Here is a 143879-nt window from a genome sequence, read left to right as displayed (position 1 = left end):
ATAATTGCTCAAGGGAAGAGAGGTTTGAGGACACTGCGGCACCAGAGTGTGGTTGCTGGGCACCAGATACTGAAAAACAGGGGCCTGGCCATGTGACAAAACCGTGTAGGCTGTCACTTTCAGAATCTTGGTGCTAAGCATAGTTTGCTCAACATTTTCTCAACTTTTCTAAAAGTTTGAAAATGGTTACAGGCCCTGGCCAGGTAGCTCAGTTGGTTAGAGCAGTGTCCCGATACTCAAAGGTTGTGGGTTTGATCCCAGGTTAGGGCACATGCAAGTATCAACCAATGACTGCATAAGTGGAACAACAAATCAATGTTTCTCTCTAATATCAATCAATAAAAAAAAATTAAAAAAAAAAAAAAAGCCAAAACCGGTTTGGCTCAGTGGATAGAGCGTCAGCCTGCGGACTGAAAGGTCCCAGGTTCGATTCCGGTCAAGGGCATGTAACTTGGTTGCGGGCACATCCCCAGTAGGAGGTGTGCAAGAGGCAACTGATCAATGTTTCTCTCTCATCGATGTTTCTGACTATCTATCCCTCTTCCTTCCTCTCTGTAAAAAATCAATAAAATATATTTAAAAAAAAAAAAACCTTATAAAAAAAAAAAGAAAATGGTTACAATAAAATGTTGGGAGATGAAGTTAAAAATAAACTCTGGGGACCCCTCCGAGCTGTCATAGCCATGAGTGGCCTCAGCAGAGTAAACAGAAATGAACTGTCCAGGTCTGTGAGCTCACGTGCCGAACACCAGGAAGGGAGGAGCGCAGGCAGGGGTGCACTGGGGGAGGCCGCGGAGGCAGCTCTTTGCTGCTGGGTGGGCATGCTGCTGGAACTGCAGCTCACAGAGGGTCTTGCTCGTGCAGTCAGGAAAGTTTGCATCACTGGGAACATCTGGGCAGGACTTCTCCCACCAGACAAGCCATGATCGTTTTCAGCTCTGCTTCTAGCCAGCTGAGTTCAAGATGGAAAATTTCAGTCCCGGGGTTTCAACAGGAACTTCTGGAGCTTGGGAAAGGTATCTCACTACTCAAGAGCTGAATTAAATGCTAAAATTTCAGAACTGCTGTAAAAGTCAGTATCAAATGCCCCGAAAATAACACGTGTGGGTGACTCATTGGACTTGAATGCCTTGTTTTGGTTGCACGGATCACACAGGACATCGGCTAGGAGACTATGGTGCAATATTTACGCCAAACACCATGGAGGATTGCTATCTACAGTTCACAATTCTCTGAGTCACACACGGTTCCCTTAAAAATGAATCAAATAAGAATATATGTGTATATCTTAACTCTGGACAAAGGTTTAAATATTACGGAAGCCAATACACATCTGTTGAGCACCTACTATCTACCACGTGATTATTATGAAGTACAGAAAATACTTCTTTTCTAGAATACGTGAATTATGTAATTCCAGGGATGTGTCACAGTCAAGCCTTTTGTAAGCACAATCTCTTCACTATTCTTCTCTGTGAGAGTCACTGTAGGCTTTATAGTCGTGCAAGATTCAAATCGGAGCAGAATGGAGATGCTCTATTCAGCTACTTAGAAGTCACCATTATTTTTTTAAACTGTGTTTAAATGTAAATGCCAGTGGTTTAGAAGGCTATACACTGAACAATAAAGTTCACCTCCACACAACACTCCCAGTCTCACTCCCCAGAAGGATAAAAGATATTTGCATCCACTTCTAGAAAACTTGACACATATGCAAGTATATATGTGGCCCAAATGTTGGCTGTCCACCTCATCTGCATGGCTGACTCTCTCTTGGCCCCATGCCATGCTTGACACAAGACTCAGACTTTTGACCAGCATTTACCAGAAATCTAATCAGACCAAACACATTCCGATGTTTATAAAGTATTATTGAAGATTTGTGGGGCTGGGGAGAAGGTTCATGGTGTCCGACACCTCTCTCTTATGAACAAAACTATGTTCAAGACTATGGAATAGACTATGTGTCTCTCCCATGGTCTTGCCAGCCCACACTCGGCATTCTCCTCTTTGGCTCCCTGTTCACTGCACCCAGCCAACACATAGCATGCACTGCAAGTACTTGTTTACCTGCCTATTTCGGTGACAAGGCTGAGAACAAGGCCTGGTTCTTATCCATCTTTATGTCCTCTCTGTGCGGCACACAGAAAGTGATTTTAAAATGTGTGGGAAGTCCTAGCCAGTTTGGCTCAGTGGATAGAGTGTCAGCCTGAGGACCAAAGGGTCCCTGGTTTGATTCCGGTCTAGGGGATGTGCCTCAGTTGCAGGTGGGCCCTGGTCTGGGCTCGTGCAGGAGGCAACCAATTGATATGTTTCTCTCACATCAATATTTTTCTCTGTCTTTCCCTCTTTCTTCCACTCCCTCTAAAAAAAATCAATGGAAAAATATCCTCGGGTGAGGATTAAAAAAAAAAAAGTGTGTGTGAAATTGACATGTTCCATTGGTTAAGAAGCACCCAGCACACCCTCCCCTCTTCTGGAGCTGGAGTTATGGGTAAGGCAGCATCCTGAAGGCCTGCTGCCTGGGAGCAGCGACCCAGCCTCCCTGTCCCTGCCCTGAGGCGCGAAGTTAGCCAAGTCACAGAAACCCTCTGAAACCTCCCGTTTAGACCTATGCAATCTCCCGACTAATTTAAAAAGGCCAAGGACATCACATGAAGAAGGCAGAATGCATCAAGATGCCAGTCGGTGTTAGAATTGGTAGCCAGAGCCCAGGGAGGAGTAGTCATGTTAGGAAGTGGAATGATACCAGAAGGAACGCAGGCACTGGGTCAGATCAACTTAAAGTCTGGGTTATCTTGTGGACACAAATGAACCCTGAAATAGCATCGACTTATATCACAAGGAAGGGCCAGTTGTATTTACAGTCCACGTTCACCAGGTCCACCACCAGGGCAGGCTCCTGCTCTTCTCAGCCCCGGGAACCACACTGATGGGGTGTGCCAGGCTGGGGTCCCCACAAAGCAGACTCTGAAAAGAAATTAACATTCAGGGGGTGTAAGGCAGTGCTCTTATCAACAACCATGAAAAAGATCAGGAGGAACAGGATCATGCAGAGGGAGGAGAGGAGCTACAGGGCAGGCCCAGCAACAACCTTGGCCTCGCCCCCAGGTCTCTGCAGCTTCAGTGGCCCTTCAGAGCGGTCCCAGGTTGGGCCAAGACGGCTGGATCCTTACACCTCTGTATCAGTCAAGTGGGCCATGCCAGGTGGCTCTGAGCAGCGGAGGCAGTCCCTTCAGGGACTGACTGCTGAAGGCCCTCTGCGGAGGACAGCCTCCTTAGCCCCCAGGGCAACAAGATCTTCACGGAAGGGGACATGAACAATGCGTGGCAGAGCCCACCAAGCAGAGAACTAGAGTAGCTGCCCCCTCGGAACACAGGCCAAGGTATCTCAACTTGGATTCTCTCCAGAGGCCAACCCTCAGCCCAGGTGTGAGTGCAGGCAGCTCACTGGGGAATATGGAAGTGAGACAGGGAACATAGAATGCTCTTATGAACAGGACACTGCTGGGGCTCTGCCAGACAGAACAGGCCGCCAGTCATTCCACCCGGGGGCAACAAAGGGGTACTCATCCACCAAGTCCTGTCTGTCACCCCCTGGCAGTTTCAACCTGCCCAGACCACTTGAGCAAAGAATCACAGGTAACTGCAAGAAGGAGCCACAGGAGTGGTGAGCACCAGGGGAATGCCACACCAGGGAGGAGAGCCTAAGCAGCTTCTCAGGAATGTTACGTTGCTCAGCCCAGACGTGACACACTCACACCCAGGAGCAGAGCGAGTTGCATGGCCCACCGTTGATGGGGCTGGGCCAGGAGTCTGCCTGGCCCCAGGGAGGGAAGCAGAAGTGGACATTGCTAAGCCCTGAGAAGGTCCACGCCACCACCTCACCACCTACCGGCTGTGTGTGATTGAGTAGTTGCTTTACTTTTTGAGCCTCAATCTACTCATCTATGAAGTGGGGAGAATAACACCTATGTCATAGAGTGTAAGAAATGAAACTAATGCACATGACGAATCCACGTGCTAGGCTCAACTTATTATTATACTTTATAACACTTTGTTACCTATATTCTTTTTATGTATCAAATATAACATTAGCATAATAAAGGATACTTGCTTGACATTATGTACTGTGAAATTCTAAGACTATTTCAAATATATAAACGTCTTTATACATTTGTATATTTCTAAATAGCTTACCACAGTTTCGAGGACCTATTTGGCAATTCATAAATGGTAACTATTACTACTTGGGAACTCCTGACAATCAATCTCATTAATCATAAGCTAACAATGGATTTGGAATGTGAGTTACCCAGATAAATAATCAGTTCAAGGGTCTTCTGCTTGGAGAGGAGAGGTGACCTATGCCTGTTGACTCACCATGTAAACACAAGTCACTACTAACAGCAAGATCGATTTCCTGCTGAGTCCTTCCAGCCCCGCTCCCATCGGGAGCCAGACACAGGGGAGGAGGTCCGATGTGCTCACATGGAACCTGATTCCCTTTCCACTGACTTCTGAACGATTAGACAGCTGCTTGTTGCAATGTCATCAAAATGAGACGCAGAAATTCCTCACCTGCCATAAGCTAGACAGAGCTTTTGAGATGCAAACCATATACATTCTCAGAGGAGAGGACCAAAGCGGAAGGGAAAGTCACTTTCACAGATTCATCCCCCAGCCTTCCCCCTCCATACACATGCTAAGCACACAGAGCTTTTGCAATCTGCTATGAAAACAGAATTTTAAAATAAACCCTTGTCTCCTCTCTCAGATCAGAATTTAGAGGAAAATGGATTTCTGCGAGGTGAATTTGTCCTCCCAAATTAGCTTCATACACACACACACACACACACACACACACACACACACACGTCCACAAAAGGCAGCCTTCATTAATAGGCCAAATATAGAAAGAACAAGTTCACCCTCAGCAGGAGGGAGACATTTGATAAATATGAGGACAGGCTTGAAGCTGCATAAAAATAAAACTCACAGAAGCCAGCAGATGGCACTTAATCATAATTTTTCCTATAATTTCTATTAATTGTTAAATATTATTCATTCTGTCTTCCCAATAAGATGAATGCTATGGAAATATGGCATAGTAAGTAATGTTTTCCCTTTGAGATATTAAATAGGCTTGCTACATAAAATTTTCCCACCTACAAAACTAGCCCGAGACCCATTTTTCTCTGGCGCATATTTATCATAGCATGGCATGCATATGCATGCCCATATATCTGTGTGCTTCCAAGCACACAGCACATTTGATAAATGTATGAAGTACCAGCTAACACCTTCAGTTATCTCCAGAAGCAAATCCAAATCAAGGAATTGTTGTTACTAAAACAGTCACATAAAACCATTTAAAACCACGTTGTCTGCCACAAATAGAAATGTAGAAAGACCTCAGGGAGGCCACTTTGGCAATTTCCTTCAAGGCTTCTATTACAGGCATTAACAAGGCCAGTGACCCCTTCTAGGCTATTCCGTCTCATCTGCCTGTTCACCGCCCTCCCCCCCCTCCTCCCTCCACTATGATGTCCTCTCCTTCCTTCTCCTCACACTTCCACGATGCTTCCCCCCATGCCTGCTGCCTAATTCCCTTCCCTTTTCTGCTTCTGCCGGTTGTTGGTTTTTTTCTCTTTTTCTTTTTTTTCTTTTTATCTCTCCTCCTCTCCCTTAAGCACTAGAGTAGGTTTCCTAAGTCTTAGAGGGACAGATGCTGTACCAGCCAGGGTTCTTGGTTTCTGACACCAGAAATTGACTCTGTTAAGCAGGAAAAAAAAAATTATTGGAAAGCCATCAAGTAGTTCACAAACTCGACAGGAAGCCTGAAGAATCTGGCTCGGCCGACAGACAAGAACCAAAGGAGACTGGCACTAGAGAGGACAGCCAAGGTCACACCACTGAAAGCCGCTCGGCTGGGACAGTGCCACCGGCACCACGGCCACCAGCCAGCGCTGCCACTTGACTGTGCGGAAAAAGTGAGCACTCGTTCCGAGGGTTTGTTTCATTCCCTCCAGATCCCCAGTCCAGACACATGACCTGCTCTCCAAGAGCACAGCCGTAGGTCTAGCTCAGACCAAAAGGAGGGGGGAGGGGTGCAGAGCCAGAGCCAGCCTATCTAGGAAGCAGATCTCAAGAAACACTTGAGATTAGGAAATCCCATGTGTCACAGACACCACTCACTTTAAACCCACCTTATTCCTGATGCACAGTGTACTTCTGAGTGGGAACAACTTGGGGAAAAGGAAAGCTACTGGGCAGTATACAAATCAATTCTGCCAACTCTGGAGAGACAAAGTATAACGTGAAATGTAGCTGATGCTATAGCTCTGACAGTCCACTGGGTTATTTCCTACGTTCTTGATCCTAGACAAAGCCGGGGGCTGCAGTTGCTAATGTGAACACCCTTTGTTTGCAGGTTCTATTTAGCCAATTGAAATTCCGGCTCCTAAACAGTATTCCTTTGACCTCCTACATCTTAACCCGTAATGGAACAAGAGCAGCTACTTTCTAGGGATGAGATTTGTAACATGATGCCTGGCTTGGTGCAGGGGCCTCTGGCCTCATCCTGCCAGCTGGTCCCAATTATGCGCTGGTTTGGGAAATTTGAGAGTGGAGGGTATCTGTGCAGTAGGACTGTTTTCTAAGCACTGAACTTCCCTTAGGATCCCTGGCCCAACTAGAACTAAGGGATCCTTTAATATTCTGAATGATGAGGTGATTTTCTCTGTTTTTCAAAAAAAAAGGGGGGGAGAGTACATAAACCATATAAATAGGATCACTTGGTGGCGTGCCTGATAGGCACTGCCAAGGCAGGGTGAAAAATGAAGGCAGCTGTCTATGTCATTCGGGCAGCGCTCCAGCTCTGCCTACATATATCTTGGGCGATTGCCTCGATTTTCCTGTGGGTTAACAGAGCGGGTCTGTGCTGCTGCAAGTTTTATTTGTGATAGGTGACACCCCGGCCAGACTTTGGGGAAGCTCCAGCCTGGTGTTAAAGGGCCACACACGTATCTGATGTTTTTTTACAGCTTAATGTTTATTAAGCATCTGTTATACCAAGGCACTGAAAATTCCAAAGTCTAACTGGGTAAGGCTCACTATCTAGTGCAGTGGTCGGCAAACTCATTAGTCAACAGAGCCAAATATCAACAGTACAATGATTGAAATTTCTTTTGAGAGCCAAATCTTTTAAACTTAAACTTCTTGTAACGCCACTTCTTCAAAATAGACTCGCTCAGGCCGTGGTATTTTGTGGAAGAGCCACACTCAAAGAGCCGCATGTGGCTCGCGAGCCACAGTTTGCCGACCACGGGGTTAGACCATCCTGCTTTCGGGTTCTTTGTACCTTAAGAACCTAGGTTTCTTCACCACTTATTTCACCTTTCCAGCACTGTCACAGCATGCCAAATGCATAAAATAGACGTTTATAGCAAATTGGCACAGCAGCCCGGCCAGTATGGCTCAGTGGTGGAGCCACCCCTCAGGTCCAAGCCACCATTATCTCTGTTCTACGTGGTCACAAAAGCCCATTACTGCCTCAACTAAGTGACTCTGTTAAGTCATCAGCCAAATGACATCATTCTTCAGCTCAAAGTCTCCTAGTGACTCCCATCTCATCCAGAATGGATGCCACAGTCCTTCCTCTGCCGGCCAGGCCTTGCTGGGCGGCACCCCCATCCTCTTTAACATCCTCTTGAGCTGCTTCCTTCTCATTCCCTCTGTCCCAGCTACACCTGACACTCCTAGACATGCTCCCACCTCAGGGCCCGTGGAGTCACTGTGGGTTCCCCCAGGACACCCTTCCCCAGGGAGCCACAGGGCTAACTCTCCACTGTGCTCAGTTCTTCACTCAGAAAGTATCCTCTCAGTGCACCTTCCCTCCAGCCTAACCCAACCTTGCCATCCTCCCAGTCTTCACACTCCCCTTTCCTACTTTATTTTCTATGTTTGGCTTCTATTACTTTGTGTGTGTGTGTGTGTGTGTGTGTGTGTGTGTGTGTGTGTGTGTGTGTGTGTGTGTTTAACGGATAGTCTCATCCATTAGCCTGTGGGTTCATGAGGGCACAGACTGTTGTTTTGTTCGCTTTTCAGATTCTAAAACAGTGCTTTGTGGGTAGAAGGAAAGCAGAAGGGGAGAGGAGGTGGTGGGAGAAAAGGACCTAGAAACTTGAAAAAGAAGGAAATGAGAAAGGCAAGGAGAGAGGAGAAAAGGAAGAAGAAAGGGAGGAATGGAATGTAGCTTCCATTCTGAGTATGATGGTGGCCGGGTGGCCCTTGAATAAAACACATCCTTCCCTTGCCTGACTCTCCTTTCCCACCTCCCTCGGGTTGCACAATGATCTGGCTTAAGCAGAAGTTCATCGAACAGTGCATATCGGACCGGGACTACCCTTGGTAGAATCTGTTACACTTTATACCCCAAGTTCAAACTTGAGTCAAGGCATATTTCCAAGGGAAAAACAACAAAGCACTTTATCTTGATGTAGCTCTTTCCCCTTGCTCATTTCAAAGCAGGTTTATAAACAAGCACTATCATTGTATAAGAGAGGAAGTGGAAGGGAACTACTAGTAATATTTAGGTGACCAAAGGCCAAATCATTGAATGAATGCTATACTGAGTTTTAACAGGTGTTTAAGTGATGCTGTAGAGACACAGGCAGGCTTCAATGGCCCCAAATTAATAACATATAATTTGGGAGAAAAAGAATATAAAAATGTCCACATAAAAACGGAAGTCCACCGGGATATGAGGAAGTAAAAATAGATTCATATCCAACTAGATAGAACAACATTTAAACAGTTGTTAGGATATGAAGAATGGATTTACTTTTTAGAGTCTAGAAGAGTTCTCTCATTTTCCAGAGCCACGGGTATTCTGTGCCAGGTGGGCAATGTTTCCTAACCCAACCTGACAGGCAGTTGTCGAACAAGGGGACTTTGCAGACTAGCTTTCTGGCTAAAACCCAGAGAAGTACATGACTTTGGGCTTCTGAGGCCCCAGTGCTTCAATACAAAGGGATAGGTATCTGTGTTTCCCGGAGATACTGTGCTATACATTGTGGTGTAACAGAATGTGATTTCCCAGAGATGGGATTCTCCTGGCGCTTAGGTATAACAGGACAAAGAAGCATCATGTTTACTTCAGTCCCTGTCCTCTCCGAACTACTTTCAGCCTCCCTGATATGCTCATTTTAGGAAAATTGGGATAACTCAAGAAAGTAACTTCTCATTGTCCGTTAGGATTAGGTTTGGCAGTAGGAGAATGAATTCTCCTTACACCGCTCCCCTGCCAGGAAAAAACAACAACAAAACAGTGGCTTAAACAACATAGACATTTACTTCTCTTTCATATAAACATGGACAAATAGTTTACAGACTGTAAAGTGCTGCACAGTATCAGGGACTCAGATTCCTTTACCTTAATTTTTTTGCCTCGCATAATCTTCAGTCCCTAAATCATCTCATAGTCCAAAATGGCTGCTTTAGCTCCAGTCCTCACAGTGCCATTCCAGCCAGGTGAGAGAAGAAAGAGACAAAGAGAAGGGAACACCTCCTTCCCTTTAAGAACACTTGCTGGAAGTTGCTCACACTATTACTTACTGTATACCCAATTGACCGGACCTTAATCACATGACCTTCTCTTACTAAAAAGGGGCCAAAGAGACTGGGAAGTGGAGTCTTTCCAGCAGCATATGCCTGGCTAAAGAGTAAGGGTACCAAAACTATGGATAGGAGGGGAAACAAATGTTTTGAGACAATTAAGGATTCTCTGCCACAATGTATCCCTTTGACCTCTCAAAAATAAATGTGTACCCTTCTTCCTCCAAAAAGGACATACTCCTTCCCCAAAGGAAGAAACCCCAAAATCTTATCAAGGGACTGCCTCCAATTCAAAATCAAGATCTCTGCGTGACGTGTCATCTTCCTGTTTGAGTCCAGGTTGAGTCCATGATCTTGCAAACCACAACTAAAAGACTAATTATCTACCCCATACCAAGCTACACATACAGCGATGGAGTAAGAACAGGAAAACCACAATTAAAACTATCATTCAGAAAATGGGAAACCCCCAGGAGTCACAGTCCACAGCAATGGTCAAATCCTGCTGAGCAGGTAAGCCAGTCAGAGAAAGACAAGTATCACATGATATCACTCATATGTGGAATCTAATGAACCAAATAAACTGATGATCAAAAATAAGACCCAGAGTCATAGAAGCATGAACAGACTGTTGAATCTCAGAGGGAAGGCAGGGGAAGGTGGGTGGGAAGAGATCAACCAGTGAACTTGTATGCATATATACATAACCCATGGACACAGACAATGGGGTGGTGAGGGCCTGGAGGGGGAGGGGGACAGGAGCAGGCTGGAAGAGGTTAATGGCAGGGGCTGGGGGGAGGGAACCTATGTAATACTTTCAACGATAAACATTTTTAAAATAAATCCTGCTGAGCAGGAATAGAGGAGACTGTCCTCCAGGAGGTTCTTCTGTGTCCATTACCCTGCATAGCTGGCCGTAGCTGAGGCAGGAAGTGGCCAGGATGCTCTTTGGGTGGTACACAGCTTTCACAGCCTGTTTCCTGCTGATGCATATTTGGTAGCACAAAGGTTGCTTGAGACATTGAAGAGTCTCAGGCTTTTGCAATGCAATTCTTTGGCAATGAAATTCCCCAGAAACTCAGTGAGCATCTCTCCCAGCTCCATCACCAGGAACAACAACTAAAGATCTTGTCTAAAAATAATTTTTAAACTTGAAGACTCGGGTGTTTCACTTATAGACCTTTGTCCTCTGCCTACCCCTTCCTCTAAGTTAAAGGTAGTTAGTTGAGGCCATCTAAAACAATAAGTTCTGGAAGGAAAATAACATCTTTAATTGGATAACAGCTAAGTTGGCATCATTGTTCAGCAGAGAGCTTTTAATGGCACTTCCCCAATGAAACACACTGCAGTTTAGAGCCACTGCCCAGGAATGTACCTCTTGAGGGGTGAGGGGGTCAGAACATTTATCTTTTTCACATTTCAGCTCCCAAACCACTGCTCTGCTAGTCAATTTAGACAGCAGGCCTGAGGCAGAAAGCAGACCCCTTACCACTTTTCCCAACATCTTAAAAATTGGGTAGACTTAGCTCTTGTTTCCTATTCTTCCTGTTGCTCAAGATTTTAGGATTTTGTAATGACACTTCTCCACCCCCACTCCAATCCTGGTACTACTTTATGTTTTGGCTAAGGTAGCAGAATTGCTACCAAAAATAGACCCAAGAATGGAATCATGCTCAAACAAAAGAAATGTATTTTCCTTTGCCCAGGCCGTCCAGGACAGGGGCTCCAGAGGCCCTGGGGCCCAGACCACCAGGGCTACGTCTTCATAAACAAAGCAGCCATCCTAGTGAAGGGGGCTCCAGTCCTAGACTCCTGCCTGTGAAGGAGTGCTGATGGAGCCTCCCTGCAATCCACACAGCGGGAAAATTAACTCTGCTAGGTGCTCAAAGCTCGGAATTTCCAACTGATATAGTTTTGTGTGGGTGGCAATAGGGCATCTCTAATATAGATGTCTATTCTTTAATTGAGAGATTGGCTTCTCTCAACAACCCCCTCCCCCCTCCCCCCCCCCCCCCCCGCCCCGCAATCTGAGCCCACAGGCCCAGGGAGCTACTGTGAGCTTTGCACAAACCTGAATTCAAATACCCTCTACCCGCATTATTTACTACCTACGTGACTTTGGGCAAATTACTTAATCTTCCTGACCTCAGTTTGCTTAACTGTAGACTGCAGATTAAGAAACAAAACTACCTATATTGTGCAGACATAATTTTATTTATATATATTTGCTATATAGTGAATTTATTATTTATATATACAGTATAAATATTTTAAAATTATATATCATGTTTGTATATAGTTTTAGTAAGTATTTAATAAATGGTAGTTCTGCTTATCTGAGGTGTATGCAGTTAGGATGTTAGAACTTGGATTTGAATTTTGGATGGATCTGGGTTGGATCCTCACTCCCCACACTGCTAGTTTTGTGACCCTGGGCAAACTCTCTCCTTATCTGGTTTCCTTTCTAGTTAAATGGGGATCATAACATCCATCTCAGAGTGTGGTGTGAGGATTATACACAAAAGAGCAATTAGCACATAGCATGGCAATTAGTACATAACAGTCATTCAATATGAGGTTATCGTTTTAAAAAAAATTTTATTGCTTCTTGATTAAAGAGATTCAACTAAGTTTAGAAAATACAAAAAGTTAGGAAGGAGAAAATAAAAATGGACTGAACTACCACTACCCGGGATGACACTGTCAGTATTGTATGTCAGTGACTTCATTACAGTCTTCCTTTGTCTATCAGACTATTATTTGTAAGGTTGTGGACTACAGGGGACCCTTTGATTCTATACACAGGCAGATCCCCCACTCTGTGTTATGAAAGGGAAGCCAGAAGTCTCTACCAGTCTGAAAATAGAAACAAAAGAGCCCACTTAAACGTACTGAGTTTCAAGTGAAGGGAGGGTAGCTGTCCCTAAATTAGTCTAGATTTGCTGCCACCTTGGGAAGGCCTGAGCCCCAGGGGACAGGAGGCACTGGGACGATCCAGGGGTGGGTGAGTCTAATTCACAATCTCGCCTCCGGCTAGCTCTTCCGGAACGTCCAGTGCTCATTCCAGTCAATGGAGTATTCTAGTCACAGAGGGGCTGTGAGATTCGGCAAAGGGCATAAGGCAAGAAATGCAGACAGAAACACTTAAAACTTGCAACGTGGCACAGGGCAGAAATAGAACTGCAATCTCCGGATTCACATCTTCTGACATACCCAGTCGAACTGGAACAAAGATCAAAAATTTAAACTGGGCAGCTACCATCAGGACTTATTTCTTCCCCAATGGGCTGTGTAGAATTGGCACTCAAGGACTATTTTTTTATAATAATCTGTGATAACCTGATAACAGAATAACAGACCACTTTGTCATTTTTAATTTCTATACCTCCCCTTCCTATTATCACCACCTAGACATTTTGCATTGGTCTTTAAAATGTAAATTTACCTGCAGCTATTCATTCTGCCTATTCTAATGCCCGTCAAACAGAGATGAAAGAAAGCTACACCAAGGCAAGTCTGAGACCCGCGTCTCAATCAGTAAAATCTTCTGTGGAACCTTGCACTACTCAAGCAAGACAGATCTGAGCGCTTGATACGGTTAGAAAATGTGACCTACTTTAAAACCCAGCAGTGTGTGTGTGATGAAATGAAAGTGAATTGTTTTGCTGAAATCTGACACTAAAAATAGGGCACCGGATCCTTCCCTGCTGGAGGAAAAAAAAAAAAAAAGGCATTAAAATGAGTGTGTGTCTGTATGTCTGGGAATATGTCTCCATGGCAACCATTGTCCCACCTCTCCTATCAACAGCATTACCCCTCTCTACAGAAAGAGGTCATCTGAACGCCTTTCCCAGCACCCCTCCCAATCCCTTACTCCATGAAATCTAATTAAAGAGTGGAATGAATTTCAGTGATGGTTCTAGAGGCTGGGAGAAGTCCAAGGTGGGGGGACGGGGGTGTTGAGGGAGGATCCCTGCCTGGGGGGGCTGAGAGGAACAACTGGGAGAACTGACCTTCCACACTGGAGCAGCCCCACACAACTCTGCTCTCATGTTTGAAAAGAGCCACAGCCCCCACACTGAGGGGCTGCGAGGGAGCGATAAACCTGCCGCGCAACAATGTTATTACTTTAATGGATACAGGACTGGTGGAGCACTTTATTTCCACAGGGCTTTTTATGTGGCATCTTCTTCCCTTTACACAACATCCCGTTTTCCTCAGACACCCCTCCCCTTTATTAAGGAACCTTGTCCCCGTTTCTAATCCCACTGGGGGTAGGGGGAAGCAAGCATTATTTAATATAATAGGTCTGTCTCCAGAATGAGGTGTGCGAGACAACCACACTCGTGAACAACCCCCCTCCCCACCCCCCGCCACAACCTCCGACACCCTCTTCTGTATAGATTAGAACCTGGAAAGGACAGGGGGGATGGGACGGCAGGGGCTGAGGAAGACACTGGGGAGGCTGAAGCTGATTTGTGAGAAAGAGCTTCAGGTTTTTTTTAGCCTCTGCTGGGAACCTCCCCTCTGCCTTTGCAGCAGCTGCGCCCCCTCCTTCCTGCTCCCTGCTTAGTGTCCAGTCAGCAGCGGCCTCAGGCACTCCCTCTCCCTCCATGCTGGCCACCCCTGCCCCTGGCTGTCTGGGCATCTGCTCTGTACTCCTGCATCCAAATGTGCTCTCCAGGCTGGATGTCAGTCGGCTTTGAGCTGCACAGGGCCCCAGCGGGAGCAGAACTGTCTTCTCAGGAGGCCACAGTCAGGTTTGGGCTCGCCCGCTGGCAGGAGGAGCCGGGTGGCAGGAAGGCCTGGGGGGCCTCCTGGGAGAGATGGGAGTGTCCGCCACACACAGTCCTCAGCCTGTGCCCTGCCTCAGCGGTGGAAGGGGGGTGGGCAGTGTGAAGAGCGGCCCACTGTCTGTCACTCAGACCTGTCTCCGTCCTAAGGGACTGAGTGTGAGTGGGCTGCTCACATGGGAAAGGTGAAAATCGGGCTTCACCAGGACAGGGTGGCAGGACAAGGGGTAGACTGGCAAGAGGCAGGCAACGTGTCACTGGGCATCTGGAGATGGCACCAGCTGTGGCACCTGCCATAGCCGCCACCTCGCCTGCCAGCCCTGCAGCTTCAGTCGCAGGCCGCTTCCCTGTATAGGGAGAGACAACCAAACTCTCTCCCCATGGGCAGTGGGTCTCCACCTAGGGGGGCAAGGGCTTCCCTCTTGCCAGTCAGAGAGGGCAGGGAGGACCCCTTGCTTGCCAAATACCCCCGAAGCCTCTTGGAGAAACTCAGGGAAGATCTACACGAATGAGTCACCCTCAAGCCAGAGAAATCCCTGTGACTAGTTTCTTGCCCAGGCTGATGTGGTTCAGAGCACATGGCTTACCCATAACATCATCACGGGAGCTAATATGGACTGAGTGCTCACTCTGGGGCAGGAATTTTTCCAAGCCCTACGCATATTCTAACTCACTTAGACTTACAATCGCCTGTGAAACAGGCATCATTCTTATCTGCATTGGGCAGGTGAGATAAGAATATGCCCAAGGTCCTCTAGCTAGAAAGTGGCAAAGTCAGGGGTAGAGGTCGGAGGCCAGGCTCCCGCCTCTCAGGGTGGGGTCTGTACATTCAATGCACCACATCAGTCTCCAATCTCCATCAGATCATCTTCCTTTGTTCAACATGCTTAGGATTTTTTAACACCAATATCACTGTATAAATAATATCACTAAAAGCGTATTTAAATGAGGAAAAAATAATTCACTGCTAACCGCCCCCCCCCCACCCCAAAGCAACCAATTTAACCAAGGCCTGCTTCTTAAGTGTGCGCACTCACACACACACTCACCTAGAGAACATGATTCTGTATTCTGGTGTTTTTTCTGTGCAACATTATATTATAAAGGTAGTTCCATAGGGTTATTTTATTTATCTTAATTGCCGTATAGCTTTCCTTGAAGTTGATGTACCATCGTTGACTTAGCCAGTCCCCCATTCTGGACAGTTAGATTGTTTGCAACGTGTCACCATTTCAAAAGGAAAAAGAAAACGATCTTTGCTTCCATTTTTTTCTGCCATTGAGTATTTTGACTGTGTCCAGTGCAGTTGGAGCTGTTTTGATAACCTTTGCCCTACATCAAGGTTTGCTCACAGGTTAGAAGTGTGGGAGCTGGGAGAGTTTCATTACTGAAGGACGTGGGAGGATTGAGAGGGCGGGTGGAACTCACTGGAAATACTTCTGCGGACTGAGGAGCAGACTTGGAGAAGCGGCGTTGTTAACATGGTAGCAGATGCCCACTGGTCTCAGCTCAAAAGGCCAGGGCTCCTTCACCCACAGGGCACGGCGTGTGACTCAAGCTCTCCACCTCACAGGAGCTGCCTCTACTCACTTGCCAAGGGCAGGATGACACATGTGAATACGCAAGAGATATGAATTATTTCCTCACCCAACCTCTGCGAGTAAACATTCCTAGTCTCCGACAGAGACTTGTAAAACTCTGATTCACCACCAACTGCATCCCCAGCTCCATCTGGGCTCAGCCCCTCTGGACTAATGGGGGAAATCTCAGAATCTGGCGTATGCTTAGACCAGACGATTCTGCTGAAACCCTAAGTAAAAATGAGCCATCTCCCCCAGACCTTAAAAGCTCAATGCTGAACTCGGCCAGTGTGGCTCAGTGGTTGAGTGTGGACCTATGAAGGAGGTCACGGTTCGATTCCCAGTCAGGGCACATGCCAGGGTTTCAGGCTCAATCCCCAGTGGGAGGCATTCAGGAGGCAGCCCATCAAGGATTCTCTCTTATCATTGACATTGCCATCTCCTTTCCCTCCCTTCCTCTCTCTGAGGTCAATAAAAACATATTTAAAAAAAAAAAAGCTCAATGCTGGGCATTAAATCAATCCAGAGAGCAAAAGGGGACCCCACAGCGAGGTCAATATAAGAAGGCATCCCTCTCAGGGGCTGGCCCTTGCACAGCTCAGAGACGGCTGCCCCTTAAGCGTGGTGTCCTCGGCACCTCACGTGCCTCCCCCTAGGCCTGGTTCTGCCCTAAAGTCATGGCAATGCTCTGGCTTGATCATTGCTGCCATTCTCAAGCCCACCTCCCCATTAGACTCTGAATAACTAGCTAAATCTGGGCTCCCAACTTTGGCAGGAAAAAAAAAGGCCACATGCACTAACAAGTGGCAGTGACGAAAGAGGTAGACTGATAGCCTTTCCGTGACCAGTTTGAGAGCGTACTCACGGACTCCAACCAGCTGCCACGCAGGCGTACTGACAAACAAGAGGGCCAGAGGACCCAAACCTGGATGTCAGGAGGGACTGGCACTTGTGTTTTTAAGAATTCACATTCAACAGCTGTGCGTATTCACACTGCTGAAGGCGTATTACACAATATTATCAGATATTCTCCTATGCCGAGCAGCAGTCCTGGCCCATGGGGGAATGCGTGAGGTTCCAGCACCAGAGAAAGGGAGCTATCAAGATGCTGGTGATGAGAGAAATGGTAGCACGTGGTCACAGAGGAAGACAGACCCATCGCTTTCCAGGCTGGATCAAGAAAAGTCTCTGACAGAATGAGGCATGATTTCCCTTTATTTGAAGTGTTGCAGGTCTACAGCTCTCAGTACAATTTCTCCTGTGTATGGAACAATGCACCAGGGATTCCTGAACAGCTGGGAGAGGAGAGATGTGAGAGACGAGAAGGGAGCCAGGTGAGTTCACGCTTGAATAATAGATTCTCTTGGTAACAAAACCACAGAGAGGGCTAGGGCCGGCCCAGGTCGAGAGGTAAGAAGTGCCTCTTCCCTGGGTCTCCACCAGCTTGGTTTCCTCATATGTCACCTTGACCTCCTGGTTCCCAGGAGCAAGGCCCTGCAGAGCTTCCCCATTGTCTGAGCCAGTGGCCTCCAACCTGGGATGTGTGTGCACTGATCTTCTGGGGTACAGAGAAAATAGTAGAATCCTCTTTCATCATCATTTGGCCTCTGCCTTAATTCTATTCTTGAAAAGGTATTATAATGTTTATCATACAGTAATACTGCATTGATGAGTACTCATTTCAAAAACAGCGCTCAACAAACATACTAATGGATTGCATGGTCAAAAATGATTGGAAGCCAGTGCGTGGTCTAAGTAAGAAAAGAAAATCCCTTAGCCCAGTGGTCGGCAAACTGCGGCTCGTGAGCCGCGGTTTGCCGCTCTGTTGACTAATGAGTTTGCCGACCACTGCCTTAGGGAAAAACACTTAAAAAACATTTTAATAATGTACTAATGTCTTTAACCTGAAGTCAAAACTTCTGGGTAAGGGTAATGCCTTAGCAGTAGTCGGCAAACTCATTAGTCAACAGAGCGGCAAACCGTGGCTCGTGAGCCGCAGTTTGCCGACCATTGCCTTAGCCTATAATTTACCTATTCAACCCCTTCTCTCACTATTTCACTTTTCAGACCATCTACTGCAATAAAATGGAACCGGGTTCCTGGGGTTGCTTGTTTCTTTGACACTTTCTTGCTTCTGTATCTTGGCTCATGGAATACCAGCAAATGAGACTGTGTTTCCCAGTTACATGGAGACTCCAACCACTTTTGTAGCAGAAATGTCAGTCCGTTCCAGGATACCCCTTCCTAATTAAGCTCTCCAAGGGTAACTGCCACGTTTGTATTTCCCTATGAAACACAGCCTACTACTCTCTGCTGAGAAGAGATGGTGACTCAGATGTAATCAAATCTCAGGGACAAACACTACAATTACTGCCTCCCCCACTCACCACATCCCCCTCCGCTTGGTAGACGAGAGGCCATCCACGTGATGGGAATGACTACTAGCTGTGAACCCAGCCACCCCAGCCTTGGGGTAAGACTTTGGCATTATGAAGTAAAAGCAACTCCAGGAGGTTCAATGTGGGGACCCAGAAAACACTTCCTCCCTCTGTGATGCACTCAGTCAAGGGTCTCCCAAAGCACAGTTTCTGGGGTGGGGATGCTGCGTGTGTTTCTGCAGCATGTGCACTGCACACCGGTGCCCAGGCAGACAGTGGATCGAGCCTTCAATCTACTCCGTTTCCCTCTCCACAGATTGCATTTTCCATTCACAGCAGCCAGAACATGTCTATCATGCTCTTCTGATAATGCGACATTGACGCTCCTCCGTTCAGTGGAGAGGTTGAAGTCCCCTTTTAAGCTTGGGTAGATCCTCGTGACTGCTTCCATCAATCGAGTATGGCCGAAGCAATGGTGTGTGACTTCTGGGGCTTGGGTCATAAAAATGCCACTCACTTCTATAAAAATCTCCCTAAATCCTTCTCTGTTACCTGTGGCATCTACCACACCAGATGAGCTGTGTAACTGTGGGTGAGCTGCCTAAGGCCTTGGAACCTCAGTATCCTCATCCATAGAACAGGGATAATATGAATGCCTACTTTATGAGGATTCAATAAGGTAATCTGTGCAAGTGTTTAGTGTAATGCCAGGCACATAGTAAGCACTCATGGTTAGCAATTATTATCAACACCTGGATAGGGTGGGTGGCCAGTTTACATCTGTTCACTGATTAATCAAATCACGCCAAACACAGACTGAAAAGATGAAGGTCCAGTTCTTATCTGAGGCATAGAGGGCTCTCCAGGTCCTGGCTCTGTCAATGTCTGCAGCCCTCTTTGCACTGGCTGCCTTGGGCACAGCAGCACATCACACACACACACATGCGCGCGCGCGCGCGCACACACACACACACACACACACACACACCTCACACCACTGTGCCCCCTGCCCAGTCTTCTCTGTAATGTTTTCTCCAACTCCATATAGCCTTTGGCATTTCCTTTTGCAGTTCCTTTTTCCTGAAGGATCCCTTTCAACTTCTCATTCCCCTTTCAACTAATTTTTAAGGATACTTCAGTCCTCAGCATCCAGGGCACCCCTTAGGGAAGCCTTTCCTGACCTCAAGATTAAATAAAGCCCTCCTCCCCACTCACTGTATCATGGCAGTAACTCATCCTATGGCAACTGCTTGCTAATTTCTCTGTCTGCCCCATCCCCCAAAAGCTCCTGGAAAGTAGGATCTATGTACTGTTTACCATTGCATTCCCTGTGGTGAGGAGAGTCTAACCAATAATAGTTAGTAATAAACACCTGTTGAACAAATGGTTGCAAATGAACAGCAACTCTAAAACATTAAAGAAAGGCTACATAGTGTTTGGCTCCACCACTTTAAGAAAACAGAGAACTGTGTAATACATTTTGAAAAGATTTCCATCAAAACAGTTTCAAATAAAATCTTGGCACTTAATGGAGTAACCTTCAGTTATCTGGAAATACAATTTGCTTGCAATGCTTTAACAGAAGATGGTAACTAAATGAAAATGTTATTCTCTAGGTGTGTTTGTTTTTTACTGGCTTCTCAAATAGATAAGTACTTGAGAGGATGGGGGGTGGGGTGGGAGGAAGAGGCCACATAACTTGCACTGTGCCAGGGCTGGAACCTTGAAAAACCATTTGCACAATGAATATTTGATGGCAGACTGCAGAAGTTTCAACAGGACCTTGATGACTGACTGAAGGCTGACCTGAAAACTGAACTGTGTGACGCTGGGGCGAGGCCCACAGAGCAGCGGTCACTGGCCAGGAACAGGGAATACCTCTGCTGCTCCAAGGACCTGGCCCTGGTGCCTGTCCGGAATGGCTTTCCAGGAACCCCAGCTGTCCGTGCCAAGACTGCATTTTCTGGTTTCACTACTCAGGCTTTTTGTATGGAACAAGAAAATATCTGCTATATTTTTTGTGCAAATGTGATTAGCACAGCATTCGGCATTAAATTCCTTCCCAAGGAAAGCATACCCTACTTAAGCTGGGAAAACACCCAAAATTTCCCTTGTGACAGGATCCACCAGGGTGAGGCTGATTTCTAACAGAATCGAGGCCACTTTAATTTCCCACGGAAGGATTTTGATCACTCGAGGCTCCACCTTGGTGTGTGTGGCCAGAACCTGTTGGAGTGCTGCATGTCACAACCTGCGCATTCCTATATGTTGCCTGTCTATTGTCAAAAAACACAAGACTATGACATAATGGCGATAATCTTCAGGATGCTGAATGAGTCTCCTCCCTGCCTGAGAAAGCCCTCTTCTAGACAGGACATGGCATGCTGGTTTGGGAAGCCTCGGGTTAAATTTTTCTGACACCACTCAGGATAATATGGAGATAGGTATGTCCACTCACAGGCTATGCCATTGTTTCTAAATCTCCCCCCACAAAAGGAACCCCCTACACACAGTCGTGTCCAATGAAATCTAGAACAGGTGATTCAAAGACACAACTTTCAGCACAACATGAAGGAACATGGGGGTCCAAAGAACCTGAGCTGCTGTGTCGTTGCACAACTCCAGGGAGCGCCGTCCACACACAGCTATTCTGCCAACAACCTGGAGTTGCCTGACTCACATTGTTTCTTAGTTCTCTGGGTGCAAATGTACAACCTCTAGGTGCCTCTCATCTTCGTCTACAGCTTCTTCTCCTAGGCTGTGACCTCAGCAGTTGACATGTCTTCTGGTTAATAATAGTATCTACTTTCATTGATAGTCAACGAATCACTTAATATCACATGAAATGCAATACTTTGGTGAAGGAGTTAGGTAGTTATTGCCCTGTTTTACAAATGAGGTTACTGACTTGCCAACAGTCACCCAAAGTAGCCTGATTTCCTTCCTAGATCTGGTCAAGAAAATCCATAGATAGAAATCCTCTCTCTCTCCATCTCCATCTCTCTCTCTCTCTCTCTCTCTCTCTCTCTCTCTCTCTCTCCCTCTCTCTCTTTCTCCTATTCTTCCTTTCTTTTTCTTTTTCTTTCCTTCCTTCCTTCCTTCCTTCCTTCCTTCCTTCCTTCCTTCCTTCCTTCCTTCCTTCCTTCCTCTTGGTCCTCTACTCAGTCCCTTTCTCCCTTGTGCTTCCACACGTCTATATGTACCTTGATTAATACCTATAACATTATAATGTCATCACTGGCCTATATATTCATCTCTTCTTTTAGACTCTGATCTCCCCGATTCACTCCTATTCTTGGACCCTAATACCACGAATGCTATTTTGTGTGTCAGATGGAGAATGTGGGGGAGAGCCTTGCTACAAAGTGTGGTCTGAGGACCAGCACATCAGCATCACTTGAACGTTTATTGACCATGCAGACTCAGACTCCACCCCAAATCTATTTAACCTTATTCTGCATTTTGATAGGCTCCCTGGGGATCTGTATGCACATTCCAAGTTGAAAAGCCCTAGGCTAGAGGCTAATACATGTAGATGGTGAGTATGTGTTTGTGTGGGTGTCCACATACTTTTTATGGGTCTGACTACCCCCAAAGGAGGCCCTAATTGGTAGCTTCTGGAAGCATCCCCTCTGATCACTCATTCTGACTATGATCACTCCTCCAGAATTCGGGGCTGAACTGGGCTTGTGTAAGAAGTAGAGGAAAGTGAGCCTGTCGATGGGGCTCCATTCAGAGCAATGGAACAGTTGCTACTTCCTCAGATCAAATCTTGTTACCACAGCAGAACTGGCCTGGCAAGATCCCTAGCACAGTAACGGTTTCTGTATTTCAGCTGACTACTTCACTCGAGGAAGACTTATATCAGTTAGTTCATCTGTTGGTGAAGACCAGGCTTGGGGCATTGGATGAAAATTACCGATAGGGTAAATCCTGAAAGTTTTCCAGGATTACAACTGGGAGACCAACCCACTGAGCTACTATGTAATCAGGCTTCACCCAGCAATTCCTAGGGCTTTCCCAAAGCTTGCTCACAAAAGTCTGGCAAACCTGTTCATGGCTATTATAATTGACTTCAGATGGTTTTCAAAGAAAATTCTGGTCTTCATTCTGATGTTGATTCCACTTGAGCAGCTTTTAACTCGATGTCTATTAATGGATGGAACCAAGACCTTTCTCTTTTCGTTAAAAGGATCAGGATGGAATGGGAGACCATATCCACACTAGATTTGGACAATTTGGCAAATCAACTTGCTCACACCTGAAAGAATAACCCTAAAATTCTTAATTTTTGACTCTGGCAAGTGAAGATCCATAGACGAAACCAAAACACCCTCATTTCTGCTGTTATGGCAATGAGCCAGGACATTGGAAAAGAGATTTTCGCAAACTTAAGTCCTCAGGCATCTTCAGCCTTCTAGCCAACCCTTCCAGTGTCCTCCTGAGTCCCAGGGATGGCTACAGGGGCTCTTCCTCATCCTCTTCATCTGCTTGGATAGACCATCTTCAGGTTGAGAATGAATCGCTCTCTTATCTTTATTGACGCTGGAGCTTAACCCCTCTGTCTAAAGCAGCCCCAGTGACTAAATCACTTCAGACGGGGGGGTCTCCAATAAACCCAGCAGGTTCCTGTCTCTGAACCCATCCATTCCCTTTTTGTTTAGGCCCTTTGAGAGATACTAACCCTTTTCTCATTCCCTCCCTCTGCTCTTACTCATTGCCTAGGCTGAGACTTCTTAGAGAAGAATGATGCCGGAATTTCTTTCTCCCAAAAGGGGGAAATAATTCTAAAATTTATCAGTAATCCTCAAAATAGCTAATCGGGTGAATTAAATGACCTTTCGATGTCTTTTATTTGCTCCACAGCCCAATCTGGGAGCACTAATCACTCATCCCTATTGGGCAAAGTCTTCCATTGATGTGGGCAAAATCCACAGTGCACCTTCTATCAAGATTCAAAGAGATCCCTTAAAACCCCTTCCCAGAATCAGCCAATTACCCCATAAGCAAAGAAGCCATTCAAGGTATAAAGTCCATAAGAGGAGATTATAAGACTCAGGGGCTTCACTGTCCCTTGCACTAGTCCCTGTAACACTCCCATTTTACCTGTGAGGAAACCCATGGGCCTAGGCTAGGGTAAGGTTTGCCCAGAACCTCCCAGCAATCATTCACATTGTTACCCCTTGACATCCTGTTGCTCCTAACCCTCACATAAGACTCACATCCATCCCAAGTGAATGTGAACTCTCTACTGTAATTGATGTATGCAGTGCAAATTCTTTACCATTCCAGCTGATGAGGCTCATCAATACAGTTTTGCCTTCACTTGGGAAGGAAAACAACTCACCTAGACAGTAATGCCTCAGGGTTTACTGAGAACCCTTCTTACTTTACGCAATTCCCCAGGGTGATCTGGATGACATGAAGTTCCCTAGGGGTTCTACTTTGTTGCAATAACATGTGGAAGACTTCTTTGCTGTTCCTCCCAAGTCTCCTCATAGGACGACAGCATCCACTTGCTAAAGCTTTTAGCCTTTAGGGGACATAAAGTCACCAAGGAAAAATTACAGTTTGCCCAAACCCAAAGTCAATATTTTGGGCAACTGATATCAGGACAAGGTCTGCACCTAGATTCAGACAGGATTTATAGTGCCCTAAGTTTCCCCAAACCCAAAACTAAGTATCAACTGTGAGGTTTTCTGGGGCTAATTGGTTACTAACAAAATTGGATTTCAAATCTCTCCCTTATGGCCAAATCTCTGTATGTTTTACTAAAGAACAACAACCCTGACCCAATTTTATGGGATGAACCAGACAACATTGCCTTTTAAAGCCTTAAAGGAGAGTTTAATTAAACCCACCCCTTCTTGGGTATCTCCATTATCAACTTCTCTTATTCCTTTTTGTATATGAAAAGGAGGGGAATTCCCTTTGGGTACTGAACCAGAAACTTGGGGCTCACCATCAATCCTTAGAGTATTATAGCCATCAATAGGACTGTGGTATGGGGCTATCCCCCTTGCCTTAGAACCATTACTGCCATCACCCTTTTGGTTAAGGCCACCGAGGAAATCATTGTGGATCCCCTTTAACCATCTTTGTACCCCATGCAGTAGGAGCACTCCTGAACTCTCATCACACTGAACATTTTTTGGTCGTCTGCCTCACATCTATGAAATCCTTTTGTGACTGCTCCTCATGTAACTCTTTCCCGTTGTAATAACCTGAACCCTGCCAGTCTTCTCCCGCTGTTACTGACAACGCCCTTTATGACTGTTAAACACTGACAGGTCCCCTCCTGACCCCTCCTGCCAGAAACTCCTCTGAGTAACAACACTTCTCAGGGTTTGCTGATGGTTCTTATTTAAAGGGTGACAATGGCAAATATTGTGCTGAATATGCAAAGTCAACACCCTTTGATGTAATTGAAGTGGCACCTTGCCTTTGGGCCTGCACCCTAGCCAAGGGCAAAACTGCTAACATTTAGACTGACAGGAGATAAGCTCTTGGAGCAGCTCATGATTTCAGAAGGCTGTGGGAGCAACGTGGCTTCTCTTACCTCCAGCGGAAATAAAAGTTTAAATGGCCAGTATGTTCAGGAATTATTGGCTGCCATACTTTTACCAGACGCTTTGACTCACTGGAGGCCAAGGGAGATCACCTTCCCAAAACTCTGCAAGGAATGCTGCCCTTAAAGGAGCCCAACAATTGGCCTCAGAAAAGGGGGAAAAAAAGGTTGGAAATACGACAACTGTTGGTTTGATAAAAAGAGAAAGCTCTGGCCGAAACCGGTTTGGCTCAGTGGATAGAGCGTCGGCCTGCGGACTCAAGGGTCCCAGGTTCGATTCCGGTCAAGGGCATGTACCTTGGTTGCGGGCACATCCCCAGTAGGGGGCGTGCAGGAGGCAACTGATCGATGTTTCTCTCTCATCGATGTTTCTAACTCTCTATCCCTCTCCCTTCCTCTCTGTATAAAAATCAATAAAATATATTTTAAAAAAAAAAAAAAAAAAAGAGAAAGCTCTGGGTCTAGCCAAATAACAACCCAGTCCTACCAAAGACTCTAAAGGCATCTCTGCTAACTATTGTACATGATTAAACCATTGGCCCATGGACCAAATGATAGCCTTCATGAATCAATATTGGTGGGAGATGTTCACAAGGCTGCCAAAAGCGCCCTACCTCCCTTGTCCCACTTGTTCAAAGTGCAACCCAGGGAAGCCTGCTCACACTGCACCCAGACACTTTAAACTGCCCAGTGGACCAGTTGACTGTTGGCAACTGGTTTTCATACAGTTTCCCCCATCTCGTGGATATAAACGTGTTTTAGTCATGCCTGGATGTGTTCTCAGCTAGACTGAAGCGTTCCCCTGAAGACAGGCTACTGCCTCTTCTATGGCTAAAGTCTTTTTGGAAAAGATTATTCCTACCTGGAGAACCCCTCTCAAACTCAAAGTGATTGGGGAAACCATTTTGCCAGTTGATAGATCTTCCCTTCCCCCAACTGGTGGGCGGAGTATGACCTATGACCCTGCCGCCGGGACATCCCTGAGACATTGAACTACCAATCAGCGTGTGCCGAGTGCCCTGGGCCCCACCCCTTCCCGTTCCGCGCTGGGCCCTACACCTTCCTGTTCCTCCACTCAAAAGGCATGTTCACCGCTGCATGTGTTGCTGCTCTCCCAGTCTGCGAGTCAGCCCAGCTGGGTCCTTCTTCTCCTCCTTCTCCTCTAATCCTGATCTTTCTACCCTCGTCCATAATAAATCTCGCTCGTTAATGCGGAATAAACCTCCACTTTAACATGCCTTGGTCTCTGACTCCCGTTTCCTGCGCCTCGAACCTTACACCGGTCAGGTGCTTCGACAAGTCTATGTGTAAGTCCATTGCGCTTACCACCGTTAATCCTCAGGCTTAATCAGATGTACTAATGACATTATTAAGACTCAACTGGAAAATCGTGTAGAAACCCAACCAATACCTTGGCCAAAAGCATTAACATGGGTCCTTCTAAATCTCAGATCCACCTCATTTGGAACTCACAAACTCTCACCATTTGAGATAGCACCCAATGCACCCGGCCTTCTTATTACTCGAATGTGACCACAATTGGTTTCCAATCTGTGCACTTTTGCTTCCATGTGGGACACAACACCCAGAAAAAGTCCTTCCTGGCTTCAAGGGACAAAAGGTCACTGAATCTGGAAAAACCTGACTCTTGATCAGCGATGCTTTTACAGAAAGATCTTGATCAAAAGGGGGAAATGTGAAAATTAATAAGCAGAACCCTCATTTAAAACAGTTGAGAGGCTAGAAGGGAAAATGCTCATGCACATGTCACTCAACACACACTACTGACCCCAAAAGGAAGAGACATACCTAGTATCTGGACAGGAAGTGATACTACTTAGTAACAGCCCAGCCAATGGGAGCCTCCCACAACTCAGCCAATGAGAAGTCACTGTACTTCAAACTTTCTTCCAATGGATTCTTGGTTTACAACAGCCCCTCCCAAGTTCATATAAGAGCACTCCTCTCTGTTTCTAGGACTTGTGGCATTAGTTGACATGTCCCAAATTGCAATTTTTTGTTCTTCCTGAATAAATCTATTTTGCTGGAGAAATATCTTGCTATTTGTCTAAGGTCAACACATTTTGTTTAATTTTAAATTTCAAGAATTTAACTAAGTAGCAAAGGAGATAAGCAATTTAAACATCTAGGTTCCCCTATCTGGGAAAGGGGGAGTAGCCTTCAAATCTGGGGACTTATAAACTGGGTTCGCCTTGCTAGACCTCCTACCATGACGGTGCCACTGCAAGGTGGGCTGTAAGTCTTATCATTTCACCAGGCTGGATGGACCAATTGCCAGGGAGACTGTCAGGCCTCTGCATTTCTTGACCCACCAGCCCAGGTCTTTCAGGAAGTCTCTCTGCCCACCTTGAAGCTTCAGAGAAGAGAGATGGCTCCAGTCAGTGCAGCCTGGCTTCCTCCCACAGGAGAGTCCAGGGAAGATGGAGCCAGCAAAGCTCCTTCTGCCAAAGGCAAGATGGTTTCCGCACGGGGTGACACTGGCAGTAACACTTTCCAGGAAGCTGGTCTAACTTGGAGAAAGCCAAACCTTGGGGGGCACAGGCTACCCAAGAGCAGAGCACTCTGAGGGCGTGGCTAAGGCTAAGGCCTGGGAGGTACTGGTCCAGCAGCTGGAGGCTATTAAAATGTGGCACAGGCTCCCTTCTTTGTTCTCAGATCAACTTAAAGTGCTACTAGCCCCTTGGGCCGGAGTTAAATTCCAGGAACAGGGACTTGAGACTATTCAGAGGAATCCTAATTCTCAAACACAGGATGCCATTTTTATAAAGTTATTTATTCAAGTAACAGACTTCTTAAAAACCATCCACAATTCCACCCTCCCCACCCCGAGCACATTCACTGTTTTCATTTTTCCATGTTCTCCTCCATAGCTAATACAATTTGTATTGCTCTTTTTACTCCATCAGTCATGCCTAGATGTCTCTTGTCTCCTCCCCACTTCTGAAGGCAGTTCTACCCAAACTATTGTCATTTCAGTTTTCTGGGATTAGTAGAAGGGTTTCCTTCATTCTCTGTGTCTCTTGGCTCACCTTGCCCCCCCGCCCCAAACACACACACACACACACACACACACACACACACACACACACACACTGCCTCCCTCCCTCCAGGTGCCCTCCTTTCTGTTGATGTGTTTCACTAACTTACTCTAAGACAGTGGTCGGCAAACTCATTAGTCAACAGAGCAAATATCAACAGTACAACGATTGAAATTTCTTTTCAGAGCCAAAAACCGACTTCTGCACATGGGCCACAAAGTCTCAATCGCACTGTACGTGCGCGCCCGCACGTGGAATTTTGTGGAAGAGCCACACTCAAGGGGCCAGAGAGCCGCATGTGGCTCGCGAGCCGCAGTTTGCCGACCACTGCTCTAGGTTATCTATCGCCCAACTTTGATGGGAAAGGCACTCGTGAGGAACAGAAATGTGCTTTTTCAGCCTCATGCCCGTTTTCATCTAGAATCTGCCTGTAGAGTCGCTCATTGCAGAAGGATGTATAAAGGTACTGAGCTCCTGGAGCCCAGCCCTGTGGTCAGTTTCACCCCCTCTTCTTTCCCTGCTCCTGAGTTTGCTATCTATCTATCTCTCTATCTCTATCTCCCTTCCTTTCCCTCCCTCCCTCCCTTCTTTCCTACCCCTCCATCTCCCTCTCCCTTTCCACTGGTAACGGCTCTCAGAAATGTCACTTACATTAAGGGACTAATGGAAGAGGTTCCCAAAGGATTTTTAGTGCGTGCATACCACCACCATAATGCGTTCCATTTTTTTTTTCAACTCTCAAAGTCTAAAAGTATGACTTTGGCATTCCTAGCAGGGACAGGGTGAGATTTAGGGACTATAGCTCTTTCCTACACCTCTAAACTAGCACCATTCGGGTTCCTGCCCAGGACACAGGACTTGGGAGCCTTTTGCAGCAACTTCTGTTTCCTCAGCCCAGGCGGCCCTCACGATACTCTGGCGGCTTGTTTCTACCTAGCTGCACATCTGGATCTCTTGCTTCTGGGGACCTAATTCTCATTTCCGGGTACTCACTTGCTTAGGTTTTCTGTTCAGGTATTCCTTCTTATGGTTAGGCTAGCTGCCATGACTCAGCACAAAATATGCAAACCTTTTCCCTCAGAAATGGGCAGGCAGGGGAAGTTAGGGTGCTGGACTCAGATTAGAATTTAATCTCCATCCACTAAATCTGGGCTACTGTTCGGGTGTACTGGATCTGTCCTGAAAGGTACTTTTATTTCATTGATCAGTTTCCTCCTTTTTGTGAAAAAGAGTTCAGCACTTGAAAACCAATATTAAGAAGATGAAATAATAGTGTGTCTTTTTTAAAATCTTTATTGTTTAATGTATTACATATGTCCCCCTTTTTCCCCCTTAACCTCTTCTGGCCCGCCCCAATAGTGTATCTTGAAGTCAGAGAGGAACCTGACAGTGCCACAAATTAAACTTTATAAACTTCATGAAATTTTAGGCTCGCTCAGCCTTCAAGTTCTGCATCTGTAAAAAGGGGTTAATCTAACTATCCCCTAGGTTTGTAATGACATTAAGTGAGATAAGATATATAAAATGCTTAGCACACTATCTAGGTTGCACACAGTGCTCTAAATTTTATTTAAAAAATTACTAACAATGACTGAGTAATTACTATTTTATTGGTATACTAAGTTGTATTAATTAGTATAAATTAGTATACATTTGATGTCAAGTAACAAAAAAACAAAAAAACCCACCCTAACTGCCTTATAAATGAAAAAATATTTTTTTGACACAGCAATTAGTCTCCAAGGTGGGGGCTCCAAGATTGGTAAGTTCAGTGGAGCAACAATGTCACCAAGGCAATTTTCATCTTTGCTCCCTACTATTCTTGTCACATTGGCTTTGTCTGCAGGCAGCTCTCTTCATATCTGTAACTTGGCTTACACACAACCATCACCACAACCAAGTAAAACAGCATCCAAGAAAGAAGACACCGTGTGTGGGTGGATGTGGATTACGGTTTGTTGAGTATTTGGTTTTTTGGTGTGGTTTTTTTTTTTAAGATAAAAGAGACTTTCCCATTTCTGGCCATGAAACTGTGACTTATAGAGGAATTGCTTTCCTGCCATAAAGAACTACAGAACTGAACAAAATATATGAAAAAAATCCCACCTGTTTTCCACTATGTACACAGGCAGTGTAGAGAAAGGGGGAGGGAGACAAGCTCTACAATTGCCTGGCTTTCTTCCTGGAGACATTTCTGGATCACAGAGCAGGAGGAGGACCAAACCAAAGCAGGGGTGCCTCTCTGAGTTTGGAAGACAGATATCAGAGTTTGGGGATGTGGAATTAGGGGCAAAGGGGGTGCGTGAGTACTGGAGAGATGAAAGCTTTACAAAGAACCTCCAGCAATCTGCTTAAGGGGAACCTTTGAGTCTTTGGTTAAATATTAAGCTGCATAAACTCAGAGTAAAACTGCACAGGCAGGGCAATACAGCAGCTTTTGATGCTGCACAATTACCAGTGTTGGCACAGGAGTGACAGCTGTGGCACTGCAGCCAGCTAGGCGGAGTCTTCTCTGGATACCTGGACACTTAGCAGAGGCTCCAGGGAGTCATGCCCTAGTAGTAAGGCTAAACTAACCCTAGAGTGAAGGCTACCACCTTAACAAATGTTTTAAAAAATCCTCAAATGTATCAAGCTGTTTTTATTTTTCATGTAAGTATGTCTCATGCAATATTTAGACATGCTTTTACTAAAAAAAAAATGGCTCATTGTTTGAGTTCAAGATTAACTGGGTGTTCTATGTTTTTATTTGCTAAATAGGGCAACTCTAAATAAAGGTACTATGGTTGTGGAAGATGTGAATATGAAGGGAAGCCGAGTGAAGGATATACAGAAACTCAGTGCTACCTTCTCAGCTCTTCCGTAAATCTAAAATTACTTCAAGCTAAGCTTAAAAATGTAGTTTATAAAAGATTTTTAATGATACAAGAAAACGTTGTTGTTGGGGGGGAGGAAGGGGGTTGTGAGCAGGAAACAGAGCTATGTATTCATTATGATACCATCTATGTGTGTGTTTTTAATGACATGCATCCTGAAAGTGTAAAAACCACTGAAAGGAAATACATAAATATTAACAGTGGTTATTGGTAAATGATTACCTTCTTTGTTGTTTTATTTTCTTTTTTATACTTTTTAGATGTCCAACTTTAATATAATAAGCAAACATTGCTTTTAATAATAAACAATGTTTAAATAGTTTTTAAAAAATCAAGCTGATGTGCAGATAACTTAACTGCCTGACCATTGTGGACGAAAGGGGCCACATGCTGACCTGACAAGCTCAGGGGAGGCCTGCACGGCAGTCTTGCAAACTCAGAGACCTAAAAAAAAAACCACAAAAGATGGTCTGAAAATTAAATATTTATCTACAAACAGGTTATAGTGGGTAGTCATGTCCTAGGTCGATATTTTCCCTGACAAAGATCAACTTAGATCTTTACTGAGCCCATTTGCCTTTTGCCTCTCAGATAACATATCTGTGAGATGTCTGGGTAACTTGTAACTTCCCTTTTTCTGGAGCCCCTGGGGCACAACCAAATGTGGTGGGCGCCAGGACAGATACCACCAATTCCTTCATTATCATGTTAATTGTTCCTGCACCCACCTAAGTATGTGTCCATCATTTTACTTTTTATCCAACCCCAGGGGTTTCCCAACGCTTTGCTTTATCCCACCCTCCTTAATCCATCACCAATGAATTTCATGTAACCCACCTATGTCCCTCCTTTGATTGCAATGTATAAATACAAATGTAACATGCCATTCTCCGGAGCATTATCTCAATTCGTTGAGGTTCTGCTTCCCGGCATATGTTTGGCTCAAATAAACTCACAAAAATTCTTTACAGGTTTCACCATACACAGCTTAACACCATACACAGCTTATCACTTTTTAAAGGAAGACAATAAAAAATAAAGGAAGATAACAAAATCCAGATACTCAGCAATGCCTAGCCATCAGTAGTTCCCAAATACACAGAGAAGCAGAAAAATGTGACTCTTAACCAGAAAAATACCACTTCATGGTGAAATATTTTTAAAAAGAATTTAAACATCTATTATAAATATGTCCAAGAATTCAAAGTAAAACATGAAGATAATGAAGACATAAATAAAAATTATAAAAATAATGAAATGGAATTTCTAGAGCTGAAAAATATAATATCTGAAATGAAAAATTCACTGACTGGGTTTACCAGCACAATCCACACAGCAGAAGAAAAGATCAATAAACTTGAAGACATAGCGATAAAGGCTATCCAAACTGAAGCACAAAGAGACAAAAAGTTTTTCAAATAACCTATGGGATCATATCAAGTGACTAACATAAATATAATGAGAATTCAGAAAGACAAAAAGGGGAGTGGGACAAAATATATGTATATTTGAAGAAATAGTGGCCCAATTTTTTTGAAATTCAATAAAAACTAAAAACGACAAATCTTAAAAGCTTAATAAACCCCAGACTGGACACACACAAAAATCACAAAACACATCATAATAAAACTAGGAGCCCAGCGCGCAATTCAAAATCGCAAGGCGCCACCCACCCTCGAGTTGCAGGTCAGGCCCCGCCTCCCTCTCCGGCCCTTGAAGCAGCTGCCGCTGCTGATCAGGCCCTCCCCCAGCACAGGCGCATGGAGGCCCCTGCCGCCCCACCCCTGGCCCTGGACGCCCAGTCTCCTCCTGTCCAGTCAACCCGTTATGGCGTCCTGGTTAATTAGCGTATTTCTCTATTTTACATATATAGAGAGAGAAGATTGCTGAAACCAGTGATAAAGTTGAAATCTGAAAAGTAGTCAGAGAAAGAGATGCATTTTATACAAGAGAACAAAGAAAAGAATAATGATTGACTTCTTGTCAAAAAACACTGCAAGTCAGAAGACAATGAAATGACATCTTTAAAGTACTGAAAGAAAAAGACACATTACACCCTAGAATTCTATCCAGGGGAAATAGTATCCTTCAAAAATAAAGACAAAACATATTTTTTAGGCAAACAAAAGCAGAAGTATACTATGAGAAATGTTAAGTAAGCTTTTTTAGTGGAAGGAAAGTAATACCAGATGGAAATTGGGAACCACACATGAAAATGAAAAGCTCTGAAAATGTAAGCATATGGGTTAATATGAGACATTTTTTTCTTATTTTAAAATTTCTTTAAAGGATAATTGCTTAATGAAAATATAAAAATGTATTCTGAGATTTATAACATATATAGAAAGAAAGAGAAGGGGAAATAGAAGTAGAGTGTTGTCAGGCTCTGATATTTACACGAGGTAACCATGACAAGTTAGCGACACAGATTGTAAACATAAGAACATTAAAAAGAATAGCAAACAGGTATATCTGAAAGTCAAAAGAGGTAAAATGGAAAACTAAAAAAAGAAAAAAAACAATCCAAATAAAGGTAGAAAAAGAACAGATGAGTCAAACAAAACAAATAGGATCATAAACAAACTCAAATATAGTAAAATTGCATTCAATATAAATGTTTTAACTATTTCAATTATAAGCCAGAGACTGTCAGAATAGATAAGAAAGCTAACCCCAACTATATACTGTCTACTAACATTACACTTTAAATATAAAGTCACAGATAGGTAAAGGTTAAAAAAGAAGAAAAGAAAAAAGATATACCATGCAAACAAATATGGAAAAAAATATCTGCAAAACATATCTGACAAAGGATTTGTATTCAAAAACTATAATGAACTCTTACTAATTCATTAACAAGAAGAAAAACAACTCAAAATGAGCAAAATACAGTTAACCCTTAAACAACACAGGCTTAAACTGCTCGGGTCCACTTACACACAGATTTTTTTTTAATATATTTTTATTGATTTCAGAGGGGAAGGGAGAGGGAGAGAGAGATAGAAACATCAATGATGAGAGGAATCATTGATAGGGTACCTCCTGCATGCCCCCCACTGAGGAGCAAGCCCTCAACCAAGAAATGTGGCCCTGACCAGAATCGAACCCAGGACCCTTCAGTCCGCAGGCCAATGCTCTATCCACTGAGCCAAACCAGCTAGGGCCATAGATTCTTTTTTTATACCAGACACAAGAATGAACTCAAAATGGATTAAAGACATAAATGAAAATTCAAAACCATGAAAACCCTAGAAGATAACATAGGCAGTAAAATCTTGGACATTTCTCGTAGTAAACTTTTTTCATGATATATTGCCTCTGGCAAGGCAAAAAATAAAATAAAATAAAATAAAATAAATGGGACTACATCAAACTAAAACGTTCTTTCACAGCAAAGAAAACCATCAACAAAATGAAGACAACCCCAAATGTGAGAACATATTCACCAAAGATACATATGATAAGGGGTTAGTAAGCAAAATTTATAAAGAACTTATAAAGCTTCACACCAAAAAACCCCACAAACAACCCAATTAAAAAATGGGCTAAGCGCCTGCATAATAGACACTTCTCTGAAGAGGGCATACAGATGGCCAGTAGACATATGAAAAGATGTTCAATGTCACTAATCATCAGAGACATGTAAATTGAAACAACAATGAGATATCACTTCACACCTGTCAGAATGGCTATCATAAATTAATAGACAAGTGTTGGTGAGGTTGTGGAGAAAACAGAACCCTCATGCTCTGTTGGTGGGAATGCAGATTGGTGCAGCCACTGTGGGAAGCAGTATGGGGTTATCTCAAAAAATTAAAAATGGAACTGCCTTATGACCCAGTGATTCCACTACTGGGAATATAGCCAAAAAACCCCGCAACACTAATTTGAAAGAATATATGCACCCCTATGCTCATGGCAGCATTATTTACAACTAGAGGCCTGGTGCACGAAATTCATGCACGGATGTGTGTGTGTGTGTGTGTGTGTGTGTGTGTGTGTGTGTGTCCCTCAGCCCAGCCTGCACCCTCTCCAATCTGGGACCCCTCGAGGGATGTCCGACTGCCCATTTAGGCCCGATCCCAGTAGAATCGGGCCTAAACGGGCAGTCAGACATTCCTCTCACAATGCAGGACAGTTGGCTCCCAACTGCTTGCCTGCCTGCCTTCCTTATAGCCCCTAACCGCTCTGCTTGCCAGCCTGATCACCCCCTAACCACTCCCCTGCCAGCCTGATTGATGCCTAACTGCTCCCCTGCCAGCCCGATTGCCTCTAACTACCATCCCCTGCAGGCCTGGTCACCCCTAACTGCCCTTCCCTGCAGGCCCGGTTGCCCCCAACTGCCCTCCCCTGCTGGCCTGATCACCCACAACTGCCCTGCCTTGCAGGCCTGGTCCCTCCCAACTGCCCTCCCCTGCTGTCCATCTTGTGGCAGCCATCTTGTGTCCACATGGGGGCAGCCATCTTGTGTGTCGGAGTGACAATTTGCATATTACTCTTTTATTAGATAAGATAGAGGCCTGGTACACGGGTGGGGGCCGGCTGGTTTGCCCTGAAGGGTGTCCTGGATCAGGGTGGGGGTTCCCTTGAGGCGTGGGATGGCCTGGGCAAGGGACCTGTGGTGGTTTGTAGGCCAGCCACGCCCCCTGGCGACCCAAGCATAGGCCAGGGCCAGCTGGAAGCAGGTATCTGGGATTTATTTATCTTCTATAATTGAAACTTTGTAGCCTTGAGTGGAGGCCAGGGCCGGCCAGGAAGCTTGGCTTCCTCCATCGCCGGGGGCAACCCAAGCCTCCTGCTCGCTCCAGCTCCATGGCGGTCACCATCTTAGTTGGGTTAATTTGCATAGTCACCCTGATTGGCTGGTGGGCATAGCGGAGTGATGGTCAATTTGCATGTTTCTCTTTTATTAGTGTAGATAGCCAAGATTTGGAAGCAGCCCAAGTATCCATCAGTAGATGAGTGAATAAAAAAAGCTGTGGTACAGCCGAAACCGGTTTGGCTCAGTGGATAGAGCGTCAGCCTGCGGACTGAAGGGTCCCAGGTTCGATTCCGGTCACGGGCACGTACCTTGGTTGCGGGCACATCCCCAGTAAGAGGTGTGCAGGAGGCAGCTGATTGATGTTTCTCTCTCATCGATGTTTCTAACTCTCTATCCCTCTCCCTTCCTCTCTGTAAAATATCAATAAAATATATTTAAAAAAAAAAAAAAAAAAAAAGCTGTGGTACATTTACACATGGAATACTACTTGGTTATAAAAAAAGAAGGAAATAACCTGGCCAGCAGGCTCAGTGGTTGAGAGTTGGCCTATGAACCAGGAGATCACAGCTTGATTCCAGGTCAGGAAACATCCCTGGGTTGCAGGCTCTGTTTCCACTGTGGGGCATGCAGGAAGCAACCAATCAATGATTCTCTCTCACCTACTGATGTTTCTATCTCTCTCTCCCTATCCCTTCCTCTCTGAAATCAATAAAAACATATTTTTTTAAAAAAGGAAATATTACCCTTTGTGACAGCATTGATGGACATAGAGTGCATTATGCTAAGTGAAATAAGCCAGTCAGAGAAAGACAAGTACCATATGATTGATTTCACTCATATGTGGAATCTAAAGAAGAAAATGGACTAACAAAATGGAAACAGGCACACAGATAAAGAACAAGGGAGGGGGATGTGGGGCAGGGTGAAAAAAAGTGAAGGGATTAAGCAAAGAAACTCATACACACAGACAACAGAATTGTGATTACCAGAGGGAAAGGAGGGTGAGAGGAAGTAGAAGAGTGTATCAGGGGATAAATGGTGATGGATGGAAATTTGTCCTGGGGTGGTGAACACACAATACAATATACAGATGACATATTGTAGAATTATACACCTGAAACCTGTATAATTTTATTAACCAGTGTCACCCCAATAAATTCAATTAAAAAAGCAACAACAGCCCTAACCGGTTTGGCTCAGTGGATAGAGCGTCGGCCTGCGGACTGGAGGGTCCCAGGTTCGATTCTGGTCGAGGGCATGTGCCTGGATTGCGGGCACATCCCCAGTGGGAGGTGTGCCGGAGGCAGCTGATCGATGTTTCTCTCTCATCAATGTTTCTAACTCTCTATCCCTCTCCTTTCCTCTCTGTAAAAAATCAATAAAATATATTTAAAAAAAAAAAAAAGCAACAACAACTCAAAAATGAGCAAAATACAGTTTACCCTTGAACAACACGGGTTTGAATTGTATGGATTCACCTATGAGAAGTTTTTTTTTTCCAATAAATATAGTAAATGTGTTTTAAGTTCCTTACGATTTTCTTAACATTTTCTTTTCTCTATTGTAAGAACATGGTATCCTATATAATAAAAGCCTAATATGCAAATTGTCCCCTTGGGCGGTCATTTGATTGAGATTTTGACCGGGAGACGGGGAGTTTGGCCGCTCACTATGACATGCGCTGACCACCAGGGGGCAGCAGTGGGATACTGTTGGCCCTGATGGGCCCCAATGAGAGCAGGATGACGGTGGGATGGTGGAGCAGGTGAAAGGGCGGCACCAGGCCAAGGAGGGTGTGAGTGGGGGTCTGATCACCCCACCGATCGCCCCACAGATGGTGACCGGGGGTAGGGGGCGAGGGGGCAGGGCTGCCACCCGGTTCCCAGGTGCTAGGGGAGCTGGGCTGGGGGCCCAGCCCTAATCGATCACCCTGCAGGCGGGATGGTGGAGCAGGAGAGGGGGCGGTGCCAGGCCAAGGTGGGGTGCCAGGCAGGGCTGCGGAGCTGGGGATGTGAGCTGGGGCTGCGAGGCTGGGGGCGCAAGCTGAGGCCCAATCTCCGCAGGCCACCCCGAGGGACCCCACCTGTGCACAAATTCGTGCATCGGGCCTCTAGTATAATATTATCATATACAAAATAGGTGTTAACTGATTGTTTATGTAATCAGCAAGGTTTCCAGTCAACAGTAGGCTATTATTCAAAAGTTAATTGTGGATTTTTTTTTTTTACCCTCACCTGAGGATATTTTTCCATTTATTTTTAGAATGAGTGGAAGGGAGGTAGGGAGACAGGAAGGGAGGGAGAGAGAGGGGCAGAGGGGAGAGAGAGGTAGTTTTGACAGTGTCTTATAAATTTAAACATAAACCCAACATATGATCCAATAATACATCTTTGAGGAATTTTCCCAAGAGAAATAAAAAACATACATCCACACAAACACTTTCTTGCAAATGTTCACAGTACCTTTATTCATAATAGACAAAAAATGGAACAAACCTAAATGTGCATCACCTGGGGAATGGATAAATTGTGTTATATCTCTATAATGGAATACCGATCAACAATGAAAAGGAATGAACTGCTGAGATATACAGCCGTGTGGATGAATCTCAAAGCACTGTACTGTGTGAAAGAAGACAAACATATAAAACGATATCTGTGTGAATCAATTTATATGAAACTTTAGAAAAGGTCAAAACTATAGTGGTAGAAAGTGCAGATCAGCGGTTGCCAGGGACTGGGTGTGGAGGGAGGGGATTGACTACAAAAGAGCATGGGAGCCGAAACCGGTTTGGCTCAGTGGATAGAGCGTCGGCCTGCGGACTGGAAGGTCCCAGGTTCGATTCCGGTCAAGGGCATGTACCTTGGTTGCGGGCACATCCCCAGTGGGGGGTGTGCAGGAGGCAGCTGATCGATGTTTCTCTCTCATCGATGTTTCTGACTCTCTATCCCTCTCCCTTCCTCTCTGTAAAAAATCAATAAAATATATTTAAAAAAAAAAAAAAAAAAGAGCATGGGAGCCCTAGCTGATTTGGCTCAGTATATAGAGTGTAGGCCTATGAGCTCAAGGGTCCCGGGTTCGATTCCGGTCAAGGGCACATGCCTGGGTTGTGAGTGGGGGGCGTGCAGGAGGCAGCCAATCAATGATTCCCTCTCATCATTGGTGTTTCTGTCTCTCTCTTCCTCTCCCTTCCTCTCTGAAATCAATTAAAATATATATATTTTTAAAAAGAGCATGGGAAACTTTTTGGTGAAATAGAAATATTCTTTATCATGATTGTGGTGGTTATATGACTATCACATTTGTAGAAACTAGCCCGGCCAGTGTGGCTCAGTGGTTGAGCATCGACCCATGAACCAGGAGGTTCGATTTCCCATCAGAGCACATGCCCAGGTTGTGAGCTTGATCCCCAGTGTAGGGCATGCAGGATTCTCAAATTATTGATGTTTCTCTCTCCCTCTCCTGTCCTCTCTAAAATCAATAAAAACATATTTTAAAAAGATTTATAAAAACTAATCTGTTACTTAACTTGGTGAATTTTATATGTAAATGATACCTCAGGAAAGCTTAAAGACAATCACTTAAAAAAAGAAAAAAAAACAGTAATCATAGGAAAGCTGGAATGGCTACATATATTTTTTTCTAAATATATTTTTATTGATTTCATAGAGGAAGGGAGGGGGGAGAGAGATAGAAACATCAATGATGAGAGAGAATCATTGGCTGCCACCTACATGCCCTATACTGAGGATGGAGCCTGCAACCCAGGCATGTGCCCTGGTCAGGAATCGAACCGTGACCTCCCGGTTCATAGGTTGACTCTCAACCACTGAGCCACGCCAGGCAGGCTGGATGTGCTATATTAATATAGTACCAGTAAAAAGAAGACCTTTCCAAGAACATCTCCCAGACTTCCTCTCACATCTCACTGGCCAGAATTCTTTCATGTGCTCACACTTAAACCAATCACTGACAGGGGAATGAAGCTTATGAGGATTCTAGTGTACACCCTGAGAGAGCTCACCCTACACAGCAGTCAGGTATTACTCATGGGAACTGAGGATGGAGCCAGCACCCACCCACCCACCTGCCCGCCCGCCCGCTCCCCCCCACCCCCCCGCCCGGAGGCAAATGGCTCAACAGAAATGGGTGGATTCCTCAGCAAAGTGAGGTTCTATTGTGAGGACAGCTATAGCAGCTGGAAAAGTAAGGCCCCACATTTCAGTGACTTAACCACCCTTAAAGCTTATTTCTCCCTAGCACATGGGAGGCAGTTTCCCTCCACGGAGAGATTTAGGGACTACTGCTTCTTCCTCATCTTGTGGCTCTGTCATCTTAGGCACCTGCTTCCAACTAGCAGGCAGGGGACGAGAGTCTGAAGAAGCCACACAACTGCTTTTTAACCTGCTCCCCTCAAAATTATACATGGAATGCCTGCTTGCACTCACTGGCAAGACCTCGTCATGGAGCCACATCTAGATGGAGAGGGAGCTGGAAATACAGTCCCCACAGGAGAGCTGATTCCCAGCGATTATTCCACCCTGTGGAGTGGGACACATTTTGATAGGCAGCTGGTTGTCTGCCACGTGGAGGTGGGGACACTCACTGTTAAGTGACAAATGAACCGCTTCTACCCCAGAAATTCGTTCTTTACCCTTAGTCAAGTATTCCCAAACAATGTTTTGCCATCAATGTTATTCTTGTCCCCATTGTAAAAACATGGACATTAGATAGTATGTGCCAGGTCAGAGAGCTTTTGTAAGTGACAGTGCCCGAATGTTCATCTACCCCGAGTGACGTTAATACGAGTTCCTTAACCTTTATTCTAAGTAGCCTGAAGAAAAATGCCACTACTTCTTTCTTCATCATTTGACTTTCGGAGCTTCTGGCGCAGGTGAGAGTCAGAAGGAAAATGTCTGAAAATGGGCCACCCAGATGAGGAGCAGATGTCGGCCTTACATTCACCCCATTCTCCTTCGTCACAGTATCACGGACCATGGAAACCCTACACCCGCCCTCTTTTCTAGAGTAGTGTTGACCCACGTCTGGGCAAACAAGAAAAGTTCAGTATGACTATGTCTGTTCAAATAAATCCTCTCTCTCTCATTTTGTAGGAATGATTAATTCCAATGACTTAGGTGACACGCTCCCCCCAAAATAAATTGTTTCACTGGGTGTGTTTTTTTTTATTACCATGCATTGAAGAGTGCCAAACTTTTCTTTTTCTTGGTTTCATCATAATCTTTGACCATCCCTGGCATTCTGTATAGCACTCATGTGCCCAAGATTGCAGCGGAAGGATAGGAAGGGCTCAGAGCACAAGGGGAGGATTTTTCCAATTTATTAAGATAATAGTACCATCCACACTTCATTTTTTATTAAACACAAAAACGAACTGCCACTGGCCGATGAACAGGTTGGAGAAGAGGATGCTAGATAAGTTCATTCTCATTCAAGAGCCTTCCTACATTGAAAATGTGTTTATAGGGGCTGAATTTCTTCTCCTAGAAGAGAGAGTCTCATTCAAGCCATTCACCTTTTTAATCAGAGCTCAGGAACTTTCCAAGTTAATTTTTCAAAGCAATTTTCTGCTGGAAACCCAGCACAGAGGTGGTCAAACCCTCCACTGGAAGTGCTAATAATTCACATTATAACTCAGTTGGCTCCCTGGTCTGCACTTTGCATACTTTGTGAAATAATTTTAATATTCCCATAATCACTTTAATATACTGTGTAATCTTGGACAAGTTACTTAGGCTTTCTGGGCCTCCAATGCCTCATCTGTAAAATGAAGGGGTTGGACTAGGTAAGTGGTTTTAAATTCCTTTTTTTCCCCAAATACAATTTTACATGGCATTTCACTAGCTATGAGACAGGAAACTACACCCACTTGTACAGACCTGTTTGTCAAGTGTCATGCTGGATGCTGGGATACAGAGTGGAGTGGACTACAGCCTCTACTACATTCTTGTGGGTATACAGTCACATAAACATTGGACAGCTATGTAACTATAAGACACATGCATTGAATGCAGAGCTAGAGGTACGCCAGGGCATTTGGAGGGCACCAGCCTGAGGATGTCTCGGAAGAGTGACGAGTAGCTGTAGCAGACACCCTCTCTTCATGTGTTTCCAGGAAGCCTTGGTGGACAGTCCCATGTAGGCGGCTGGTGGCCCGCCTCAAGCACACCCACCTGCCTGCGTCAGGACTCTAGACTAGGACAGGTGCACCCCTTGCTGGCTGATCTCAACTGAGCAGCAGAATCAGAGTAAGTGCTTGAGCCTCCCCTCTGTCCCCTGGGGGACGGGATTGAGGCACCTTCTATACCATTACCCCCTTGGGAACACATGCTTTATCGACTTGCTCCTGTTTCCTGACTGTTCCCTCTGCTCCCTCACCACGGCTCTCTGAGATCATGTCCCACATCCAAGTCAGTGTGTTGTTGGGTTTGCTTTCAAGACAAGCTAACCCAAAGGAGTGGCCACCTGAAGAAGTGTGGAAGGCATGTCGGAGGGAGGGGGCAGTGGTAAATGCTCAAAAGTGAGAAAATGGAGAGCCTAGGGAACACTAGGCGGTTCAGCACCAGCTGGACCATCGCACGCGAGTGGTCCACTACATAGCTTCCGGTGTACATTATCATCCACCTGGCCAGGATGCCCTCGGACCATGGCCACCTTCCCCCGTGGTGTGCTCAGAGAAAGCAAGCTGATTCTACTACTATTATTTGCTAATTGGTGCAGACAGACGAACAGGGCCCTGGGGTTGGGTGAGGAGAGGCCACTGCCTGCTGCTCTTGGAAACAATGTCCTTTCTCAGAAGCTCCTGTGACTGACGGGTCACGGTGCCCTCTCTCATCGCACCGGGGCCTGGAGTTCAAGGGCAGCTGACACAGCCCGATCACATGCCAGCCTTTCCCTGGAAGCAGAATTCATTGTGATTATTACCTCATTGTATTTAATCTGCAAATGAGGAGTTAGCATTGAAAATGTCTCTTGAAGGGCAGGAGATATGGACTAGAATTCTACAGTAGGGCGGATAGGAAACTGGCTCCTACATTGTACAACCGCATGAACGTAATGAAAGAAATGGAGATGAAAAGAGTAAAATGAGCGAAAGCGAAATGAATAGCACGGCGGTGAGGTAAGGAGAAGCTGGAGGTGACATCCCTGCTTTAAGTCCTATTCCTTTGCTAGAGGGGGCGCCGCAGAGTTGACTCTCTAATCACCATCATTTAAAAGAAAGATCTTGGCAGTTATAATATTCCCGGAGTCCACAGGTAAAGAGAAACCAGTCGCTAAGGAAAACTGCAGCTATTCATTTGCAGTGCGGAGACCAGAGTAACCTTCCTGAGTCCAGAGGCTGCTGCAGGATGCAACGAAGCGGTTACAAACCTCCCAGGAAACGCGGTGACAGAGTGTGCCGAGGGATTTATTTCTCAGGACATCCCTTCATAGAGATGCATGGCATCAGGGCAGATAGCAAGCTTACGGATGGTCTACTGAATTCATAATTCAGGGGTAGCTCTCAGGGTATCTAGAAGAATGTACAGACTGCATTTACTTCCGGGGATCTTCCACAAATATTGCTTCTCTTAGCTGAGCTTTTAAACGTGTTGAGGAGCAGGACATGTGAGCTCATCCCCTGGATGGTATGGGTCCCATGCGGCTGGTTAAGCACAAAACCACTGCTCTATACGTCCAGTCCACCAGCCCACCTGGGGCAGATGCGACATCCTCCTCTTGTGAACACGCCACACCTGGACAGGCCGGAGCGGCTCAGAAGGGGGCCTCCTGTGGTTTCAGGGCAGGGAGGCCAAGATTCTTTCAGAAAGTCACTTTGCACTCGTCCTAACCCAGAGGCAAATGGGTGTGACCAAGACCCCACAAGTTTTATGTCACAAAGCATGGATACGACCATTTCAGTCCAGAAAAGAAGTACTAAAGCCGGCATGACAAACCTGCTTCCGCCAAGAGGGAAGGAAAGCCATTCCGTCAAGTACAGCAGCCCCCCCCGCCCCTCCCCCATATCCGCAGGGACACGGCCCAAGACTTCCCTCCCCCACCGTGGATGCCCGAGAACGCGGAGAGTACCGAACCCTAGATATACTATGTTTTTTCCTATACATACATACCTATGAGAAAGTTTCATTTATAAATTAGGCACAGTAAGGCATTAACAACAATAACTAGTAAAAGGGAACAATTAAGACAATATACTGTGGTGCAAGTTATGTGAATGTGGTCTCTCAAAATACGTTATTGAACTGGACTCACCCTTCTTGCGATGCTGTGGGATGGCACAATGTTGATGTGATGAGACGAGGGAGGCGAATGACGTGGGCATCGTGAGGGAGCCTTAGACTGTTCACTGTGAAAGTTACTCCAACGCAAGCACCTCCCACGTCGCTCCCTCATCTGATCACCAAGACGGCTAACGCGTAACTAACGCGAGACTGCGTGTCTGCAGTGTGAAGACGCCCCACGTCTCGCAGGATGGAGCGGACATCGCGAGATTTCGTCCTGGTACTCAGAAGGGCGCACAATTTACATTTTATGAATTGTTTCTTGTTTTAAAATATATTTTGATTGATCTCAGAAGACGAAGGGAGAGGGAGAGAGACATAGAAACATAAACGATGAGAGAGAATCATGGATCGGCTGCCTCCTGCACGCCCCACTCTGGGGATCGAGCCCACAACCCGGGCATGTGCCCTGACCAGGAATGGAACCTGGACCTCCTGGTTCATAGGTTGATATTCAATCACTGAGCCATGCCGGTTGGGCTATGAATTGTTCCTTTCTGGAATTTTCCATTAATATGTTCGGGCTGTGGTTGATTGTGGGTAATTGAGCTCTTGGAATGTAAAACCCTGGATAAGGCCCGTGAAATGCCACTCCCTGGCACCTTGCAAGTTTGACAAAGTTTCACAATGTATCCCTCTGCTAAATGACTTGCCGAGGGGGGTTATGAGCTATGAAGTGGATAAAAAAGGAGAAATGTCTACCAAAAATGGTGGCTCGGTTGTAGAATAATTAATCTATGAGCTGTCTCCAGTAGAGAGTAGGTAGGTAGCAGGGTAACAATCCTAGATTTTCAGAATAATTCCCTGGCCATGGGAGCTTGCTCTGTTCTCTAACACTGCAAGCAACACATGCAGCCCAACCTGAGCCGGGTGGGAATTCAAGAAAAGGGAGGAGCAGCAGAGACAGAGTTAGCTGGACTTGAGATAAATCACACCATCTTGAGGTTGGAAAGGTCGTCCTTCAGGTCAGCTTGTCTAGGGCCCATCTAATGCAGAATTCCCCTATGGCTGCTTATAACTGTAGGTATTTCATCTCTGGCTGAATCCCCTTTAGACAGGAGATACCACCATCAATGAGCTACCTCTGGTCATGACAAACTAGGCCAATTCTGTCTCCTGGCAATTTTTACCCAGTGACTCAAAACAACACCCAGAAGCAAGTCCATTCATCCTTTGAAATGCAAAAATTCAAAATATTCTGAAGATAACTACTCAGAGTTCCCTTGTTATCTTCTTCAAATCTTCCAGAAGAACCAATTTCCACACAAGGTACCTCCTCTCTGAGTAATCAGATAGATTTAGCAATGAAAAATATGGGATGCCCAGTTGAAGTTGAGTTTCAGATAAACAAAGAAGCCTTTGTTAGTATAAGTATGCTCCATGTAATATTGGGGACATACTTATGCTAACAAAAGATTCCTTGTTTATCTGAAACTCAAATGTAACGGGGCATCCTGTATTTTAGCTAGCAATGCTCCTCTGACTGCGTTTTAGTTAGCAAATGTTTTTAAAACGTAGTGCCTGGCCCGCCCGCCCGTGTGGCTAAGTTGGTTGAGTGTTGTCCCAGGAACCAAGAGGTCGCTGATTCAATTCCCAGTCAGCGTACATGCCGGGATCGTGGACTCCATCCCCAGTAGGGGGTGTGCAAGAGGCCACCAGTCCATGTTTCTATCTCTCTCCCTCTCTCTAAAAAATCAAGTAAAACATATTTAAAATGCAGTGCCTAGAACTTAATATTCCACTTGAACCCAGAGGACAATGCTCCTCCCTTCCTCCCCACTCCCCACCCATGAAAGTGCCTTCCTGGAGGGCATAGAGCCCTCTCCCCCAGCTCAGTGTCAAGGCACAAGGTCAGTCCAGGTGGGGCACCTCTGGGTACCACCAAGGTTGGTCTTAGGTAGAGTCTCTTCCAACATCTCGAAGCCCCCTCTAGCTATTTTCTAACTTGCTGTGGCAACTCTTCTTTTTCATAATTGGCTCTGCAGTCTCTATTCATTATAGGTTATTTTGAGCCCAGTTTGATAGCATATTTGAAAGTACTACACACACAATGGCTTGCCCTCTCCTCTCTCCTTACCTCCCTTTGAATTTCCTTCCCTCTTCTGGCATCGATCCTTGGAATTCCTTTGCAGCATTCTAGCTCTTTTGCCACATTAAACTAGAATATATAAGCGCCTCCCCGGCAAGGGCCAGGTACACTGTTACTATCATGATAGTAACACCTCACTTTTGCAGGGAGCTCTTATTGCCATAGCCTTGTCCTGTTCCACTTGCTTCCTTTCTCCTCTCACTCTTCCACACCAGTGTCCCTGCAGGAGTAAACGCTGGAGGTGGGTGCTCAGGGACACTTCTGTCCTGGCGAAAAGTGGAACCAAGGACAGTTGTCGTCATCTCAGAACACTTTCTCCCCTCTTTGCCCGTGTCAGCCTTTTAAGGCCAGAGGTCACGGAGGGCAGCCCAAGCGTAACCCGTTGCAAACAAATGAGACCCCCTTGCTGTTTCGGAAGCTTGTCAGATGAGCATTCCACAACTTCCCCCAAGGCCTCCCCAGCATTGAATGACTCTCACTCAGCGGGAAATGAAGGCTTCCTCTCCCCACCCCTCCCTTTTTAACTCTTAATTCCATTCTCGAATTCAATGATTAAATTTTAAAATTTCTGAATAGCAATCCCCTGTTTAACTTCAATAGGGGAAATAGACTCCTGGAAACCAAACAAGAACTGTTTTAATGGAAATAAGTGGCGGAATGAAATATTGCTACGGAACACACTCCTTCCCCCGCCACTCTGCTGCATAGGGTCAGGGTCATCTGGAGATTGTGTGTGTGTGGGGGGGGGGTGGGGGGGGCGAGAGGAGTGGGGGAAGTGGTAAAGGCGGGAATGGAGATGGGGGGGAAGAGCTATGGAGGTGGCATAGCTAACATGCCAAGTCTGGGTGAATCCTAGCAGCAAATTCATTCAGTGGGACCTTTAACATTTCCATTCTCAACTTTAAATAATAAGGCGATTTTACTGATTTCAGCAGAAAAACCCATTAGGAGTGTGGGGGTGAAGACCCTTATGAGCTTTTCAGTGGCAATGCCTACAGACACACGCGTGTAATCAAGAGACAATAAGGGCTGGCCGCTGTGACCAGAGCCCCTGAGGGTCCCTGTGATGTGGCTAAGGAAACCCATGGCGGACTCACCTCCTTGGGGATGGGTGTGTGTCAAAATTGCTGAGGAGTGAGCTTTCCTGCCCGTCGACTAAGCAGAGAACAACTGACTGGGGCAAACGCCTTACCTGTATAGGAGGTTACTCATTCTGGCATATGAGTATCTTTCACCATAAACGCATCATCAGATTCCAGAGGCATGAATGAACAAATGGTGCTGGTCTGCTGCAGGTGCTACACTTCTTCACTGAGAAACCTATTTTGTCCTTTGATACCCAGGGCTATCCAAGGGTGTGGTGGTTATGACCAACTGTCTGGAGTTACTCATTTATGCTCATTTTCTGCTACAAAAATGGCTATCTTGGGCTGACTGTCATGACACAGGTGACTGCCCACCGCCAACAGGCTATCCACGTTAGTCCTCATTCTGCTTGCCCTGCCTGAACAGTCTCCTTTATTCTTTCTATTTCAACTATTAACCACTCTTATTTCCAGGACCATAAGATGCACCATTAATTTAATAACAGCTAGCAGTGGGAAGGGGAGGGGAGAATCCCTATCATATTAAATAGACAACATCTATTGTCAACTCATCCCTACACCTCACAGCTAAAGACCTATGATCCTTCAGGACTTGTGTCAGTCATCTCCTCTGAGAAGCTCTTTTCTTGTTTGTTTGTTTGTTAATCCTCACCTGAGGATATTTTTTTCTACTGATTTTTAGAGAGAAACATCAATGTGAGAGAGACACATCAATCAGTTGCCTTCCTGCATGTGCCCCGACCAGGGCCGGGGATTGAACCTGCAACCCAGGTACTACATGCCAGGACCTGGAATCAAATCCGAAACCCTTCGGTGTGTGGGCTGACACTCTAACCACTGAGCAACACTGGCCAGGGCTCTGAGAAGCTCTTTTGCCACCTTTCCTAGGACTGACCATTCTCTGGTATCACAACTGCACCTTGCACATGCTGTCATACCGAGTATTCCCAGGGCCTAGTCCAGGGCTTGGCATGAATTCACTCTATAGATATTGACTGAAGACCTACCGTGTGCCAGGCACACTCCCAGACTTGCACTTGTTTGTTAAACAAGAGTTTTTAACAAACGCGGACTCTGCAGTGACATGGGAGATACAAAATAAGGATGTGGCCGTCTATTTGGCTGTTCCATGATTAGGTAGGGATGGGAGCAGTAGGTATGTTATGCTGCCTCAGTCAGCTCAGGCTGCTATAACAAATACCACTGACTGGGTGGCTTAGGCAAAAACATTTCGTTCGCACAGTTCTGGAGGCTGGGAAGTACAAGATCAAGGTGCCCAAAGATTCTGTTCCTGGTGAACAGAATTTTAATCTTCTTCCATGCTGTGTCCTTACCTGGCGGCAGGGGAGAGATCATCTCTCTGATGTCTTCTTATAAGGACATTAGTCCCATTCCTGCGGGCTCCATCCTCAGGACCTAATTATCGCCCCCTCCCCCACCCAAGGCAGGATAGTAAGAAGCTAGGAAAATTCCTTGGCAAGTGGAATGGGGAAACTGAGACAGATAGCTGAACAAACTGGCCGAGCAATTTACAGCCAGATACAGAAGGTCCGCAGGGTGGAAAGCCCGGGTGCCCAGCAACAGGCAAAACGGGCACTGGACCTCACTCCCAGGATGGCCTTTACTCCCCTGGCATTTCTCTGGTCATGCAGTTTAGACACCCCCCAACCTTTCATATCACTGGTCATGCAGTTTAGACCCCCTGACCTTTCAAATCACTGGTCATGCAGTTTAGACACCCCCCAACCTTTCATATCACTGGTCATGCAGTTTAGACCCCCTGACCTTTCAAATCACTGGTCATGCAGTTTAGACCCCCCCAACCTTTCATATCACTGGTCATGCAGTTTAGACCCCCTGACCTTTCATATCACTGGTCATGCAGTTTAGACCCCCTGACCTTTCAAATCACTGGTCATGCAGTTTAGACACCCCCCCCCCCCCCCCCCCATGCACACACCTTTTCCTCCCTAGAGATAACGTCTAGGCCTCAGCTCCAGGCCCAGAAAAGCAGCAAAGCCAGGCAGGTGATGACAGGATCCTCTGCAATGACTAATCAGTGGAGGCCAAAACCCTGAAAGGACACACCTGGAAAAGCTGATGAATATTCTATTGAGATCCTCCACTAAGACCTCCCCTTTAAAACACTCGAAAAGGAAGAACCCAATGCGTGTTCCCTTTCCTGGAAGCATGCCTGTATCTTTCCCTCCCAGCCTTCTTCCCCCACAGGCGTGCATCTCTAAGGGACCCCAGGAGACTTGCAACCAGGGGAGCAAAGGGCAGCAGCAGCTCGTCCTGGTCTGAACCCCTGAATCTGCCTCCAAGGCCCCCTTTTCTCGGACTCTTCAGTGAGCTGGCAGCAGCTCTGCCTCGGTTCACTTCTCTCCCACAGATTCTAGGCAGCCACGCCTGGTCTCTTTCCTGTTGCTTCTCCTGTCCCAAGCCCTTTGTTTCACTGCCCCCAGCTTTAATAAACGTCCTCTCAAAATCACCTGGACTCAGGTTGCGAAATCTTTCCTGCACTAAGGGAAGAACCCACACACAACAGGCCAGCCAGAGGCAGACCTGCGCAGGGCCCTGTCCTGTCCCCTTTCCTGTAACATTCCCAGAGATATTCTAGAGGATTCTATGGGATGGGAAGTGGGAAAAGAAAGGCAGGATGAGTGAACAGCGTAAAGAAAGGCTTGGTGGCAAGAATGAATTAAAAATTTTTAAACTTATGATAGAACATAGATAACTTATAATTTATCATTTTAACCATTTTTAGGTGTGCAGTCTGGTGGCGTTACGTACATTCACATTGCTGTGAATTTTTAATTGTTGAATTTGTAAGGGTCTCTTTCAGAAGGGTTCATACCTGGCTGATCACACATTTGTTAGTGGAAATAATGATGCATCAGAGTAAAAGCAGTGTTCCTCTCCCCAATTTGGGCAGTTTTCCCCACTAACATATGTGATTTGTTTTACATATATTAATGAGGCTGTGGTTTTGGGGGACAGGGGGCACCAGGGCTGCTTCCAGTATGTTTGAATCATCTTTGTGAAGTTTTAAACAATGGACACTAATCCCCCCCATACTGGGCCTTTTGTATTCAAATCAAAAGCACAAAACCCTATTGTGTGTGTGTGTGTGTGGGGGGGAAGAGTCTTTATTGGCAACCAGTCCCCCCTACTTAAAGCACGAAATGTAGTCTCATGAGTACATTCCCTCCAAGTACCGTAGCTATTAATCACGTGGGTGTTTTCTTTTTTGTTTTTGTTTTGTAATAGGTGTGTTTGTGGCAAGTGTTCTAATCAGTGCTATGGGCACCCAGAAAGCGAAGAGAGTGGGCTAGGGAAGGCGAGGCCCACCCAGCCACAGGGCAGGAGCAGAGGCTTGAGATCTGGGGTCCGGCCTTGCCACTTCGCTGCGAATCCCTGGGCAAGTCACCTGAACATGTAAGGCCTGGGTCCCACGAAGAGGTCGGATCCATGGCCTTTCAAGTCCTCTCATCTCCGTCGTCCTCCCTGAATAATTTTTAGCAGGGGCCTATCTGCTCATTGGTGGGGTACTCAGCTTGGGCCCGGCGGTGAACGTGCGTGCAGTTAGCCGAAGGGACAGCAGACAAGCGTGGGTGACTCCACGGTGGCGGGACGCAGGGCGTCCTGGAAAGGAGCTCAAATGATGGGATTTCCAGACCAGACTTTGCACCGCCAACTTTTAAAGGTCGGAGGAAAGTTTGTCGTGGGCGGGGGCCCGAGAGGAGGGCTGGGTGGGCTCCGCCGCCGCCTCCCCTTTAAGCTGGCGGCCCGCGCTCCCTCCGTTACCTGGCGCGGGGAGGGGCTTGGGAAAGTTTGTGTTTGTTGCTGGCAAAGCGCCCGATGGGAGGCGCGGGCGGGCGGCGGGTGGGCGCTGCGGTTCTTCCCTTTTGCTTTCGGGAAGCGGCCGGGGCAGCAGGCTTGGCGCGGCGGGGCGGCTAGGCGCCCGGATCCCGGTGCCCGCGGGCCGCAGGAGGGCGGAGGAAGGTGGGCGGGGGGCGGGCGCGAGGGGCGCACGCACGCCCGGCGCTGGGAGTGCGCGGCTGGCGCGGAGAGCGGAGCAGGCGCGCGGCCCAGGCGGAGGAGCGCTGACTCTGGAGCAGCCGGAGCTGGAGGAGGAGGAGAGGCGGCGGGGAAGGAGGCGGCGGCGGAGAGACGCTCGCGCCGGGCGAGCATGGGGCGCCCGGCGCCCAGGCCGCTGCTGCTGGCGCTCCTGTGGCTGGGTGAGTGCGCGCGGGTCTCGGCGGGGCGCGGGGGGACCTGCGGGCTCCAGGGCGGGGGTTGGGGGACTCATGGGGCGCGGCTGTGGCGCGCGGCCTGGGGCGCCGAGGGTGCCGGGGCCGCTCTCGGGAGACCCGACGGGATACGCGGGCGGCGCTGCCCGGCGGGGAACCGCGCGGGGCCCCCAGAGCCAGGCGCGAATCCGCCCCGGCCACGCGCGGGATGTCAATCCCCGCTCTGCTAGGCCGAGCCTCGCCCCCCACACGTGCGCGGGGAGTGGCCCGTGACCGGCTGCCCCAGGCCCTCCCTACCTGTTGGCCGCTGGGAGCCCGACTCACCTTGAACTCCCGGGCCGGAAGGTGCTTGCGGTCCCTGGCTGGGATCCCCAGCTCTGGAGCGGAAATATGCGCCTTTGATCTGCCCCGCCATCTCCGAGACCGGCTCTCCCGCTCCTCACATGCAAACCCAGGTTGAGTTGCCTTTCTGGGGAAGCGGGAGATCCTACCAACTTCCTTCTACGAAGGTCACAGGGTGGTCCAAGGCGCTGCCATGAAAATGGGTGTGCGAGCCCTTCCGTCCTGTTCTCTGTGGGTAGAGCGTCTGCCTCAGGCTTTTCTTTTATTTCTTCTGGAAGCTGCCTACCTCCATATTTACACACAAAGACCTAGGAGCCGTGGCTTCGCCAACTTTTCCTACCTGTTACTTTTGCTCCCTTCACTGTCTCCTGCCTTCCACCCTCCCCGAACCTTGGCACCTCTTGATAATTTGGCCTGGCACCCTCACCCCACCCAAGGAATTTGGGGTGTTTTTTTTTTTTCCTCTCTCCGTTTTCCTTTTATTCTATGCACACAGACACCATCTTCACGAAGGTACGTCTGGTTATCTGAAATGGTTACGTTGCCATAACCATGTGGTTATCCACCACAAAGGTACATCTGTTTATTAAGTGCTCACCATGGTACCGAGGGCTGACCCTTAAATGCCGGGATATTTTTGGATCCTTTGGGTCTGTGTCAGCCAGAACAGAATGAATCCCGAGACCTGACCACGGGTTTCCTTCCAAGCCCCTTGAGAAGGCAAGGCGGTCAGAATCTTGCAGAGCGCTGGCGTGTGGTGTCTGTCCCAGCCGGGCCCCAGCTGTGCGCTGGGTAAATGACTGCTCTGCACTTATTGTCGGAGGGTCCCAGTGGAGGCCTTGCACAGCCACTCCCGTCCTGCTGGCCTCAGGGCTCACATGCCCCACCCGTGATTCCCGCTCTTGTTGGGGGGGGGGGGGGCAGCCTTTCTAGCTGCTATGTTTTCTTCCTTCACCTCCTAGGGGTCTTCTGGAACTCACTCCCCAAGAAGCTGACCCAGCCCCTTCGCATTGGCTGCCACTGTGTACAGAAAGCTTCCAGATCGCTCACTTATTTTGTGTCATGTCTTCTATGGTCTGGGATCCCAGTGCCTTTATTCTTTCGCTTTCACTCTGGGACCCGTGTAAGGTGTATGTGTGTGGTACACTGCTGGTGGCCAATGGTTGCACAGATTGTGCACTGCACAACTCCAGGAGTTGCGTGCACTTTATAGTCTGTGTGAGAATGACTCCCCCTAGAGTTGTACAGGTCACACCACAACCTGTATACCAGTGAAGGTGTTGGGGTCTGGTAGAAGTTTGAAAAAATGCCCTTGAGTAACTCTGAAAGGAAGTCAGGCCAAAGAGAGACTAAAAGTGGGGGAAGCACAGCTTGGGGCAGTGTTGGTTGTATACCAGTGTCTCCTGCCCTGACTGGGCATCTCTCATTAACTACACACAGGGGATGTGGTGTCACCAGCCAGTGCCTTCTCTCCTGACAGTTCCCGAACTTGAACCTGATAACTCTGCCCCCACACTCTCCCTCGGTTGGCTTCCATCTGACCTCCCTGTTGTACCACTCGAGCAAAATATCCTGATGCCTGAAACTTAATATGTTGATAAGCAAGATCATCTTTCCTCTTGTATTGCAACCCGGGAATAACCTTGCGGTCACTTTCTTTGACCTCCACGTTCTCACTGACCCTCAGTTCTGTGGCTTTGCCCACATCGAGGGCTCCAGCTCCGTCCTGAACTCCCTGTTTGTACAGCTACTCTCGTAGGTCCTGATGCTTCTCCACACCATTGGCGTGGCTGGCTTTTCCCTCCAGCTTCCCTTCTCAGTTCATTATTTTCTTAAAGGATGAGTTTTGGGAGGGCCCATCCTTTGCATGTAGGTTCTTTCTGACTTTCTTACAAGGATTTGCTTCCCCTTGTGTCCTCTGCCCTCTGGTCTTCTCTCTGATTCGGACACTTCATTCTAAGGAACCTGTTTGCTATCCTTTACAATAGTGGTCTGTTTGTGAACCTTCTGGCTCTATCATTTCCCTTGGCCTTGGAATGCCCCTCCTGCTTCTCTACTCTGGCCTGTGTTTTTCCTTTTCTTCCTAAAACTCAACTTCTTCTGTGAAGCTTCCCTAACGGACTAACCATCACATCAGCATCCACTCAGCTTCATGGAGCAAGTTTTCACTCGTGGTGCCTGTGTCTGACCCACCCTGTTTATCCATTCAATACAGCATTTCTCAAATGTCCATTAGAGTCCATAAGTGTCCGGACAGATGCCTCACTGAGTGACCCGTGGGGATGGGTGGACAGGTAATAAAACAGCTAGCTACAGGACAGAATGAAATACCTGCATAGAAACCACGTGCTGGTCCGAAGCAAGGAAGAGGACGATTCCTTTGACGTGGGATTGGAGTTGATTTTGCTAAAGAGGTGGTATTGGAGCTGAGCCTTGAGGACTATAAGAATTTTGAAAGAAAGGATGGAAGAGCATTCTAGGCTCTGGGGAAAGGCACCATTTGTGGACGAGGGAAGTTGCGTGGCTCTTCAGAGATGGCATGGAAGGAAGGTACGTGTAATGAGGTGGGAGGAGGGATATAATGGGAGAGCAAGCTGGAAAGCTGGGGTTGGGGTGGATGCTGAGGGCTTCTTGTGCTGTGCTGAGAAGTCTTGACCAAATGCCGGGACTGTTGGCCCTGTGCGTGCTGCCATCTTCCCGCTTATTTAGCTCACTGTACGCAGTTCTCTGTTCATGGCCGCAATCCCCACTCTGATTATACCCCCTGTGGGCAGGCACCATGCTGGTCTTGTTCTCTGTTGTATCCCTGTTACTAATAGGGTGCCTGGCACATAGTGGGTATTTGATATACCTTGGCTCTGGATACATGTATATATCCCTTTATCTGTGGGTAATGAGTAGCCATTGAAAGTTCACGGGACATGGCAGTCTGATTGAGGAGGGTTAGTCTTCTCTAGTATGCAGCATGAATTAGAGAAGGGAAGGTATGGAGATTGTGGAGGGAGGTTAAAAATTTTTAATTTGTGTCTTTAAAAAAATAATTGCAAATCCACGGAGTAGTTTTTAAATGACAAAAGCATTGCATCTACATTTTAAAACTCACATAACCTAGAAGGGCATTAATTAGGCAGGCCACGCTGCTCTCACAGATAGACTCAAAGCACAGAGCCTCAGACAATAGAAGGGTCTTTCTTGGCAGGCCCCGAGGGGATGTTTCAGATGAAAAGGTTGGGTGGGACTCCTCCTCCACACAGCCATTCTGGCTACCAGGCTGATGGCAGTTCATGGTCTTCAACCGTAGTTTCTTTTTTCTTTCTTATTTTTTTAAAAAAATATTTTTTATTGATTTCAGAGAGGAAGGGAGAGGGATAGAGAGAAACATCAATGATGAGAGAGAATCATTGATTGGCTGCCTCCTGCATGCCCCCTACTGGGGGGATCGAGCCTGCAACCTGGGCATGTGCCCTTGGCCGGAATCGAACCTGGAATCCTTTAGTCCACAGGCTGGCGCTCTATCCACTGAGCCAAATCAGCTAGGGCCGTGGTCGGCAAACTCATTAGTCAACAGAGCCAAATATCAACAGTACAACGATTGAAATTTCTTTTGAGAGCCAAATTTTTTAAACTTCTTCAAATGCCACTTCTTCAAAATAGACTCGCCCAGGCCGTGGCATTTTGTGGAAGAGCCACACTCAAGGGGCCAAAGAGCCGCATGTTGCTCGCGAGCTGCAGTTTGCCGACCACGGAGCTAGGGCAACCGGTAGTTTCTAAGGTCCCTTTGGTTGTCATCACCGTCTTTCCAGCCCCATAAAGGGGAAAAGGGCATGGAGGAGTCCATGGAGGCCTCACGGCCAAGCTTGGAAGTGGCACCCATCATTTCTGCACACATTCCGTTCCTTTGAATTCAGTAGCTGCAAGGGAAGCTGACACATGCAGAGTCGCCTGGCAGCCGTGTGCCAGCTACTATGGAAGACGACAAGCACAGATTTGGGAGGACAGCGAGCAGTCTCTGTGTCAGTTATAAAGGATATAAGGTTAAAAAAAAAAGCGCCCACCCTCCCACTGCCCAGGCATAGCACTCCTGTGTAAGGTACCTGGGTCCGTGTACTGAATGTTCTGCTTGTTCTCTCTCAGAGCTTCTCCACAGGGCTCTGCACCTATACAGGCACAGAGTGACAATAGCAGCTACTGACATAGTGCATGCAGACAAGCATCAGGCTCTTACATGTATTTTCTTATTTAATCCTCGGTACTTGGAGGAAAAGGTACCGTTATTTTCCTCCATATTCCAAGTGAGGAGACTGGCGCCCAGAGAAGTGAAGGCACTTGTCCGGAGTCCTCCCGGGACTCCATGCTGACTCTGCTAAGGAGAAGTTGGCCCATGGGCCCCATCACCTAATGCTGTGTATTTCTTGAGGTTAGTTTAGGTGGAAAGGGGTGATAGTGGTGTTTGAAAGCAAACGTGTGGTTAAAAATAACAGGGTCTGGGGTGAGCGCCGCCCAGACACAATTCCTGCAACCCCATGGCAGGTCACCACACCTCCTCCGAGGACAGGGACCGAAAGGCAGCTTTCTCCAGAAAGCGCTGAAGCAGGAAGCCTGGCAGGAGGAACCCTCGTGCATTCATCCCGCCTAGCAGTCTTTGAAGTGCTGTGGCCTTCAGAGATTCCTTGGCACTCATTTTAGCCTTGTTAACAGAATTCCTGTATCTGCCAAGCTGATTAATGCCTGCCCTGGCTCTAATTATTCTTATTAGCCTGCTGAATAGGGACTCTCACCGTCAGTGCTCATTCCTTACAAGGCAGTCGGGCTGGTCCGCGTGTATATGGCTATTCTGTTTTAGTGACGGAGTGCTGAGCGGATTTTAACCCCGGAAATCGAACATTGGTTTTCATACCGGCGCTGTGTCTGGCAGTTAAATAAGGTGTGCGCTCGTCTGTCAGTGTGTGACTGCATCTCACTTTATCAAGCGAAGTTGGGGTGGGGGAGCTGTCAGGGCATTTTATAGCTCTGCTGTTTAATTGCATTGGTTTCTTAAAGGCAGGATAGCAAGGCCATTTGACACTCTGCTTTGGGAAAATAACTTGAACTGGCAAAAATTCTCCATAATTTATCTTCTGGAAAAGGCCAAGTGCTGCATTTGGCACAGCCGGTGGTTTTTTAAGATCTTGGAAGATTTCCCCCCACACCAACTGTAGTCTTTGGGAAGCAACGGGATTAGACCCAGTCGCTGCTGCTGCCCTGGGCCAGTGCGTAGACGGGAGATAATGACATTGTGTACACGTCTGCGTTCTTCGAATGCTGATTTCGCCACAATGCTCCCTGAGTGTTGGTGGGAGATTATGGAGTCGCTAAGCAGCATGATTCAAGTTTAAATACGATGCGCTGGGACCTTAATTGCGTCCTGCCTCGCACCTTTCTAAGCAGCTGGAATGTGAAAGCGTTTACATCACTCAGTATAATTCAGGGGATGGAGAAACACTCTGGCTGGTCTAGGAGGAGTCTGGCTTAGAACCATGCTTAAGGGTTCAGGGCACATTTCAGAATGGTTGCAACCTTTGAATCCTAATAAAACAGAGGCAGTGTGCAGACAGACGGTTACTTCACAGGTGCTACACGTGACACCAAGCCAAGAACATCCTGATCATGGCTCTTCCTCGTTTTTAGTTAGAACTGGATTGGGCCAGGACTTCCCGGCTTTTGTGCCTTGGTAAGGACCTGCAAGGGTTTCAGGCGGGTTGTATTTGTGTCCCACTACCGATGCCTTCAGCCCCCAGAGCTGACAGGTCAGAGCTGCCCCTAAACCAGACACTGTGGTTACCCCAAGAGCCATACAGATGTGCTCACTTCCTGTGTGTGCTGTGATTTGATGGAGGTTGGCAGTTATGTCTTTTACCTGGTGAATCACAGCCCTTAGCCCCAACCTGGCCTTGAGATATGAGCTGTTTGAGGATGGATGTTGAGAAGCTCGGTGACCTGGAGAGTGGTCATTGATTCACTCAGTTAATACTGAGAGTGTTCACTAACCCTGGCCAGGCATTGTCCCGAGTGCCGGGGATTCTGCCATGAACAGAGCTGACTCATATCTTCCCTCCAAGGTGGGGCAGGATGCACCAGACCTGTGGTTGGTGTTGTTGCCAGAATGTGCAGCACCACCTGGATAACGGAGGTGAGGGTCAAGGTCAAGTTCTTGGGAATGCCTGCTGGGGAACAGGAAATGGAAGGAAGAGCTCTGGAAGGAGTGGCCAGAGGATGGCAGAAGAAACAGGAGAGCACTCGGTAGAGGCCAAGCAGAGATGAGTGTGAGCAGAGATCGAGTGTAATTTAATCCTTGTTAAAGAAGGATTGGTCAAATGCTGCTGTAAAGTCAGAGAGATCAAGACAAAGAGTAGCCTTGGATTTGGCGACTGAAGAGGAGGGAAGTGAGAGGTTGTAAGCAGATCCCCGGGGGATTCGAACGATCGCTAAAGTTTGAGGTGCCCTGGTCTGGATGAGTGCTTGACACACAGATGATTTGGTGGCCTGGGCTTCCCGGGCGAACTGTGAGGCCAAGGCCATGGTCAGAGTCAGAGCGAGAGGAGTGTGGGTGGGCTCCGTGGGAATGGGGAGCCATTCACTTAGCCATGAGGATGGGTCGGCTTAGGTCTGTGGTGCAGGCAGCCAGCCTGGTTCCCTGACTTGATCCCACCAGGTTTGGCAGCCCAGGATCGCATGGTGTGGTCTCTCCATGCCATCAGGGTGGAAGGATGAAGGATGCAGGAATCTGTAGGGAGCTGCCTCATGGAGACGGTTGGCCAAGGAGTCCAGGTGGGAGAGGCAGGTGAGTGAGGCTGGAAGGGCTGATAAATGGCAGGTGGTTTGAAGGGCCAGAGGGCATTGATGAGGGTGAAAAAGCATATTCAGAGGCACAAGGGAGTGGGTGGGCCAGGAAGGTAGGCGGTCAGGACCAAAAGAAGCAATGTCTGCATCCAGGGTCTTGGGAGAGGAATCGGAGGGGTAGTAGGCTGGGCGGGCAGGAGCCAAGATAAACATCCAGAGTTTTCACCTCTCATGTCCTTTTGGCCAATGTGTCTCTTAATACCTGACTGGGTTGGGTCTGAGCAGATTAGGAGATAGTGGTCTGACTTTTTAGAAGCATCAGTCCCTGGTATTGTAGGGGAAAGGTATGGCTAAGATGAGCTGGGGTTTGGGGACAGGTGTGCTGAGGAGGAACCAACCTCCCTAAGAAATTCCTTCCTACCTTTTACATAGCTCTTACATTACGCCAGACACCGCACTTTCCATATATTAACTCATTTAGTAGGTTTCAAAACCCCTCGAGGTCAATACTATTGCCCCTACTTGATAGATGAGGAAACTGAGTCACAGAGAGGTGGAGGAATCTGCTCAAGGTCACTCAGTTAGCGGCAGAGCTGCTGGGTGGGATTTAAACCCAGTAGGCGGGGTCCAGATCTGAGCTCATAACCGCAGCACCCTGCTCCACCTCTTCATTAGTCTAGCTATTCAGAGTCAAACATATGTTTGCAAACCTAGAAAGGAATTGATACAATTAGCCACAATGTGAGAACATTTGTTTCCTCGTATTCTGAAACAGGAGGCTTGGATTCTGGCCCTGGATCTTCCACTCACTAGTTTTGTGACCTTGGACGCATTGAAAAATAGCTCTTAGCCTCTGGAACGTCACGGGCTGGACCAGCAGCCGACCCCAAAGGTCCCCTTCCATCTCCAGAACTCTTTGAGTCCACGCTGACCCCTGCTGTGGGCCATATGGGCTGTTTGGTCCAGCCCTGGCTCCTGGCCCATCTTCCCCAGCCTCCCTCCCTCCCGTCTGCAGCCTGTGCTCCTTATCTCTCACCTGCCTGGCACCTCTCTACAACCGGGCGGGGGCCTCGGAGGGCTCTGGGAATTGTTTGTCATTCTGTCACTATCAGCAGCTGCTTCCTCCTTCCAGCCCAGTCCCTGTGCTGGGAGACGGCATCTCTCCCCACCCCCAGGGTTCTCTAGGCTACGGAGGTGTCCCCACCACCAGGCTGACCGCGCTTGCAGGCGGACTTCTGGGAAAGGTCAAAGAAACGATAGAGCCAGCAAGGCGTTTCTAGGAGACAGACTGTTTTTTATTACTGACTTTGGGGCAAGTTTTGTTGAGGACATCGGCCGTGAGTAAGCTGGGGGTGAGTAACCGAGGCCCAGCCCGCAGGAGCGGGACTGGGTTTTCTTCCACATGTGGCCCTCGAGTCCACGGAAGAGCCTGGCAGACGTTGATGCCCGATAAGCTCTCTTTTTTGTTGTTGTTAATCCACACTCAAGGAAATTTTCCCCATAGATTTTTAGAGAGAGTGGAAGGGAGGGGGGGGGGGAGAGAGAAACATTGATGTGAGAGAGACACATCGATTGGTTGCCTCCCGCATGCACCCTGACTGGGACAGGGGATCGAGCCTGCAACCGAGGTACGCGCCCTTGACTGGAATCAAACTGTGGATCAGGGGTCCTCAAACTGCAGCCCGCCGAGGACATTTATCCGGCCCGCCGGGTGCCACTGCCTGTCCTGCTTAGCAGCTGACTCGTCCCGGGCCCTCAGTGTACATAGGAATTTGTTCATAGTTTTTTTTTTTTAAACTATAGTCAGGCCCTCCAACGGTCTGAGGGACAGTGAACTGGCCCCTGTTTAAAAAGTTTGAGGACCCCTGCATCCTTGAGCCTGCAGGTTGGTGCTCTAACCACTGAGAAACCCAGCCAGGGCGAGAAGACAGATAACTTCAGGTGTGTCCAGGTGTCTCCTCAAGGACAGGGGAGGTGAAGTGCAGATGTCTCCCACCAGTGGTCTTAATTGGCTAAGAAACGTGCTGCAGGTGTTTGGGGACTTTCTCCCATTTTATCTCTGAGTCTGAACGGGGAAGGTTCAAAATGGTGTTGGAGGCGATGACAACCAAAGGGATCCAGCCGGGAAAACCTCCGTTCTGCTGGGAACCCGTGCTTGCAAACCCAGTCGCCAGCGCACCCGGCTACGTCGAGGTGCAGCCCGATGCTGACCAGTGGATGCAGATGTTCTCGCGGCTTCTTAGGAACCCTCTCCAAGAGCGTGCCCGGCTGTGTTTTGTGTTTGGCGTGGCTCTCCGCCTTTGGCCATTCTGGGGGTGCAGGGGTGGCCAGTGCTTTCCAAGTGCTCTGCCCCTCCAGGATGTCCTGGGCACCAAAGACCGGCTGGTTTGGTGTCTGTCCAGGGTACTGCTGCTTTGCTTAGGCTGCAGAGAGGAGTTAAAAACAAAACAGCTTTTGGCATAGCTATTCATTTTTCCATTTTCTGAAGCCTGGCACGTCCAGTGTTTTCTTATTTATTAGAAGGCATTATAGTCCATCATCTCTGACGGACAAATCCATACAGCCAGTTCCAAGTGAAGACCAAGCATAGCGCCTGGCCCAGCGCCTGGCACGGGGTGGGCGCTGAGTCATGTCGCTCAAAGTCACAAATGGATGCCCCGCTATTACCCGAGGCTGCAGTGCGCGACGTTCCTCCGTGTCCTGGTGGTCTTAGTTTTCAGTACTTGAGCAGCATTTAGGGAGCCTTTGCCACGTTCCCGACACTGGGAGACGACGAAGGAATTAGGAAATGCAGTCCGGTTATACTGAACAGCAGAATGGGCCTCTGGTGCTTGTTTCACATCCGAGCGGATGCATTTTTAGGGAGCTGTGCATATGGGGCTGTCGGGATTATGGGGGTGAAACGGAGGCCTGGGGCTGATAGTAAGGAAGGCCCTTCATGGAGCAGGCGGGACTGGGAAGTGGTTTGAGCCGGGAGCAGGAAAAGCATTGCAGGTACAGAAATGACCCGTGGTAGGTAGGAGTAGATCCGTGTGTTTGGGCTGGTGTCCCAGCTGGGGATTAGCTGGAACAGTGAGAGAGACTCCGGGGATGTATTGAACTCTGAGGAGGGAGGCTGGCGGAGAGGAAGGAGGTGAGCAGTCACCCTGCAAGGTGTCGTCAGCGCCCACAGAGCAGCCAAGAGCCCATGCGCACTGGCGAGGCGGGTGCGGTCTGCCGGGGCTAGCAGGAAGCTCGCCTGCTCAATTAAGGTGATGCATCAGGCCATAATCCTATTTTTGGTTGTTTCTTACAAGGAAAATGGCTCATAAAACAATTACTGATGTTCCCCTTAGGTCGTTGATCAGAGCATTTCTTCTAAGGACTATCACCTGGTAAGAGGCCCGGGTACGTTTCAGAGGAAGAACAGGGGATTTTGGATGGGTTTTCTGTGGAAACGAGCTCTCTACAATCCTGTGGTCTATTCATCAGGGTCCCACTTTAATAACAATTTATCCCACAAGTAAGCTGCATCTGAAACAACAGGATGAGTCCCGAAAGCTTCGTGTCTTTCCTGGCTCCGTACCGGGGAGCTAGCCCTGCTCCCACACCTCAAGGCGGTATATTACTGCCCAGGTGTCCCCTCAGGGACCCCAGGCCTAAGGGAGTTACCATGGGAGGATGGGAGCTTGGTCCTAAGAAAACAGCAACGATGGTGGCAAGCTTGCTGTTCTGTCCAGCATGGTCCCTGAAGGCATTTGGACCTCAAAACAAAGAGGCGTGGAGCTTGGCCGCCGTGGCTCCGTGGTTGAGCATCCACCTATGAACCAGGAGGTCACAGTTCGATTCCCAGTCAGGCCACATGCCCGGGGTGCGGGCTGGATCCCCAGGGTGGGGTGTGTAGGAGGCAGCCGATCCATGATTCTCTCTCATCATTGATGTTTCTGTCTCTCTCTCTCTCCCTCGTCCTGCCTCTCTGAAATCAGTGCAAATATATTTAAAACTTCTTTTTTTTATATATATATATATTTTATTGATATTTTACAGAGAGGAAGGGAGAGGGATAGAGAGCTAGAAACATCGATGAGAGAGAAACACAGATCAGCTGCCTCCTGCACACCTTCTACTGGGGATGTGCCCGCAACCAAGGTACATGCCCTTGACCGGAATCGAACCCGGGACCCTTCAGTCCGCAAGCCGACGCTCTATCCACTGAGCCAAACCGGTTTCGGCAGTGCAAATATATTTAAAAAACAAAACACAAGTGTGGGAACTGAGCACACAGTCACATGTTGACAACTCCTTGACGTTTTCCCAAGTGCCCCTCATCCCGTGTCCTTGGACACGACTGGATAATCTACATCCGAGTTGCCCCTCTTTTGTTTTTGATTTATCTCGAAACGGTTTCCATTGGGAACTGAAGTCAAGCTTCACTTCCGGGAGACGGGGGGACCCGTTCTGAGCCCGGTGCTGCTGCCCGTGGCACGGACCAGCCTGTGCCAGTTCCTTAGCCGTGGGCTCACTGAGCCGCGTGCCTTCGGCGCACAGCCGTGGACTGGAATGCTCTGACTGTTAGGGTGAGTGCTGGTCTTCCTAGCCCCGAGGGTAAGCACCCTGACCACAGGACCATGTCTGTTTTTATCTCGATGCCTAGGAATTCAAGTCTTTGAAGGAGATTCATTTCTACATTAATTTATCTCATATATACTTCCACGTCGGTAATACATACAATATGTGACGTATATGAAGTCTGTATATAAAATCGTGGGCCTTAAGTCATAAAGGGGGCTGAGGTTAGGATGTGTCCTTACTCTCTTCGGAAGGTGCGCTTACTGTCCTTTTGTTAGTATTTCCGAAAGGATTGCTGGTCACTTCCTTCCTAAGGCGTGTATTTGTGGGGCCGGGTAGGAGAAAATGGAGTCTGCCATGAACACAGGGCTGAGACGGTCTCCGTACTTCCTCGGCTTCTTCCTCGGCAGCTCCTGGGAAAGACAAACGACTCATGGCTTCTCCTCATTGTCTCTCCTCTCCCTCCACCCCTTCCTCGCTTTGTGCGGGTGACACAGCCTCTCCCATCCCCACTGGCTCCACTCCCTTATGGGCCTCCCTCGGTGGTTCATGGGGAGGAGGAGCAGACGTCTTCAGGTCCAGCGCGTGCCCAGGGCCCTGTGGCTCAGTTCCTCCGGACCGCAGCCCTCCTGCTGGTCCTCACTGTCGTAGCAGCAGCCGGCTCTGGCCACATGGAGGGAAGGGGCCGTGATGCTGCGGCCGGCACATGGGCCTGTTCGTGCGGGCTGCCTCGTTCATTACCTCTGGTCATTCTCAGCGCCGCGCTTGATGTTATCCCAGAGCTCCGGGCCCACGAGGACAGCCCCTCGAGTCCTGTAGGCGCGGTCTAGATGTGGAGGTGTGACTTACACGGGAAGAGCCGTGGTGGCATCGCAGAAGTGTCCAGGGATCGTTAGGGGAACGTGCTGAACGCTTAGAGAACAGGAGGACATTCTGGGCTAGTTTAGACAAAGGGGCTCTTGCAGACTAGGTAGGGTGACCGACGTAATCCTACCTATTTGTATCACTGCCTGTGTCTTCTCTCTACCTATATATCCATTCTTGGGCTTTAGGGACCTGTCTGGATTGGGAACATCTTTTGTAAGATCTAGCACCCAGCTCATTGGCTCTCAAGCCCCAAAGAAGAGTGATAATAAAACTAACGGGGTGAAATTTGGGGTTTGGAACATTGAGGTTGCGTCACTTCCGGGGTACTGAGAACTGCTCTCTGGACTGACGTCTGTTTCTCTCACCACACGCTCCTCACTTTCTGTGATGAGCTTAGCAAAGAGCTTTGAAAATGCATTGAGGAGGAGCCATTTCTCATATACATGAGACTAATGACTCCTGTTCTAACCCACCTCGGTGAGGAACCCGGGATCGATTCCAGTTTGCAGAAGCTCGTACAGTCATGACATCACCAGGCATGTCGCTGGGCTGGGAATGTGACGATGAGCAGGGAACCAGCCATCTGCCCCTTCAAGGGGCTCACAGTCTAGCAAGGGAGGCAGACATGCCCGGGCAATCCTGGCAGCCGTGCCCATTGACCCTCAGCGGGCACATTCTGAACTCCACCTGGGCTGGGACTGAGCCTGGGGGAGGATCAGGAATGGCTTCTGTAAGGTGGATGCGCATGAGCGCATTACGTCTGGACTAAGTAGGTTTTGTTGGGCAGAGACGGGCTGGGTTGTTTGTTTCAGCCAAGGGAAGAACACGGGAAAGAAATACAGCCTGTATTTCCAACCTCCCCGCCCCCACCAACCAAAGGCCCAATTCAAACGTTGACAATGCATGAAGCTTTTCACTAATCCTTTTGGGTGGGCACACCCTCACTTTGAATTCCATGCCACTGGTTCGTGCCTCTCTTTGGTTCCTTATATCCTTCCTTATTTCACAGTTTCTAAGTGCACCTCTGACCCTCAACACATCACACATACGTCCCTCGAAAGAAGATCCAGGGGCTGATTTGCCTCTCCCAGGCATCATCTGGCACTGGGGCTGCTTGCTCAATATTGTTTGTTGAATGAGTAGCATTCTGTGTGTCTAATGTATGTCAGAGAGGTCTTAGCTGAACCTTAAAAAAAAAAAAAAAAAGATTATAAGGCCGGCTCTAGTAGAACCTATTTGCGTTCAGATGGGATTTTGAAGTCCTGCCATAGGTGACTTCATTGCGCATTCTCTGCTGGCCGTGACTTGTTCGGTGCGCACACTGCTGCACGTTCGTCACTTAGGGACTGTCTAGATGAAGCTGGCACAGTCCCTCCCTGCCAGGCCTCTCGGTGGCAGACGGGAAGAGACAAAGGTTTTTCATTAGTTGAGTCAGATACGCCAAGAAAGGCTCCATAAAGCTTTACAAGTTTGACCTCTGTGTTCAGTTCTAGCTCGCAGCGGCCCGGGAGCTCCCCGTGGAGAGCCATAGGCCTTCGGTCTCTCTTCAAGGCCCGGTAAGGTTTCAGGCAAGGGGACTCAGGTGTCCTTTTATAAGGCGAGCTGAAATACCATGAGCTCTTTCATGTCAGTGTTTCAGCTCTGCCTGGACCCCTGGATTCAAAACTGCCAATCTTTCCAAACGGCTCAGATTGGAAAGTCAGGCTGTTTGCTTCTAGGCAGCTCGGCGAGACGATAAAATTTGAGCGGTTGCAAAAACCCTTTGCCTGGACTCTGCAGGTCTTGATTTAGAATCATGTGGGTGATAACCCAAGAAATAAAATCGATTTCCCATGGATACCATGAGGGGGTGGGAGAGGGTAGATAAATTCCGTTTAGCCTTTATTAGCTCGTCTCTCTTAATGATGCCTCACGGTTGCCGATCCTGCTTATTGAACGAAACGTTGCAGGAATAGGTTACCTTGGAAAACGTGCCTGACTTTTCTGGCCTGCCCCCACCCGTTCTCCATGGCTGAAGAAAGTCGGAGGCATTTCATTATCTTTGCGAGTACTTCAGAGGTAGGCAGATGTTCATCTGGAAACAGTGGCCTCTTGATTATTAATTATCTGTACCGCCGAAAAGTCAGAGCCTTGAGCTGCCGAGAGCCCTCCTACAGGGCTTTGGAAGAAAGTTCCCTTTACCTCTTTTTGCAGATGAAAGTGTGAGATGTTAGAGTTAGTCTCGCTTAAAATAACGAAGGTAGTATCTCCCATTTGAAAAAAAAAAATTGGAAAAAAAAATTGAAGAACGTGGAAGTTATTTTTAACAGTCCCATTTCTCGGTTTCTCTCGTCTACCTACTTCATCTTGAGAATATATACTTCTCTTAGTAGCTCATTTCTGTTACTCTGCTGCCGGTTTGATTCCATTGCCCTTGGAGAATTTGAAACGTTTTATAGGGAATTTCAAGCTTTTTCTCCTTCCTCCTCAGAGCAAAGACACAATCAACAGGAGGTGCTCATGTCAGCAGCACAGTTGAAGGCCTTGCCTGTGCGGTGTGTAGACAGGCCAGATAAACTTGGGTGTAGGCTCCACACTTAACAGCTGTTATGACCTTCGGTAAGTTGATTAACTTCCCGGAGTCTCCGTTCCAGTCCTCTGTTTCCTCAGTTCTATGAGAGAGGTGGCATCCTAGGACCTACCTTATGGTGCTGTTCTGTGGATTCATCACGATGAATTATGAATAGTTGCTACCTCAGTGCATGGCACCTAAGGGAGATGCAGTATATTAGTATTCCAGACTTATTGTTGACAGATATTTGATGATGAGTCAAAGTGAACAAATTACAAAGTAAGTACTTAAGAGATGCTTACCTGATTTTTAGCTGAAATGGATTCTTTGATTAATCAAGTGTTGTTTTGTTTTTTTTATCATGCCCCTCTGCCCTCTGTTAGTTTATTTGTTATCCATTCTGTCATTTTCATGGTTATTCTAGGGATTAGAACATGCTTTGTGGACTTAGTGTCTACCGGTGGCCCTATTGATTCCACTCTTTCCCTCACTTTTTGTGCTGTTGATGTCACCTATTTTAATTGTGCATATATTTTAAGTCCCAGGAGACATTACCGGTGGTGTGGCATAGCATCAGTAATCAGTAGACTTTCCCACATACTCATCCTTCCTTCTGCCCTTTATGCCTGTCTTACTCTACTACCTTTCTTTCTATTTGAAGAACCGCCTTTAGTATTTCTTTTTGTTATTTTTGTAGTACCATTTCTTTTTTTTTTTTTTTTTAATATATTTTATTGATATTTTACAGAGAGGAAGGGAGAGGGATAGAGAGCTAGAAACATCGATGAGAGAGAAACACAGATAGCTGCCTCCTGCACACCTCCTACTGGGGATGTGCCCGCAACCAAGGTACATGCCCTTGACCGGAATCGAACCTGGGACCTTTCAGTACGCAGGCTGACGCTCTATCCACTGAGCCAAACCGGTTAGGGCTCAAGCTCTTAATTTCAGATATTACATCTATGTTTTTAGTTCTAGAATTTCAGTAGGTTTTAGTTAAGAGACGAAATCCCCTTGTCTTTTTCTTTAGCAAACTAAGTGGAGTTAAAGTCTGTGTCTGATAACACCGGTGTCTGGATCTGTGGGTCTGTTTCTGTCATCTGTTTTCTTCTCTTTCGTTTTCCGTCGTTTGGTCCTGTCGTTTGGAATGTCTGGCAAGTTATGACTGAATACTGAAAAACGATAGAGGCTCTGCATGATTTCTTCTTCCCAAGACTTGCTTTTTCTGTTCCTGCTAGGCTTGTGGAGTAGAAGAAGTAAGAAAGACCACAACCCAGTGAGGAACTGAGATGCTTTGAGACTGGATTTCAGTACGGAGGAGAGCTAGTTGTTTTTGAGCTTGACTCTTACTCCAAGGGCATAGCCCTTCCAGGGTTGTCATTGAAAGTCTGGGGTAATTACTTTGCTTAACCTTTTAGCCTCTTAGCATTTACTTTGTGCTTACCTTCCCAGCCCCTCTCACCCCACTACCCACCCCAGGTAGCTTTCATAATGTTCGTCTCCTCGAGGGGAAAAGTCAGGTCAGCTCATTCCCCGGCGGGTGCCTCTTCCCCTCGGATCTTGACTCCTCGCATTGTGGCTTTCTTCGTGGGCCTGCACTTCCGTTGTCTTCTTGGCCCCATGAGGTGCTGACAGCTCTGAGCTACTAACTTGACTTAGTCTCTGACCTATACCTCTTACAATGGGTGAATCTCCAGCGAAAAAGCAATGGACATTGTCAGGTCTGTGATCTTGCCCCCTTGATCCTGGCTTGTTTACCAATGCATTCAGTTATCTGTTGTTGTTTTTTTGTAATGTATCCATATTTTGTTGTTGTTCTCAGGGCCGGAGTTGATCGGACATAAGTTACTCTGGCGTAGCAGATAGACAAAGTCTCCTGGAAGTGGAAATCCCAATAATTGGTCTTTTGAAATTTATATCATTTTTACCCCATCTTCCCAAAAAAGTATTTGAGGCAATCTGCAGTAAAATACACATATACATGCCATAGAAACCTTAAAAGAAGAGTAAAAATATCACAAGTACAGGACAGCAGGGGAGGCAGAGGAAGATGTAGAGACAGAGGAGGGAGGTAATTATTAGAAATGTAAACTATGGGTGGTTTCCATTGTTGACCATCATATTTAGACAAGACTTCCTTGAAGCTAAGGTACAAAAGGACACATGACTTCAATATGTTTGGGGGAACACAGGACTTGGAAGTTGGCGTAGAGAAAAAAGAGATGATATTAGTAGTAACAAGTGTATTGCTTTGTTGTTGTTGTTTTTTTGTCTTTTTTGTTTGTTTGTTTGTTTTGGCTATTTTGGTTTTATTTTTGTAAACTTAGAAATCTTTAAAACGGAAGTTTGGAGGCAATGGAGGGTTCTGAAACTTATCAAAGAGAGTCTGACCTAATCAGGGCATTGCATGTGCTGGGCCACTTAGTCATCGGGATGGCTAATGGTTTGGCATAGAAGCCTCAGTACCCCTGGGTGTGGCTCAGTTGTTTGGAGCTCCGTCCCTACACTGAATGGTCGTGGGCTCAATTCCCGGTAAGGTTATAAGCCTCGGTTGTGGAGGGCACTAGGGGGAGGTGTCCGATCAATGTTTCTCTCTCACATTGATGTTTCTCTCTCTCTCTCTCTCTCCCTCCCTCCTTCTCCCCTCCCCCCACCCTTTGTTTTCTCTCTAAAATCAATAGAGAAAACATATCCTCAGGTGAAGATTACCCCCCAAAAAAGAAGAAAAAACTTATTTTGTCTTGAGTATCAAAGGTACTCAACTGGTTAGTCTTATCCTCTGTGGAAAGAATGTATAATGGCCCATTAATAGGTGTGTTTTTCTCTAGTACTTAATTCTAAGGGAACTTCATTATACAGATTTTTGTGTCATTGAACAATACAACAATACCCTCAATGTTACTTTAAAGGGTGATAAAGAAAAGCTTTAAATCATTACTTAGTAAAGACATTTTATGAAGAACTAGACTAATAATAGTTCAGATAGCAGTGTGTTTGGGACTCTCAATTTGAAATGCTGGTAGAAATTAGAAAAGCAGAGGAAAGTTTTATTCTTTTCCCCTCAGTTATCAGCTGTTAAAAGAGATTTTGACAAAAATTGGCAATGTGTAGCTATGCAGGTTTTTTTTTTTTTTTTTTGATCGGAAATAAAAGCCATATGCTTTATTTTTTTACCGTTTATATTTATTTTAAAATATTATTAGCTGTTATTTAACACTATTAAAGGAAATCTGCTGAACACCAGATTGCTTGTAGTACGTTGAAATTCTGTTACCAGAATTTAAAATCTTGATTTGCATGGCTGAGGGGACAGCTGAGTTCTGCATGCAAGACACAGCTTCGGGTTTATATGTTTTCAGATTAGAATTTGATCTTTCAAGCATCTGTTCATATCCGCTTCACTTTTCCCAGTGGCACTATCACAGAGCCAGCGTCGGAGGTGCTGTCACGGGTTGAGCTGGAACGTGGAGGCAGGAGAGCCTGCTGATCCCAGGGGAGATGGGAGGCTTCACCGAGGAGGTGGCGCTAGCGCTGCTTCTTGCAAGAGGCTGAGAGATTGCTGACACAGGCACCGAGGCAGAGGCCACGGGGCACATGAGAGCATGGCATTTCCAGAAAATGAAGGGTCATTTGTTTTGTTGGAGTATAAGCATTATGGGGTAGGAGAATGGTTGGACAAGAAGCTGAGTGCTAGCCATGGGCCAGACCATGCACGATCTTGTATGTCTTTCATTCAGCCACTCATTTTGCAAATATTTATTGAACAACTGTTATGTACCAGGCCCTGGAGTAGGCACTGGCATTCATTCAGCAGTGAACAAAACAGGCCAAAAAATAAAAATAAAAAAAATCACTGTTCGTATGGAACTTACATTCCAGTGGGAGGAAACAGACTGTAAGTAATAGTAAAAATACATAAACGTACATAAAGTGTATTAGTGATATGTGAGAAGAAAATTTGGCAGGAGGAAGAATGGGGCGGGGCGATTGTAGTGTGGTTAGCAAAGGGCTTCCTACGAAGGTGCCATTGGAATAAAGATCTGAAGCTGGTGAAGAAGCTGAGAGCGAGAGGGAGGGCTCCGGACTGAGGAGTCCCGAGGTTGCAGCAGGTCTGCTTTGTGCAAGAAACCGTAGGATGAGTGCATGGCTGAAATATAGTGGAGGGAGCCAGATGTTGTGAGGTTTTGTCTGGATGGCCTCTGGGAGGATTCTGACTTATTTGAGTGAAATGGGGAATGACTGGAATGTTTTGAGCAGAGCAATGATGTCATACAATGTCAGCCGTTAACCAGGAGACCAGTTGGGAGGTTGTTGGCAATACTTGTGGTGAGGGGGATGGTACCTGGACACGGGGTGATCGCCGTGGGGACATCTGGAAGGTGGACTGTGTCCTGTAGGTGATAAGGAGCCCTGAAGACTTTGGACCAGGGAAGTGGCATGGCAACCATGTGGAGGCAGGATTGGAGACACAAGGAGCTGAATCAGTCTTCCAGGCTGCAGTCACTAAGAATAAAGATAGAGACCCTACCAAGGATATAGTCTCGTGCCTGGGGGCAGTCCTCAATCCTGGTCAACTATTTTTAAAATTTTATCTTTATTGTTGAAAGTATTACAGTTATCTCCCTTTTCCCCCCATTGACCTCTTCTAGCCTGCTCCCACCCCTACTCCAGGCATTCACCACACTAAGATTCTCTACTTTTTATATATATACTAGTGGCCTGATGAACGAGATTCATGCAAGAGTAGGCCTTCCTTCCCCCGGCTGCTGACACCGGCTTCCCTCTGGCACGTGGGACCCAGGCTTTCCTCCTCCGGCCACCGGCAGGCACCCAGAACCTGAGCTGGCTTCCCCCCGGCCCTGGCTTCATCAGAAAGGACCCCAGCTTCATCAGAAAGGACATCTGGAATGATGTCCAGTCCAATTAGCATATTACCCTTTTGTTAGTATAGACTAGAGGCCTGGTGCACGAAATTCGTGCATGGGTGGGAGGTGTCCCTCAGCCCAGCCTGCACCTTCTCCAATCTGGGACCCCCTCGAGGGATGTCCAACTGCCAGTGGGATTGGACCTAAATGGGCAGTCGGACATCCCTCTCACAATCCAGGACTGCTGGCTCCCAACTGCTCGCCTGCCTGCCTGATTGCCCCTAACCACTTCTGCTGCCAGCCTGATCACCCCCTAACCACTCCCCTACCAGCCTGATCAATGCCTAACTGCTCCCCTGCCAGCCCGATTACCCCTAACTGCCCTCCCCTGCCAACCTGGTCACCCTAACTGCCCTCCACTGCTGGCCAGGTCGCCCCTAACTGTCCTCCCCTGTAGGCCTGGATGCCCCCAACTGCCCTCCCCTGCTGGCCCAATCACCCCTTACTGCCCTCCCCTGCCAGCCTGGTCACCCTTAACTGCTCTCCCCTGCTGGCTTGGTTCTCCCCAGCTGCCCTCCTCTGCAGACCTGGGTCCCTCCCAACTGTCCTCCCCTGCAGGCCTAGTCGGCCCCAAACTGCCCTTCCTTGCAGGCCTGGTCTCTCTCAACTGCCCTCACTTGCTGGCCTGATTGCTCACAACTGCCCTCCCCTGCCAGCCATCTTGTGGCAGCCATCTTGTGTCCACATGGGGGCAGCCATCTTTGACCACATGGGGGGTGGCCATATTGTGTGTTGGAGTGATGGTTAATTTGCATATTACCTCTTTTATTAGATAGGATACTGATTTCAAAGAGGAAAGGGGGGAGAGAGAGAGTGAGAGTGAGAGAGAGAGAAACATCAACGATGAGAGAGAATCACTGATCGGCTGCCTCCTGCACGCCCTGCACTGGGGATCAAGCCCACAATCCAGGCATGTGCCCTGACTGGGAATCGATCCATGACCTCCTGGTTCCTAGGTTGATGTTCAACCACTGAGCCACACCGGCCGGGCAGCCCTGGTCAACTTTTTGACAAGGGATAGGAACTGAAACGATTTCTACATTAGGAAACTCCTTTGCAAACCTTGTCAAGGCAACAAGGCCAATGATGTGATCAGGCTTATTCTAGAGGCGGCCTGCCGAGCAGACGATAATCACACACCCTTACCGCGAGGTGGGCCTGGTGGGGAGTGCCGTGTAGCTCAGTCCTGTGGGGGGAGGGTGGTGACTGTTGTCTCCATTTCTCAGATGAGGAAACTTGGGCACAAGGAGGTTAAGCACTAGGCTGTGTTGCCTCTTAAAGATCTTCCCCTTGACACGAACTTCTGAAAGCCTTCCTAGGGAGATTCAGAATTGCCAGGTCCTTTCCAACATGACATTGAAAAAGAGACACCCTTCCCTTGTGAACTGTGGTGACGGTGGCTTTGCTGCTGGGTAGTCCCCATTCTGTCGAGCTCTGCTTGCACGGTGGGCCCTCAGCTCGCCATTTCATCTCACGGACTCATGGCATCCTTCGTGCCCCATTTCACCGTGGGAAGGCCGGGCTGAGAGGTCTCGCAGATGTGAACGTGGGTCTCCTTGACTTCAGAGCCCGTGCTTTCTCCTGCGTGTCTCATTCACAGAGCATCCAGAAGGAGTCACGCCCGTTCATTTGGTCTGGGTTGCAATGCTAAACGCAGGTGGTAAATGCAGTATGGAATCGTGCCGAATTTCACTGCAATGAAGATGTTTCAAAGGTCACACAGGAATGCCCGTGAACTCGTGGCTTTGTCCACGGGCTTGTCCCCGGCGAGTGGCTGCATTCCTAACAACACCCAGCCCAGCAACCAGCCAGACGAGCCTCTCTCTCTCTCTCTCTCTCTCTCTCTACCTCCCTCCCTCCCTCCCTCCCTCCCTCCTCCCACCTCTGTGTGTTTTCCTATCCTCATCCCATTTGGTAAAGAGTAGGGAGAAGGAAATGAGCCAGAAAATAGAAAATTAATACTTGGTAGAGTCGTCATATTTTAAAATTAATTTATAGGCAATGTCAGATCATCAGAGTTAAATCATTTTATCAGCAGGCTGGTGTAGGATTTAAAAATTGACATCCATCAATGTAAATCAGTCCCAGGAGCCCCAGGGAATGGTCTCCGGGGACGAGGGCTGATACAGGGGTGGGCACAAGTGTAAATACTTGATTAGCTGTGTTCCTTTTCTTTCCCACAAAACCTAAGCCATTTCTACATCCCAGTGAGTGGTAATGATGGTATGTTACATAGTAACGGGAGGGAAGAAGCTGCTCTTCAGATCTGTGGCTAGCCTACTTTAAATACTTGTCTTCCTCCCCGGCAATCCTAGGAAACTTGGGTGAGAGGCACTGATTTCGGGTGCACTCCTGGCTCATGGCTCCTTCTGTACGGACACAGACAGGACCCCATTTCCCCAGCTGTCCAGGTGTCACAGCTCTGCCATGTGCCTGCAAACAGGAGGGCCCACAGGTGTGCTAACAGGAAGGCCTGGCCGGATTCAAGACGTGCCTTTCTCCTCTTGTCCTTGCAGCTCTTTGTCGAGGGCGCGTGGTGAGAGTCCCCGCCGGGAGCCTGGTGCGGGTGGTGGGCACCGAGCTGGTCATCCCCTGCAACGTCAGCGATTACGACGGCCCCAGCGAGCAGAACTTTGACTGGAGCTTCTCGTCTTCGGGGGGCAGCTTCGTGGAGCTCGCCAGCACCTGGGAGGTGGGCTTCGGGGCCCAGCTGTACCGGGAGCGCCTGCAGAGGGGCGAGATCCTTCTGAGGCGCACCGCCAATGACGCCGTGGAGCTCCACATCAAGAACGTCCAGCCCTCGGACCAAGGCCACTACAAGTGTTCCACCCCCAGCACGGACGCCACCGTCCAGGGCAACTATGAGGATACAGTGCAGGTGAAAGGTACATCCTCAAGGGGGGTCGCCACGCCAGCGGCCACGCTTTCCCCTGCCCCTTGGCTGTGGGTGACTTTGTCAAGCAACGTAACACCTCTGGGGCCCTGCTTCCTCCTCTGATGAGTAATAGCATCTTATCTGATTACAGGCAGGGGATGGGCCACCTGGCCCCCGAGGGTCCTTTCTCTTCACTATGATTCTAGGCCATCCCCTGGCTGGTGAGTTAGAGGCAGGGGGGCCAGGTGGTAGGGAGCGCAGCTCCGAGCCAGGTTGCCTGCACTGCATGAGTCACTTACTGGCTCTACCACTTGTCAGCTATGTGGCATGGGTGCGTTAACCAGCTTCCTCCTCTGTCACAGTGCCTTTCTCAAAGGTGGTGAGGACAGGGAGATGGCACGTGTAAAGCCACAGAACAGTGACACAGTAAGCATTCAGTGAAGGTTGGCGACGAGAAGCTGATGGCCGTGATGATAATGTTTGGCCTGATGGGAATAACAGATACTTCAAAGCTCGTGTCCTCCTGTGTGCCCGGAAGCACCTGTTAGTTCTTGAACTTGTATGGGTTATATGTCGAGAAAGAGTGATGTGGTCACTGCTCGCTTATGATGGGCTCGGCAAGCTGATTGGCCTGGCTGTGCAGGTCATCACACCTTGTATATTGGCAATGTTTTTTTGTGTGTGTGTGTTTTTTTTTACATGATGCTTATTCTTTTTTTTAATATGTTTTTATTGATTTCAGAGAGCGGAAGGGAGAGGGAAAGAGACACAGAAACATCAATGATGAGAGAGAATCATTAATTGGCTGCCTCCCACAGGCCCCCTACTGGGGATCGAGCCTGCAACCTAGGAATTGAACCGTGACCTCCTGGTTCGTGGGTCAATGCTCAATCACTGAGCCTCATTGGCTGGGCTCGGCAATGTTTTTGTTTTGTTTTTTCCCATTTTCCGAATCCTGTTAGATTTACTCACACATTCAGTTCTCTGAATTCAACGAAGAAGGTAGGACAGGATATTTCCTGAATTTACACATGAGGAAATGGGAGAGCAGAGGTTAATTACTTTCTTAAAATCCCACAGCTAATTAGTAAATGAGCAAGAACAAACAATTTTAATTTGGGGCTAGCCAAATAGAAACATTGTTGTTATTTTTATTAATTATGCATTTATTTGTGCCCTGCCTTGTTCCAGAAAGAATTGATATCAGGGTAGGAGTGTATTTAACAATCAAGAAAGTGGAAGAGGCTACATGTTGACATAACAAGAGGGCTTGATTCCCGCAGTAACGATTTGTAGAACCCTACCGTATCTCAGAAACTTCCCCCATTTGACTCATGAGGGGATAAAATAGTCCTGTCCATGATGAAGGTATTAAAACATCAAATCTACCTCTTCCTTTTTCCTGTAGAAAATCCTAAATATGTTTTTTGGAGAAAATGTCCTGTAAGGCATTCCTGCATTGCAGCTAACGAATGCGTTGCTTTTGTAGTCAGCACACACATGCTACACCTCCATTAGGTCAGATGCACCCTTGCTTCCCCTCGTCTTTGAAAGCAGAGGGAGGGCCCACAAAAGAGGCTGGTTGGCTGCCCAGGGAGAACCTGTGGCACCTGCCATACGTGGTCCAGAATCGGCCTAGCCGTCAGCCTCTTGGGTCTTGAAACTGGTTCATCTGAGTCACGTTATCCGAAATCACAGACGGGTGTATGTACTAGAAGGTCATTACATTCATTTTGTAGTAGGGATGGGTCTTTCTAAATCTGTAAGTTTTATCCTGTTTTCCTGAGTGGCCCTTCTCAAAGACACCACATTAGTGTCTGAGTGTGAAATGGTGGGGAAAACCAGAGATGACGAGTCGTGGTGTGCGAGCATTCTCTCATCCAGCTCATAGACAGGCCTCGGGGATTGTCCCTGCCCCTGGGAAGAGGCACCCCCCACCCCTCTGGGTCCCTCCCTCTCACTTCCCTTCCAAAACGGCACTGACCGAACTTCCTTGTAGAAGAGCCCAGCCCCTTTCCCGGTGGGAGGGCCCGAAGAGCGCACGCAGAGAGCTGAGGTGTCTGTTTGCCTTGGCGGGTTCCCCACCTGCGGGACTCTGCTCACTCGCAGGCAGCGCCCAGGCCCAGGCCACGCCTGCCCAGCCTCCCTCTGGGGATCATGCTACTTGGTGTCTCGGGAGATCCTTTGCGCTCCACACTCCAGCCCTGGGTCCTGACAAAGGGGTGTGTGACAGCTGACCACTGTGGCCAGTGGTTGCACCGTGATTGCCGAGGGCCAGTGCTGTCCAGGGCGCTTTCCCTTCAGCTTCCTGAGATAGGTCCACTTGTCATCCCTCTTCAGAGATGAGGAAACTAAGGCACAGAGGGGGTAAAGGGTAGTTGAAGGGACGCAGAAGCAGGTCCCCAAGGCCCAACTCCCAAAAGGGAGTTTTCATCACCACCACCACCCTTGTTCTACCAGGGGGTCTTATTAGGCCCTCTTTTATTTTCATTTTCAAGTGAGAAAGTCAATTAAGATAACAGATGAATGACAATGGGAAAACGTGCCCTTCTGGGCATTAGCACAGGGAAGGGGAGGAGGAAGCTGTCCTTGGTCAGCCGGCTTCTGGCTTAAGGCCAGAGAGGTGGCTGGTGCTTGCTGGGGCGGGGGCTCGGGTGCTCCGCTGACGGTCTGTCCCTCCCACCTCCAGTGCTGGCCGACGCCCTGCACGTGGCCGCCAGCCCGCTCTCCTCCCCGGGCCTGGGCCGGAGCCTGAGCCTGCACCTGGGCGAGCCCTTCGAGCTGCGCTGTGAGGCCGCCACCGCGTCCCCGCTGCACACGCACCTGGCGCTGCTGTGGGAGCTGCGGCACGGCGCCACCCGGCAGCGTGTCCTGGCCCTCACCCGTGAGGGTCGGCTACACCCGGGCCCCGGCTACGAGCAGCGCTACCACGGCGGAGACGTGCGCCTGGACACCGTGGGGAGCGACGGCTACCGCCTCTCCGTGAACCGGGCCCTGGCCGCCGACCAGGGCACCTACCGGTGCGTCGTCAGCGAGTGGATCGAAGAGCAGGGCGCCTGGCAAGAAATCCAAGAAAAAGCCGTGGATGTGGCCACCGTGGTGATCCAGCCAACAGGTGAGCTGCTGGGAATGGATAGTTTAGACTTGATCTTACTTTCTGGCCAGTGATGGTGTAAGAACTAGGAAATACTACGCTGGGTTGTAGCTTAGTCTCATCATGAGAGGAGATGCTCTATTTCAGGTAGGAAAGTAGAGAGGGATTTTTTCTCATTCATCCATCATAGACTCTCTGTGGAGCCCAGGTTCTGACCTGCACTGGAGTGCTGCTCTTTCTCTCGTTGTTGGCACCTGCACTGTCCATGCGGCTTCTTCCTGCATCGCTGTGATAAGCAGCTCAAAGCTCCTGGGACAGTGGGCTGTGCCACCCGGGCAACAGTGTTCTCTGCTGTGTGACCGGTCTCCTCTTACGTTACGAGTCCTCAGAACTGCTTCCTTTTGCTCCAGCCTGAATCCTTCCTGTTTCCCACAGGGGACCCCCTCCTCCAATCCAGAACATGTGGGAACAATGGTCAGTGGTGTGCCAAGGTATTAGCCACTTGCAGAGACCTTTACACAGAGAACGGTACAGTTGAAGAGACATTCTGGCCACTGCTGAACCTAAGACCGTTTACTCCATGCGGACAGCCCGCAGCTGGGCTGACCACTTCTCCATGCACCCGTTTCCCTTCTGAGCCGTTGTCTACCTCCAGCAGCGGGTGGCCGGCACAGGGCTCAGCAGTATCCCAGGGTCTCTGACCACAGTCGTACGTGGGGTGGTTCAAACCACCGCACAGACTCAGGGCAACAGTTTCCATATACTGACTCCTCTAAAGACTGGCTCCTAGTCTGCATGGCTACCAGGAGGTCACCATTCAGTTCCCAGTCAGGGCCCATGCCCGGGTTGTGGGCTCCATCCCCAGTGGAGGCCGTGCAGGAGGCAGCCAATCAATGATTCTCTATCATCATCGATGTTTCTGTCTCTCTCTCCCTCTTCCTTCCTCTCTGAAATCAATAAAAATATATTTTAAAAAAATAAAAAGTGCCGAAACTGGTTTGGCTCAGTGGATAGAGCGTCGGCCTGCGGACTGAAGGGTCCCAGGTTCGATTCCGGTCAAGGGCATGTACCTTGGTTGCGGGCACATCCCCAGTGGGAGGTGTGCAGGAGGCAGCTGATCGATGTTTCTCTCTCATCGATGTTTCTAACTCTCTATCCCTCTCCCTTCCTCTCTTTAAAATATCAATAAAATATATTTAAAAAAATAAAATAAAATAAAATAAAATAAAAAGAAAGTCATCCTCACGTTACGCTTGGCTCCTATAAAAGGGCCTACCTGGAGAGGAGGAAGACTTTGGAGGGTGGAGGTGAGAAATGAGGCTGAAATTCCTTTGTCTAATTACTATGCCCACCTCATTTTTTGTCTTCCTCAAGGTGGGTCTTGAACTTGGCCTGAAACCCTCGTTTGAAATGTTGTCAGGCTTTGGAAATATTCACAGGAAAGCCCTTCACTCCAGAGGGCATGGGCTGTGGGGCTGGTCCTGTTGGAACTGGCACCGGCCTTGGTCAGCGAGCTGCCTCCAACAGCAGTTGAAGCTGCAAAACTCTTGGTAGAGGACCAGGACTGTGCCTGTGCTTCCTGCCCCACCCCCTCCCCCCCATCCCCTGGGAGCTGTTGGCTATGTATCATCTAAGCAGCTGTTCCCACAGCATTACCACGAGTTAAATGTTTTTCTACTCTGATTACAGATGTTCAACTTCTTTTCAAAAGCCCCCTAAATACAGTAAAACGTTTCCATGTAAAAAGCTGTGACGGGGGAATGCTGAAACCAGAGCTGCCTCCAGACTGTGGCTCCAAGCCCGCCAGCGCTTCTCCTAAATATAGGCCGCTTTTCATCGTCCACGCCGATGAGAGAGGGCGGCGGCTTGGGTAACCCCAAAAATCATTGTTTTAGTTTGAAAATATAGGCTTTACGCTTAACTTCAAGGAGGTATGTCTCATGGAGTCAATGGTGCGCTGTGTGTGTTGCATTTTGAAGACGTGATTCATGAGGCGTACAGTCTGGTTTCACTTTCCCCGTCCTTCTGTTTAGGATTCTCCCCTCTTCCACCCAAAAGATGGTTTCGCCCTCACTCCTACCCTCTAGTCCCCAACCCCCATGCCCAGTCCCCAACTAATAATATGTACCAATCCGAACAGAACTGCCATGTCTCTATAAAAACACCCAGGTCCTACCATACACACGGAGAAAGTATACTTTTAGTTGTGTGGTGCTCAGCAGACTTCTTTTCACACAGTAGTGTATCAGTTAAAAGCAGAGCTCCTGGAGGCAGGCAGCCTGGATTTGAATTTCTGCTCCACCACCTGTTAGCTGTGTGACCTTGGGCAAGTTCCTTACCTTCTCTGTGCTTCAGTTTCCTTAGCAATAAAATGGAGATGATAATGATAGTGACTACCTCATAGGGTTGCTTTGAAGAGTTCTATTTATGAAGCACTCAGAACAGTATCTGACATATAGTAAGTGCATATAAATTTTTGTGAATTAAAAGGAAATGTGATATGCTTTATGAGTTTATTTAAGAAAAATTTCTCCAGCATTTACAACTGTACAAAGCCCTCTAACTTCAATGCCGTAAATAGGAACCTAAAAGGAAATGATCTAAAGAGGGGACGGGGGAGGGGAAAGGGACAAACATTATCCAGATTATCACGATGTACTTGCTTTTCGTTTTCGAGTCCTGCGAGCCGCCGTGGGCAGGAACGTGTCTGTGGCTGAAGGCAAGGAGCTGGACCTGAGCTGCAACATCACAACCGACCGCGCAGATGACGTCCGCCCCGAGGTGACGTGGTACTTCAGCAGGACGCCTGACCGCGCTGGGCCGGGCCCCCACACGTTGGCACGGCTGGACCGCGATTCCCTGGTGCACAGCTCTCCTCACGTGGCGCTGAGTCACGTGGATGCTCGCTCCTACCATTTACTGGTTCGAGATGTTAGCAAAGAGAACTCTGGCTACTATTCCTGCCACGTGGCGCTCTGGGTACCGGGGCATAACAGAAGCTGGCACAAGGTGGCCGAAGCCACATCTGCCCCAGTGGGCGTGGATGTGACCTGGCTCGGTGAGTGGTTTGGAGGGTGGCTCCTACCCTCCCTGGGGTCGTCCCTCCTCGGGGGTATCAGGAGCTAGAGCGCTGTGCGTTGCATGCTAGCTTGGCGTTCTCGGTACCAGGATGAGCGGCTGGGGTAGGTCCCAAGCTGGGGGTGAAAGCAAAACTGGCTGAAATAGCGTCTGGCAGGCAAGGGCCATGTTTGGATAATGTGGCCTCCGTTGAGAGGATAGTTTCCTTTTGTCGAGATTTGCAAGGTCTGGCCCTGCTGAATGGCCCTTTGAAACGGACCATTGTGCAGGGGGACCGCCGGCGTGCTTCCTATCCTTCCCTGGCTCCTAGGTGCTCCCTAGCAAAGCCCCGTGCCAAGAGAGAGAATTCTGCAGCTAATGGGACACGTGTTTTTTCACTGAATGCCCTAGAATCACCAAATGCTTCCCTTGCAGATGGACCCGTTACACAGAAGGGCCCTCCTGCTTCCCCAGCTCTCCTGGTGGGCTCTCACCCAGGCACGGTGCGCCGTCACCTGTTGATCCCCTTGCCACGCATGTATACCAGCTTGTCATATATGTGAAGACCTTGGTCATGTCCTTTCTTTTTCACCACTGTCGTCTTCCCCACCTCTTACTGTCCTAAATACCACTCTTCCTGGTTTCTATTACGGTCCTGCAATTAATTACAGGTAAACCTAGGCAGGATGGGGTCGAGTGGCGTGGCGTGTGCCTCGCTGTCCGCCTCCTTCATCACAGGGATGGAAGCAGGCCTGCCAGTCAGACCCTTCCCCGTCCCGCGCTCCAGCTCTGCCTCCCACGCCCGCTCAGAGCCCGGCTGGAGGCCTTTGGCATGGCTCTGATTATTAGGAGCGAAACCTCTTCAAAGGCCAGGAAGTCACTTCCTCCTTTGTCTGATGCTAAGCACCCTCCTGCCGTGTGTGTGTGTGTGTGTGTGTGTGTGTGTGTGTGTGTGTGTGACCCCCAGCTCATACTTGGCTCTTCCTTTGCCTTGAAATCTTCTTATGGGTTCGTGGGTCTGTGTCTTCCTAATAAGCCTTTATTTGGCAAAGATGGGGAGTTGGCAAGTGGGGATCGAGGGGGCAGGGAAAAGACGAGTAATGAGAGTAAGCAGAAGGTACATCCAGTTTGGAGCGAGACTGGGCAGGGCGTTCGTCATCCCTGGTAGCAAAGTGATTCTTTGATATCTGAAAGCGAAAGGCGCGGGGTTTATCTGGCCAGCTTTTATCCCTGCCTCCTGAACCCCACGCAAGAGACTCGCTCTGAAGTTCTGAACTGGAACAATGTTGGCCCGGCTAGAACTCTCCTTAGCAACCTTCAAAATAAAACAGATGTTGTCAGCCCCAGAGAAGGTTTTTCATCTCTGGAGCTGATTCTTGGAGCGTTGTGTGGTGCTGTCAGATCCCGGCGCCCCCTCTGCTCCTCTTGCCCCCTCCCCCCTCCGACTCAGAATCACAGCCCCAGCGGGTTTTTTTTTTTAGAAAGTGCTGCCTGCTCCCCCAACTTGAGGGCCCCTTTGAAGTCCTGCCGCATTGATCCAGGCATACCTCGGGGTACAGGCACTGGCAGAGGACTGGACGGGGCCTCTGGGAGGGAGGAGGCTCTTTTGACTGGAAGGGATTTGTTGGGGTCTGTTCTCCAGAGTGAGAAGAAATAAAGAGACCGACTTGTGGGAAACGGTTCCGTGATCATCCTAAGGATCCAGTTGTTCATTTTTCTGCAGAGTGCCAGCACCATTGCCACCTGCGTGCTTTTCCCTGCCTGGTGCCGAGGTGCACGGACCCCACACCTTGCGCAGTGCCATGCACGTACCGGGCCCTCTGTAAGCGCTGGCCGGCTGGCTGGCTGGTTAGATAAACCCGCGCCGGACACATGGGCAGTGATGAAGTACGTGCATAGGAAGCAAGAATTGCCAAGAAAGCATTGATGTTCCATTCAGAGTTTTCAGAGGCATTTGCACCCGGGTAGGCCGCCTGGGAGTGGATGGTGGATGGCATAAGCCGATGGCATCCTGCTCCTTTCTCCCTCCTGAGTCTCCCCCTTCCCCGTGCCTGAGCCTCACACCATCACAGCTGCTTGGACACTTGTCAGGAGGCACGTCCGGCTCGAGTACAGCAGCCGATTTTTCCCCAGAACCTCCCAGTTGAATAGCTGCCCGGAAACCCATGGCCCCGCCTGACATGTGATTCTCTCTAGATACAAAACATGTATGTGTATGTATGTGGCCACCATACCAGGTGCAGCTTGGGGCCTGTAAAGGTAACTGAGAGGTGCCCCAGAAAGACAGGAAGGCATGACCTGCCAAGTCCTCTGTTGGCATAGGCCATCTTACGGTGTGACGATGGCACGTTGTCACAAAAGAGTTCTTGAGGAAGTTGGTTCCCTCTGCAGGTGTTACACAAAACTGTCAGTGTTGCTATTTGACATATTAAAAGTCATCATCATCATTCATTGAACACTTCCTGCCGGCCAGGCACCGGGCTAAGGGCTTTACATGCACTAAATCGTTAATCCCCGCCTCAACCTTGTGTATGAGGTGCTGCCCGCCCCGCCTCTGAAAACCATGGGTTTTTATTTTGCTTACGGTTTTGAGGGTCAGGAATTAGGAAGGACTCGAGGGGATTTGTCTCTGAGGCACATGGCAGCAGCTGGGACAGCTGGGACGGGGATTCCCTTCCAGATGGCTTTCTCATGCACATGTCCTGTGCTCCCAGGCCTCTCTGTCCCCACGTGGCATCTCATCCTCCAAGTCCTTTTCACGTGGCTTGAGCTTCTCACAGCACAGTCTTCTCAGGGCAGTCACACTCCTTACGTGGTGGCTGGCTTCCAAGAGGCAGAAAGTGGAAGTGCCCAGCCAGTTAAAAAACTATCTCCGGCCCTAACCGGTGTGGCTCAGTGGATAGAGCGTCGTCCTGCGGACTGAAGGATCCCAGGTTCGATTCCGGTCAAGGGCATGTACCTTGGTTGTGGGCACATCCCCAGGAGGAGGTGTGCAGGAGGCAGCTGATCGATGTTTCTAACTCTCTATCCCTCTCTCTTCCTCTCCGTAAAAAATCAATAAAATATATTAAAAAGAAAAAGAAAAAAAAAAGCTATCTCCGGGCCCGGCCGGCGTGGCTCAGTGGTTGATCGTCGAGCTATGAACCAGGAGGTCATGGTTCGATTCCTGGTCAGGGCACATGCTGGGTTGCGGGCTTGATCCCCAGAAGGGGGTATGCAGGAGGCAGCCAATCAGTGAATCTCTCTCATCATTGATGTTTCTCTCCTTCTCCTTCCTCTCTGAAAGCTATCCTCGGGACTGACACTGTCACTTACACTGTTTCCTGGTGTGGTCAAAGCTATCACCAAATCTGCTAAAGTTCAAGGGGGTAGGGAAAGAGATCCCACCTCTTTATGGAGAGTAGCAAGGTCACGTTGCAAAAGGGCATGCGGCTGGTGAATATTGCTGCCGTCATCTTTGGGAAACCGAATCTATCACAGTAGTTAATGCCCGTTTCGTTCACTTCCAAAGAAATGCTTGGGATGGCTTAGAGGTACGGCCCTGGGTCAAGTCTGCCCCAAGTATTGTCATGTGGAGTGGAGTCTGTCTCACGTATTGTTACCTTATGTGGGAACGTTTTTTGGTTTTGGGAACCAGCTCCCCTCCTGAAAGTCTAGGATAGAGTCCTAAAAGCTGAGCCGTTCTTGTCCTCCTCTGCTTGGCGTTGGTTGTCTGAGTAGACGAGGGGCTGAAGCTCCAAGCTCGGAACTTTCTCGCGTTCTCTCGTGCTAACCAGACAGAGATCAGGGCAGTGACATAAATGGGTCTGGCAAGTCCAAGAGCATTTTGGCAGCTGGGAGGACCTTGGTGGGTTTTTTTGTTTGTTTGTTTGTTTTAGAGGGTAAGAAGAGGCCTCTTTTACTTAGGGTTTGTGTCCTACTTTTGAAGGGGAAAAATAGATTCAAGTTGGCTTGCAAAATGAATCACAATTTAAAGCAGGAAACATGGAAATAAAATCAAGATCAGAGGGGGTTTAAAAAAAATCAAAGCATAGCTATTTCAAGGTAGTTGGGTGCGTGAGTTACTGCATTTGAACACTGAACTTGCCTCTGAAGTTTTGAAGAGTTGAGGCACAAAGAAATGTGATTAGACAGTCCTCCTCTGATAAAGGAGAACAAACTCGGAGAGACAAACTTTTCCTTGGCACTGAATTTGTCATGTGCTTTGTTATTTGAGGGGCATTGGATAACATAAAGGACAGTGCTTTCCACTGTTCTTTTACAAAAGGCCCCGAGTGATTGTTTAAATGGATGTCTCTTCTACCCACTTTCTGAAAGAGCTGAGGGCCTACATCTGAAGTGTGTGAAGGAGTTTCCGTCAGAAGCTGTGTTACTGTGGAGGACAAGTGTTGCTTTGTGTCCATGCAATTTGGAATACAGCTACAACTATAAGAGGGTCTGGAGGAATCGCGGGTTAATCTGCATCGTAAGCCGTCTCTCTCTGCTATGAGATGTCGTAAATGAGCCTTTGGCACGAGGTGGGTGCTAATGAGTTGGTGGTTGAGCTCCCTGCCCGAAGTACCCGCTTCTGTGGTGTTAATCGGAGAGCAGGGGAGGCAGAGTTGAGTTCTGCTGCTTGGGGGGCGGGTAGGATCCTGATTTGCATCCTTCCCTACAAGAGGTCCGTCCCCTCTTCCAGCAGTGTGCCAGAGAGGAAGGTAATTGTTTTTCTTTAAAAGGAGCTGTTAATCGGCTAAGTACATGGTAGAGACTTCAGCGTTCTGTGCCATCTGCAGGCGATAAGCGTTAGACCCGCAGACTTTCATAGGCAGCCGTGATTAGCTGCCTGACCAGGGTTATCTCCGAAGGCAGAAGAGGACGGAGGTATAGTGTTGGGATCTTACTCTAAGACCCTCTGGGTGTGCTATCTTGGGTGTGTTGCTTACGGTTTCTAAGCTTTTGTTTTCTGGGTTGCCTTCGCTACATTTAAAAAAGTTTTGAGCACAGTGCCTAGTACTTACATGCTCAATACGTGTTTGTGGTGGTGGTGATCATTTATTGGGGTTGGGAGGGGTGTCAATGTGTAACATACTCTTCCCCACCAAGGTCTTAACCAAGTAAGACGTAGGAGCCTGTCTTAGGGCATGGAGGAACCAGGAATGGGTGTGTCCTGGAAGCACCCCTCCCAAGAAGAGGGGGTTGAGCTGACCACACCCAGTCCCTTTCCTGTCCCCGCCCCCAAATCTGGTAACTCACTCTTCTCTGGGGGGAGTCGAGTGAAGATGAACGGAGCAAAACCACATGAGTGTTAACATTGTGTGGGGGACATGGCTGAACCATTCAAACGATATTACCTTTATGGCTCTGTCATGTCTAAATCTTAATACCACCTCAGAATAATGGTTCTACTACAGAGGGGTCAGGTGTCCCCTCAAAACAAGAGCCCCTTCTTTATAGCCTCGGTGTAACTGTTGGAGAATTTTGTTCTACACAAATGTGATAGTGGCAACTCTTTTAACAATTAGTCAACTTGCTCAGGAGATACCTGCCCGATGCAAGATAATGAAAGCCCGTCAAGAGATGAGGACCCTCCCGTGTCCTCTAACCAGGCAGGCATCCTGTTCCTCTGATTAGCTGTGCCAAGTTCACGATGCTTCCAAGGGGTATTAGAACATGGCCCTGTGCTCCACGGTCCGGATTAGTGCCTGGGCTATTAACCATCACTCTCCTCTGCTGGGACGCAGCAGGCTCTGGGAAAGTGTTAATATCTGGGATGTGTAATAAGGTCGTGCAATTTGGTCCTAGTGGGAGGACCATGGCGCTAAAGCCCAGCCTGGAATTCTGCTCACACGTTCTGTGCAAGGCTGGCCTCTTAGAACTTAACTCCTCTGGGCTTTGGTATTTTTTGTTTTGTTTTTCTTCTTGAATTTATTGGGCGAAACGGGTTTCAGGTGCACAGTTCTTCAGCCCATCATCTGTACCCTGTATTTGGAGTGTGTTTTTTGTTTTCCATTTAGGAAACGTACATGAAGATAGTCTGTCTCATACGGTCGCTATGAAGAGTAAGCGAGAGTGTGGGGAAAGCGTATGGCATGGTGGGAGCCTGGCCTGTAGGAAGTCCTCAATAAATGCATGTCATTGTCATTGTCATTGTCACATGGGGATAATGATACCTTCCTTATCGAATTGTGAGCGTGCACGCAGGTAATCTGCGAGAACCTGCAGCTAGGTCCCTGCATACAGCAGGCACAAAATGTCTGCTTTTATAACTCGGCCAGTGATTCCGAGAGCTTCTCATTGTTTTGAAAGTTGTAACAGAGGAGTTTCATGACCCATATGCAAAGACCGTGGTCTTTGATTTGAGGGGGGCTCCTACTGTTGGAGGCCATGGCTCCAGGAGGCGGTGTGCGTGTGAGCAGACGCCGTCCAGGCCACCAGATTAGGGAGCAGACCCTTGCCTGTTGGAATGTTGGTGGTGCCACTCCTCGGCCTCTGGGTTCTGAGAGAGGGCTCGCTCACATGTGGTGCTGTTGGAATAGAATTGCCTGAGAAATGTACACAGGAGTAGAAAGAACCACCAGCTTCAGTGATGATCAATATTTTGCCAATCTCATTTCATCTCTCTTCCCTTCCCCAGACACAGACACACACACACACTTTTTTTTTTTCCCCTTTAGGAAGAATTTAAAGCACATGCCAGACAGCGTGTCATTTTACCACTAAATACTTCAGTAGGCATCTTTAACTGATACGCATTTTTAAACATAACCACCATGGCATTCTTAGCAGATTTCTTGATGAGATCAAGCAGAATGCAGCGGTAATCAGTGGTGGAATGTTTCTGCCCAAAATGAGCATTTTTATGCAAAATATTAAATGCAGTTCAATTCAGCAAGTGCGGCAATATCTTTTATGAACGAGGCACTTCGCGTGTAGCACATGTGTTTGAATGGGTAGGTCGTGCCTGGCCCTGTGAGGAAGGTCCATAAAACACATAACCAGAGTTCAAGGCCGTGTTCACGTACCGCCCTGAGAGAGCAGGGAGCCTGGCGGGTGGTAGGCTGTCTGGGAACATTTGTGGAATAAGAAGTAGGGGCGTGACAGGCTAGGTGAGCGTGAAGGAAGAATTCTCTGTTAGAAGGAGAGGTGAGGTACGTGCAGGATGGGCCATGGGAAACAGGCGCAGCCTTTGCCCACAGAACAGTAGAGGACACTTTGCATCCATGCACCAAACGAGAGAAGTAAGAGGCCACCTCTAACGACTGTCCTGACAGAGTGGGGTCATAGCTTCTCTAGGAGTGCAAGTCTCGTACAAACTACAAGGCTGGTGTGCAGTTCAAATGACCTTGGAACATCCTTTAAATCAGCGGTCGCCAACCGGTGTTCCGTGGACCACTGGTGGCGCGTGAGGTCCGAAAGGTTGGCGACCGCTGCTCTAAATCACTAGGACCTACCCTTTGTAAGTTCACTCGTTTCTGTTTGTCTTTGCATTAGGGTCCTCCTCTTGAGGGCCCTACGATTTCATTTCAACAGAGAATGAGGAGACCACCCGTTCAGCAAAGAGCTTCCTGAGGCCTCTCGATGTTGGCACGGCCCAGGTCGGTCTGGACCGGAGCTGAGAGTGCATCTGGCTCTGCGCACAGCCAGTTCCGGTCTGTCCTGTCCACATGAATGGAGCTTGTTATGCTAGTGTGCACTCCAGCCATAGGCTGTGCCAGAAGCTGCCATGGGGAAAGGGTCTGAAACCCTGGATGTGGGGTAACTTGGGAATACCTCGGCTTATGCACGTGACGGCATAAATACATTTCGGTGGTATTGGTTCCGCAGTCCCTTGTCGCTAGGGAGGCGGTGTGGTGTGTCAGCCCTCGCTGCCCGGAGGCAGGAACCCCCAGCCGTGCGACTTGTCTGAAAGATGAGGAGGCAGCATGACGTCCCAGAAGCCACCTCATGGCAGGGCGTGCTCCCAGGGCGGGCCTGGCCACGTTGGTTTAACTTCCTACGGCACAGGGTCCAACCTCACTTGCAACTAAGTGCTTGTGGAGATGGAATTAGGATTTTGAGTTCTTTCCATTGCCTGGCCCGGTGAATCGTTCTTGGAGAAGCCTTGATGTTACACATTTCATGAGAATTGTAAATCAAAAAAGAACAGTTCCTTGACCTCAGCAGTTTATAATCTGAATGAGTCATAAAAACAACGTGAAATAAAACGACACTGTCGGACCGAGGTGAATAAAGGTCGTGCTGGCAAACGAAACTTCTGTTTAGGTAGAGTGATTCCCCGCCCTCCCGCCCCCCCAGAAGGCAAAGTGCTATGAAAGAAAAATGTAGCCTTTTCTGAACGCCTTACCATGAAAGCAGCAAACATTTCCTGACAGCCGACTGCATACGAGGCTGTGTGTTTGGAGCTTGGGGATGAGACCGAAGCAAGGAGTATAACAGAGTGGGGTTACTGCTACCCAGGGTCACGTGCCCGTCTTATGGGAGCATAGAGAGAGAGGGCCACATTCTGGGGACACCAAGAAGGGGTGCAGGGGAGGTGACGCTGAGGAATGAGTGGAGGGTTGCAGGGCAGTCAAGAGGAGAAGCCACTGAAAACAGGGCCGCCACAGAAGTGTGAGACTGGGGGACTCTAGATAACTGGGGGTGACATGCAGAGGGTGAGGATAGGGAAGGAGGTGGCAAGGGGGTTCTAATATCCCTTCCTTGGCAAGTGTGGAGGAAGGGCTCGGGGTCAACGTGGAGTTGCAGAAAAAGATTAAATTAATGTCATGAACCTCAGAAGGAGGAGAGGTTTTTATAAAATAACAGGACCGTGACAATGGCCATGGGGACGCTAGGAGAAGGCAGGCTTTCCCCCTATTCCCTGTCAGATTGGTGCCTGGCAGGGAAGTGGGGCCTCAGCGGGGCCAGGCTCTTCAAGGTTGACCTTTATATGGGCGAGTTCCACGTGGCCGTGAGAAGAATGTCATTTGGGAGTCTGAGGATGGTGTGTTTATTGACTGTGGAGCAGATTCAGTGGAGAAAGTCCAGAGACCAATAAAGTGAGGGTGAGACCACAGGGGGGTGATGACCTGAGGGCCTTGCATTTGGGGCCCAGCCAGGGATGATGGCAGGAGCCGAGCCTGGATGGGGTTGGTTGTCCTTGAGTGCTAGAATGTCCTCTGGGATAGGGTTTTCCGGTGCTGCTCCAGTGGGGTCTGTGGGCACTGCTTGGCATTCCAGGGGAAATCTTGGCAGAATGTGGACACCAAGCTTCTTAGATCCTTCTCCAAGGAGTCCAGGCTCCCGGGGAAACTGACCGCAGACCCCACCCCTATGGAAAGACGAGGCTCTGATGGGGACATTAGGTTTCTGGCTTTGGTAGTGTTCTTGGAGACAGAATTGAACAAGTTTTGCAATAGCAGCTCTCCCAGGACCCTCCCCATTCGATGCAAGGACTTCCATTTCTGTCTTTGTCATTGGCAGGATAAGCATCTAATTGTCAGGACGAGAGGGGTACTCGCCTCGCTCCTTTTGCTCGGTCTTGGTATGTTGCTGCCGGATATTTTAGCCCTGTCCCCCTCTCTCTGGTTCAGAGCCAGGCTACCAGGTGTACCTGAATGCCTCCAAGGTCCCCGAGTCCTCCGACGACCTCACGGAGCTGGAGTGCCGGGTGGTGGACAAGAAGAGCATGGAGGGGAGCGTCCGTGTCACGGTGTCCTGGTACTACAGGATGAACCGGCGCAACGACGACGTGGTGACCAGCGAGCTCCTCGCAGCCATGGACGGGGACTGGACGCTCCAGTACGGAGAGAGGAGCAAGCAGCGGGCCCAGGACGGAGACTTTATTTTCTCCAAGGAGCGTGCGGACACGTTCAGTTTCCGAATCCAAAGGACTACAGAGGAAGACAGGGGCAATTACTACTGCGTGGTGTCGGCCTGGACCAAACAGCGGAACAGCGGCTGGGTGAAGAGCAGGGAGGTCTTCTCTAAACCTGTCCACATATTTTGGGCCTCAGAAGGTAGGAGCTTTGTCCTTGTTCTCTAGTCTTACTTCATTATGGCTCACGTCATCCCACGGCATGTTTTCAGATGCAGTCACCCTGCAGGTTTCCATTGATACGAGGAATCCAAGAAATGCACGCTCCAGTGACGGCCGCTTCTCTCCGCAGCACCCAGCCCTGGAGGGCGGTGAGGCCGGGCAAGGCTAAGTCCTCGTGAGAGCGCTGGGCGTGGTCGGTGGCAGGGACTCCTCTCCGAGGCACTCACGGTGTGCATGGGCTCAGCCGTGGACACTGTTGCTCTACTGGGCGCGTCTTACTAGTAAGCCAGACTTCACATGGGCCTTTGGGAGTGTCCGCGCCCACTGGGTGTGGGCACATTGAGGTGCCGCAGTGTAGATAAGCTTTTCGTTCTCGGCCCCTCGTCCTTCTCTCTGGTCAGCACGCCCTCCGTCACCACGCCCTCCGTCCTGTTGTTGTTATTCACGCCCGCTGCTCACACCCGAACTAGACCATCTCACTTCTGATAACTGGAAGACCTCCATGCTCCCAATTTCAAACGCCCTGTTCTCTAGGCACACCGCCGCCTTCCCAGAGCACTCTCTCTAGACTCCCAACACTAACTTTTCAACCCCTCTGGACGGACAGTCCGTTAATCCTACCGCCCTGCACTGTCCTTCACTCCCATTGTGCTCACTTCTGTCTTACGGAGGGTGACCATTTGCCCAGGGTAGTCCAGTCTATACCTGTTATCCTGAGTCCTTTTGTTGTTGTTAATCCTTACCCTAGGATATGTTTATTGATTTCAGAGAGAGCGAGAAACATCGACCGGTTGCCTCCTGAACACACGCTGACCGGGAAACGAACCCGCAACCCTTGGTTGTGCGGAACGATGCTCCAAACGACTGAGCTTCTTGGCCAGGGTCCTGGGTCATTTTTAATAGCACCTTCTTCACCCTTAGACATGTCCAGGGGTGCGAGGTCAGATAAATTAGGAGTCACCCTGCTGTTACTTCTCCCAGGTTCCCAGTCAGTCACAGTCGCTCCCTGCACACACCCTTAGCTGTCCATTGGCACTGTTCTCTGGCTCAGCTACACCCCGGTTCAAAGCCAGCCCTCTGCCGCCTCCCTGTCTGCATCTGCAGAGCTGAATGTGGTTGGAGAAAAACATTGAAAGATGTTGACTGAGCTCCTTTTAGATTAGATCTGCGATCATTCATGTCAAGTGGGCTCTCAGCACTCCCCGGGCATCATCTACGTTCCCTTAATCTGTTTACTTCCCTACTCTGATGACTGCATATCCCTTTATCTGGAAAACTCCTCCCCCAGCTCCCTCTCAGCTCCCAGTCCTGCTCTCTAGGCCCTAAACAAACGGAAACAATCCGGGGAGACTTGTCACACCCTCCCCAGTGCTCAGCTCTCAGTTACGCGACCTCTCACGACTCAGACACGTGGCTTCCCTCCTGTGTCTTCAGTATTTCTCTCTTTTTGGACCTTTCCCATTGGCTTGTAAACATGCTGTTGCATCTCCTGTTTTGGTGTGTTTTTTTGTAACTTAATTAAGCTTGACCTCCCGTCCCTTTTATCTTTTTGTTCCCCACGCCTCCTTGCCCACCTGTTACTCTTTTTTATTTCACAGTAGTCCTTCCTTTTTTTTAAAAAAATATATTTTTATTGATTTCACAGAGAAAGGGAGAGGGATAGAAACATCAATGATGAGAGAGAATCGTCGATCGGCTGCCTCCTGCACGCCCCCCCACTGGGGATCGAGCCCGCAACCCAGGCATGTGCCCTTGACCGGAATCGAACCCGGGACCCTTCAGTCCGCAGGCCAACGCTCTATCCACTGAGCCAAACTGGCTAGGGCACAGTAGTCCTTCCTTGCTCACGGTTTTACTTTACGTTACCTATGGTCAACGGTGGTTCAAAAATATTAAAAAGAAACTTCCAGAAATTAGCAATTAATAAATTCCAAGTCGCACATCATGCTGAGTAGCATGACGAAATCCCACGCCATCCCTCTCTGTCCCTCCTGGGATGTGAATCATCCCTTTGTCCAGTGTCTCTGTTCTGTACACACTCCTCGCCCGATAGTCACTTAGTAGCCCTCTTGGTTATCAGGTCAACAGTTGTGATGTTGCAGTAAAGTGTTAAGGAAACGTAGATGCTAATAATGGTCCCAACGTGCAAGAGTAGTGATGCTGGCAATTTGGATGTGCCAAAGAGAAGCCATAAAGTGCTTTGTTTCAATGAAAAGGCGAAAGTTCCTGAATTAATAAGGAAAGAACAAAAATCATATGCTGAGGTTACTAAGATCTATGGTAAGAACAAATCTATCAATAAAATTGCCTAATTTATAGATTCTCTCTCATCATTGAAGTTTCTCTCTGCCTCCCTCTCTCCCTCTCCTCCTCTCTCCCTCTCTCGATCTCTGCCCCTCTCCCCCTCTCCCCCTCTCCCCCTCTCCCCCTCTCCCCCTCTCCCTCTCTCCCTCTCTCCCTCTCTACACTGCCGCAGTGTAGATAAGCTTTTCATTCTCAGCCCCTCGTCCTTCTCTCTGGTCACCATGCCCTCCGTCCTGTTGTTGTTATTCACGCCTCTCTCCCTCTCTCCCTCTTTCTCCCTTCCTCTCTGAGTCAATACAAGTATATTATAAAACAAAAGAAAGGAACTGGTGATTCTGGAGAGACACCCTAACATACATGTTCTGCTCACAGGTTTGGTGGAACAGCTATTCCCAAAAAACCCCAACATAAATATCTCATTTTATAACAACAGATTACAGAATTAATCATTTCACTAAAGGATAAAAACGCTGTGTTTAATTCATTTATTCATTCACTCAACAAATATTTTCAGTACCAAAGTGCCTGACACTGAGCTGTTCTAACACCGGCGACTTCTGATGTGTATATGCTTGGGAATTTTTTTAAAAATTATATTTTTTGGACAGAGATATGGGGAGTAACACACTTGACACCTAAGGTTAGTGTAGACATGGACGCATGCTCACAGGGTTCAAGCAGTGTCTCTGTGGAAATGACTAGATCTGCAGGCGGGTGCGTCCGTCACTTCAGTAAATGTCTGCTCTGTGACGTTACCATCGCGGGATTAACGGAGAGCACACGTTTCTCCCTTCCCTGCCCTTCCCAGAGGCTGGTTAGGCTGAGGGCTCTTCCCTGCACCCAGCGGGATCACAGGAGAGGAGGGAGTTAGGCTGAGGGCTCTTCCCTGCACCCAGCGGGATCACAGGAGAGGAGGGAGTTAGGCTGAGGGCTCTTCCCTGCACCCAGCGGGATTGGGGGAGAGGAGAGGGTTAGGCTGAGGGCTCTTCCCTGCACCCAGCGGGATTGGGGGAGAGGAAGGGGTTAGGCTGAGGGCTCTTCCCTGCACCCATCGGGATCACAGGAGAGGAGGGAGTTAGGCTGAGGGCTCTTTCCTGCACCCAGCGGGATCACAGGAGAGGAGAGGGTTAGGCTGAGGGCTCTTCCCTGCACCCAGCGGGATCACAGGAGAGGAGGGGGTTAGGCTGAGGGCTCTTCCCTGCACCCAGCGGGATCGGGGGGAAAGGAGGGGCACGTGGTGTCTCCTAGGCCTGTCTTGCCCCGTTCCGTGAGAGTGAGCTCTCCCTCACATCCTCAGCCGGGGGGGTGGGGGTACCAATGGCTACCCAAACTCTTACTCTTCTTAAGGACTTGATAAGCCTCAAAACTAAATTCCCGCCCATCAATTCCACTTCCCTCGCACCTGATAAGTCGCTTCAGGCTGCTCGCCTTCCCCCAGCATCACGTGATTTTCTGGGTGTCCACGTTGTCTGAAGTGCTGTTGTGTGGCAGTTTGCAAATAAATTCCTATCGCCTTGACATCGTTCTTTCAGATACATATCCCTTTTAACTGATCCCGTCGGACATCACCTGTTTCTGCTCCCTCGTTCCAGATTCCGTGCTCGTGGTGAAGGCGAGGCAGCCCAAGCCTTTCTTTGCCGCCGGAAATACATTTGAGATGACTTGCAAAGTGTCTTCCCAGAATATTAAGTCGCCGCGCTACTCTGTTCTCATCACGGCGGAGAAGCCTGCGGGCGACCTCTCCAGTCCCAACGAAACCAAGTACATCATCTCCCTGGACCAGGACGCCGTGGTGAGGCTGGAGAACTGGACAGATGCCTCCCGGGTGGACGGCGTCGTGTTGGAGAAAGTGCAGGAAGACGAGTTCCGCTATCGCATGTACCAGACTCAGGTGTCGGATGCAGGGCTGTACCGCTGCGTGGTGACAGCCTGGTCTCCTGTCAGGGGCAGCCTGTGGCGAGAAGCAGCAACCAGTCTCTCCAACCCTATTGAGATAGACTTCCAAACCTCAGGTGAGCAGGGAACCCTGTGGGATCAGAGGTTGAGCTGAAAGAGACCCGTGGGCTTAGTTTATTTTTTTAACAGCTTGTTGAGATACGGTTCCTGTGCCATATAGTTTACCCATTTAGAGCGTATGCTTGGAACCTCGCTTCTGCTCACGGAGGGATGCAACCTTTTTTCAACCTAGGACGGTGAGACCAGCAACAACTTCACCTGGGAACTTGATGGGAATGCAAATGCTGGGCCCACCGGACCTACTGAACCACACTCCCCGAGGAGGGGGGGGGCGCACACAGCCTGAGCTTTACCGCCCTCCTGGTGATGGTGGTGCAAGCCAGGGTTCCAGAACCACCACTCGGGCAGGGTTCTCAGCCTCCATGCTCTGCATGGTTTGGCCTGGATACTTCTTTGTTGTTTATGAGTTCTCGTTTTTTGGTTGATTCCTTGGGGTTTTAAAAATAGGACATCATGCTGTCTGCGAATAAAGACAGTTTTATTCTACTTCCTCCTTCCCAAACTGAATACCTTCTGTTTCTTTTTCTTGCCTGATTGCCCTGGCTAGAACCTCTAATATGGAGCTGAACAGTGGTGGCTCCAGTGGACATTCTGTTCCTGGTCTCAGCGGGCGGGAAAGTTCAGGCTTTCACCGTTAAGTGCCATGGGAACTGTGGGTTTTTCATAGATGCCCTTAACTGAGTTGAGGAAGTTTCCTTTCATTCCTAGTTTGTGGAGTGTTTTTACCATGAAAAGGTGTTGGGTGTTTTCACATGCTTTCCTGTGTCTATTAAGATTCAGATGATTGTGTTTTTTTCTATTTGTATGTCTGTTTTACTGTCTATAGAACTTTATTTCATCTTGTTTTACATTTATTTGATGTTTCTTTAAAACTGTTATGAGGATGAGGGGAGACATACAATCTTTTGTATTTCTGGGTAAGGAATGGGTATTGAATTTATTTCTCAATTCCTGTCTCAGCATAACAGGAAAAAAAAATCACTATAGCTTCCAGGATGAATAGACTGCCTAAGGTTTTTATTTTAATCCCTGGAGTTGTCATGGCCAGTTCACAGTGTAAGAGAAGCTGCAGTCAGTATCCAGCACAATGCTGTAGCCCTGAATAGCGCTTAGCAAATATTGACTTGATACTGAAGAGTCGTCACTTTAAAATATATATACATACATATATATATATATATATATATATATATATATATATATAATTTATATATTTTATTGATTTCAGGGAAGAAGGGAGAGGGAGAGAGAGATAGAAACATCAATGTTGAGAGAGAATCACTAATCAGTTGCCTCCTGCATGCCCCACACTAGGGATCGAGCCCACAACCTGGGCATGTGCCCTGACGAGGAATTAAACCGTGACCTCCTGGTTCATAGGTCGATGCTCAACCACTGAGTCATGCTGGCCAGGCAAGAGCTACCACTTCTTACAACCAGCAGCACGCTGTCAGACACATACAGCAAGGACGTCCTTCCTCGTGTCCACCTTTCTGTCCCCTGGTCTCGGGCCACTTGCCTCCTGGTGTGAGGACTGCATTTCCCAATGGGCTCTACTGAGTCATGACTTACTAATGGGGGAAATGATGGTTTTCTCCTTAATAGAGAATATTTTAAAACACGGTAAAGTACAAAGAAGGAAAAGAGACTCATCTATAAACTTGATTTGTAGTCTTTATCTTCCTAGAATTTTCTCTGGTATGTTGTCTTCATGACATTGAGATCAGACTATATACAATTTTATGACCTGCTTTCCCCCTGTTTAATATTATAAAGTAAACACTTCCCATGTTATAACACGTTCTAGGTAAACACCAACTTTAATGACTCAACCTCCTAGAATGTGGTTAATGGTCACCCTGTTGGTGGTCATGCAGCTGGTCTGCAATTTTGCCTTTCACAAAAATACTGCTGCTAACAGCCTTCTTTTAGGGGCTGGAGTTGCAAGATGATTTGTATCAATGTTTATATTTAAAAGCTAAGTGGCCCACGTATTCTCTGCAGACGAGGAATCGGGGGACACCTAGTGACTCTGGTTGTTCACTGGCCTAGTCTGTCATCTTGAAGTTAACCAGACAAATCCCCTTACAAAAACAGCATCACCACAGAAATTGACCATAATAAAAATATTTCCAAGCCTGGGATAACGGCCCACATTAACAGTGAGTGGCTGGTTTCATTAGCAGGAAACCCGCTGTGTGAGTCATTCCCAAGGAAGGCCTTTCCCATCCTCGTTGGCCTGGGGAGCCGGAGCACAAACCCTCCGCTGTTCCCACAGCCGCGGCCACGAGGCCAAGTGAGGACCGGGACTGGTGACCTAGAAGGCATTTGGGTCTTTCTCTGGTCATAGAAGGAAAAGAAAGGGAAATTTGTCCAAATGAGGCAAGTCTTTCCTTGCTGGTTCAAATTAAGTAAATAAAAACCTAAATCCTTTGTGAGGATCTCTTTAGGTTTTATCATCTTGCATTCTCTTAGAAGGGGCGTGGGCCCTTTAAGGACTGAACACTGTGAAAGGGAATGATGATAATCACTTTCTTCCAGGTCCTATATTTAATGCCTCCGTGTATTCAGACACGCCCTCAGTCATCCGGGGAGATCTGGTCAAATTATTCTGTATCATCACTGTCGAAGGAGCAGCCCTGGACCCAGGTACTTCTCCCGCCCTTTCCCCACGTGGCCTTTTGTAACTATCTCCTGCATCGTCCCCACTACGTTGCACAGACGTGGACGTCAAGGAGTGGGTTGTCTGCTTATCCCCAAACTGCTCAGCTCAGGTCTCAGTATGTGTCTAATAAATATTTGTTGAATGAATGCATCTGTCTCTTAGATGAATTGGAAACACATGCAGATATTTTTAATATGTTTTTATTGATTTTTTTTTTTTTTTAGAGAGGAAAGGAGAGGGGTAGAGAGAAACATAGATCATCAATCGGCTGCCTTCTGCACACCCCATACTAGGGAATCGAGCCCCCAACCTGGGCATATGCCCTGACTGGGAATCGAAACAGCAACCTCTTGGTTCTTGGGTCGATGCTCAACCACTGAGCCACACCAGCTGGGCCCCATGCAGATATTTAGTCTGGGTTATTCAGGCAATTAGTGGGCCATTTACAGGGCTGATTCAAGCTGGTGTGAAACCCACTGGCAGAGTGAAGTGCCTCAACTTTGTCTTTCATTCTCTTACTCATTCCAGTATTTATTGAGCTCCTTCTGTGTACAGGTGCTGTTCAAGATGTTGGGAGTAGAGGAGTGAACAAAACATTCAAAGTCTGCCCTCGAGGCACTGGCAATCTAGTTCAGAAGGCAGACTAGAAAGACATCACCATGTAACATCAGATAGTGATTGATACTAGGAGGAAATGCAGAAAAGAGCAGATGAGTAGCAGGTGACCAGGAGGAGCTAGTATAGGTTAAATCCTTAGAAAAATCGTTGTAAATGTTTTCTTTGAAGAAAATACTAGCATTGCCAACAGGATGCCAAAGAGTTGTGGCCATTCGTCTTACACACTTTCTTTGTGGCCCTCTTCGTGACAGTTGGTGTCCCTTTCTCACTTTTTAAGAGGACATCCTATATAATAAAAAGCTAATATGCAAATCTACTGAACAGCAGAACGACCGGTCGTTATGACGCGCACTAACCAAGAGGGGGCAGATGCTCAATGCAGTAGCTGTCCCCTGGTGGTCAGTGCACTCCCACAGGGGGAGCGCCGCTCAGCCAGAAGCCGGGCTCATGGCTGGCGAGTGCATGGGCGGTGGCGGCAGCGCTAAGGATGTCCCACTGATGGCTAAGGTCCACTCCTCGTGGGGAGCAGGCCTAAGCCGTCAGTCGGACATCCCCCAAGGGCTCTCAGACTGCAAGAGGGCGCAGGCCGGGCCGAGGGACCCCAAACCCCTGTGCACCGGGCCTCTAGTTAAGTATAAGTGCACTAGGGCTCATGGTGGACACTCTCTTCACATTCTGTGAACGTTGCCACTTGGGCCGAACTCTTCTTTCTCTGATGCCCATATTAACGTATTGGAGGCTGTGAGGACCTTAATTTTGCAGCACACTTCACAATTTGGCAGCATTGCTCTCTAGGACTATTCAATGGTGTTCAATTTTCTCAGCTTGACATTTTTTTCTCTGGTTCTGAGTTTAAGCACTTTGCGGGGGAGAGGGGGTGATCCGCAGGGAACCGTAACATGGAAACTGTTGACGCCTCTAACTTCTTTATGATCCACTGGGTGGACCTTTTGTTCCTTACAACTTTCGTGTCTTCCCAGTCATGGGTGCTTCTGCCCAGAATGTCAAGGGGCCCTGCTTTCTCTGGGAGATGGCGTGTGATGTCACCACGTACCGGCTCTACACCCTGTCTCCTCTGTAGGAGACAGCTTGGGGTCTGACTCTTCTTCCTGTGCTCCTTGGGCTGGGTAGTGGCAGCAACAAGGTCAAGCGGAGCACCCTGGGCTGGACTCCCTGAGTGAGGACACCCGCGTTGCTGCCTCCTGGTTGTGTGACCTCATGGGGATTTGGTCCCGCCACAGGGTGTGGAGAGTGACAGCACCTCCATCACAGGGTTGGCGTGAGGATTCGGCGAGGGGCAGGGAGAGCAGTGCCAGCCCGTGGTCAGGCGACACGTGTGCCAGACTATTGCTGCCCGTGGCACTGACCCCGGGGTTTTGGCTTGTGATTTTTAGATGACATGGCCTTCGACGTGTCCTGGTTCGTGGTGCACTCCTTCGGCCTGGACAAGGCTCCCATCCTCCTGTCCTCCCTGGACCGCAAGGGGATTGTGAGCACGGCCCGCAGGGACTGGAAGAGCGACCTCAGCCTGGAGCGCGTGGGCGTGCTGGAGTTCCTGCTTCAGGTGCACGGCTCCGAGGACCAGGACTTCGGCAACTACTATTGCTCTGTGGCTCCCTGGGTGAAGTCGCCGACGGGTTCCTGGCAGAAGGAGGCGGAGATCTACTCCAAGCCCGTCTTTATAACTGTGAAGATGGACGGTAAGGGTGGTGCGCAGATCCTGTCTTCCCTCTGCTGGACCGCGGTGGACAGAAGCCGGACTCCCCCCATTTGAGGAATGTGCTAGAACACGGCCTGGTGTCCTCCAGAAAGAGCAGGCAGCCCTTGGTGTTTGCCCAGCTTCGGTATCATATGCTAGGGGCAGCATTGAGAAATGACTTTTAAGACGTACTGGGAAGGTTTTCGATGCTTCCTATAAATTCCATGCAAGCTCACTGTGCCCGGCAGAGAGCGGAGTCGACAGAGCCGGTTCAGGTCTCCGGGGAGATGCTGGGAGTGGGGCTCCTGCTACGTGTGCCCTCCTTGATTTCGGTTCTTGGGAAAGGGAGGCTCCTCTGGGTGTTACTAGCTTGGCGGGGTTCTTCATGGGACCCCAAGATGGGAGGAGGAGCTCCCGGCCTCTTCAGTCCACACTGACCACCAGGGTCAGCCGAATGAGGAGGGCAGAGGGCCCCTTCCCACCCTGTTCCCCAAGCATCCCAGAGTCGGAGACGGTGGTTCCTTAGCTAACGAGAACCATCTCTGCAAACCGTTTCAGGGTGAACATTGATTGAAAAAAGTCCCTTGGAGAGAGTTCCAGTCCAGGGCCCTCTGAGCATTCCGAGACTCAAGTCTGTTGCCCTGGTGATAGTGTTCGTTCCGGGGAGACTGGAATTGGACCCCCAGCTCTTCCGCAGATGATGTAGCCCTTCCGATCTTTATCCCCTCTCTTGTAAAATGGGATAGCCACCTTTCCCGGGGCGGTTATGAAAGTGCAGCCATACGAAATGTCAGGCACCTCCCACAGTGCGAGCATCCCGCCAAGGCGTGCTGGTACTTCCCGGGGGAGGGGACGTGGGATTCGGGGCGGGGGGGCACCTAAACAGTGTGCATTCCTAACACTTGCACCGTATTTGCATCTTAGAAATTCTTTCCTTGAAGTGGCAAAAAAAAAAAAAAAAAAAGGAAGCCCAGACTTACCAAACAAGTGCGGGAGTGACTCTTGACTTTGCTGGATAATTTACTACTGTGTTACTTAAAATAGCTCCCCAAGTGCACTTGAGTCGTTTGACGCATGGAATTGATTTACGTACAGTTTTTTTAAGGAGGCATCTGCTGCGGAGGGTGCGGTGCCCTTATACTGACTTTTAAAAACCCATCTCCTGCCAAAACCCCAAAAAGCAAATTGACATTCAAAGGCATCGAGTGCAATCATTTTTCTGTTTTCTTTCCCCCACAGCACCGGGTGGGGAGACATTTGCTTACAGATAGGGCTGAGCTGCTCCTGTCAGCTGCTGTGCCAGGGGCCGGAGACAAGGTCGAAGGGGATCTGATCGCTCCAGTGGGGACAAGGAGGCGGTGGTCGGCCCTGCGGCCCCTGCCCCGGCATCACTAACCAGCTTCCCTCTGCTCTGCCCCTGCCAGTGCTGAACGCCTTCAAGTACCCGCTGCTGATCGGCGTCGGCCTGTCCACCGTCGTGGGGCTCCTGTCCTGCCTCATCGGGTACTGCAGCTCCCACTGGTGTTGCAAGAAGGAGGTCCAGGAGACCCGGCGTGAGCGCCGCCGGCTCATGTCCATGGAGATGGACTAACGAGGCCGGCGCCCGGCCGGGGCAGCGACACCGGGACGGACAGTCTCGGAGCGATGGGGGCAGGAAGAGGACGGTGATGTTCTAACGTGAAGTGTGTCACACTCAAACCCAGTCCTCGCTCATCTCAGGTGGGACTTGGCGCGCTCTCCTCTGCATGTGGAGCTCGAGCGCGGACACGTTTACCAGCACACAGCTTCTCTTCCCACGGCACTTTCTGAGGACGGTCGCGCGTGTCTTTTCCCGACAGCGGCTTTTTCATGGTTAACCTCTGTCTAATTTTTTTCTCCTACTGGTTTATAGATCTCTGGCTTGTGTGTGTTTATAGCTTTTGTCCCGAGGGGTCGCGGTGAGGGCGGGGTGAGGGCGGGGTGAGGGCATTCGGAGTTCTTTGTCCTGGGTGAGAGCCAGCCGGCTTCGGGGTGGGAGGCAGGTGTTAGGAGGAGGGTGGCCCTCCACGCCGGCCCAGGGACAACACAGACCTGTGCCGAGGGCGAAGGTGTGGCGTTGACTCCCCTGCCCAGCCCCTGTTTTCGGGGTGTTAGACCACATTTAAAATCTGGACTTGCGGTATGTAGCTTCGCATCGAGCCCAGACGCGTATTTTGGTTTTTTGCCTCTCTGCCCCCTTTCCATTTCTTTGCTCTTTGCTTTCTGTGAGAGTGCTGAGAATGGCAGCCCTGGAATCTAAGATTTGGCTCTCCACCAAGCACCTTATCATGCCACCTTAGCCTTAAGAATGAATATGAAGAAAAATACTCAGCCACCTCGGACCAGGGCAGGAAGAAGGTCTGCAAGGAAGAGGAGGCCGGGGACAAGGGAAGGAACAGACGCTAAGATCGTGCAGAGGCCACTGCGGGGGCCCCAGGGAGAGCGGAAGGCGGATCCTGAGAGTTAGGTTTCTGCAGCTCGTGCCGGGAGGGTCAGGGGTGTGTCAGGCGGAAGAAGCCACCTCCAGTCCCCAATCCTGTCCTTTGCAGGAGGCAAAGGCCTTGGACACCCAGGGACGGCCAGGGGGACCCACAGGTGCCCACCCCCCCGCCCTTCCGAGGCTGCTTGGTCTCCTTAACATGAAGGATGCTTGCTGCTTGGAGACTGGGCTGACTTCACGGGATCAGAAATTGCCTGGAAGAACCGAGTGTTTTCTCTGGCCTTGTCAGCCCTGGCAGGTCTGTGTGAGATCCCCTGCGAGGGCTGGTGAGAGAGTTGGCCTCTGTGGGACGCTTGCTTTCCTGTTAGGAACATGAAGGAAACCCAGCAATGTATTGCCCTGGGAACAGCCTACAAAGGAGATCTGAGAGCAGTCTCTTTGGCCCGACTGCTCGCACCAGGAATAGGACAACGGACCAAAAGAGACCTTCCGCTCCCCGGAGGGTCTGGCCCCCGGCACAGGGCCGGCCTTTCGGAGGCCTCCCCGTGGGGCCCTAAGGCTCGGCGGTGACGCTCGCCCTGCATTGCACTCCTCCGTGCTGCTGCGTGGCTCCAAAGGATCTGACACTCCTCTGTCTTCCGAAGGGGAAAAAAGACACATTGGTTCTGAGCAATAAAGCAATACGAAACGATGGCCATTCACGTACGGCTCTTTGTCACAATGGGCCGGTCGAGCCCGACCCCTCCTGGCTCCCAGTCTTCCCGCCACTTCCCTCACGTGGCTGCCCACCACCCCTCTGCACGCGTCACCGAGGCAGCCCCAGGAGGCAGATTCCCACTCGCTGTTTGCCCCCCACGGGACCACTCGTGGGGCAGGCACGGGATCCTGCACTGATGGTGGCAGCACAGATGACTTCTAGGCACAGATGGAATCGGGGAAGACGGGCCACGGAGCATGAGTGACGGGAGGAAGAGGACGAGGCCTCCATAGCACTAGAGTTGGGTATTTTCTTAAAAAATTTTTAAGTCTATTTTTATTGATTTCGGAGAGGAAGGAAGAGGGATAGAGAGATAGAAACATCAATGATGAGAGAGAATCATTGATCAGATGCCTCCTGCATGCCCCGCCGCTGGGGATCGAGCCCATAGCCCAGGCCCCTGATAGGGAATTGAACCATGACCTCTTGGTTCATAGGTCAACACTCAACCACCGAGCCACGCTGGCTGGGCAAGAGTTGGGTATTCTCTACGTTTCGCTTCCTAACTGCTATTTCAGCAGAGGAGGTGGGTCACGGGTGAGCGTACACACGGAGGTTAAAGAGAGAACACATAAAGAGGTGTTGCGTTGGGAGCAGTCAGTGCCCTGGAGCCTGGCAGAGCTCACACTCACTAGAAGATTCAGGATTGTTGTAACGGAAGCCCTTCTTGGTAGGAGGAAAGGGTACTTAGCCTGGGGCGTGACCAGGTGGCCCCAGGTGTGTGTGACCCGTGAAGGGGTCACACCAGACACTAGGTAGCAGGAAAGGTGACGTGTGCTCACGCTATCCCTTGTCCTTTCAAACTGCTGTTGTAGTTCAAGGCTTTGATCTCAACCCCACCCTCTGTCCAGGGGGCGGGTCCAAAGGCGAAAATCCCAGGGTGTCGTAGCAAGGACCTCGTTCCTCCCAGGAACATGCGCCTGCCAGGAGCGTGTGTGAGATACATTCTTACGTGCTCTCTGGCGGGGGTTCCTGCCAGAAGCACTGGGCGTACGGAGGGAAGGACCCAGCCACAGTGCCCACGGACGACGATGCACTTCTGAACAAGAACAACAAGAAAACTTGATAAAATGTTTGGGTTTTTTTCCCCCCTAATCATGAAAGTCTCCCCGGAAAGCGCCTAAGCTATGTTCAGATAGGAGCCTCAAAATTACTTTCAATTGTTTACTTTGTAATGTTTACATAACACCTTACACTTTTTTTAAAGAAAAAAAGAAAAGAAAAAAATGCAAGCTCTGACTTTTTAACAACTTTTTCGATTTTTCGTGGGGCGGTGGAAGTCTGGCTCACCAAGTGGAGTCCAGTCTTCATTTAGAAATTGTATTTATTTGTGTCTTTTCTCCCCTCCTATCCACGCGGCTTTCCCCATGATGCTGGTGAAGGAGGCCCCTCCTACCCAGACTCTTGTCTGCTTCCCTGGGTGGCTCTTGCTTGCTATGCAGACTGCCTGCAGCCACAATTTTGTCACGGGCACCTATGAGCCAAAGACTGGGCCTTTGTGGCAGGAATAATAAGCAATACTACACAACTTGCTACTTTTCAGAAAACTTTTTTTTTTTTTAGCTTGACCAATAACCACAGAGGAAGAAGGGAACTGGGATTTGGGTACGTTCTCTTCCACTGTTTGACCAAATTCTCAGTGATGAATATTGGGTGCAAATCACTAGGAGAAAAAAGTTGACTTTCTTTTGTAGTGTGGCACATGGGATCTGCCAAATTTCACGTAGACAAACGAAGGATCGTGTGTATTTTTGTCCATTTCCAATGTTATATGAACTGATTGTATTGTTTTATACTGTGACCACAAATATTATGCAATGCACCATTTGTTTTTTATTTCATTAAAGGAAGTTTAATTTAAATGGAAGTTGTGTGAGGAACGTGATGTTGGCCTCTGCTATCCTTCTATCTCTTCTGCATGAGGGATTATAGCTGAATTCCGGTTGCAACTCGAGCACCTTCTGAGCTCTGAACCCCTAGGTCAGCATCGCAGAGTTTCACCACAATGAGATAAGAGAAGAGCCGGCTGGTGTGGTTCAGCGGTTGAACATCAACCCAGGAACCAAGAGGTCGCCAGTTCAGTTCCTGGTCAGGGCACATGCCCAGGTTGAGGACTCGATCCCCAGTCGGGCATGTGCAGGAGGCAGCCAATCGATGATGTTCCTCTCTCATTGGTGTTTCTTTCTCTCTATCCCTCTCCCTTCCTCTCTATAAAAACACATTTTAAAAAAATAAAGATAAAAGAAGAAATGGATTTCATAGGATCAATATTGAAATCCCCACTGAGCGGAAAGGTGAGGGCCAGACCTGGCGCACGGTCTTCTTGGTCTTTGGGTGATTCTCATGACCTTATAGGTCTCCTAACGGGAAAGAGAAGTCGTTGTTGTTCCTCTCTGCGGATCAGGAAACCAAGACCAAAGTCCTGTTACCATAGCGTGACTGGAGCAGTGTGGCTTTTCTGACTCATGACGCAGTCTGGAACCCAACCAGTCCAGGTGCTGGCCTCTGTAATCTAAAAACAGTGCTGTTCCCCCGGCCGCTGGCTTCTGGGACCTGGGCAGTGGGGAGCGCGGGAGCCCCAACTTCCTGCTGGGCCTGGGAGCAGCCGCGGCCTTGGCTGGCCTCCCCATGGACTTTCCTGTGGGCCTCGTGTGCTCTGGGCGGGAACCAGCTCATGTTTTGAGGTCTGTGTCCCCGTTACCTTGCCCAGGAATCGGCTCCGTTCCAGGCCTGGGGAAGGCACTGGCCGTTTATAAATGCAGCTAATGCCCTGGAAAGTGCCCGGCAGTGGCTTGGGCCCATTCAAGGCCTCAGTTTCTCCCTCTGTTCTTTGAGGGAGTTGACTGAGGTCATCTGATCCCTTCCTGTGGCGTCACTGCTTGGTATTCCATACATGTAGACAAGAGGCTCAGCCCATACCTTTGGTAAGTTCCACACCTGGATATAGCCATGACTCTGACCTGAATTGTAAGCTCAAGTAGGGAAAGGAGCAAAATCATGACCAGCTTCCTGTGGACACAGATTCTGCCTTCTCTGAAAGTCATGAATGGCAAGCTGCAAGTTGTAATAGAAAACACTGAATCAAAGTAAGAAGCAGCCTTAGAATCCAGCCATTTCCCAGCCATATGATCCTGGCTAGGTTAGTTGATTCCTCTGCGCCTCAGTTTTCTCATCTGCGAAATGGGATTAGCAATACCTATCACATAGTGATGTGAGTTATTCTATAAAACTATGTTCCAAGGGTCCCTGTTTAACTATTTCTTGGGCCTGAGTTCTTAGGGTAGAGGAGGGCACAGAAGGTGTCATTTCTATGATTCTGTGGAATTAATATTTGAGCATATCACATCTAAAAAAAAAAAAAAAATACAGCCCTGACCAGTTTGGATCAGTGGATAGAGCGTCGGCCTGCGGACTGAAGGGTCCCAGGTTCGATTCCGGTCAAGGGCATGTACCTTGGTTGCGGGCACATCCCCAGTAGGAGGTGTGCAGGAGGCAGCTGATCGATGTTTCTCTCTCATCGATGTTTCTAACTCTCTATTCCTCTCCCTTCCTCTCTGTAAAAAACTCAATAAAATATATTTATAAAAATAAAAAAAAATACATCTCTTTTCATTAATCTTCCAGGACCTGGAATAGGATTTTTTTTTCCTTTAATACATTCCTGGGTTGCTTTGTCCAGAACTGCCCACCGCCCCACCCCCATCTCAAGCAAGAACTACGTTTTGCATTCCTTTCAAATGATACAATTGCAACGCACCGATTCCCAAGGTAGTAGAATAACTCTGTCTCTCTCCGGCTCTATTTTTTCTTTCTCCTTTTTTCTTGACAACAGAAAGCTTCTTTTTTCCCTCCAGAAAGGAAATGACATCACCCTGTGAATGTTAAATTCTGGCAGAAATGGAGCCACTAAAATGGAAACAAAAAAGGGGGTGGGAGCGGGCAATCGCCAGGAATGAAAAGTTGCATAGCTTTTCCTTGGTTGTGTGTATTTCGGGAATAAAGGGTACTCTGTATTATTGGCAATGGTTATCTCTGTGGTCAATGCTGATTTCAAAGATAATTCTCTTTTCCATGCACTTGGCAGATTGACTGCATCGATGGCTCCCGTTCTTTATCGCTCCTTCTGCAGTTCCCTTCACTGAAGAGAGGGAGTCTGTTAACCCATCTCTTGCCTTTGGACGTGGCCATGTGACTCGCTTTGATCTGTGAGATGTTAGCAGTCCTGATGCAAGTAGAAGCTTTAAGAAGCACCGATGTATTTCCTCTCATTCTTTTGGACCCCTGATACCATGAAAACGTGCCCAGGCTACCCTCTTTGAGGGATATGAGGGGGGTCCAAGCCAAGGTCATCCTAGACCATTAAGCTCTTGCTAGCAGATGCCATGGCTTGTGAACAAAAATTAGCAAAACACAACATGGAATTCAGCTTAACAGGAAAATCTAACTATCCCAGTGGTCGGCAAACTCATTAGTCAACAGAGCCAAATATCAACAGTACAATGATTGAAATTTCTTTTGAGAGCCAAATTTTTTAAACTTCATGTAACGCCACTTCTTCAAAATAGACTCGCCCAGGCCGTGGTATTTTGTGGAAGAGCCACACTCAAGGGCCCAAAGAGCCGCATGTGGCTCACAAGCCACAGTTTGCCGACCATGGAACTAGACCGTGCTCCTGTAAAAAAAGCAAACACACACCCCCAAACCAAAACAAACAGAAAACACCACCTTCTCAAGAGCTCCCCTTTTCTACAGAGTAAAAGCCAAACTCTTGGGTCTGGTGAGCATGGCTCACTAAGATCTGCCCAGCCTACCTCTCTAGACCCTTCTCCCTTCACACCAGCCTCGAACTTGACTCCAACAGGAGGGCACAGCTGGTGCGCCATCATTCACGCCAAACCGCTTCTCTCCAGCTGTACCTGGCCCCCTTCCTCCCCAGCTGTTTCGGTTGACCCAGCCCAGCCCATCCTGTCCATCCCTCCTGCCCGCCAACCGCCCCCATTCCCTTTGGGTGCTGACGTGACCGTTGTGGCATTCTGATCATCCAATGAAATGGAAGTTCCCTGAGAGCCAAGATGGAATTGCTAACACCTTTGTAGGGGCACATAGAAGTGCTAAAAAATAGTTGGGTGGAGCCAGGGATCTGCCTGAACCAGAACAGCTTGCTATTGGCCTATCTCAGTGGTCGGCAAACTGCGGCTCTGTTGACTAATGAGTTTGCCGACCACTGGCCTATCTAAATGTAGGCTTGACCCAGCGAACTAGTCCTGCGTGAGCTCACCCATTGTCTTCTGGAATGAGAGTGGGATTAAGTTGGCCAGAGTTCAGTGCCAGTTTTGAGGCTCTCCCCTGGGCCTCCTTGGTGCCCAGGCCCACACTGGGCAGAAGAAGGTTCACTTAAATGTCAAATGACGGCTGACATTTACTGAGTATCTTCCGTGCACGAGATATTGTTCTAAGCGTCTTAAGTAAATTCGTCCGTTCAATTCTCACAGCAATCTTGTGGGCTACATACTATTTTATAGATGAGAGTTAGAAAAGGTTAATTAACTTTTCTAAGATCACACAGCTATTAGAAATAGGTTCGGTGTGCAAACCCAGGCAGCCTGCCCTAGAGCCTGCCCTCCTCGCCATCACCTCTTGTCTCCCCGGGTTCATGTTCTTCAGGGGCCTTTCTGCCATTTCTCAGTCCTTTTCTCCCCTGGGATGGGAGGAGAGGTCAGGGCTAAGAAAAGGACATTTCTGCTTGATTTTTTATTTATTCCGTTTCCTTAAATTCCCTGATGGCTACCTGTTGATGCATATTTAGCCAGGGTGAGGCCTATCTTTTCTTATTTTTATCTGTCTAAACATATACTTACCCAGGAAGATAACTGTTTGTCCTGTTCAGTTGTCTGAAGTAATTTTTTTTTTTCACACCCAAACTGGGGCGAATCGCCAGGAACCATAATGCAACGAGCTTGGCTTTTGCAAGCCACCTCTCTCTCAGTGGGCTGAAAACGACACCGCTTCCTCTTTGCCTTCACAGTGTTTGTCCCTCGGCATCTGAGCAACCTCAGTGCCACCAGCAGCAGCAGCGCTCTGCACGGGGCCCAATGGCACACATCCCACGTGTGGCATCTCTCTTTCTCTTTCTGAGTAAGTGTCACCGTTCTGCGTGTTTCTCTTGTCACAGGGGCGGTTGGGTGATGGAACAGGACAATGTGGTTTCTCCAGGAAAAACGGGGCCAGGCTTCTCTGGTGCTGGCAGTGCTTTGTGGCTTCTGTCTGCGATGCCAGATCTGCCAGTTTTGCTGGCTCTTGGGCTAGCCCTGAAGACAGTAAGAGGCTTAGCCCTCCAGACTGGGAGGTGATTGTAAGGTTTGCCTGATGTCAGAGCCTGACTAGATAAGTGTGCCTTGGGGATAGAAGGAAAGGTCATGAGAGTACTTAGTAGTGTTAGGCTAAGCTAAAGAAGGTTCTGGACTTTACCTGGGCTGAAGTGGGAATTGACTACTGAGAGACTGAGAAGGGGCAGGGAGATGCACTTGGCTTGGCTGAGGAGCATATGCAGGGGCCTTAGCTGGCCCGGGGCATTCTGCATGCTATAACGGGACGAAAAGGGAAGTTTGAAGGTGAATTGGGAAGGGACTGACATAGTTCCAGAGTAGGTAGAGCAGCGAGCAAGTACTAATTGTGCAGTGGTTTCCCTTAGCATCTGGTAAAGCCAATAGACCCCATCTCAGAATAATGTCTTAAATGCATAAAATAAAATACAAAGGGCTCTAGGGGAAATCAATCATATTGAAATGCAGTTATCAGAATATTTTTAATTGATTTTAGAGAGAGGAAAGGGGAGAGAGAGAGAGAAAACATCAATGTGAGAGGTAAATATCTATTGGTTGCTTCTCAAATGTGCCCTGACTGAACCAAATCTGCCACTTTGTATGTGTGTGTGTGTGTGTGTGTGTGTGTGTGTGTGTGTGTATGGGACAATGCTCCAACCAACTGAGCCACACCAGCTGGGGCCAAAATAGTTTTAAACAGATTGTGATGTAGTCACTTATTCATCTCTTTATGCATTACATAACAATCTAGAAGTTAACCACCAAACTTCAACATTGTAATGAATATGAACAATATTTCAAGATTTTTGCAACAACTGTAATGTGATATGAAAATATTTATGGTTTGTTGTCTACATTCATGATGGAAGAAAATACTAAATTGAAAATTAATGAAAATTGAAATGTAGGATTTTTTTTCCACCCGGTGTGTGGACTCTTTAAAATTGCAAACTTCCTCTCTTTTTAAGGGGAAAGAAAGTAGTACTCCCAGGTTAAGAACTCCTGCTCTAAGAGATAGGATTGAGATAGTGAAGGGACTTAAATGACTAGAACCAGAGGGGAACTAGAAGAAATTACACTCAGTGTGACCAGGGCTGTGGCTAACGCACGAAAAGGGAGCAGCACTCAGCCAAGGAGGTGCTTAATAAACATTGGTTTGAGTTGAACTGGGCTCACGTTGCAAAGGGGCATTGGCGAGTGTGAGGTAAGAACCAGATCTGGGGCTTGATGGGGTGAGAGGTGGTCTGAAGGAAGATTCCTGGGACCCATTGCTGGGTGACCAGTGCCCACTGGACAGGTCCGGCAGGTGGTGAGGGCCCGGTGGACTGGTGGGATCCTTTGGGGATTGTTGGCTGGTGTGTTCCCGTTTGTCCTGTTCAGTTGTCTGAGAGGGACTCTCGGGTGTACTTGCTTTGCGAATTTGGAGTGTGTGTTTGGTTTGCGTGTAGGAGGAAGCTGGGTTTACATTGGGCAAGTCAGATAATTGCAAATTTTCTCTCTTTTGTAAGCAGGCTGGAAGGTCCGAGGGGAAAGAAAATAGTAATCAGGATTCAAAAGGGGAAGCTGGAAGCTTTTCCTTAGCCCATTTAAACAATGGCCTCTACTGGGTTATATATTTCACTTCTAAATTCTGAGTCATCCGCAGCACTAACTTCGTATAGAACCACAGTTTTTATGTGAAGAACACATAAATCAGGAAGTAACTTGAAATAATGTAGGAAGCCTGCTATTAGTCATCACAAATATTGAGGGGGAGTCCTAGCCAGTTTGGCTCAGTGGATAGAGCGTCGGCCTGTAGACTAAAGGGTCTGGGTTCAATTCCGGTCAAGGGCACATGCCCAAATTGAGGGCTCATCCCCCATAGGGTGTGCAAGAGGCAGAAAATCAGTGATTCTCTCTCATCATTGATGTTTCTATCTCTCCCTGTCCCTTCCTTTCTGAAATCAATAAAAATATGTATATACTAGAGGCCTGATGCACAAAATTCGTGCAAGAGTAGGCCTTCCTCTCCCCGGCTACTGGCACCAGCTTCCCTCTGGCATCCAGGACCCAGGTTTCCCTCTGGCCGCCGGCAGGCACCCAGGACCTGGGCTTCCCTTGCTTCACCCGGAAGGTTGTCTGGAAGGATGTCCGGCCTAATTAGCATATTTGCATATATATATATATATATATATATATGTGTGTGTGTGTGTGTGTGTGTGTGTGTGTGTGTGTGTGTGTGTGTGTGTATAGAGAGAGAGAGGCGGGGGGCGGGGGAGATGAAGGAAATTAATTAAGTGATGACCAGTTGACTAATTGTACTGTTTAGCAAATATATACTTTGTCCTAATTTATTTATATTTTCAGTAAATATAAGGACTGCTTAATCCTGTTATAATACGGTGCTAAATGAGGTCAATGTCATGATTAAATGAGCTCTTGGGCTTAGCCCTTAGTTTTGCATATTTGATCTGTCATTCCTCACCTCAACTAGATGGCCTCCAAACAAAAGCCATTCATATAGGAGGGTCTTGGGGTGGGGAAATTGCTTGTCTAACTGAAACTATTTCATGAAAAAAATTTCACTAAATTATGGTGGAAGCTGTCCCAGCTTCCATGCAGATAGGTTTTTCTATGTGTAAAGAAAGGAGTTGTGTGTTGTGTTCCATGTTCTCCTGGTAGGTTTTCTGTAAGATGGAGTCATTTGGAGTTGCTGTTTTTGTGTATCAAAAATGGTCAAATATGAGTAATTTTATATGGTTCAATCTAATAGCTTCCACTCAAATAATACTGAAGTGGCGAATTTGGCAATCCCAGGGATAGTTTTGGAAAAGAATAGAAAAGCCAATACCATCAAGGAATTCTTTATGTTTCAAGAGCATGACTCCAATGCAGTGTATCAGTGCCATGCTGTGTGCCCGTCAGTCAACGAGGCTTTGAGCTGCTGTGCTAGGGCATTTCACCCTCTGTCCATTCAAAGAGAGAGCAATGGGCCAGTCCTTCGAGGTATTTTATTCTTTATGAAGAGGAGAGATATGTACACCATATCCCACAGAGAATGTATTTGTAATAAGATGTTTCAGGGTATGATCCCAATGCATAGACATTTGAATTGCATTCTGTCCATCATTCCTTTCCATCTTAAAAATACCTATGAAGCCCTAACTGGTTTGGCTCAGTGGATAGAGCATCGGCCTGCAGACTGAAAGGTCCCAGGTTCGATTCCGGTCAAGGGCATGTACCTGGGTTGCAGGCAATCCCCAGTAGGAGGTGTGCAGGAGGCAGCTGATCGATGTTTCTAGCTCTCTATCCCTCTCCCTTCCTCTCTGTAAAAATTCAATAAAATATATATTTTAAAAAAATACCTATGAAACTTCTACCTTATGGCTTTTGCTTTTCTGAGAACGCAGTACCATCCCAATCATGTTCTTGACCTCATGCTGCTACTAGGACCTTATGCCATTCATCATCCTTTCTCTGACTTCATCCGTCTCTCCCCTCCACTGCTCCTCTCCCGTACGCAGGCAATGGCACCTGTGTCCATCCGGGCCCTCACTGCTGCTTTCTGCCTGCTGTCATCTCATTCCTTCCTACTCTTCTGCATGAAACTTCTTGAATAGTTTACGCTTCCTGCATTGGCTTCTGACCCTTGAAATCTGCTGCTTCTGCTCGATTGACATCACATTTACAAAGATCTCCACGGACACCCTCGTCATTGAGCCTTTAGAATCCTCAGCCGCTCAGTAGCATTTGGCAGTGCTGACCAGCCCTTTCTCATTGGAATGATTTGCTTCCTTTGGTTTCCAAGCCACTCTGTGTTGGCTGCCCTCTCAACTCCCTAACTCTTCCTTTAATAGGTATTGTTCCTCATCTAAACCCCCTAAATAGATTTTCTAGTAATCTCTCTTTAGCCCTCTTCTTTATATTCCCTAACACTTCCCAATACTTACATGTATAACTGACTTAATTTGCATCTATAGCCCAGAACTCTCCCTACTTACAAACAAGCATTTACAGGAAACCATGAGAAGCCACAGAGATAGCCAGAGGTTTGGCATTTGCAAATCTAGGTTCAAGTTTGGCTCGACCATTTACAAGTTTTGACACTGCCAAATAAGGAACTATGACAGAGTTCTTGAAAGGATTAGAATATACATCTTTTCAAAGGGTTGAAGACTTTAAAGCACAAATACATATATTTAAATATTATTTCCGAATATTTGCTGTATAGCCTTCCTGTTTATTCCACGATACTCAAATTTAGTATTTCCAAAATTAAATGCATTATCTTCTTCCTTGAACACACAACAGTAACTCTCCCGGATCTCCTATTTCTGTTAATAGTACCATTATTCTTCCAGTCGCCCTCACAAACCTGGGTATCATCTTTGATTTCTTCCTTCCTTCATCCCTCCACCCACCCCTACTACCTCCAAGCATCCAAGACACTGAAAAACTATAGATTTTATTACCACAGTGGCTTCAAAATTGTAGTCCCTTTCTTTCCATCCCTGTTGCCTTCATCACTTCTCTCCTGGACTACAATAATTACCTCATGTCTGTTTCTAATTTCCATCATCCTATACAAATTGTCAGGTTAATTTTCCTAAGACCTTTCAAACACTTTCAGGCTTAATCAAGCACGGCTTAATCAATCAAGTTCAAACATTTAATCATAAGAGTCAAGTCCTTCATGTTCTGGACCCAAATGTCCTACCAGTTCTTACCTCCTTCTATTAATCTTCATCTAACTGATTACTCTTTATTTCCTTTAACAAGTCTTTTGATTCCTATTCATTCAGTCTCCTCATGAAATCTCCTTACCTAAAATATCTTGTCTTCCCACTTAAATTGTCATAATCGTTCTAATTCTCCGAAGCCCATTTCTGATACTGTCGCTTTCATAAACCTGGCCTATTTCCCTCCTCAAAAAATATAATCTCTCCTTCTTTCAAGTTTCTCAAAGCATTTTTATCACATCTCTCTATGAGGACTATTACCCTACTTGACCAAATTATAAAATAGAGAAGTCAGAGACGCTCTCAAATTCATCTTCGTATCTGGGTTCCTGAAGCATCAGAAATACTAGAAGTGGTTGAATAAATATTTATTGAATCGGCAAATAAAACAGTAGAAAATGAAATGCTAGTTTTCACAATGAAATGCTTCAAATGCGGTACCCATCTCTCTGAAAAGTCATGGAAAATGTTGAAGTAGTGTTGCCTAGCAACCAAAAATAGCATTGTGGAAACATGCCCTGATATAAAAGGTTAGTGGTACCTCAGAAACCCTATTTTTTTAAGAGGCGTTTTTTATTGTGAAATAAAACACAAAAGAACAGTTAATAAAACATAAATGTGCCTTTGAACAAATACGTAAAAACCATACAATCGCGACCCAGGTCAAAAAAATAGAACACTGCTAAGACCTAAGAAGGACCCACCCATCTGCGATGTGCCCCATCCAGATCACAACCCTCCCCCCACAATCACTTTTCTGACTTTCATGATAACCACTTCCTAGCTTTTCTTTCCTTTTTTCTTTTAATCCTTCTTACCCCTTATGCTTGCATCACTTAACAACACAGTGTAGTTTTGCCTGTTTTAAAACTTTATAAAGAGTAGAACCATTCTCTAGGTAGTCAAAAAGGTTCAAAAGTATTTTGCATCTTTTACTAAACACAGTTATTCATATTATTGCAACTATTTCACTTTATGGATGTACGGAGTTCATCTACTCGACGTTGGTGGGCATGTGGGTGGCCTCTAGTTTGGGGCTCTAATGAGCAATACAGCCATGGATGCTCTCTCACGGTAGCCTGAGGCACAGTGCACACTGTGGTCAGTGGTCGGCAAACTGCGGCTCACGAGCCACATGCGGCTCTTTGGCCCCTTGAGTGTGGCTCTTCCACAAATACCATGGCCTGGGCGAGTCTATTTTGAAGAAGTGGCGTTAGGAGAAGTTTAAGTTTAAAAAATTTGGCTCTCAAAAGAAATTTCAATCATTGTACTGTGGATATTTGGCTCTGTTGGCTAATGAGTTTGCCGACCACTGTCTTAGGTGCATGTCTAAGACTGGCTGGCTTTGCTGAAAATGTTTTCAATGGCCTCTGTAGTATAATTTTTTTTTTGCTAAGTAATAATTTAAAATTCTCTCAGATGCCCTAACTTCTATTTCTAGGCGTAATATAAACATAAAATACATATGAAATTGGGATTTATGAATACATGAGTATATTTTAAATGGTTACTGGAAATGCGTGTGGCTGCGCGATTGGTGGGTTGGATGTTTGTTTTTCCGTTTTGCACTGAGCACACACGTGCAGTTTTTAGTTCGTTGACTGTATCGGGTGACTACTTACTCTTTCTGACCATTTGTTTGTAGCCCCGCTTCTAGCAGAATTGTTTACATTCCAGAATTTCTATTCTCAGCCTTATCATGGTCTCTGTAATGTCATTGTTCCTTTCTCTCACTGTTTCCCTTCAGTTTCCTTTGTCCTGTAGGGTCACACGATTCAGCAGATGCTCTGCTTCTCCCGTATCTTCTTATGAACTCCGTTCTGCTCATTCCTTCAGATGAGCACTCCGACTTGTGGTCACGCCACCTCACCCTCCACTCCCACTGGCCCTCGGCCTCCTGAAAGATCTAGCTCACCCTTGTGGCATCTGTCATCTGTTCTTTTTTTTTTTTTTTTAATATATTTTATTGATTTTTTACAGAGAGGAAGGGAGAAGGATAGAGTTAGAAACATCGATGAGAGAGAAACATCAATCAGCTGCCTCCTGCACACCCCCCACTGGGGATGTGCCCGCAACCAAGGCACATGCCCTTGACCGGAATCGAACCTGGGACCTTTCAGTCTGCAGGCTGACGCTCTATCCACTGAGCCAAACCGGTTTCGGCCATGTCATCTGTTCTTTGTTGTTGTTTTTTTTTCGGAACACAAACTAGCCTTTAATATCAACATAATAAACTCATTGTAATTTCTGCAAAATGCTTGATTTTGAAAATGTGTATATCAGAGGAAATGTTACCATTCAATAATGTTTTCTTCTTTAAATCTAATACATGAGATTTGTCCCAAACATTCCATAGTGGTTCCAAATGAAAATCTGGGTAAGGGAAGAACTAGAATAAATTCTGATTCCAGATCCTGTGGGACTTGACATTCAACAGTATGAAGCTTTTCAATAAAGCTGTAGTGGCTCTTTAAAAAAATTACAAAACAAAACCCCCTTCACAGTATAGAAAGGGAGTGCTGCTATCTCTTCAGGTGCTAATTTTAGCCGATCTTGCATCAGATGTGGCCAGGAGCTAATGACTAACCAACCTACAGGAAAAAGCATGGCCCCATGGGCAGTGCTGGAGACTGCCTCTCCAGCAATCATGGCTGTGAGACATGCCACCCAGGAATTAGAGGCTTAGGAAGTACCTGCTGAATTTTCCCAAAAAAAGAATGTACAGGTGAATCATCATACATCGTATTTACTTTAAAATAAGTACACTGCAGATAAGCAGATATGTTTCATGGTAGGGGCCATGTTACATGAATTAAGCTAGAATTGTGTGGTTTTTTTTAATTCAATTTAGAGAGAATGGAAGATGGAGAGAGAGAGAGAAACATTGATGTGAGAGAGAAACATAGATCGGCTGCCTCCTGCATGCTCCCTACCCGGAATTGAGACCACAACCCGTGCATGTCCTCTGACTGGGAATCGAACTGGCAACCTTTCATGCACAGGATTGCACCCAACCAACTAAGCCCCAATGGCCAGGGTTAGACTTGTGTTTTTTTTGTGTGTGTGTTTTTTTATTGATTTTTTTATTTTATTTTATTTTATTTTTTATTGGTTTTTTACAGAGAGGAAGGGAGAGGGATAGAGAGTTAGAAACATCGATGAGAGAGAAACATCGATCAGCTGCCTCCTGCACACCTCCCACTGGGGATGTGCCCGCAACCAAGGTACATGCCCTTGACTGGAATTGAACCTGGGACCCTTCAGTCTACAGGCCGACGCTCTATCCACTGAGCCAAACCAGTCAGGGCTAGACTTGTTTTTTCTTGTTGTAGTTTTAAATTAACTTCTAGTCTTGTTACAGGTATTTTTATTTAGCTATCTTTTTTTAAAAAATATATTTTTATTGATTTCAGAGAGGAAGAAAAAGGGAGAGAGATAGAAACATCCATGATAATAGAGAATCATGAATCGGCTGCCTCCTGCAAGTCTCCCACTGGGGACCGAGCCCACAACCCGGGCATGTGCCCTTGACCGGAATCAAACCTGGGACCTTTCAGTTCGCAGGCTGACGCTCTATCCACTGAACCAAACCGGCTAGGGCTAGACTTGATTTTAAGAGACTAGAGATTACAATGGAAGTTAAAGTTCTAGAAGAACAATTCATTCATCAAGCCATTCCACTGCTCCTCAGCCTAAAGAAGATGTTGAACCTTTGAGTTGATTACAGCTAATAACCTGCGATCCCAGGTATGGGGATTGTAATACAGGGAGCTGCAGAAGGCGGCACGTTGGGAACTGGGACACTAATCTATTTTTATTCCCCTTTCTTTCTCCCACTTGCAAGCTAAGCTCAGCGCTGGCCAGAGAGAAGTAACAGTTCAGAAAGGACCGTTGTTTAGAGCTGAAGGTTACCCAGTCAGCATCGGCTGCAATGTAACTGGCCACCGGGGACCTTCCGAGCAGCATTTCCAGTGGTCTGTTTACCTGCCCACAGCCCCGGCCCTAGAAATCCAGATCGTTAGCACCAAGGACGCCGGCTTCACTTACGCAGCATACGCGCAGCGGGTGCAAAGCAGGGACATCTATGTGGAGAGGCTCCAGGGCAACTCAGCCTTGTTGCACATCTCAAAGCTCCAGGTGAAGGATTCTGGTGAATATGAGTGTCACACACCGAACACTGATGGCAAATACTATGGGAGTTACAGTGCGAAGACTACTCTAACTGGTAAGCCGTGTGCCCTCCTCTGCTAGCCAGCCCGAATCCATCACAATGCCTTGCGGTGTGACATGGCTTTATATTGTGCTGTTTGCTTTGGCAAAATTGCCCATGTACCTCTCTGGATATTTGGGGGATTTATCACAGATCGGTATTTCATGTGTAGGAAAGCTCTCAATTTTTCCAATCAACTTTGCCTTGAAGATTGAGATAGTGTGTGTCTTCCCAACTCCTACCCACAGCTACCCGTAGGTTGATAGTAGCCACAGCATCAGTCAAAGCTTTAAGAGCTCTCATCAGGTTATGTCTTCTCTTGGAGGCAGAACATTCACTTGATAAGTGCTGGTATTAATGTCAAAGGTGGTAAGTCGTTAATTTGGAAATGCTTATTTGCAAACTACCATTCTCTAGCATGTTTACCTTAAGAGAGAAGGTAATCGTTCTTGTAATTACCGTTTTGTCTCTTTGCCTAGAATATCTTATCACCCTTTTTTTAGCCTAGTAAACTCCTACATATGCTTCAGGACCCAGTTTAGATATTACCTCTGCTATGAAACCTGCCCTGACTGTATCAGGCAGTATTCCAATTTTCTTTCCTCTCAATGCTCTCATCACACCACTATTCTTAGCACTCACCCGTTTATGTGGTAACTGGCTGCTTCTGTGACTCTCCCCTACCTCACTCTGAGCTCCAGGAGGAGGGGATGTTTATCTCAGTCCCTGGCACTAAATAGATGCTCAGTAAATGGTCATTGATCAAATCTAAGTGTTGCCTTCACTTAAGCTGAGGCTCTGTCATTTCCTTTGAGGATGGAGAGAATGATAAGGTAGTTGGGTGGTTATCAGCACTTTTGTGAAGGTTGCATGTTGGCTTTGAATGGCAGATAACAACAGATTGTTTCCGAATGTTATTTTATAAAGGAGCAGGTGAAGGCCCAAGGAAGCGAAGTGACTTGCTCCGGTTCATGTAGTCAAATAGGGACAGATTTTGGGTCAGAATCTAGGTCTTCTAGCTCCCAGGGTTTCCCTCTTTAAATACTTTATGTCCAAGTAGCAAACTTGGTTACAGCCTATGCTAAACACGTAAAGTCAGGATCAGTGCATCAGAGAGCCATTAGCTTTGCTGAGTTCCGTCCACTGTATGTACATAGAGGCCAACATTTGCATTGGCCACAGGGAACACGTATGGCTACCAGAAAAGAAACTCAAAGTATGTGCTTTACGGGGCGCCATCTTCATCTAAATAGGCTAGTCTGACTGGCATTGGGCCAATTATCATTACTTCTTTGCTTCCAGTTATTCCAGACACCCTCTCTGCCACCATGAGTCCCCAGACTCTCAGTAAGGAGGAAGGTGAGCCATTAGAACTTACCTGTGAGGCAGCCAAAGCCACAGCTCAGCATACCCACCTGTCTGTCGCCTGGTACCTGCTGCAGGGTGGAGGACGTCCAGCCACCAAGATTATTTCCCTCTCCAAAGATTTTATGTTGCTCCCTGGGCCCTCATATACAGAGAGGTTTGCACGCGGTGCGGTGCGGCTCGACAAGCTGGGGGCCGCTACCTTCAGGCTGTCCATAGGGAACCTGCAGCCCTCGGATCAAGGCCAGCTGTTCTGTGAGGCAACTGAATGGATTCAGGATCCGGATGAAACCTGGACTTCCATTGCAAAAAAGCAGACAGATCCAACAACATTGAGAATCCAGCCAGCAGGTAATTTACCTTCTCAGAAAATGAATATGTTGGTGGTGGGTATTTATGGGATAACTTTTTGTTTTCTTCTAATCTTTTGTTGAATCTAAAAATATTTTTCCTGAAAGCTTGAGTAAATTTTCCTTTTGTCATCCGGGAAGCATAAATAAAAGAAAGACTGCCAAAACCGGTTTGGCTCAGTGGATAGAGCGTCGGCCTGCGGACTGAAAGGTCCCAGGTTCGATTCCGGTCAAGGGCACGTAACTTGGTTGCGGGCACATCCCCAGTAGGAGGTGTGCAAGAGGTAGCTGATCGATGTTTCTCTCTCATCGATGTTTCTAACTCTCTATCCCTCTTCCTTCCTCTCTGTAAAAAATCAATAAAATATATTTTAAAAAAATAAATAAATAAAATAAAAGAAAGACTGTCAGTTTCTGGCTCTGTCCACAGGACGGTTTGTGTGGCCTAAGGTCTATTGAATAGTTGGATCGATTCCACAAGCCGTACATGCAAATAGTGCTGTTGCCATTCTGGCCAGGCTCTGCAAGGACCCTGAGCCTCAGACTTGCTAAATGCTCTGCCCAAGGTCACACCGCTGCTGAGCGGTGGAGCTGGCCCTTGGAATCAGGTGTGTCACAGACACCTGGGCCTCAGAGTCGCTGTAGATTGCATTGGGTGGCATTTTCTTCTTTTTGTTGCGATGGTAAATAAGAACGTTTTCTTAATTTCTTTTCCTAATAGTTTGTTGTTAGTGTCTAAAAATGCAACAGATTATTTCTGGATGTCGGTTTTTTTGTATCCTGCAACTTTACTGAAATTGTGTATTAGTTTTAACAGTTTTTGAGTGGAGTCTTTTGGATTTTCTATAGGTGATTTTACTTCTTTTTTTTTTTCTGATTTGGATGCCTTTTATTTATGTATTTTTCTGACTAATTGCTCTGGTTAGGACTTTTGGTACTATGTGGAATGGAGGGGGCAAGAGTGGGCATTCTTGTCTTACTCCTGATCTTAGAGGAAAAGCTTCCAGCTTTTCATTGTTAAGAATGATATTAGCTGTGAACCTGTCATATACCACATGTGCTTTTAACTTAGGAAAACGCCACTGGATACTCTCAGCCAAAATATAAAGCAAAAAAAAATCACAATTTCTAGTCATTCAACATAGTATAAAATCTGTCATATTTTTCATTTTGAAAACACATTGCTATATACTTTATACATCTATGCACACATCCTGCTTAGTAGGGTTGCGTTCAGAGAACAGGTATGCTGTTCTTTCTGTGTGATTTAAGAAATAGGCAGGGGCATTTTTGATAATAGGCATTTCTTCTGCCTACCTCCTCCTTAGACTCGAACCCCAACATGGCATTTTTCAATCCTTGTACTGTCCTTCGGGCTGTCGTCTCTCTCTGCTGGTGAAGGGACAGAGGCAGTGGCCTCTCTAAATACCCGCCTTGCGTTTGTTTCCTAGTGAGAGATTTTCAAGTCAACCTTACCGCCGAGAGCACGTTTACTGAAGGGCAACCCTTAGAACTGGTGTGCCTGGTACTGGGCAGTGGCCGGGACCCACCGCTTCAGGGCGTTTGGTTCTTCAATGGCAGGGAAGTGGCCCGCCTTGATGCTGGTGGAGTTCTGGGCCTGAAGGAAGACTACAGTGAGAGAGCAAGTCAAGGACAACTCCAGGTTTCAAAGTTGAGCCCCAAGGCTTTCTCTCTCAAGATCTTCGCTGCGGGCCCAGAGGATGAAGGTGCCTACAGATGCGCAGTGGCGGAGATGACAAGGGCTCAGATGGGCTCCTGGCAACTGCTTCAGAGAAAGCAGTCCCCAGACAGTCACGTGCACCTGAGGAAGCCAGCAGGTATGTGAAGTCGGATCAGGCACGCGCAGGCTGCTTTCAGATCCTTTCCTTCATTAGTATAGGCCGCCTCAGGGACACAGTGGAGAGCTCCTGAAGAGTCAGGTGTCAATCAGATCATTTTGGGGGAAAGAACAGAAAAGCACCAAACTAGCCGAAGACCTGAGCCCTGTTCTTTCTTTCTTTTTTTTTAAATTTAATATATTTTTATTGATTTCAGAGAGGAATGGAGAGGGAAGGAGAGAGAGAAACATCAATGATGAGAGAGAATCATTGATCGGCTGCCTCCTACACACTCCCTACTGAGGATTGAGCCCACAGCCCGGGTATGTGCCCTGACCAGAATCGAACCATGACCTCCTGTTTCATAGGTCGGTGCTCAACCACTGAGCCATGCTGGCTGGGCCTGAGTCCCGTTCTTGAGCCGTTAAATAGGTCATGACCGTGGATGCTCCACTCTATTTCTCTAAATCTCCACTTCCTCAAGTGTAAAATAATGACATACAATTAGACTGTCCTTAAATCCTTTCTTGCTATCCTAGATTCTTTGATTCTATTTGCTGGCAGCCCTAATTTTACACATTGGCTTTTTCTTCAAGCAGAGAACACCAGTCTGAATGAAGCCCTCTGTCTTCTTTTGTTGTGTGTGTGATGTGAGTAGGTTAAGAGGAAAAAGCTCCACTTTGCTTCTTCCTGGGGAATGAACACCCACATTATACCCCACACTCCTCCATCATTCAGGTGCCTTTTGTCAATCCTTGATTATCTTAACCAGCCATAGGGACCAGTTCTAAGTCTTTTTTTTTTCTAAGTTATAATTCTGCACCAAAGCATGGCTCATCAAAGGAATGAAGAGAGAAATGATAGTACACAGGCCCTATTCCCTGCACTTTGCTGTGATGTGGGGAGATGTCTGTCCAATGGGTCTGAGTATCTGTAGGCATAAGGCTGGAAAGGCCACTCAGCTCTCACTTCGTTTGTGGAGGTTGGGTGACCTTAAACATGTTTGAATAGTCAGTGCTTTTGTGTGGAGAGAAAATGGATAAATATGCAATTAATACAGTGGTCCCTCAGTGTCCATGGGGATTGGTTCCAGGACCCCTCACGGATACCACAATCCATGGATGCTCAAGTTCCTTATATAAAATGGCATAGTATTTGCCTATAACCTGTGCACACCCTCCTATGTACTTTAAATCACCTCCAGATTACTTATAATACTTAATGCAATGTAAATATTATGTAAGTAGTTGTTATTCTGTGTTGTTAGGGAGGAATGACAAGGAAAAAAGTTTGTACAAATGCCACCTTCTTAGGCCTAACTACATAGTACACATCGGGTGCAGCAATAACTTTTTTTGTGTGTGTAATATTTTCAATCCACAGTTGGTTGAATCAGCAGATGAGGAATCCATGGTTATAGAGGGCTGACTGAATTAGGATTCTCTGCGCTGAGTATTAAATTCAAAGTCTAGAAAGATTAATTTGCCTGAAAACAAAAACCAAAAGCAAACTAACAATTAAGATATCCTTGTTGTACTTGCTCATTGGAGACATCTCCCAAGATAGATAAATTCCTCTTTCATGCTTTTCTTCATCTCCCCATTTGCTAGGAATGAAGACACAGAAGCTCTGGCCTCAAGTGGCAAGCCAGGAAGTGCGTTGGTGTTAGTTTTCACACCAAACATTTGGTTTAACTTTCTAGGAATCAAGGAAAACGATGTAGGCGGTTTACATATTTACACAGAGCTAAACCTCTGCTTTGTGCATCTCAATTTTCCCTGGAGCATATCTGTGACCTTTCTTAAACCCAGAATGTGGGCATTTGTGCCAAAGGGACTATTGGTGTATTTCATGGTATACAGAGCCTAAGCTTACCAGTAGGGTGGTCTTCTAAAGCTAAACACAGTCCTTTGTGTAGGCTGGAGCCCAAAATGGGCCCAATATGTAGAAACAGGAAAAGTATTTAGCAAATTTATTAAGGATCCTATTGCACACTCCGTTTTAAAAGTCAAGCCAGCCCTGGCCAGTGTGGCTGGGTTGGATGGAGCGTTGTTCCATTGTTCCGTACACCAAAATGTGGCAGGTTCGATTCCCAGTCAGGGCACATGCCTAGGTTGTGTGTTCCTACGGGAGGCAACCAGTCAATGTTTCTCACATCTATGTTTCTCTCTCTCTCTTTTCTCTTCCTTCCTCCTCTCTAAAAAATAAAAGTCAGGCCATTATTTGAAATATGAGCAGAGTTGTATCCTTCTATGAACATTTTAAACAGAAGGGGGAGACTCACTGCTGAAACCAGAAAAGTCAGCGTCAGTGCTACCTGTCACTACCAGAATCAATAAGTAGATACAAGCACTGACTCTTTGTGGGCACTTTATTAGACGGCCGGCGATCTGAGAAGACGCAGGCTGTGTACCCTAAAAAGTCCTCCTTACATCTCATTTCAAGCCACCCTTTTTATAAGGAGAAGAAAAGTATAGGTAAAGGGCTTAGAATTCAGGAGAAAATAGGTAAGGGGTTTGGAATTCAGGAAAAAGGGTTAATCAGATAAAAGCTGCAGTCCAGTGATTTTCTGAGATTCCCCTTATCTGCATCCTGGGTAGGGGACATTCTCTCCCTGCAGCACGATGGCTCAGATACAGCCTTGGCTTGTTGCTTACAGTCCTCCTGAGACACAAAGGTCGAGTTGCTTGCAGGTCTTCTGAAGTCAGGGCAGGTCCAATCATACATTCCAGTCCCTGGAACAATAGCTTTCTACATGCATTAGTTACCATAATGGTTATATTAGAGTAGTGAGGTTATGAGCAATCATTTTCTCTCTAATTTCTAAGCTTCAGTTATGACTCTGTTTTTAACTTGACAAAAATGGAAGTATAATCATGATTCTAATACCCAAAATTTGGAAACAAGTTTCCAAATATATTTTATATATATATATATATATATATAAAATTTGTAGACATTAACCTTCATTCTGCCTTTGTAACTTATATACATCTATTATAATAAAAGCATAATATGCTAATTAGACCGGACGTCCTTCTTGACGACCTTCTGGACAAAGCTGGGACAAAGCTGCAGCAGCAGCAGCGGTGGCAGGGGCCGAGGCAGAGGCCAGGGGCCGAGCCCCTTGCACGAATTTCGTGCACCGGGCCTCTAGTATAAATATAAAACAGCAGAAGACCGAACTACATCCACAGCAGGGAAGAACAATTTACAAATTCAATTAGATGTTATTCAGATTTCCAGCGCCAGTTCTTTTTCATTTTCTCCTTTGGCTCTGAACCATCCTATTTTCACAAAGTGTCTATTATAACATACTAATGCTAACAGCTAACCTTTACTGGGCACTTTCCCTTGCCAGCCAGGCGAAGCCCTTTGCATGTGCCATTCATTTAGTTCTTTCAACAATGTGAGAAGGTGGGTGCTATTATTACCCTTATATTTACAGGAAAGAAAACCGAGGCTCACAGAGGTCAGCTATGTTGCCCAAGATCATTCTGACTCCAGCGACTTTGGCCTTAAGCCTGAGGCTGGGCTGCCTCAGATGCATGAGCTCCTGAGCTATCTTTGCTTTGCCTACAATGCACCCAGGACCAGGGCTTGCACAGGAAGTGGTTGTTGAATGAATGTCTGCATTCCTACACATCTTGAATTTCCCACCTGGGAACCAGATTCGCATTTATAGTTTTACACTGTAATTTAAAAGAAGGATCTCTCTTCAGCCAACACCACATATATATTACATGTAATTTGAAAAAGAGAAATATATCTGTACATATGTATTTCCCCCCAAGTAATTGTTTTTAATGGGAGTATTGTGAACATAAATCCTGTTAACAATACTCCTTCCCTGTTCAAAACACATGCTAATTAGGGGAAGGTAAGTAGGGAGAGGAAGGTCATTTTAAATTGTGCTAGTCTGAATTCCAAAAAACTAAAAATTTAAGTAAACACAGCTTCGTTACTTTCAGGGTCACACATTCCCCCTAATTAATTTAACAAAATATTGCCAGATGTTTTCCAACTAGATGTTCTGAAGGAAGGGCTGATTTAACACACTGATAAAAAGAAGGGCACATTATCAATTGTTTAAGTGTAAATAGGCTCTCCTGATATCCTTTCTGCTGTCTTGTTTCCACTGTTAAAGCATTTAGCAAGTCTTTTTTTTTCTGAGGTGGTATAGGAGCAAGCAGCCTGGTCTGATTTGTCACTAACTAGTCACGTCCTAATGAATGAGATCTCACTGTGTTTTAGAAAATATTTCATTTCCTTGAAATAATTATTTCTTGCCCAGCTGGTGTGGCTCAGTGGTTGAGCGTCCACCTGTGAACCAGGAGGTCATGATTTGATTCCCCGTCAGGGCACATGCCCAGGTTGCAGGCTTGATCCCCAGTGTAGGGGATGCAGGACAGTCAATGAATGATTCTCGCTCATCATTGATTATTCTCTCTCTCTCTCCCTCTCCCTTCCTCTCTGGAATTAATAAAAATATTTTTAAAAGAAATAATTTTTTCTTCTAAAACCTGTAATCCACAGCAAGAAGTGTGGCCGTGTCTACCCAGAATAAGCAAGCTGTGTGGGAAGGAGAGGCACTCACCCTTCTCTGCAAGGCAGACGGAGCTGAAAGTCTCCTGTCCGTGAGCTGGTGGCACGTGCCACAGGGCCAGACACAGCCAGAGTTTGTGGCTGGCATGGAGCAGGATGGCACCATGCAACTGGGTGCCTCCTATGGGACACCCACTAACCACGGCCATGCCAGGCTGGAGAAGATGGACTGGGCCACCTTCCGGCTGGAGATCACCTCTACCACGGTCACAGACAGCGGCACCTATGAGTGCAGAGTGTTCGAGAGGATCCGGAGCCAGGCCAGAGGTCTGAGCTGGACGCAGAAGATGTCAATCACTGTAAAATCTCTGGGTAAGTGTCAAAGAAATCCTTTTCTGAAATCATCAATATCTCTTGCAGTGAGATGGGGTGGTATCTGATTGTGTCTCATCCTGAATCCCCTAGTGAAGGTGTGTGTACCCAGAACACAGAGCATAGTCTTTGGCTACCATGTCTGTCAGTTAATCTCCAAAGTTCACTCATCTTTATAAAAATCATCTTTCTTTTCTTCTTTTAAATCCTCACCTGAGGATATTTTTCCCATTGGTTTTTAGAGAGAATGGAAGGGAGAGGGAGGAAAAAAAGAGAGGAAAATATCGATCTTACATTGATTGGTTGCCTCCTTCACGTGCCTGGGATTGAGCTTGCAACCGGGGTCCGTGCCCTTGAGTGGCATTGAATCCAGGACCCTTCAGTCTACAGGCTGACGCTCTACCCACTGAGCCAAACCGGCCAGGGCTATAAAGATCATCTTTAAGCCCTGACCAGTTTGACTCAGTGGATAGAGCGTCGGCTTGCGGACTGAAAGGTCCCAGGTTCAATTCCGGTCAAGGGCATGTATCTTGGTTGCGGGCACATCCCCAGTAAAAGGTGTGCAGGAGGCAGCTGATCGATGTTTCTCTCTCATCGATGTTTCTAACTCTCTATCCCTCTCCCTTCCTCTCTGTAAAAAAGCAATAAAATATATATTTTTTTAAAAAAAGATAATCTTTAAGGTACAACTTGTAAGTTGTCATTCAAGGCTACAAAGGAAATCCTAGGAATTGGAGTAGACTTATAGACGAGATATGCCAGGTGGAGCTGAGTCCCGTACACTCAGTCCTGGGATGACAGTCTGCCTAGCGTGTGCCAAAGAGTGTACTGCACCCATGAGTGGGGGGAAGGGAAGGAGGCCAGCCACCGGCTCAGTGGCAGCTGTCTGAGCAGCCGACTGGACAAACACTGCCTGCTTGTTGTCGGTGCTGAGAACGCTCTGAGAAGAGACTCAACTTTGGAAAACTGAGGTCAGCATTCAGGACAGACTGTACTGTGAATCAACATCTACCCCCCCCAATACTTGGTACTCCCCAGGGATGAATGAGGGTTCCGTGTGCAGAGTTGGTGCCTAGGAAGCTTGGCGGGGCTGGACTTTGGTTTGATAAACATACTACAAATTGCGTTTTGCATTTCTGCCCACAGCGTCAAGTTTACAAGTTAGTCTGATGAGCCGTCAACCGCAAGTGAAATTAACCAACACCGTTGACCTGACCTGCATAGTGGGGGCTGGCTACTCTGACCTCCAGGTACCACTCACCGTGACGTGGCAGTTCCAGCCAGCTGGCTCTCAAGTCTCTCACCAGCTCATTCGAGTCACTCATAATGGCACTATTGAATGGGGCGAATTCCCGTCCCAGTTCCAAAGGAGGACAAAGATTTCACAGTCTTCCTTTCGTTCTCAACTCTTAATCCACGATGCCACCGAGGAAGAGGCGGGAGTGTATCAGTGTAAGGTGGAGGTTTATGACAGAAATTCCCTGCCCATGAATGGCCCGGCGAGGGCTTCTGCCAACTCTCACCCCCTGAGGATAGTCATCTCTTTACCAGGTAATCACCACTCAAAATTAATCCTTGTTTTTTTTCTTCAACTTCACCTGAGAATATTTTTTCCCTTAATTTTTTAGAGAGAGTGGAAGGGAATGAGGGGGAGAGTGACAGAGAGACACACACATACATCGATTGGTTGCCTCCCACACATGCCCTGACTGGAGCTGGGGATCAAACCTGCAACCGAGGTATGTGCCTTTGGCCGGGAATCAAACCCGGGACCCCTTGGTGCGTGAGCTGATGCTCTAACCACTGAACAACATCAGCTGGGGCAATCCCTGCTTTAAAAAGAAAATACTATTTCCACTTTGGGTAAGTTATAGAATTAAAACATGAAATGCCTCTCCCTGTGTTTGTACTGCATATGTCAGCACCACATATAAGCAATATCTAGGCTAACACTGTGTTAGTTTGCACAGAATGACCATACTGGTTGTTAAAACATTGAAATAGTTCCACACTGACTAATAATAACTGTTCCTCCATGCCCCTTCTCCATCTTTCCACAAGTCCCCAGCAGCCGGCAACCCAAGAGTACCACATGGCACAGCAGGGACCTCTAGGGCTAGCACCGTGGTGTGGATCATGTAAATTCCATCAGAATATATTTATCCACTTATTTTAATGGGTTGATGTATGAGTTAGAGCATTTATGATTATTGGCGAATATAATTCACCTTGTCAGTTGCTAATAGAGCATGGAGGTTAAAAGCAAGACAACCTGGGCCAAGTTCTGCTGTGTTGAGTATCTTCTTTCATGACTTTCGTTCTCTTAGGGAAGAGTGCTCGAGAGCCTTTGAGGTCATTTAGGTCTGACAAGTCCTGGGTAGCAGCATAGCTTTGGCCAAGTCACTTAACCTGCCCAAGCCTTGTTACCTCACCTGTAAACTGCTAATGTGCAATTTAAAGGTGGTGGCATACATAATGTGCCTAGCACGGTGCCTGACACACCAAGCAGAGGCTCCAACGTGGTGGCTCTCATCGTTCTGTCTGCTGCTCAGCAATGGTTTTGGTAACAGTCATGGTCTCCTTGTTGACTAACTCATGCCTTAATTTACTTGTCCTTTCTGTGGATTTTGAAATTGTTGGCCCAAGCCTTTCTTCTTGAAACTTCTTTTTTTTCCTTGACCTCGTGATACAGGATTTTCTTGGTTTCCCTCCTGACACTCCGACTGCTCCTTCTCATTCTGTTTTGCAGAATTCTCCTCCTCCGCTGATTCATCCCTTTGGGTTGCATCCTCAGCTTGCTCTCTTCTCATTCCATACACTCTCTGGAAGTGGGCTTATTCCTACCCCTGGAGTCAACCTATGTCCTGCCAACTCCCAGACCCATTATCTTGAAAGACTTCTCTTCTGATCTCCAGACACGTATGTGCAGCTGCCTCCAAGACATGTCTACACTCAATATGTCAAAACATAAATGCACCATTATTATCCCTCCAAAGCTACTTCTCCTCCATTGTTCTTTATGTCTCCACCACCCACCAGTGACCCACATGGGAAGCCCGAGTCATCCACAACTTTCCGTGTTCACCTCATGTCCACACTCCCATAGCACAACCTGCAAGGTCCTTTATCATTTGGTACATTTTATGTCTCTCCAGCATCATCTCCTTCCACTTTCCATCTTGAATTTGAACCCCAGCCACACTGAATTACTTGCAGTTCCCCCAATACTCTATCTTCTCTCTCATTTTCAAAGTCTTTGTTCAAGTTGCTTCTTTTGTATAGGATTTCTTAACTCCTTCTCTATCGGTCTAATTCCTATGGACCCTTACGACTTAGCTTAGAGCTGTTTCCTCCAGGAAGCTTTCCTCACTCCCGCATTTGGGTGAGGTGGTCCTGGAGTGTGCTTTGATGGCCACTCCTGCATACCTCTGTCCTGCTTGGGTGACACAATCCTATAACCTCTATGCCTCTGTCCTTGCACTAGTCCTTCCCTCTGGGCTGTGAACCCACCGAGGTGGGGTATCCACAGAGCCTGGAATAGTCTAGCACATAACATAGTATGTGCTTAATAAATGCTTACTGAAGGAAGAACAGCACCAATAAGCAGCTACAAAAGTAGAATCAGTGATGTCAACATGAAGTTAAAATAAGATCTGGAAGCCAGGTTTTATCATTCATCTTTCTGACTAAGCAGAAAAGCTGTTGGGGTTAAAGGATAGTTGATTCCATACGTATATGATATTCCCACAGTTGAGTGGCTGCAAAGAGACATATAAATCTTTCTTTTTTTTTTTGTCACTCAATGGGTTTCTGTCTTTGAGACATACAATTTTAATAGCCCACATACAACTTCCTTTTGTTTACCCATGATTGAAGGCATATACAATTAGACTGGCAAATTGTGAATCCAGGAGTACGCTGGTTAGTGAGCACACCAAGAACTTTCTCTCCCTTTGAGTTATAAAAGGCTACAGAAGAGAAGATGTCTGTGCTTAAACACTGAGACGCTATCCTGTGGAAGAGATTGGGCTTTTCTGTATGACTGTTCCTTACAGTCCCACCCACCTGTCCCCTCCCGCTGGGCAAGGGTAAAACCAGGACCCGGGGATGGAGGTTGTGGAGAAGTAAAACTCACCTTGATATCAGAAAAAATTTTCTAGCGGCAGAGCTGTCTGAAGATGGAATAGGCCGCTTTGTCAGGTAGTGAGTTGTCGGAGGCTGAATGAGCTGTCGGTGGGGCTGCTGGAGAAGGAGTTCACACATCTGAAGGATGTCGGAGGTATTGCTCTAGTTGGCCTCTTAATGTGTATCTTGTGCCTTGAAATTCTGTCTTCTAACAAAGTAAAATATGTGGCTGTTTCCATCCTTCTAATTTAGAGAGCAAGCTAACAGTGCATTCCAGCAGTCAAGTCCAAGAGCTTGCCATCAACTCCAACGCCGCCGTGGAATGTAGCATCGTATCCAGGACCACTGGGCACCTGCCGTTGGCTGTTATTTGGTACTTCTCGCCCGTTTCCTCTAACGCATCCTGGCTGAGGATCCTGGAAGTGGACCAAACCAATGTTGTAAAATATGGGGATGAATTTCATACCCCTCGGAGAAAACAGAAATTCCACACCGAGAAAGTTTCCCCTGACATGTTTCAGCTACACATTCTGAACGTGGAAGACAGCGATCAGGGCAAATATCGCTGCGCGGTGCAGGAGTGGCTCTTGTCTGCAAATGGCACTGGGTACAAGCTTGGAGAAGAGACATCGGGTGTGACAGAACTGAAACTCAGGCCCACAGGTAAACTTGTGAGTGTGCTCACACGTCTTTCTGTAGGATTGCCATCTTCTCTCAGGCAGCTGTTCTTCGGACTGATCACATGAAGGTAAAAATAGGACCTAGAGTCCTAGGAATATTGTCCTACACAATGACGGTAGGACCCACAAACCCACTGTGGCGGGGCCGGGGGTAGGGTGTCACCTAAGGTGAATCAATCTGAGCATTCAGGGGCTAGGAGGTGAGCAAGAGTCCTTTGATTGGTTTGCCGAGCAGCCTGGCAGCCTGGTCCATGCAGCTACCCAGGGTATCATATCTTCAGATCTCTACTAGTATAATAACAAGCCGTGTCATTCCGGTGGGGCTCTATTGTAATTTGGCAGAGAAAGAGTAATACGAAGCATATTTCTCCCACTGTGAACAGAAACTGTACAACTCTACAGGGATGTGTGCAGAAATTGCTTTTCAACATTTGGCTGCCTAAACAGAAGGCGAGGAAGAGTAGTTAACTGTTGGAATGGCTTACTGAGGGGATCGCCTCTTCCTCAGGAGATCTTTAAAAATGTGATAGGAGTTCCACCCATGGCACTGGTCGGTGAGAGCTGCGGTCCACGTGTGGGCAGGGTTGAGTAGACCTCTCAGCCTTCCGTTGGTCACCTCCAGTGTTGGTTAACATTAAATGAATGTCACGGCTAAGGGTTGGGAACTGAGACCCAACAGCACGATGCAGATAAGTTCATCTACTTTGGCACTTACAATTCTATTTTTGATGTAACATCAACGGCAAGATTGTAATGAGCATTGCTGTGTGTTAGGCAGTTAGGAATACACAGATGTAAGGCTCAGCTCTTGCCTGAAGGAGCTCACCGTCTACTAGGGCCATAGGGAGCCCCTCTGGCTCCCCTTCTCGCTGTTCTTCAGACCCTTCTTCCTCTCCCTGCTAAATGTGGGTGTTGCTCAGGGATGGATCCTGGGCCCATTTTTCTCCTTCCTCCCTGCTCTCTTCAGAACTTCATCAGCACTGCCTTGGTTCCAGCTGCCGCCTTCAGGGAACTGGCTCTAGGCCTCTGCTCTTAGCCCTGTCTCCTGAGCTTGTAACCTGCAGCCCGCTGGGCATTGCTACTTGGATGCCTCGGAGTCCCTCACACTCGTATGTCCTATGTTGTATTTAGCCTCTCTGCTGTCCCACCAGCTCGTGCACACTCTGCATTCTCCATCTGTGGGGCTGGCATCCCTTCCTCCCCACTGTCTAAGCCAAATCTTGATAGTGTGTGCATGTCCCTTTAAGGAGGCAGCCACTGCTCAGCTCAAGCCAGAGCTTCCCATTCAAGTATCTGGGCTCAGCGTTGTCCAGTCGTTGAGTATAGCAAAAAAGGCCTAAAATTGTGTTTGTTTTGTGTGTGTGTGTGTGTGTGTGTGTGTGTGTGTGTGTGTGAGAGAGAGAGAGAGAGAGAGAGAGAGAGAGAGAGAGAGAGAGAGAGACATGGCTCATTTTGAGGACATTCACAGCAAATTCAAATCCTTTTAAAATCCAGAGAGTGTCAAACAAAACATATTGGGGTGTGGCTGCTGCTGTGGCCAGCTGAGCACCCTGGTGTCAGGAGTGGGTTAAGGAAGAGGCCCAGGGTCAGCATTGTCAGAGGGACATTGTCTCTGAAATCAGAAGAGGAGAGGAGTTCAAGGAGAAAATGGACTTCGGTGACAAAAACCAGAGAGGGCACAGAAAGGACCGGAGCAGGAATCAGGCCCTTACTGGGACCGGGCCGGAGTATGGTAGGGCCATTGGAGGGCTGGCTGCAATAACGTAGGGAGCACTTTGAAGGGGAGGAAGCAGATAAGTATTAGTTTATCACATAAACTAGGATTTCACATGCTTTGCATTAAGAGAAGGAAAGAGTGAAGAATGGTAAGTGAAAAAGAACCCAGGATCAGACAGAGTTGCTCTTTTTTGTTTTCTCTTTATTGTTGAAAGTATTACAGATGACTCCCCTCCCCCGCATTGTCCCCTTCTAGCCTGCACCTGTCCCCCGCCCCAGGCCCTCACCACACAAAGTTGTTCTTTTAAAGATAGATTAATAAATTTGTTTGTAGTCGAGTTTAACATTTAGTACATACTATGTTTTCTTTATTTTGTTTGTAACTACTCTAGCCTTCATTCCAACTCCTTACCTGATGAGAGAGAAAAGAGATGTTAAGTAAATGTCAAAATCTGTTTAAAACTTAGTCTAATCCAATAAGGTAAATGGTCTCCTTGAGTGGTAATCTAACGCTTGTACAAAAATGGTCAGTCTCTCAGACAACCTCCCTCCTCCTTCCCTGTGTGTCCACTCGAGATCCCTGGGTGTGTGGGAGGAGGGTGATTTGCTCAGAAGGCAGGGCAAGGTGGAATACCTGACTTGAGGGAATGGGGGGAAGGGGCGGAGTTTTGACTGGTCCCCCTGGGAAGCAGAAGAGACAGGCGACAGAGGGAAGTAAAAGCATCAGGGCAGAGCACCCACCGAAGCCGGGTGGCTTTCAGCGGCAGGTCCAGCGGACAAGAGGTATGGCTAAAGGATGGAAGTGGCTGGTTTGATTCATAGCAGAGAATGCTCTCGCAAATATGGAAGAAGGACAGAGGTCAAAGAAAAGTGTTGAAGAGGAAGGACCTGATGCCTAAAGATTATAAACTGGATCTCCTCTGGGAGAGCGAGGTGCTTCAGAGGAGGTGCCTGGTCTACAAGTCCGGGTTCTTCCCTAACTTACCGCCGTTTTATTTCCTAGGAACTAAGGTCCGTGTCTCCAAAGTGCACTGGACAGAAAATGCTACGGAGCACGGAGAGGCGGCCATGCACTGCAGCCTGGAGAGCGCGGACGGCTCGGCCTCCCTGTTCTCTGTGACATGGTACTGGGCCAGAGAACATTCTGGAAGTAAAATGCTGGTGCACCTGCAGCACGACGGCTTGCTGGAGTATGGTGAAGAGCGGCTCAGGAGGCGCCTGCACTGTCACCGTTCGTCCCCTGCAGACTTCGTCCTGAAGCTTCATGGGGTGGAGATGGAGGATGCTGGGGAGTACTGGTGCCGGGTGGTGGAGTGGCAGCTCCATGGCACCCCAGGCAAGTGGGTCAGCCAGGCGTCGGATGAGTCGCAGCATATGGTGCTCACGGTGCTGCCCTCAGGTAATGAGGGGTCAACCCGGCTTGGCTCATGGCAGGAGGCCCTCTGTCTCCCCTCTCCTCCTTTCCCTCCCAGCTATGGTTGGCTCCTTCTTCAGGCTGAAAGCAATTCCAGACTCCCTAACACAGTGATTTTGTCTTTTCTCTAAGTAGTAACTTATTTGGACAGACAAGGTCTACTTGAGTTTTTAGCATAGACATTGAAATGTCAGGGGACTCCGCTCTTGCTTCCCATCTCAAACAGAAAAGCCTTCAGCATTACATCCCTAAATGACCGAAGCGTGTTTGAAGCAGACATCCTTACCTCCTGGCTGATCTTGAATCTCAGAATGCTGATGTGCAGTGGGGGTGGGGAGGAAGGAGAGGGACCTGGTGACTTTACCTTTGATCTGGTTGAATATCAGCTACATCTATGCTCCCTGAGTCAAAATCAAAACAAAACAAAGAGGAAAACCCTTTCTTAATGACCAAGAGCCAAGCTTCTTATCTCCCTGTGTGCTCAGCCAACTACCAGGACTTTGATGGTGACAGTCATGTGGTGTGCCTCTCCTATTTGCGCCTTGAAAGGCCTTAAAGGAGGAAGTGCACCTGATAGACTTGTTTACAGGCTCCAACAGGGAGGCAAGCTCCCTGAAGACCATTGGCCAAAGGGTGACCCCTCTCGGTGTGGGAAGGTCGTCCTATCCAGCTGAGCCCACAGAGGGATGTGGAACAAGAGACGCTCAGGGAGACGAGGGCACCCTTCCAGCCAGTGCCGTGCCAAGCATATCATAGCCATTTATTAAGCATTTGTTAATGAAAGCAAAAATGTCTCCAGCCAGACCAGTAAATCTTCCCTGGCGATCAATGAGCTGGCAGCTGCTGTAGCCAGCTCATTCTCTGAGCCACTTCTGCCTGGTGGGGTTTAAGGAGAAGGTGAGAGGTGAGCAATGAGCTAAACAAACTATGGAAAAGGGTCATGGGAGGCGCAGAGGTGTGGTCTTGGTTCCCTACCCCAGGAAGGGTACAAAGGATGGATAGAGATAACATTCTTGGGACACCCGCTAGCTTTGATGACACTCCTCAGGAGGGGGAATGCTGCTGGGAACAAATGGAAGTTTCTCAGGAGTAGGGATAGGAGGCTGCCTCCCAGCTATCCCAGCAGGGCTTCTAGAGTGGAAGTCAAAGCTATCTGATTTGTTCCCCGGGGTTCCGTCATCCTCTCCCCTGCCCATTCTTCAGTGAATTTTCCTCCCAAGTCTCCAAGCAGAATTTTTCTTCCTCTCAGCTTTTCTTCCATTCCAACAATTATAGAAGCCCCATATCCCTGAGCACATTCCCTATAAGTTTTCCCATGGAAATTCCTAAGCTCTACCGAATCAGCACTTTTTGCAGTAGAATAGATACTAACTGTAAAAAGTGTGTACTTCAGTACATGACTAAAAATCACATCTCTGTGGCATCTTTATAAAACAAGTGTGAGGTTTTAAACAGATGATCCCTGGAAAGGAAATGTTAAACATTGAGTGGTCTTAGTATCCCTCACAATCGAAGATGGCAAGAGATGAGGTTAGTGAGATGGGGAGGTACAGATCTCAAATGTGTCTGAAGTATGACGCTAAAGAAAGTGAACTTTATCATAGAAGTTATGGAGTGCCGTTGGCCAAGTTCAAGCAGGGGAGTGACATCATCAGATGTCTGGGACCAGGTAACAAAACTGTGGAGCACGTGGTTCCAATGAAGAGACATTAAGAGGCATTTCCCTGGAGAAACTGACCTTGCATTTTCTCCTCCAACTTACCTCCTTAGCTGGGACTAAGCAAAGGCAGAGGCTCCAGTCTTTTAACCTCACCCTCAGACCCCAGACATAGATGTGTTATTCTAGAGAATTCTCTGTGATTCATTAATGGACAAGACCATGGGCTTTCCGGGGACTGGATTATTGGTCGTAGTATGGTATTTGTTACTATTTCCAAGCTTTTATTTGGACAAAGATATACTTTTTTTTTTTAAATATATTTTATTGATATTTCACAGAGAGGAAGGGAGAGGGATAGAGAGTTAGAAACATCGATGAGAGAGAAACATCGATCAGCTGCCTCCTGCACACCTCCCACTGAGGATGTGCCCGCAACCAAGGTACATGCCCTTGACCGGAATCGAACCCGGGACCTTTCAGTCCGCAGGCCGACGCTCTATCCACTGAGCCAAACCAGTTTCGGCCAAAGATATACTTTAAAGAAAATGGATCCTCCCTGGAGATATGTGCGCCGACCACCCTGAAGTTTCTGGAGAGGCCGTGCTATTTATCCACGCTACCCCAGTGCCTCCAACAAGGCCTGACACACAGCGCTCACCAAGTGTTTGATGAAAGAATGAGCAAGCCGGTCTTGTGCTGGCTGCTGTCAGGTGTTCACTTTTTGGGGGATGAACTTGTGTCAGGTTACCTAACCCTACTTTTATTTCTTGGCAGGAGCCAACTCTCCCACACAGCCACACATGCAGTCAGTCGCCCAAGTGTTCGTTAGGGTGGGGCAAGAGCTGGTAGCCCCCTGACTGTCCCGTACCTTTCCTTCTCCGAATGTTCCTGGTGACGTGTTTGGCTGTGGCTAGAAGCATGTTATAAATTAAACCTCAGGATGAAATATTCTCATTATATTTTTGGCTCAGTCTCGCACGCCTTGTACTTTGAGCTTTGGGTACTTACTTGGATTAATTCAAAATGCCAAACCTTAATGGTTTTGAATGTCACTAAATTCTAATCCTGATAGGGGTGAGAGGCAGATGGTGGGAAAGGTTGATTGCGGGATCCAGAGCAAACACTGTCCTCCCAGGAGAGGTCATTTGGAAGCAGGGGAGCTGACGGTTGCTAGCTGGTGGCCAAGTCGGTGCTGTGAAGAGCCCACTTTGCCGTCCTTGATGGCAGACTGCTCTAAGCGGAGCAGCCTCCTCCCCATTAAGATAGTCAAGCCCCCTGGCAATGCCTTCACACGGAAGATTAGCATCTCAGTGGCAGAAAAAGCAAGTACCAGATCTCTTCACCTTCTATGTGCTGGTCCCATCTCCCCACCATCACACCACCATCCTAGCAACAGTGATACATGGGTACTGTGGACTCCCACCTCCCAGTTCTCTACCTCCCATGACTAGAAAAGGAAGCCAGTTTCCTAAGTAATCATGTGGCTCTCAGAGAATGTCACCCTGGCGGCTGAGGGCTCAGAGATTTAAGAAAGAGACTTGGCCTGTGGAAGAACAGGACCATCCCTGTGGCCCCGGAGAGGAATCAGCAGGCTCGGCCCTGTTTTTTCTCTGAGCTCTCCGGAGAAAGTTGCCTGTGATTTTCCTAACTTTGTCAGTAGCATCCTAGCTGATATTTATTCCTTGCTGACTCAACAAAAGCACTAGGCACTATGTTAAATGCTTTATTATGCATTATCTCATTGCGACTCTAGAAATTATTATCCCCATTTGATTGACGAGGAAACTAGTGATTAGAGTGGATAAATAACTTGTCCAATGCCAGTCATGATAAGTGGAAGAGTCAGGATTTGAACCCAGCTCTCCAAGAGGAGGTAGGTGCTCAATCACCACTCTGCACAGGAGTAGTATGAAGTACCAAGGCCCTTAGCCTTTGGTCTCTTCAGCATCTCTGTCTGTACCTCCACCTCCTCCTCTTTTTTAAAATTTTTTTTTTAAATTTTAGGGAGATAGAGATTTGTTTTTCACTTACTTATACATTCCTTGGATGATTCTTGTATGTGCCCTGACCGGGGATCAAACCCACAACCTTGGCATATCAGGTCGATGCTCTAACCAACTGAGCCACTCGGCCAGGGCTATATGTCCTTCTTAACCAAATGCCCTCAAATCTATTCAGATAAGATGTGCAAGAATTGCTGTAATCAATTCTTAGAGAGAAGTTAGATAGGATGTGGAGAGGGGGTGATGAAGGATTCAAAATCTAGTGTTTGCATTGCCCACCTTTTCAGAAACCAAAACCAAATTTAAGGTGGAGAATTAAAGGAGACCAGAGAAAATGCAGACAATGAAGCCCTGCAGCGCCTTGTCAGCCCTGTTCAGTGATGACCTTCACTCTGTGTAAGAAGAGGGCAGGCACGCCCCTGGGTCCCTGTGTGTGAAATTCACTCTCCTAATGGATTCATCCATCAGTCTCCATCGATGACCTGTGGACAAAGCGCTGCACAAAATAAAAAGATGCATGAGACATAGGCCCTGTCCTCCCAGAGTTCCCAGGGCAGAGGTTGGACCAGTGTCTAGATTCCTGACTTCCAACAAAGATGCGTTCTTCAAGGAGCGAAATGCATCAGTAATGCCCAAAATGGAATCCTTGTCGTATGTGGTTATCAAAATGACCTCGGAATTGGTTGCTTTCATCTCAAAGAGTTTCCATCCCAAGAATCCTATAGCTTAACCTCTAAAAAAAGAAGTTGCCTGTGTTATTACAATTTTCCCTTGAAAGCACAGCTACTGTTAGCACCAGATTCTCAGAACAGCCCTGATTTTGAATATCCTGTCATAAGTACATGCAGCTGAAGGCTACATTTGGCACTTGATATCTCATGAAACGGGTCTCTCTGCATCAAGAGACTACCTTGATGTTACTAGGTAAGCCCGATCCTTACCTAGTAACGCAAGGTCCTGTGTCCTGGAACCTGTGGGAGATGCAGTCCTCTTGTCTGCTTCCCTGGCTGTGCGGCCGGGGCCCGCTTTGGGACTGCATGTATGTGCTCCACGTGTCTGTCGCTGACAGCGCTTCCCCACGGACTGCAGCTGTGGATGGGGTATCTTCAGCAAGCCTTTATATATAGTATCCTCTGCCTCAGTCAACCCAATCTAATTCAGATCAGCAGATGTTATCCAGCACCTGTGCTAAGCACTGTAGGGGCCATAGAAACAGATGGCAACATCAGACATACCTGTGATGGAACCAAAGAGGTGGTTAGAAGGGGATTTAAGAGGTCTGAACAGGTCTGAGTGGAAGACAATAGAAGAAAACTGTCTCTGAGACATAGGACCACCTGGGGGAGGAAGAGGGCCCAGAGGGTTAGGGTGCAGAGCACATGCCAGAGGGAGTAAGAACAGCACAGGAAAGGAGCTGAATGGAGGGGGCCTAAGGAGTGAGACCAATTTGGAGGTGCTATTTTATGAGGCCCGTGCATGTGCGAGAGAGGGGGTAGGGGAGGGATTAGGAAGCAGCAGCAGTGGGAATAACTCAGTGAAAACATCAGGACCGGCAGCAGAGTTGAGAACGAGGGTTGAATTATAGATATCTTTGCTGAGGAAAGAAGATTAAAGGAGAGGTTTTCTTTTTTGTTTTGCTTTTCCTTCTGGCTGCTAGTTTTAAGTAGGCCATTGGAGCCTGCGGTGGTTGGAAATTGCTGGGTGAGGGGGTAGGTGGAAGAGCACCCTCGGAGTTCTGGGCTCCCACACTCCCCCCTTGCTCCTCACATGTGACTCAAGGGGCCAGCTGCTCTCTGGGTGTTATTTTCACGTGTATTTGCCCGTAACAGTGACTCCCAGAAGTGTCTAAGATTGGTTAGTACAAGTAAGTGGGAGACTAATGATCCTCTTTGTTTCTCTCTTTCTGTGGTAGAGCCCTCGTTTCATTCCAGGATCTGCTCGTCGGCATCTTTGATCTATTTTTTATTCATCTGCCCCTTCCTTGTGTTCCTTCTGCTCGTCTCCGCCCTCTGCCTCTACTGGAAGGCCAGGAAGTTGTCAGCACTGAGGCGAACCTCCCAGAGAGAAAAGGCCCTCTGGATGGACTTGAAGGGAGCTGGCGATGGGCCTGCCACCACGAGGGAGGAGCAAGAGGAAGACAGTTGAAGCCCAAGAGGCGAACAGCCTTGGAAGAGTGTGGGCTTGGCAGTGGGACTGATCAGACCAGGGTGTGGCTGAACCCTGGTTCTGCCCTTCTCTGTAGCTGTGGCCGTGGGTAAGGTACCCAGGAATCCGAGGAAACAGGTTATCGAGTGTATATGTGGTGCCAGGCCCTGTTACATGTTTCTTTGTGTGTGACCTCATCTACCTCTTGTATTCCCCGCAACACCGAGGAGCTAGATGGCCTCAGTACCCCGTTTTCATTCACCACACCCCAAAGGTTCAGGTTCAATATCTGTGAGCAGAGGAGGCCTGCCCTCACACAGCCTCTGGGAGATGAAGTGAGATCCGACAGCCGAGCCCAGGGGGTGCTGCCCTCAGCTCTCCTCCCTCTTCCATCACTGGCTCCCTGGAAACACCAGCAGCGACCTGTCCCACTGGCTCCAGGTAATCCTTAGCCTCCAGGTGAGAGGTGTAGGAAAGGGATGTCAGCAAGGCGAAAGGAATTGGGGATATGCCCTTCTTTCTCAGGAAATCTGCCTCCAACAAGAGTGTGACTTCCTTCGAGGCAGAAATCTCATCTGTAAATGCCACTCAAGAGCTCTGCATAGCAGGTGCGTCATCAATATTGGTTCTTTGATGAAATGATAAAGCCTTTTGTAGCCTGAGTTTCTTTGTTTTTCCCCTTTTCTCTGTAAGACTTATTGAGTCATTGCTAAGGAAAACCTTTTTTCTTTTTCTAATTTTGCGACAGTGCCTCAGTCAGCTCCCCCCAAGGTCTCATAGCTCCCCTTTCTCCCCAACCCTAAAGGCCTCTCTGGCTCCTGGCTCTTAGCCAATGCCTAATTTTCTTTAATCCAACAGCACTCTGGGGCTATAGTAGTTATTTGGGGGAGGAGGGGTGCATAGTGTCACCATCCCCTTCCACTCCAGCAGAGTGTGAAAGTTCAAGGGGGACAGACAGTCAAGTCTGGTTCCTCAGGATCCCCTATTCTCAGCCAGGAAAAGTCAAGAGGATGATTGGGGGGCGGAGGGGGGGGAGGGCGGTGTTCATGGTTTAAGACTTTCAACAACTGTGCCCCAGGAGATAACAACTGTCCCCACTGGGCCTGAGGTCCCTTCCCTTTGTTTCAAAAGCTGCTCAGGCCAGAATTGAAAATCAATCAGTGTCACCTAACAGACTTGAGAAAACATCTACTTATTATCTAAGTGGCCGACAGCATTGCTTTAACACTCGGTAATTTGCATTTCCAAGGAGAGCAATTTATTTTTAATTATTTTATCAGGCACAGACGTCCTCTCCAAACATAATTAGTTCCTTTGCTGGGGGATTATCAGTGGCTATGAGAACTCCCACTGTAGACCTACTAGTTCCTTAACTTCACCTCCCTTTATGGCCTCCCTTGAAATACTCCGAATGTTTCCTTAAACACGTCAGCACAGTTTCTCTCTCTCAGGAAAGGGAGCATAGCTTTCAGAGAACAGAGCTCAAGTTAAGACTTTTTAGAAAGCATGATTAATGCCTCCCCCTCCCAATTATTCCAGAAACCTCTATTTTCACTGGGATATGGAAGTAAAGGAGAGCAGAACTGAGCCAGGCAGAGAATCAGTGGATTCTGGTGCCTCCCCTCCCTCCACCGCCTCTCTCTCCACCTGGATACCGCCTTTCAGCTCTTAGCTCAGATACCACTTTTTCATGTTTGACTACAGCACAGAGGTTGCCAGAGCAGACACTGGGATATCTAACTGTCCCCCACTCCCACCCCCCAGCAGAGTCGGGGGATGATCATTTCCCAGTGAGCGCCCTGTGTCCGGCCCGGGATGGGTGTGAGGGATCCAGTGGGGACGAAGCTGGCACAGCCCCACTCCCCTTGTGTCTGTTCTGGACGCTCTGCTTTCAGTGATGGGATGTGGAACATGTCGGATTTTCTAAGAAGCCACATTGCACTCTTCGGCTCATGGTGACGTTTCAGGCCATGAAAACCCCAGTCTTCTTTTTTTCTTTTTTGAACTTCTAGAATAGTTTTCACTCATTTCCATAGGCATTTTACATGAACTCTCTACTCACCCCAATTGTGTACTTGTTCATCTTAGTTCTTAAAACTTAACGGAGAACTTCACCTTTCCTCATTGATTTAAACTTTTCCATTCCGGGTCACCACCTGGTTTTACTTTACTTGCTTGTGTTATAAATTCTCCCTGGCAACAGGACAAACCTCTGCCTCAGGAGCTGGCTACCTACGCCCCACGGGCAAAATACAGCCCACCTCTGTTTTTTAAATTACAGTTTGTTAGAATACAGCCCCTTCCTTCCGTTTGCCCACATATTCTCTGTGGCCACTGTCATGAAAAAAATGGCGGAGTCAAGCAGTTGCCATGGAGACTGTAGGGCCCTCGCAAAGCCTGAGATGTATGCTATCTGGCTCTTTATGGAAAATGTTTGACAACCCTGCTCTGTTTAAGTGGCTAGTGTTCTGTCTTCACCTTGTGTTATGTTCCTGGGAAACTTGATTTGACTTACTATATCTGTACCGGTTATAGATCTGATTAATTTAATAAAGAATCTAAGGCTTCCATATTGGTGTCTCGCCCAGCAGTTCTGAAGTGGGATCCTCTCCACGGCACTCCTATTAGTGATGGAAAGTCCACACCATCCTGTTGAGTACTTTCTCTGTACAGGACGAGATGACTCAGAGATGACTAAGGCAGCAACAGGCTCCTTTCATTATCTTCAGTCTATTGAGGCATCTATAGGAACAACGGGTTTATGGCAGCAGATGAACGCAATGGTAGATTGAAGTCATGTGCCATAATAACTTCTTACAATGGGACAGGTGTTCATCATCTCAGAGTTTCATGGCCTCCTCATGTGAAAGGGATTCTTTTTTTTAAAAAAATATATATTTTATTAATTTTTTTACAAAGAGAAAGGAGAGAGATAGAGAGTTAGAAACATTGATCAGCTGCCTCCTGCACACTCCCCACTGGGGATGTGCCCGCAACCAAGGTACATGCCCTTGACCAGGATCGAACCTGGGACCCTTGAGTCCGCAGGCCGACACTCTATCCACTGAGCCAAACCGGTTAGGGCTGAAAGGGATTCTTATTCCTATCCTATTGGTCAGAAGCTGAGATTCAGAGAGGTGGGGATTTCTCTAGGATCACCCAGCCATCTGCAGAAGAGTAAGAGCTCAAATTGAGGTTGGCTGGCAAGTCCTGGGCTCTTTCTGTAATAAGCGTGACAGGTGCTTGTTTTGTCACATGCTCTCGAAGTGCTGGTTTGTTCTAAAAAGGGGGAAAGGATTCAGACTGTAAGAGCAGGGGACCCCTTTGCACTCTGCCCTGATTCCCAGATTTCCATTCAACCCAATGCATGTTGATTCAATAGCTCCTCTGTGTTGCCTTATGATGGTGTTCAAATAGACACACAAGAGCGTGTTT

The 143879-nt window shown here is 47.7% G+C and overlaps 2 protein-coding genes across 2 annotated transcripts; both read left to right on the top strand.

Annotated features, from left to right (window-relative positions):
* Positions 1 to 51242: 51242 nt before the first annotated feature.
* Positions 51243 to 102916, top strand: PTGFRN (prostaglandin F2 receptor inhibitor). Its single transcript, XM_080649310.1, has 9 exons — positions 51243 to 51373; positions 73954 to 74322; positions 77002 to 77427; positions 80084 to 80464; positions 90018 to 90443; positions 94360 to 94779; positions 97325 to 97432; positions 99461 to 99766; positions 101190 to 102916. The coding sequence occupies exons 1-9, from the start codon at positions 51325 to 51327 to the stop codon at positions 101354 to 101356; spliced, it is 2652 nt and encodes an 883-aa protein (XP_080505436.1). The 5' UTR covers positions 51243 to 51324; the 3' UTR covers positions 101357 to 102916.
* A 6156-nt stretch (positions 102917 to 109072) lies between these two features.
* CD101 (CD101 molecule) lies at positions 109073 to 143013 on the top strand (the record flags this gene model as incomplete). Its single annotated transcript, XM_080648473.1, has 9 exons — positions 109073 to 109115; positions 117866 to 118246; positions 119534 to 119947; positions 121398 to 121784; positions 126321 to 126701; positions 127848 to 128252; positions 131079 to 131489; positions 134226 to 134621; positions 140212 to 143013. The coding sequence occupies 9 exons, from the start codon at positions 109073 to 109075 to the stop codon at positions 140442 to 140444; spliced, it is 3051 nt and encodes a 1016-aa protein (XP_080504599.1). The 3' UTR covers positions 140445 to 143013.
* Between the last annotated feature and the right edge of the window lie 866 nt (positions 143014 to 143879).

The sequence above is a fragment of the Plecotus auritus genome (genome assembly GCF_963455305.1).
Source record: "Plecotus auritus genome assembly, chromosome: 12".
In the NCBI taxonomy this organism is placed as follows: domain Eukaryota; kingdom Metazoa; phylum Chordata; class Mammalia; order Chiroptera; family Vespertilionidae; genus Plecotus; species Plecotus auritus.
This window is presented reverse-complemented; position numbering and strand designations above follow the sequence as displayed.

Coding starts and splice junctions, on each gene's coding strand:
- PTGFRN (XM_080649310.1), top strand. CDS start 51,325: ATGGGGCGCCCGGCGCCCAGGCCGCTGCTGCTGGCGCTCCTGTGGCTG. Junction 80,465..90,017: donor CGTGGATGTGACCTGGCTCG/GTGAGTGGTTTG, acceptor TCTCTGGTTCAG/AGCCAGGCTACCAGGTGTAC. Junction 94,780..97,324: donor GATAGACTTCCAAACCTCAG/GTGAGCAGGGAA, acceptor ACTTTCTTCCAG/GTCCTATATTTAATGCCTCC.